This window comes from Lepus europaeus, chromosome 18 (assembly GCF_033115175.1).
Source record: "Lepus europaeus isolate LE1 chromosome 18, mLepTim1.pri, whole genome shotgun sequence".
Taxonomy (NCBI): Eukaryota; Metazoa; Chordata; class Mammalia; order Lagomorpha; family Leporidae; genus Lepus; species Lepus europaeus.
Genome location: NC_084844.1, coordinates 4,400,308 through 4,538,502, shown reverse-complemented (window position 1 = coordinate 4,538,502; position 138,195 = coordinate 4,400,308). Strand labels below are relative to the sequence as shown.

Below are 138,195 nucleotides of genomic sequence, written 5' to 3'. Positions count from 1 at the left end.
TGCACCAAACCATGTTGATCCAGTCCAGGTTGTATCAATCCTTGCTGATCTAATCCAGGCTGCACCAAACCATGTTGATCCAGTCCAGGTTGTATCAATCCTTGCTGATCTGCACCGGGCTGCACCAAACCATTCTCATCTGTTTCAGGCTGCACCAAACCACGCTGATCTACACCAGGCTGGACTAAGCCACGCTGATCCATTCCAGGTTGCACCAAACCACGTGGATACATTCTGGGCTGTATCAAACCACGCTGATCTGCACCAGGCTGCACCAAACCAGGGTGATACATCCCAGGGTGCACCAAACCACGCGGATACATCGGGTACATTGCAGGCTGCACCAAGCCACGCTGATCCACTCCAGGCTGCACCAATTCATGCTGATCCACACCAGGCTGTGCCAAACCACGCTGATCCGCTCCAGGCTGTACCAATTCATGCTGATCCACACCAGGCTGTGCCAAACCACGCTGATCCACTCCAGGCTGCACCAATTCATGCTGATCCACACCAGGTTGTGCCAAACCATGCAGATCTGCACCAGGCTGCACCACACCAAGCTCATTCATTCCAGGCTGCACCACACCATGCTGATCTGTGCCAGGCTGCACCAAACCACGCTGATCTATGCCAGGCTGCACTAACCCATGCTGATTTGTGCCAGGCCGCACCAAACCACGTGGATACATTTCAGGCCGCACCAAACCACGTGGATACATTCCAGGTTGCACCAAACCATGTGGATACATTTCAGGCTGCACCAAACCACGTGGATACATTCTAGGTTGCACCAAACCACGTGGATACGCACCAGGCTGCACCAAACTAGGTGGATATGCACCAGGCTGCAAACCACGCTGATCTGTTCCAGGCTGCACCAAACCAGGCTGATCCACTCCAGGCTGCACCGAACCAGGCTGATCCACTCCAGGCTGCACCAAACCAGGCTGATCCACTCCAGGCTGTACCGAACCAGGCTGATCTGTGCCAGGCTGCACCAAACCAGGCTGATCCACTCCAGGCTGTACCGAACCAGGCTGATCTGTGCCAGGCTGCACCAAACCATATGGATACATTCCAGGCTGCACCATACTAGGTGGATATGCACCAGGCTGCACAAAACCATGCTGATACACTCCAGGCTGCACCAAACCAGGCAGATGGGCACCAGGCTGCATCAAACCACGCTGATACACTCCAGGCTGCACCAAACCAGGCTGACCCACTCCAGGCTGCACCAAACCGCGCTGACCCACTCCAGGCTGCACCAAACCGCCCTGACCCACTCCAGGCTGCACCAAACTGCGCTGACCCACTCCAGGCTGCACCAAACCACCCTGACCCACTCCAGGCTGCACCAAACCACCCTGACCCACTCCAGGCTGCACCAAACCACCCTGACCCACTCCAGGCTGCACCATACCGCCCTGACCCACTCCAGGCTGCACCAAACCAGGCTGACCCACTCCAGGCTGCACCAAACCACCCTGACCCACTCCAGGCTGCACCAAACCAGGCTGACCCACTCCAGGCTGCACCAAACCACCCTGACCCACTCCAGGCTGCACCAAACCGCCCTGACCCACTCCAGGCTGCACCAAACCAGGCTGACCCACTCCAGGCTGCACCAAACCAGGCTGACCCACTCCAGGCTGCACCAAACCTGGCAGGTATGCTCCAGGCTGAACCAAACCACGCTGGTCTCTGCCAGGCTGGGTCAAATTATGCTGATTCATGCCAGGCTGTATGGCACTCGACACTTCCAAACTGGGCCGAACCAAACCTTGCTGATCTGCACTGAACGGCATCAACCCAGGTGGCACCAAGCCGTGCTGATAGGCAAGAGGGGAGACAAAGCCATGCTGATCTAGGCCAGGCCGCACCAATCCTTGATGCTCTGTGCTGAGCGGCGCCATGCCACTCTCCTCCATGCCAGGCTGCTCCATACTCTGTTGGTCTGTGCCAGGAAATGCCAAATGATGCTGGTATGTGCCGAATGGAACAAGGCCATGTTGGTCTGCACCAGGCAGCTCCCATCCTTGTTGGTCCCTGCCAGCTACTGATGGCAGCATCTCACCGTGCTGATCCATGCCAGCTAGTGCCGAGTCCAGGTCATTGAAGCTGGGTGGGAGCATACCAAGCTGACCCACCCTGTGGGGTACCACACCATGTGGACCGGTGCTAGGGTGTAATCCAGGCTGGCCCATGCCGGGCGTCCCTAGTCTGTGATGGTCTGGCCCCAGGTGGACCTGACCCTGGCTCAAGGGCGGCCCACTGTGCCCTTGTCCTTGCAGGCCTGGCTGTGCGGCTCGCTCGTCTCTCCGTGGATGTGCTGGGCCAAGCTGCTCTCTGCCCCTGCGCTGCTCCGCCTCTGCTCTGACCTGAGACCCAGGAGGCTGCTGGGACCTCGCAGTGCCGGCTTCCTCGTGTGCCCTTGGGTGCTGTTCTCTTCCAGGGAGGCCCCTGACTTGCTCCCCGCTGGTGACTGCAGAGGGCTGCCCCGCGCCGCTGGAGGCCGAGATGGTCTGATCTGGGCCAAATCCCCCAGCCGAACCCAGAGCCTGCTCGGCGCTCGGATGCTTGGCGGAGGCCCCGCCGGGAGCCAGGTCACTGGCTGTCAAGGACGGCTGCCTTCTGCGCTTGGGGAGTCCCATCAGGGTTTCTGAGCCCTGGTTGAAGAGGAAGAAGGAAATCAGTGGCCAGGTCAGAAACACCCACTCCCAGGGCGGAAAGGAAAGAAGTCTGGGCTATCTCACCAGGAGCTACGACTGTTGGAAGAAAAATATAAACCCCTCTGAGCCTAAAGAGCTGAGCTGGACACAAAGATTTCCACAGTCCTCAAGGAGAGGTCCCCAGATGTTTGTGAGCGGCACACGTGTGAAAGCCGTCCTAACTGGTCATTTCATAAAAGATGGAGAAAACAGAAAAACCACGAGCGATCTTCCAGACTAAGTGCAAGGCTCTGGCTGCCTGCTTCCTGCCACTGTCTCCCTCTCATACATACTCCCCCCACGCCGCCATCAAGCATGAGAGAGAGAGAGAGAGAGAGAGAGAGAGAGAGAGAGGTCTTCCATCCACTGGTTCGCTTCTCAAATGGCTGCAATAGCCAGGGCTGGGCCAGGCCAAATCCAGGAGCCACGTCTCCACGTGAGTGGCAGGGGCCCAAGCGCTCGGGCCGTCCTCTGCTGCTCTCCCAGGTGCACTGGCAGGGGCTGGACTGGGAGCAGAGTGGCCAGCCCTCAGATATTGGACATGGCATTTTAAGCAGCAGCCAAGCCTGCTGTGCCACAACGTCCACCTTAGAAGAGGACATTAAACATTACTGCCGGTGTTATTCCTCACGTCCGTGGAAGGGATACGTATGCATTTTATAAAGATCTGGGGGCAGGTGCATCTCATATCTGGGTGCCTAGAATAGACTCCTGCCTCTGCTTCTGACCTGGCTTCCTGTTGAGGTGCCCGAGGGGCATCAGGTGGTGGCTCTGGTGGTGGGGCCCTGCCACCCACATTCCAGGCAGCAGGTTTGGGCTTGGCCCAGCCTTGTCTGTTGAGGCCATTTGGGGAATGAACAAGTATGTGGAAGATCTTTCTCTTTATGACACTCTGCCTTTCGTATAAATAAATAAATAAATTTTTAAAGACCTAAACTGAGGGCCCACCGTGGCTCAGTGGGTTAAGCCACTGGCAGCATCGCATATGAGCACCAGTTCCAGTTCGGCAGCTCCACTTCCAATCCAGCTCCCTGCTGAGGCTCCTGGGGAAACAGTGGACGATGGCCCAAGTGCCTGGGTTCCTGCACCCATGTGGGAGACCCGGATGCAGTTCCAGGCTCCTGGCTTCACCTTGGCTCAGCCCTGGCCGTTGTGGCCATTTGCAGAATGAACCAGTAGATGGAAGGTAGACTGATCTCTCTCCCCCACCCCGTCACTCTGCCTTTCAAATAAACAAATAAATAATATTTTTAAAAGAAAAAAAGACCTAAATTGAACATATGAAGATGAAGACTACAGTGTCTGCGGTGGAACACACCCTGGGCGACTTATGACGGAACAGAAGGTGATGGGACTTGAGGGTATAGCAACAGAAACCGAGAAACGAAACCAGAGAGAAATCGAAATAGAAATATGAAGAGCGCATGAACGAGATGCTAGATAACGTGTGTGGGTGCCTGTGTGTGCGTCTGTGTGTGTGTCCACCTGTGGTGTCTGTATGTGTGTCTGCCTATTGTATGTGTCTCTGTGTCTCTGTGTGTGTGCCTGTGTGTCTGCCTATTGTATCTGTGTGTGCTTGTGTGTCTGTGTGTTCATGTGTGTGCCAGTATGTGTGCCAGTGTGCACGTCTGCCTGGTGTGTGTGTGTGTGTGTGTGTGGTAAGAATCCCTGAAGGAGAGGAAAAGGAGGAGACAGAAAAAAGATGTGTGAAACGGCCCCAAACTGTACAGACTTGATGAAACTCTAAACTCAGAGGTACAAGAAGTTCATGCACTCAAACACATACATGATGAAGGAAATGACACATGGCACGTTGTCAATTGCTCAAAGCCAGTGATAAAGAAAAAGTATTAAAAGCAGCCAAAGGGGGGCCGGTGCTGTGGGGAGCAGGTAAAGCACCACCTGCAGGGCCGGCATCCCATACGGGCACCGATTCGAGTCCCGGCTGCTCCACTTCCGATCCAGCTCTCTGCTGTGGCCTGGGAAAGCAGAAGATGGCCCAAGTGCTTGGGCCCCTGCACCCACGTGGGAGACCCAGAAGAAGCTCCTGGCTCCTGGCTTCAGATCAGCTCAGCTCTGGCCATTGCAGCCATTTGGGGAGTGAACCAGAGGATGGAGGACCTCTCTCTCTCTGGCTCTACCTCTCTCTGTAACTCCATCTTTCAAATAAATAAATCTTAAAAAAAAAAAAAAAAGAAATGCATTCAAAAAACTGAAGGAAACCACCAAAGGATGAAATCAGATTCATCCTCAAATAGGGAACATAAATACCAAAACAGAATATTTCCAAGAGAAAACTAGAATCTTTTTTGTTTAAAGATGTATGTATTTGAAAGTCAGAGTTACAGAGAGGGCGAGGAAGATGCACAGAGACAACCTTCCATCTACTGGTTCACTCCCTACATGGCCACAGTGGCCAGGGCTGGGCCAGCTGAAGTCAGGAGCCAGGGGCTCCATCTGGTCTCCCACATGGGTGCAGGGCCTTCCGCTACTCTCCCAGGTACATTAGCAGGGAGCTGGACTAGAAGTGGAGCAGCCAGGACTCGAACCAGTGCCCAGATGAGATGCTGTCATTGCACACAGCGGCCTAACCCGCCACGCCACAACGCTGGCCCCTGGAAATTCTAGAACGGAGCAGAGGCTCCTTGGCAGATCTGAGCTGGTAGAAAACTCGGCAAACTCAGAAATAGGTCGATCTAAGGAGGAGAACACAGGAACAAAGTGGACGGCGACCTCGGAGATACCATCTAGTACATTAACTCCAGTCGTTTCCTATCACTCCTACAACACGTTATCAGAAACTTAGCCACTTACAACGGGACCGGCATTGTGACAAAGCGGGTAAAGCCGCCGCCTGCAGTGCTGGCATCCCATACGGGCGCCGGTTCAAGTCCCGGCTCCTCCACTTCCCATCCAGCTCCCTGCTGATGGCCTGGGAAAAGAAAAGGCGCTTGGGCGCCTGCTCCCATGTGGAAGACTGGAGGGAGCTCCTGGGTTCCGCCTGGACCAGCCCTGGCCATCCGGGGAGTGAACCACTGCATGGAAGACTTTCTCTAACTCGGAATCCCAGATAAATAAGCGAATCTTCTAGAAAAACAAACTAAGCAGTGTAAAACGATGTGGTTTCACCGCCACGCAGTCCTAGCAGCCAGAGGTCTGAGGCAGCAGGGCCCTGTCCTTCCGCGGGCTCTAGGGGAAGCCACCCCCCCTCCTCTGGCTTCTGGAGCTCACGGGTCCCCCTGGGCCCTCGCTCCACCTCCACACCCGCGGGGCAACACAGTTCCTCTTCAAACACAAGGAAAACCTGACCGAATCGGAGGGAGCTGCGAACCGCACCTGCCGAAAGCTAAGAGAGTTCATCGACGGCGAACCGCACCTGCCGCCAGGACAGCCAGGCAGGGGCTGACAGGACACAGGGAACCTGAACAAGGCCGCCAACCACAGACGGTGGAACGCCACCCCAGCGGCAGCGGACACAGTCTCCCCACGCCGCCACCACACACCACATGCTAGCCCATCAAAACAAACCAAAAAAAAAAAAAAAAAAAAGCAAAATAAGAATTTTCAGATCTCCGAAAGCTAAGAGAGTTCATCGACGGCGCGCCCCAGGTACCAGAAACTTCAAAGCCCTTCGGGCAGAAGGAAAGTGACGCCAGAGGGAAACCGGGGTCTACACAAAGGAACGAGGTGCGGTGGCTGGGGCCGGCGCTGTGGTGCAGTGGGTTACACAGCACCCGCAACACCACATCCCATATGGGTGCAAGGTTCGAGTCCCGGCTGCTCCACTTCCGATCCAGCTCCCACTAATGCACCTGGGAAAGCAGCAGAGGATGGCCCAGGTGCTTGGGGCCCTGCACCCACTTGGGAGACCCAGAAAAAGCTCCTGGTTCCTGGCTTTGGCCTGGCCCAGTCCCGGCCATGGCAGCCATCTGGGGAGTGAACCAGAGGATGAAAGACCTCGCTCTGTGTCTCTCCCTCTCTCTGTACCTCTGCCTTTCAAATCAGTCAATCTTCAAAAACTAAAGAAGCTCCTGCCAGCAGTGGCCCCCGCCGCCCCCTCGGTGTTCTAACCCTGAACACAGCTGCGTCGGGACCCTCACACAACCGTGGTGTCCTTTTCCTGTCTGATCGCTGGGGCACACGTAGGTGATACAGTCCAGCTTCTCCATCTTACAGATGAGAAGCCTAGAGTGTAGAGAGGCTACATGCTTTTTACAAGATTCATGCATTCATTTATTTGAAAGGCAGAGTGACAGAGAGATCTTCCATCCACAGATTCACTCCCCCAAATGCTCGCAATAGCTGAGACTGGGCCAGGCCAAAGCCAGGAGCCTGGAGCTCCATCCGGGTCTCCCATGTGGGTGGCAGGGGCCCAGGAGTTTGGGCCACAATCTGCTGCCTCCCAGGCACATTGGTGGGAAGTTGGATCAGAAGCGCAGAGCAGCTGGAGCACGGACCAGGCACTCCGATACGGAATGCAGGCGTCCCACGGAGCAGCTTACCCCCACAGCCATTCTTACTCAAGATCTGAGTTCATGATCATGATTTCAAACGCCCCCTGCAATTCGGGAAAACCCATCGGCCAGCACGTGCAGTGCGGCAAATACGCCAGCTCTTCCCAGGGGATTCTCTGGCCAGGGTGATGGGGGCATTGCGCCCTGGACAATGGGAGGCCCTACAATCCCGGCAAAGCAGCCTCCCCTAAGAACCTGCCGATTCCAGGGAGAGACATCGACAGTGTCTGAGAACCTGGCCCAGATCAGGGCAAGACCCCCCCCCTCCCCGCTCTGAGGTCAGACACTGCCTCCCCAGGGGGGCTCACAGCCCACCCACCCTCTCAGCACCAGGAATCCACGGAGGTGGCCCGGACGTGTTTTCTCTCACATAACACACTCCACAGACGTAGCAGCCTTGGGGTTGACTACCTCACAGTTTCCGTGGGCCACAAGCCCAGTCACGTGGCAGCTGGGTTTGCTAGCAGGGGTCTCGCGGACAGCAGCCAGGTGCTGGACGTCCGAGCAAGCCGCTGTCTTGTTTTGAGGGTCAGAGTTCACTTTGCAGCTCGTTCAAGACGTTGCCGGAATTCAGATCCTCATGGCTGGTTGTAGACGGACATCTCTCTGTGTTCTTGCTGCCGGCTGCGGGGGAGGGGGGGGTGCCTCCCAGGATCCTGGCTGCGCGGCCCCCTCTGTAGGGAGTTTGCTCATCTCGCTCACATGTCACCTTTCGCAAAAGGGCTCCCCTGGTTAGGTCGGGCCCACCCAGCACGACCTCCCTTAGATGAACTCGAAGTCAACTCACCGGCAGCCCGAAGGCTCACCATCCCCAAAGGCTCTGCCCATGCCCAGTAGGCAGAACCACTCTGTGTGGACACGTGGGGCCAGGGGTCCGGCGGCTTACACTGCCCACTGCCTGTGCCCGAGAAAGGCCTCCGGGCCTGGAAGGCAACCACCACAAACCAGGCGAGCAGGACCCGGACGCCCTGGGAGGGTTTTCAGACAGCCCACGAAGGCGCCACGGATGGCCAGTGTTGGAAAGCCGCGGCAGGAGCAGCTGCAGCAGAGCGGGTCCAGGTTCTCCGTCGACGTTCAGAAACATCGTCAGAAAATGGCATTAAAAGCCCAGCTGACCATGGAGGTCCTTGTGGCGCCACGTGGGATGTACACATCGGGTATCCGAGCCCCTGGATTGAGTCCCGCCTCTGCTTCTGACCCCGCCACCTGCGGATGCGCCCCATGGAGGCAGCAGAAAATGGCCCATGGACTAGGGTTCCTGCCACCCCCATGGGAGACACAGATTGAGTTCCTGGCTCCCGACTTCGGCCTGGCTCAGCCTCGGCTGTTGTAGGTATTTGGGGAATGAGCCAGCAGGTGGAAGCTGTCTCTCTCTCTGTCCCTCTGCCTTTGGATACATTTTAAAAATAATTCAGAAAACTTATTGGGGCCAACACTGTGGTGTAGAAGGTTAAGCCATGATCTGTAGCGCCGGCATCCCATATGGGCACCAGTTCAAGTCCCGGCTGCTCCACTTCTGATCCTGCTCCCTGCTAATGCTACTGGGAGAACAGAGGAAGATGGCCCAAGCGCTTGGGCCCCTGCACTGACATGGGAGACCAGATGAAGCTTCTGGCTCCTGGCTGGTCCAGCCACGGCCACTGCAGCCCTTTGGAGAGTGAACCAGCGGATGGAAGATCTCTCTCTGTCTCTCCTTCTCTCTCTCTCCATAATGCTGCCTTTCAAATAAATAAATCTTAAAAAAAAAAAATATATATATATATATATATATATATATATTAGGCCGGCGCCGCGGCTCACTAGGCTAATCCTCCGCCTTGCGGCGCCGGCACACCGGGTTCTAGTCCCGGTCGGGGCGCCGGTTCTGTCCCGGCTGCCCCTCTTCCAGGCCAGCTCTCTGCTGTGGCCAGGGAGTGCAGTGGAGGATGGCTCAAGTGCTTGGGCCCTGCACCCCATGGGAGACCAGGATAAGCACCTGGCTCCTGCCATCGGATCAGTGCGGTGCGCCGGCCGCAGCGCACCAACCGCGGCGGCCATTGGAGGGTGAACCAACGGCAAAAGGAAGACCTTTCTCTCTCTCTCTCTGTCCACTCTGCCTGTCAAAAAAAAAAAAAAAAAAAAAACAACTCAGCTGACCTGGGAAGAGCGGCCGGTTGTGAACAGCCTAACGAGGAACCAGGAGACGGCGCCACCAGAGCGCGTGAACCCAAACTCAGCGCTAAACAACAGGAATTTTCAGCTACACTGCAAGAGGCTACGTCCAGGCCAGTTCCACTGGGCAGACATCACTGTGGCACTGGCCGGGCTGCGTCCTTCCGGAAGTCCGAGGGGGGCGCCACTTCCTCGTCTTTTTCAGCTCCTGACGGCTGCCGCGTTCCCTGGCTCCGGCCACATCACCTTCCCCTCCAGGGCAGAATCTGTGTCTGCCTCCCTGTCGTCAAGGCGGGGTCACGGGATCCACCTGGGCGATCATGGGATCCACCCGGGGAATCTCCACACCTCAGCCAAGTCCCTTTGCCCCGTACACAACATCCCAGCCGGGGGGCCAGGACGTGAGTATCCAGGGAGCCACCGTCCAGCCCACCACAGTGACCAAGGGCAAAGTCAGGGTCTCACAGAACAAAGACTTCAAGGAAAACATGGACACAAAAGCTACCGAGGTAGGGGAGAAACGCGGCTCTAGAAACGTGGGGCACAGATGTCACTGGGCAGCAGAGACAGGTGTCACTCCGGACCCGGAAGCAGTGAGCGCCAAGGCTGACCCCGAACACAAACCACACCAATACCGGATGCTGCCCCCCGAAGCCTAAGTAGCCACGCTGCGACACACAGCCCCCTTCCTGGGAGGACTCCTGGGGACCAGAGTCGCCTGTGTGAGCTCTGTGCCTTCCACCACAGCCTCAGGCCAGGAACGCGGGAGCCCGGGGGTCAGGCGCTCCGCGAGACAGCTCCCCACCCGCCCCGCAATCGTCCCGCAAGGCTTTCTGACCAAAACCTGCCACGTGCTCTGTCCACGCGGCCCCCGGTGCCACCTTGAGCACACGGAGGCACGCCCACATCCGGGCGTGAGACGCAGGGATGTGTGTTGGGGGAGCTGGGTCTTGGGGTCAGTGAGGACACGCCAAGGTGGGATGAGTCACGTCCGTCCCGACCTCACTGTTCACCTGCTGGGTTCTCATCCTTCAGACATCTGCAGCAATTCGGTGAGGGGCTCCGTGAGCTGTTACCTGAATTTCAGCTGAGAGACGGGCGTAAGGAATTGTGTCTGGAGCCGGCACCCTGACCCAGCGGGGCAGGCCACCGCTTTCTCAGAGTCCCAGCCGCTCTGCTTCCGCTCCGGCTTCCTGCCCACGCAGCCTGGAAAGGCGGCAGGTAACCGCTCAAGTTCATGGGTCCCTGCCACCACATAGGAGTTCTGGATGGAGTTCCGGGCTCCTGGCTTCAGCGTGGCCCAGGCCTGGGGAGTGAGCCAGCGGAGGGAAGACCACTTGGTCTCCCTGTCGGTCTCTCTGTCACTCAGTAGATGAAAATGAGTTCATATGCATTTTTTTTTTTTTAAAGTGAGAGACATCTGGGCTCACAGATCCTGAGACACACACACATGAACCCCCATCCCCGACATCAGAAATCCTAACTCCAGCCTCAGCTGCTTGTAAGACCCCAGTGTCCCCCAAATTCACCTGCTGGCACACAGCTTGGCACGGCTCACACCGACCACCACGGTCCTGTCCGACAGCTCCAAGCAGAGCACCTGGCCCTGGCGCCCTCCTGGTGGGGCCATGTTTCCTGCTCTCTGTGCTGGGAGACTTGGATATGGGCTCTCCGGGATGACAAGAGAGGGGACGTGTTTCCAGGCCATTCCAGACGTGTCTGCGGCGGCCCCTCGGACGGCCCCTCCCTCCACGGAGGTCCCGCAGACACGCTGGCTCTGCTTTCTCCTTCCACAGAGAAATGCCCTTGACCTTGGTCGAGTGGTTTCTGCAAGGGAACAATTGATCTTCATCCCTGGGGCCCAGCAAAGCGCTCACTGGAGGCTGAGCGTCTTCCTCGTCCCGGGCCTGTGGGGGCTGAGCTGGCCGCCACTTGGAGTCAATTCTTCGGTCACAGTCACAGGGGACCGAGGACGGTTTCCCCCCCGTAATGCAGCTGTGACTCGAGCTCCAGGGCGGGGTCTCCGTGGTGTGTTTGGTCTTGCATTCTTCTCGCAGGTGAACAGCGGTGGCGGGCGGCAGAGGCCAGCCAGTGGCTGTGATGGGACAGCAGGGTCACTCAACAACGATGCCCCGTGGATTCCAGCACAGCCACGAGAGGACTGTTGGTGTTCTCGCCACAAAGAAACGAGAAATGTCTGAGGTGATGGGTGTGCCACCGACTCCAGTCGTCACACGCTGTATCCGTGCCTGGAGACATCGATACGTCAATCAGCCCGTCAATGGACGCATGATCCCATGCACTGGGACATCACGCTGCGCACAGCAGCACATACGTGGACTTGGGTGTTGAGCAGGAATTTTAAAAAGTAGGAGAAAGAGGGGAGGTAGAGGCGTCGCCATGGGTGGCAGCGGCCATTTGGACGAAGTGTGAAGATGTACCTGCTCACCTGCGGGAACACGCCCTGGGAGGGGCCGGTCCGCCTCTGCTCCCGCAGCCCCGTCCTGGACAGGGCGTCTCCCACGCTGGCCTGGAGCCCTCACCGGCTGCTCCGTGCGCAGGTGCAGCCTCCTTCCTCCCGCCTGGCTGACCACGGTGGGGGGGCGGGGATGCCACTCCTCTGTGCCCATCACAGCCCTGTGCTCACTGCCCACGCCCGGCCCTGGCTCTCCACGCATGAGCCAGGCAGAGAGCCCGCCTCGTAGTGCCTTAGGGTTACTGCTGTCCACCAAAACCCACCACTGACCTTAGAAACACCCAATTTCAAACTCCTGACCCCACGGTTACGCTAGGGGGTCCCAGCAGCCCTGCAGCCGGGTGGAGCGGGGGTCGGACTCCCGTTGCTTATTTCATTATCTCCTGATTACTGCATTATTCGTTGTCATTCCGTGCAGTGGCTGAACCTGTCATTCCCAGGCCTTGTACTCCTGCCTCTTAGAAACCTGCTAACGTTTATCTGGACTCTCATCTGCTTCGGGGTTACTTACGCCCAGCGCCAGCGCGTGCAGACTCTCACCTCTGGACAAGTGACAATGTCTGACGGCACTCTAAGGTTTTGCAGGAATCCTCGGCTGTCACCCAGAGAAAACGTGTTGATTCTCAGGCCAACACGTCAGTGTGAGTAGGAAACTTGGGCTTAGAAACAACACAGTGAGGGGCTGGAGCTGGTGGCTAGTGGGTTAAGCTGCCGCCTGCAGCGCCGGCATCCCATATGGGTACCGGTGCAAGTCCCGGCTGTTCCACTTCCGGCCCAGCTCCCTGCTACGGCCTGGGAAAGCAGCGGACGATGGCCTGAGTGCTGGGGCCCCTGCACCTACCTGGGAGACCCAGAGGAAGCTCTTGGCTTCCGTCTGGCCCAGCCCTGGCCGTTGTAGCCATTTGGGGAGTGAACCAGCGGGTGGAAGGTCTCCCTCTGTCTTTGTGTAACTCTTTCAAATAAAATAAATATCTAAAAGAAAACAGTGAGAGCGGGGGCCACCTTTCCCAGTCACTCCTTGTGTGTAGGAAACCCCGACTACTGCCTCTGAGAAGGAGCCCATTTGGAAAACTCTTGGCGCTCCCCCAGGTGACCACCTGGTGGCGCCAAAAGGTCCAGTCTGCGGCTGCCTCTGGGTGGGGGAGACCAAAAGGGCAGCTGATGCTCATGTTTGTGTTCTGATGACCAAAGGCCCAGGGTCTGGGTCACCCCATCTCAGCACAGACACACCACACCGCGTGCGCGGCCGCACCTGCACAGGGTCTCCAGGACAGACTGAATCCATTCGGCCAGTGGGCAAAGCTCGAAACGTGGGGCCCTGGCATTCAGGTCCAGGGCAGACATAGCTCTGCCCCCCGCCCCCGGCCACTGCTGGGAGTCTGATCCGGAGCAGCACCCATGGAGGGCGATCCGGCAGCTGCCGGCCGTGCCTAGGACTTTGTCCTGCTCACACGTGTCAGTGCCAGTCTGGGCAATTGTCAAAAGCTTGGGGGAAAAAAACAAAGTGCCTTCAGTCTGGGGGCTGGAGCTGTGGCGCAGTAGGTTAAGCCCCTGCCCGCAGTGCCGGCATCCCATATGGGCGCTGGTTCAAGTCTCGGCTGCTCCACTTCCAATCCAGCTCCCTGCTATGGCCTGGGAAAGCAGTGGAGGATGGCCCAAGTGCTTGGGCCCCTGCACCCATGTGGGAGACCCTGAGGAAGCTCCTGGCTCCTGGCTTCCCATCAGCCCAGCTCTGGCTGTTGTGGCTATTTGGGGAGTGAACCAGAGGATGGAAGACCTCTCCCTTCCTCCCTCTCTCTCTCTCTCTCTCTCAATCTCGCTCTGTGACTACCTCTCAAATAAATAAATCTCTAAGAAAAAAATGTGTCTGTGATTTGGAGCTTATGAACTAAGTTATGGACACCCAGAGGCCGGCACAGTGCACGGCGCAGACGGGGTTCGGGGCGGTCCCACCCCGGCCCCGGCCCTGGCCCCATGTTCACCGCCTGGGAGGCCCTCCAGCCGTCGGTAATCGCCTGCTCCAGCTCCTCCCAGGTCACCATGGTGACTTCTTCTCTGCCAGGAATGAGACTCAGTTTCCGGCCCACGAGTTCCTGAGGACAACAGAGAGGCTCACAGCCCTGGCTGACGGGAGAACCAGGGAGAACCCACTGTCCTTGGAGGGACCAGGGAGCCTGCCACACAGCACCCCACCCGGGAGGGACAGAGACACCAGGGGGAGAGTGGACAAGCCGCCCAGGAGAGGCCAGGCTGGGGCGGCCACCCCCGCCCCGCAGAACTGGCCGAGGTTACCAGGAATTCATCCCGATCTCGCATTATCTTCTCCACCTCCTCGATCCGCTGCAGGATCTCCTGGAAGAAGCGTTCAGAGGCGGAGGGTCAGGGCAGCCATCAGCCACCCAGAACCCTCCACGTGCACAGAGAGAGGACAGGAGGCGGGGTGGGTCCTGGGCCAAGGAGGGGCTCCGCAGTTCCCAGCCCGGCGGGGAGGGGAGCAGGGCCGAGCACCCATCTCACACCGCCCACCCAGGCAGGCGGCCCCGGTGAAGCCGATTCGCTCTAAGAATATTCCGAGTTGGCCGCTGGCCTTTGGGTCAGGCTGGGTCCCTGGGGAGGACGTGCCCGTCGCCCACAGGCCCTCACCTGGGGCTTCAGCGCAGGGAGCTCCTGAATCTTCTCCTGGGCTTCCTTGAGGATTCTCACCTCGTCCACCAGGTCCTGCAGCAGCCCCGCGGCCTGCACGGGAGAGCGCCAGGGTGGGACCCCGCACCTGCCCCCGCGGCTCCAGGCTCAGCTGCAGCCCGGGCCGCGCAGCTCACCTTGGAGGGGACGACCTCGCTGTCCTTCGAGGGCTTCGAGATCCTTCTGTGCGTCCGGTCCGGCCTCTCGGAGCCCTGGGAGGGCCTGCTCTTCTCCTCCAGCCACTGGCGGGGCGTCAGGTCCAGCTCGCTGGCCTGGGAGGAGATGTGCTGCACCTGCGAGGCGATGTCCTCCACCCTGCTGCCCATGGCCTTGAACTGCTGGCTGAGGTCCCTCACCTGGCTCTCCAGCGCCGGCGGCTGCGAGCGGCTGCTGCTCCGACGCCTCTCTCTGGGCGCCGGCGTCTCTGCCGACAGGTGCGGGGCGCTGTGCGAGGACCAGGTGGGCTCCAGCGAGCCGCCGGGCTCCGAGGCCGATTGGTAGTCCACGCGCGTGCCCAGCAGGCTCAGGTGCTTCAGCATGGCCACGATGAGCGTGTGCAGGGCCGTGAAGTTGACGGCGCCCACCTCCGGGGTGCCGATGGCCAGGTCGGCCAGCTCCCGCAGGGTCACCGAGGTGGCCGCCGCGGGCGGCATCGTGCGCCCTGCGTGTCCCCCGCCCCCGGACCCCTCGCCGCGCCCCTGTGCCTGGGCCCAGCCGCGCCGACGACGGTCGCCGGCCGGGGCCGCCTCCAACGCCGGCCGGGCAGGGTCCCAGCCTCCAGCCGGGGCCTCGCGGCAGCGGACGTTTGGAACGAGGGGCGCCCCGTGCGCTGCCCGGTTGTGGGGGCGCCCGCGCGCCCCGCGGGGCGAGGCCCCTCCCCCGAGGGGAGCCCTCGTCGTCGGGGGCCCGGGGTCCGCCCCCGCCAGGGACCCTCGCTCTCGCTGCCTGCGCCTCCGTCGTCCCGGCAGGCACGCGCGGGGGCGGCTCCCGCCATCAGGTCCAGGCAGACAGGCCCGGGGGTGGGGGGGCCCCGTCCCCTCAAAGCGCAGCGTTTCCGGCCAGGGGCCAGCCCAGCTCTCCGCGGAGCGAGCCGCCGGCACCGGCAAGTCTGGCGCCCTCGGTTAGCCGAGCTCTGATGTCTCCGGTGTTGCCGAGAGCCCTGGGGCCGGCGCTGCGCCCTAGCGGGCAAGGCAGCCGCCTGCAGCTCCCGCATCCCATGTGGGCGCCGGTTCGAGTCCCGGCTGCTCCACTTCCGCTCCAGCTCTCTGCTGTGGCCTGGGAAAGCAGAAGATGGCCCAAGTCCTTGGGCCCCTGCACCCGCGCGGGAAGACCCGGAAGAAGCTCCTCATCAGCCCAACTCCGGCCTTTATGGCCATTTGGGGGAGTGAGCCAGATGGAAGACCTCTCTGTAACTCTGCGTTCAAATAATCTGGGGAAAAAAAAAAAAAAAAGACTGCTGCCCAGCCACGCACTCTCCCATTTTAAGCACTTTCCAAATTAAGATTTTCCGGTTTAGTCCGAGTTGGTGCCTTTTATTTAATTGAAAGGATTTGGGTTTTACCATATTCTGGGTACCTGGCCCCATTTCTCAAGAGCAACCTCCCTGTGACGCTCCTGTCAGATCCCACTCGAGGCACGGGGGGGGGGGGGGGTGCTGGGGGCCACGGGCCGTGCTTTCTCCTTTCTTCCGGTGGGTGCCTCCCAGACCCAGGTTACAGCCACGCCCGCCACGCCCACGGCAGCTGCCCCAGGCCCCTCCAGCTAACTTGTGTGTCCCTCCCCGGGCCTCGGTGTCTCGCCAGGCACAGGCTGGCAAAGGGCAGCACGTTCCCACCTAGGGACCGCTAAACACTTCACTAAGTTACGGCGTCTAAGTCTCTACTCCTGGAGACAGAGGCCACCAGAGGCAGCCATGCAACAGTCTCGCCGTGAGTTTCCAGTCCCAACCCTGCTTTCTCACAGCGGACAGAGCACCAGTCACTGCCACAGTGACAGCCAGGTCACCCGGCCGAGTGCCCACAACGCTTCCTCTCCCGCCACACTGTTAGCCCCCACTTTGCTTGGATTCTGCCCCCTCCCTTTTTAAAGATTTATTTATTTGAAAGCCACATCGACAGGGTAGGGAGGGTCTCCCATGTGGGTGGCAGGGCCCCAGGGCCCCAGGAACCCGGGCCACCGTGCCATGCCCGCTCTGGAAGCAGAGCGGCCGAGCTCAGGCGCCGCCACGTGGCCCGGGTGGCCGCCCCGACTCCCCTGCCGACTGCTGCTTGAAAAGGCTGCTGTACCTTCCCTCTTGACTGTGGGTTAATTTTTGTCACTAGGAACAGGATCAAAATACTGGGCAAACTTCCCCACAGAGAAACCCGACTGTATGAATGCGAGGGTTTCCCACCCGCCCCCGGGCGCTGACAGAACCACAGGAACCTCCAGCCGACCATTCCGGCCGACACCGGCTGTAGGCAGCTCCGTGCCGCTGGGGGGGGGGGGCTCCCTGCCGCGGGTGATGAAACTACAGGTGCCACAGTGCCTTTCAACGCAGGGCGACGACCCTGAGTGCCGTCATCAAAGGGAAAACCAGAGCTCGCTCCAGGAGGGGCTTCCAAAAGTTCATGGAAAAATGGATTTCAATCCATTTTGGTGTGAACACTTTTTGAATTCCATGCAAGTTCTATCATCACACTCATTTTCCATGAGCTTCTTGAACTCCTGAACGTTTCTGAACTTCAGATTTTCAGGATCTTACTCAACTAGGATTTCCCCCGATGCTTGGGAAGGGGCGGGCACCTGCAGAGGGGGACACATAGGGGCTGTGAGTGGCCGTGGACCACAGCTGGCCGGGAGTCGGTCCCCACTGAGGCAGGGCGCAGGTGGCCCCGCGGGGCAGACAGGAGACGAGCGAGACAACAAATTCTTTTATTTGCAGCTTGAGAGCAGCGCAGACACCCGGAGCAGGGACACTTCCCTGACCCCACACTGTCGCCGGGGCGACAGCTCGAAGGCTCGGCTGCTCGGGGGCAGTAGGCACAGCAGCTTCTGAAAGAAAAGACTCACGTGGACCCGACCCGGGAGAGGAGGACCGGAGGGAGCCGGGGGGCCGGGGCGCTCGGCCCAACCCCTGCGCTGCCCCGTGCTGAACGCCGGGTGACGGCTACAGAGTGAAGACGGATGCGTCTGCCCTTGACCCCTCTCCCACGTCAGCAGATCTTCTGACTTCTCAGGAAAGCGAGAGGAACTTTTGCTTTAAGGAACCAGGGCTGCCGATGGCAGAAATTTAAGGCCGAGTTGCTTAGTGCGGTCGGCTTGACGACAGCCAGAGAGACCATCCCGGCGGCTCGGGCCCCTCGCCAGGAAGCACTGCCGCCCGCGGGCCGCCGGGGGGTCCCGGGCCGTGGGAGCTAGTCGTCCACGGTGATGTTTCTGAACAGGTAGGCCATGGACTCGCCGTTGTGGATCCTCCGGATGGCTTCAGAGAGGATCAGACTGATGTCCACGGTCTTGATCTTGGGACACTGCAGCTTCTGGACCTCATGGGGCACAGTGTTCGTCACCACCACCTGGGCGTTGGAGCGACAGAAGAGACACATGACCGGCGCGCGCCCCACCCCGCTCCTCAGCAGAGGGGACACGGAGCCCCCGACGCCCCAGTCCCGAACCACAGAACCGCTCCGCCGAGCGCCCCTTACTAGGCCCACTGACCTCCACGGCTCAGCGCAGACGCGGCTCCCGGGGCTGTCGGGGACACAGGGAGCCCCAGCACCATGCAGGACTGAACGTGGTATCGGGGGGAATTCTCATCTCAAGAGAAACGCTGCTGGGGCCTCACGGTATAGGAGCGCACGGATGCAGACACGGCCCTGAGCGTACCCCACTGCCCCCCAGACTGACCATGACCGCATCGCGCACGGAAGACGCTGCGAGCCCTTCCAAGGCGGACCGACCTCGTCAATGGAGGACTCCTCGGTGAGGCGGGGGGCGTCGGCAGACAGGATGCCGTGGGTGGCCATCACGTAGATCTTGTAAGCACCCCGCTCCTTGAGGATCTCCGCCGCAGCCACAAAGCTCTCCACGTCGTCAATGATGTCGTCCTGCGGGGGGCCTGCGTTAGAGCCACGCGCCTCGGCCGAGGGCGTCCCACGGAAAGCCAGAGCTGTGCGCCTGCGCCCCGGACCGGGCATCCAGAAACGGCAGGAGTGCGCAGCCGAGCCTCGCACAGGTGGCAAAGGGCAGGGGTGCTTCCCGGGCCAGTCCCGGCGACGTTGAGCCCTGCCCTGTCCCAGACTGAGACACCCAAGCCCCTGCTGCAGGGCCTGGCGCGAGCCCAGCCACTCTGCTCCTGACGTGCAGCCTGGGGCCGCCGTGAAGGCCCCAGGGCTCGTGTCCTCTCCCACGTGGGAGACCCAAACGGAGTCCTGGCTCCTGGCGTGGGCCTCGCCCACCCTGGCTGTGGTGGGCACCTGGGGAGTGAGCCAGAGGACGGACAATCGCGCTCTGTCTCTGCCTTTGAATAAAGTGAAAAAAACAGTAACCCCTGACCAGATCAACCCCAGTCACTGCCCCGGGCAATTCCTCCCCGAGAGAACATGAGAGGAGGCAGGAACAACGCGGCCAGTGCGAAGAAAGGACAGACAAGGAACGGGCACGCGGGGAGCTGCACTGGGGCCGGCGGCCTCCTCGGTGGGCGTGGCCCGAGGACAGGGCCTGGCGCTGTACGCGTTGACGCCTGTTCACCTGCACACGTCCCCGCCACCCGTCCTGAGGGCCTGGGTGAGAGGGGACAGACGGACCCGTGCGAGTCGAGCAGTGCTGAGCCGAACCTACGGACAGAGCAAGCAGCACCGCTCTGCACCGGGGGGGCGGGACCTACCACTATGATGGCGATGCGTCCTCCGACGTCCCCGACCACGGTGATCGGCGGCTTCTCTTTGGCCATCATCACTGTGGAGACGAAGCAACACACATCGCAGGAGCCCCGTCAGCCACAGCACCGGCTCCTCTCTGCCTCTCAACACGACCAGCAGGCGGCAGCGGCGGCGGGTTTACCTCACCTAACACATCCACGTGTCCCCATCACATGTCACTGACGTGAACACATACCGACGGCACGCTCCACCCTGCTCCCGTCCGAAGTCTCAGTATTCAGTGTGCACTGCACGCGCACTTCTCACTCGAGGCCAGCCACGTCTCCAGAGCTCAGTGCCCACGCGTGACAGCCACCACGGTGCATGGCCGGGCTGTGTGCGGGGGAGGGGAGACGTCTCTGAGGCACATCAGCGCCACAATGGCCTTCACAGTGGAAAACCCCAACACACAGGGCCAGCAGACAAGCGGAACAAGCGCGCTGTGTAGACGCCTCGCCTTCTGCAGGACAGCCTGGTGGGGTCCCTCCCCCAACACCAGGAACAAGACAGCGGCTGCTGCCGTCAAGTCTGCCTGAGTTAACTGCTCCCGAGAGCAGAGGCCTCTTGTCTCACCGCGCAAGCTGCCTCGGCGACGCCAGCGGGGCACAGAGCCCGGCTGCGGCCGGACGGAAAGGGGGCAGCACCCCGAGGGCTGGCAAGCTGGGAGGGAGAAGCCCAACACAGGGGTTGATGCAGAGCACCAGAGAGAGGCAGAAGCAGCGAGACCCGAGACCCTCCGTCTGCTGTGAGGTTCACTCCGAATGCCCTAACGATCGGGGCTGAGCCAGGCCACCGGGTCTCCCAAACACCTGGGCCATCATCTGGGGTCTCCAGGGTGTGCGGTAGCAGAAGGCGGGGTCCCAGGCACTCCCATAAAGGACGCAGGCATCCCAAGCGGCGGCTTAACCCGCTGTGCCGCAACATCTGCTAAAAATTCCCTGATTTTCCATTCCCCAAAAACAGCCAACTAACGTCCTGAGTGTGGGCAGCCGAGGGCGCTCTGGACATCAATATCCCCTAACAGGGAGGCAAGGCAACCAGAAGCAACCTCTGTGGGCTCTGGGCAGGGCCTGGGGCACCGAGCTGCCGCGGGGGGGGGGGGGGGGGGCGCGCAAGACCACAGGTCAGCCTCCGCCAGGTTCAGCTCCAGCCGGAAGGAAAAACCAGTCATGATTTTCGTGTTTCCTTCTTTAAAAAAAAAAAATAAATTATTTAATTGAAAGGCAGAGTTAGATAGAGGCAGAGAGAGAGAGAGAGAGAGAGGTCTTCCATCAGTTGGTTCACTCCCCAAATGGCTGCAATGGCCAGATCTGGGCTGATCCAAAGCCAGGAGCCAGGAGCTTTTTCTGGGTCTCCACATGGGTGCAGGGGCCCAGGGACTTGGGCCATCTTCTACTGCTTTCCCAGGCCACAGCAGAGAGCTGATCGGAAGTGGAGCAGCCGGGACTTGAACCGGCGCCCATATGGGATGCCGGCATTACAGGAGGCAGCTTCACCCACTATGCCACAGCACAGGCCCCTCAAGTTTACTTCTACACAACCCTACCTCCTCCCAAAGTCTGCCGCTGGTTTGAAATGAAAAACCAAGGCACGGCTACAGAAGGCCCCTCTCCCCAGTGTAATCACTCCTTGTTCACATGGGACTTTAGGATCTGGGTAATACGGAACCCATAATTAGGTGGCTACTAAAAAACAGAGACAGACTATTATGGTGTAGAGGAAAATGATAGTACCTCATAGACTAAGGGGGAGCCAACAATTTTCTAATTGCTTTCCCAGAAAACAAAACGCTAAAAATTGCAAATTTTTACAAAAGTATATATGTCCACAGGGTTGGCGCCGTGGCACAGTGGGCTAAGCCTCTGCCTGCGGCGCTGGCATCCCATATGGGCACCAGTTCAAGTCCCAGCTCTGGCTGTGGCAGCCATCTGGGGAGTGGCCCAGTAGATGAAGACCTTTCTTTCTCCCTGTCTTTAACTCTGCCTCTCCAATAAATAAATATATTAAAAAAAAAAAAAAAAGGCATACATCCTGAAGGTCAAGGGTAAAAGGTACAAAAACCACGCCCAAGTCTATGATTCTGCTTCCTGTCTCCTTTCTTTCCTTTTGAAGATTTGTGTATTTATCAGACAGGCAGAGTTAGAGACAGGGAGACAGAGCGAGCTTCCAACTGCTGGCCCACTCCCCAATGGCCACAATGGCCAGGGATGGTCCCGGCTGAGGCCAGCAGCCAGGAACCCCTCACTTGGGCGTCTCCGGCTGCTTCTCCAGGCCGTCAGCAGGGAGCGGGGTGGGAAGTGGAGCAGCGTGCACACCTGCTGCGCCACAGTGCTGGCCCCCTTTTCTCCATTTTCTCAAACAAAACCCAGTTTAAGAATAAAATGGCTCTCTGTCCCTCTCTCCTTTTCTCTCTGTATCTCTGCCTTTCAAATTAACAAATAAAACTAAAAAAAAAAAAAAAAAAAAAATCCGTGCAACATTGCTTGCTGCTAGAACCACCGTTCAAACGGGGATCAGCCACAGTAAAAATGTCTTGAGTTCACCGGATGAAGCGGCTTCCCCTGTACTTATGAGGGAAGTAGAAAACTGTCTTTTGTTTTAAGATTAGCATCTTTCCAAGTCAAATAGCGCTGTGCTGGGGCTGGCGCTGTGGTGCAGCAGGCTAAGCCACACCTGCAATGCCAGCTTCCCGTACGAGCTCCAGTTCAAGTCCTGGCTGCCCTGCTTCCAACCCAGATCCCGCTACTGTGCCCGGAAACACGTGCTTGGGCCCCTGGCACCCACGTGGAGAGTCAGATGGAGTCCCAGGCTCCTGGCTTCAGCCTGGTCCAGCCCTGGCCGTTACAGTCATTTGGGGAGTGAACCAGCGATGGAAGACCTCTTTTTCTGTCTCTCCCTCTCTCCAATTCTGCCTTTCAAATAAATCTTTTTTTAAAAATCATCACCCTGGCCGGCGCCGTGGCTCAACAGGCTAATCCTCCGCCTTGCGGCGCCGGCACACCGGGTTCTAGTCCCGGTCAGGGCACCGATCCTGTCCCGGTTGCCCCTCTTCCAGGCCAGCTCTCTGCTGTGGCCCGGGAGTGCAGTGGAGGATAGCCCAAGTGTTTGGGCTCTGCACCCCATGGGAGACCAGGATAAGCACCTGGCTCCTGCCATCGGAACAGCGCGGTGCGCCGGCCGCAGCGCGCTACCGCGGCGGCCATTGGAGGGTGAACCAACGGCAAAAGGAAGACCTTTCTCTCTGTCTCTCTCTCACTGTCCACTCTGCCTGTCAAAAAAAAAAAAAAAAATTAATAAAAAAAAAAAATCATCACCCTGTACTACATAAATATAAACGGTTATTATTTTAAAAATGTAGCGCTGCATTTACAGCCGTCCTTGGGTCACAGAAGGACCACCCAGCTCTCGTGAGCGTCGGCACACACGCACAATGGCGCTCCTCACCGCACAGTCAATCAACAAAACTTCTGTGCTAAAACCACGACACAAATGGCTGTGGGGTCACTCGTTCCTTACCATTGACCTCGTTCTACTTCTAGCTCAGCGGAATGTCAAGCGTTATCAACAAAAGGTCACTAAAGGGGCCCACACTGTGGTGCAGCAGGTTAATGCCCTGGCCTGCAGTGTCGGCATCCCATAGAGGCACTGGTTCTAGTCCCGGCGCTCCTCTTCTGATCCAGCTCCCTGCTATGGTCTTGGAAGCGGTACAAGATGGCCCAAGTGCCTGCACCCACGTGGGAGACCCGGAAGAGGCTCCTGGCTTCAGATCAGCGCAGCTCCGGCCATTGAGGCCATCTGGGGAGTGAACCAGCGGATGGAAGACCCCTCTCTCTGTCTCAACCTCTCTCTGTAACTGTCTTTCAAATAAATAAAAAATGAATCTTTAAAAAAAAATAAAAAGGTCATTAAAAAGAGGACAGGAGGGGCTGGTGTTGTGGCGTAGTGGGTAAAGCCACGGCCTGCTTTGCCGGCATCCCACATGGGCACCAGTCCCAGCTGCTCCAATTCAGATCCAGCTCTCTGCTAATGGCTTGGGAAAGCAGCAGAGGATGGCCCAAGTGCTTGGGCCTCTGCCATCCACATGGGAGACCTGGAAGAAGCTCCTGGCCCCTGGTTTCCGATTGGCTCAGCTCCAGCCATTGCGGCCATTTCTCTCTCTCTCTCTCACAGGAAATCAGGGGCCAGGCTTCAGGCTCCCAAGCCCCTCTGCACGTGAACAGTCACAGCTCACACTCACGGATGCTGAGGGCCTACATCTGCTTCCATAGTGGTGACAACATCGCCACTTGGAAAATTAACAAGCCAGGAAAGCTGACCTCCTCTTGTTTACGTGATTCCAATTTTCATTTCCGCTGTTGGTGGCGAATACAGAAGTCTACAACAGAACCCCACAGTCTTTTCAGGCTCTTAGAGCTGTTTGCCAATCACCAGTGTGGTACCAAGTCCACCTTCAAAATGGAAAAATTCACTGGGATGCCTGCAACCCAGATCAGATTATCTGGGGTCCAGTCTCACTTCTGCTCCCATCCAGCTCCCAACTAAGGCACCTGGGGGCCAGTGGAAGACGGCCCAAGTCTCTGCCCACCCCCCCACCCACATGGGAGACCTGGATGGAGCTCCTGTCTCCCGGCTTCAGTCTGGCTCAGCCCTGGCTACTGCAGGCATTGGGGAAGTGAAGCAGTGGACGGAAGCGCTCTCTCTCTCTCTCTCTCTCCCTCTCTCTTTCTCCCTCTCGCTGTCACTCTGCCTTTCATAAACAAATACAGCTAAGAAACAAATCAATACAAAAAAGCCTTAAGGTTTCATTTCTTCATTCATACCACTTCTTAAAAATGTGAATTCAAATCCTTTGACTGTTTTATTATTTTTACTGTTTTAAAAGGATGCGGACACGTGGAGAGAGGGAGGGTGGGAAGGAGATCTCCATCTGCTAGTTCACTCCCCAAAAGCCTCAACAGCCAGGGCTGGGCAGTCAGCAGCCAGGAGCTCCAAACAGGTCTCCTGCGCGGGTGGCAGGGACCTGAGCCCTGAGTCGTCACCTGCTGCCTAGGGTGCGCGTCAGCAGGAAGCCGGAGCGGAAGCAGGGGCGGCGCTCAATGCTGGGCACCCTGAGCCGGGACGCGGCCGCTCCAAGTGGTGGCTTCGCCCACAACGCCCACTCCAGGAGCCCAACCACCTGGGCCCAGGGGTCCATCAGCAGGGAACTGGAGCTGGCAGTCGAGTAGACTCAAACCCAGACTCTAGTTGTGTTTTATCACTACACCAAAGGTCTGCAGTGGCCAAAGCTGGGAGTCCAGAACCCGGTCCAGACCTTCCCCGTGGGTGGCAGGGACCCAGCCGAGAGAGCGTCTGCAGGACGTGGGAACCCCGGGCCGCACAGGGCTCCGCGACTGCGCTCCCCCCAAGTTACCCTAGACCAGGGCTTCCGAGCCTCAGCACCGCCCGCATCTCACATCACAGGACGCTTGGCAGCTGCTCTGCTCTGGGCTCTCTAGACACTAACAGCTCCCCAACTCCCCTGGGAGGGCGTCGCCAAAAACCCTCTGCAAAAGCCGGCGCTGTGGCTTAACAGGCTAATCCTCCGCCTTGTGGTGCCGGCACACCAGGTTCTAGTCCCGGTCAGTCCCGGTTGCCCCTCTTCCAGGCCAGCTCTCTGCTGTGGCCCGGGAGTGCAGTGGAGGATGGCCCAAGTGCTTGAGCTCTGCACCCCATGGGAGACCAGGAGAAGCACCTGGCTCCTGGCTTCGGATCAGCACGGTGCGGCGGCCGCAGCACGCCTACCGCGGCGGCCATTGGAGGGTGAACCAACGGCAAAAAGGAAGACCTTTCTCTCTATCTCCCTCTACTGTCCACTCTGCCTGTCAAAAATTAAAAACAAAAAAACAAACAAAAAAAACCCTCTGCAGGAGAAAATCACCCCTGGGTGAGAACCCCAGCTCTCAAAGGCCAGGCTCGAGGAAGATAAAACAGGGGCCAGTGCTGTGGCATAGCGGGTGAAGCTGCCGCCTGCAGTGCCGACATCCCATAGGGGCACCGGTTCGTGTCCAGCTGCTCTATTTCCAATCCAGCTCTCTGCTATGGCCTGGGAAAGCAGTGGAAGATGGCCCAGTCCTTGGGGCCCTGCACCCACATGGGAGACCTGGAAGAAGCTCCTGGCTCCTGGCTTCAGCTCAGTGTAGCTCCAGCCATTGTGGCCATCTGGGGAGTGGACCAGTAGATGGAAGACCTCTCTCTCTCTCTCTCTCTCTCTCTCTCTCTCTGCTTTCAAATAAATAAATAAATCTTTTCTTAAAAAAAAAAAAAGGAAGATAAAATAGTTCATCTTTAAAAAAAATTAAAGACTCCAAGGGTAAATATTTCATTTCCTTTGGCCTTGTCATGCCACTCGCGTCAGACACCCAGATAGAGTTCCAGGCTCCTGGCTTTGGCTTGGCCCAGCCCTGGCCATTGCAGACATTTGGAGAGTGAACCAGTGAATGGAAGGTCTCTCTTTCTCTGTAACTCTACCTTACAAGCAAATAAATACATCTTACTTAAAAACAATACATTGGGGCCGGTGCTGTGGCGCAGTGGGTTAACGCCCTGGCCTGAAGTGCTGGCATCCCATATGGGCACCGGTTCTAGTCCCAGCTGCTCCTCTTCCAATCCAGCTCTCTGCTATGGCCTGGGAAAGCAGTGGAAGATGGCCCAAGTGCTTGGGCCCCTGCACCCACAAGAGACCCGGATGGAGCTCCTGGCTCCTGCTTCAGATCGGCGCAGCTCCGGCTGTTCTGGCCAGTTGGGGAGTGAACCATCGGATGGAAAATCTCTCTCTCTCTGCCTCTCCTCTATGCAACTCTTTCAAATAAATAAATAAAGCTTAAAAAAAAAAATACACTGAACTTGGAAGGTACAATTATACATACAAAAAATAACGGGTTTGCTTTTTTCCCCTCAAAAAAAAAAATTTCTCTAGAGTAAATCTGTATTAAAATGAGAAAACGATGCTAACTAAGGTCACTGTCAGTGCTACAATGTAACCACCCCGGAATCTAGGAAGGAATGCGCTGTCACATTCCCGTGAGGCACAGCGAGGACAGAAGGGGATACACTATCACCACCACAAGGAACCGAGCAGGTTCTCAGGGCGGAGAATCGCACCAGAGACAGCACCGCGCTGACACAGCCGGGGCCACAGCGTAACCGAGACCCAGAAATGCTGCTGTTAGAGCTCCTGCCAGCAGCAGGAAGTCCGGGTAGTGCGCATGGCACCAGCTGCGCGCCCTGCAGCCCGGTCCTGCTCTCCAAACATCATCCCCACCAAAGGAGCAGGGCTCCCTTCAGAAACGGCCAATTCCAGGGCTAAGAAAACAGAAGAGGAACGTGGAATTTCTAGTTGTACCAGAAAGTAAGTTAGTGTCAGAAAAATGAAGGGGCCGTGTCACATCACAAGGACACAGGCGGGGCTGGCACTGTGGCACAGGTTTAGCACCACTGACACCGGCACCCGTATCAGAGCGCTGGGTCAAGTCCCGGCTGCTCTGTTTCCCATCCAGCTTCCCGCCAGTGCCCCCGAGATGGCAGCAGGTGATGGTCCACGTACCTGGGCCCCTGCTAACCATGTGGGAGACCCAGATGGAGGTCTGGGCTCCTGGCTTTGGCCTGGTCCAATCTTGGCTGTTGTGGCCATTTGGGAAGTGAACCAGTGGACGTCTCTCCTGCTCTGTCACTCTTCCTTTCAAGTCAGTCACTAAATGAGGCTTCAAAAGACACGGAGGCAGCTTGGCCAGGGCTGAGAAACTCTGAGCGTTAAAACCAATAATAGCGATGGCCCATAACCCCCTGGGGAGACCCAGGCTCTGGGGATGAGCAAGGAAGGGAGGAGGATGTGAACGAGTAAATGCAGAAGGAACAAGGGGCTGGCGACAACCACCGTGACAACCGATCCAAGCCAGACTCATCCCCGGATGCCACGCAGGACCCCTCGTAGGCCCCACACGGACACAGTCACACAGGGAGAAGAGCGGCCAGCCTGCGCGAAGGCCGCCTCAGCCGAAGCCCTCGCCAGCAGCGGGCACGTCACGTGCCTCCTGCGAGGCTGTGCCAAGACGCACAGCCTGGGTCTGACCGCGAGGACAAACAAGCCCCAATTAGGGGACAGTCTACAAACTGACCGGCACTGCACGGTTTAAAAGCATCAAGGTCACGGGAGACAAAGGACAGAGGAGCCATCCCGATTAAACGAGGCTAACGAGAAATGACAACTGCATGTGCTGTGCGGCCCTGGATCAGGTCCTGGAACAGGAAAGAAGTTTTGTCTTTTGTTCTAGAGAACACTGGCGGGATGTGCACAAGGCCTGTGGATTAGACAACGGCATTGCAACAGCGCGAGTTCCTGAATCTGATCGCTATGCCGCTTACGTAAGAGAGGCGTCAGGACAAAGCTGCTCTGTGTCCGCGGCTCACTCTCACCACGGCACCGACACTGCAGACGTTACACTTGAGGGCCGTCCGGGAAGAACAGCGGGAACGTGTGGGATTCACATTTTCCTAAGTGTGGGTTCTGGAGCCAGCACCCTCATGCCAAAGCCTGGCTCTGCAAGCTGCAGGCCGGGTCTGCTGCCCGCTGAGCCGAATGAGGGCTGACAACGGGCCGGCGCTATGGCGGGTCAAGTCACCGTCTGCAACACCAGCACCGGTTCCAGTCCAGCTTCCTGCTAAGGCACCTGGGAAGCAGTGGACGGTGGCCCGAGTGCTCAGGTCCCTGGGAAGCAGTGGACGGTGGCCCGAGTGCTCAGGTCCCTGGGAAAGCAGTGGACGGTGGCCCGAGTGCTCAGGTCCCTGGGAAGCAGTGGACGGTGGCCCGAGTGCTCAGGTCCCTGGGAAGCAGTGGACGGTGGCCCGAGTGCTCAGGTCCCTGGGAAGCAGTGGACGGTGGCCCGAGTGCTCAGGTCCCTGGGAAGCAGTGGACGGTGGCCCGAGTGCTCAGGTCCCTGGGAAAGCAGTGGACGGTGGCCCAAGTGCTCAGGTCCCTGCCACCCATGTAGGAGACCCGGACGGAGTTCTAGGCTCCTTGCTTTGTCTTGGCCCATCCTGGCCATCATGGTCATTTGTGGAGTCAACCAGTGGATGAAAGATCACTCTGTCTCTCTCTATTTGAAAGGCAGAGTTATAGACAGAAACAAAGTAAGTCTTTAAAGCAAAAGCTAGCACAGGCAGGGCAGAGTGAGGAGAAGCGCCGTGGTCTGCTGATAGGCTTGGAAGAGCTTAGATTCCTGGTGAGGGCTCAGCAGGTGTTTATGATTGTGGGACTTTGTTTTCTGCAGCCACAGACTGGGGAAAAAGCCTACATGTATACCAATAGGGGGCTGAATACCATGAACCTGCAAAAGACCAAGAAATCTGTATGTTCTGGGGCCGGCGCTGTGGCGCAGCAGGTTAAAGCCCTGGCCCGAAGCAGCAGCATTCCATATGGGCACCGGTTCTAGTTCCGGCTGCTCCTCTTCTGACCCAGCTCTCTGCTGTGGCCTGGGAAAGCAGTGGAAGATGGCCCAGATCCTTGGGCCCCTGCACCCGTGTGGGAGACCTGGGGGAAGCTCCAGGCTTCAGATCAGCTCAGCTCTGGCCGAAGCAGCCGTTTGGGGAGTGAGACAGAGGATGGAATATCTCTTTCTCTCTGTCTCTACCGATCTCTGTAACTCTTTCAAATAAAAATAAATCTTTAAAAAGAAAAAAAAAAGGAAAAGAAATCTGTATGTTCTGAGAGCACACTGAATGAAAAAGCAAGGGGTGAAACAATGTGTACAATCCATTATCACCTGTGTGGGAAAGAGAGAAACGCGTTTGCTGATCCAGCGGCTATAAGCATCTGCTGTGCTGCGGCTCCCAAAGGCTGGGGCGGCTGGGAGCCTCTGTACCGTGAAGGAGCTCATACTTTCTGAGCTTTTACATATGTGAATGTGTAACTCACTCAAGAATTTTAATTAGGAGATCCTCAAAAATTAAATAAAATGCTGATATCAAGAATTTTAATTAGGGACCAGAGTCCCGGCTGCGCAGGTTAGGCTGCTGCCTGCGACGCCTGCCTCGCGTAGCTGAGCAGTGGTTCTTGGTGCCCCTGCACCCACATGGGAGACCCGGATGGCATTCCAGGCTCCTGGCTCCATCCTGGAAGATCTCTATCTTTATGTAACTCTGCTGAAAGGAAAGAAGAAAGCGAGCTAGCAAGTTCAGTGTCTATGAGACCTAAAGTGATCTGATGGCCACAGTCTGGTATTGGCCAACTGTTACTATCACTCATCTTACCAAAACACGCAAGCTTCAGATGCCACACCATCTGCATACAAACCCAAAGCTCTCGGAATGCCAGCTCCTACTCACGTTAGCTCAGCTGTCCTGACCCAGTCTGCAGACGCTGTAACACACACGGTCCCCTTTGCAACCGAGGCAACACCAACCAGTTAGTTAAAAAAAGCAAACAGCGAACAGCGTAAATCCACACAGATGTGCTTGACCTTCAGGCTACTTAAAACTTTCAATTTACAAGCACGGTGAAAACAGAGCTCATCTTACACGGCAACTCCAGGCCCGGGTGCACAGTCGCGTTTTTGACCATTGGTGGAGAGTGGCGGCCATCGTCCATGTCCAGCTCCGTGCACTGAGCTTCTCCGTGGATCACAGCTAAACCCAGACGCAGTCTCTCAGCATAGGACTGGGCCCTGCATAGAAGACAGAGAAGACAACGGGAAATGGGGAGACCCACCCAACACTGTGCAGGTCACCAGGTGCAAACACACGCCTTAGGGACACACACAGGGTTCTGCCTACCATCAGGGTGTCAGGTGCAGGCCGGAAGCAGATGCCTCCAGGGGCATCTGAGCTAGTACCTGGCCCTAGGTAATTCTGGTTCTATCCTTGTCCAGATATTCTGTCATTTTCAAAACAAAGGACTCGGTCCAGGGGCTGGCACTGTGGCACAGCAGACAAAGCCGGGGGCTGGCACTGTGGCACAGCAGGCAAAGCCGGGGGCTGGCACTGTGGCACAGCAGGCAAAGCTGGCGGCTGCAACACCAGCCTCCCAATAAGGTGCTGGTTTGAGTCCCGGCTGCTCCACTTCCAATCCAACTCCCTGCTAATGCGCCTGGGAAAGCAGTGGAAGATGGCCCAAGTGCCTGGGTCCCTGCACCCACGTGGGAGACTCAGAGGAAGCTCTTGGCTCCTGGGTTCAACTTGGCCCAGCTCTGGCTGTTGCAGCCACCTGGGAGTGAACCAGAGGATGGAAGACCTCGCTCTCTCTCTGCCTCTGCCTCTCTGTAACTCTGCCTTTCAAATAAATAAATACTTTTTTTTAAAAAAAAGAAAGGACTTTGATCACAAAAACATCTTAAACACCATCCCTCCCCCCAAAATGCTCAAAGCCCCATTGTTTTCCTTTTCCGAGAACTGGAGGGAAGAACTCCACCATCCCCCAGAGCAAGGCTGAGGAAGTCAGGGGCCCACTGTGGGTACGCGGGCCAGGGGACAGGCGTGCAGCGGGACGTGACAAGCACGTGGGGGACAGGTGCCAAAGAGCTCCCCTGGGCTCAGCTGTGACCGCCTGGATTCCACACAGAAGCACCCAGGAAGGATTTCCGCAAACGTCACTTACTTACCTTTTCGCAGCATCGGGAGACTTGGCCACAATGACTGCATTCCTGTAATTTGGAATCTAGATTTGGAAGAAAAATGGAAAATACTGAAGAGATATCAAAACACACACATGGGGGGCGGGGGCTGGTGCAGTGGGTTAAGTCATCGCTCGGGATGCCCACATCCGCTATCACAGTGCCTGGCTGGAGTCCCGCCCCTGCCACCGTACACGGGAGGCAGCAGGTGACAGCTCACGTGCCTGGGCCCCTGCCACCCACGAGACCCCAGACAGAATCCACGGCTCCTGGCTTGGCCCAGCCCAGCCCTGGCTATGGCAGACATCTGGGGAGTGAAGTAGCGAATGGAAGATTTTTTTCTCTTTTTCTATCTCTGTCTCTAGTCACTCTGCTTTTCAAGTAAATAAGAACAACAACAACAACAAAGATGTTGTAATAATAAGAAACAAAACACCCAGACGCTGGCACGGCACTTCAGATTGGTGGTGGCAATCAACCGTGCGGGAGTACCATCCACACATCTAAGTGTTAGCAGTTACTATCACTGCAAAAGTACTGCCACATCAACAGAAACAACAATTCTTAAAAACCTTCATCCTTGGCCGGCGCCGCGGCTCAACAGGCTAATCCTCCACCTAGCAGTGCCAGCACACCAGGTTCTAGTCCCGGTCGGGGCGCTGGATTCTGTCCTGGTTGCTCCTCTTCCAGGCCAGCTCTCTGCTATGGCCCGGGAGTGCAGTGGAGGATGGCCCAAGTGCTTGGGCCCTGCACCCCATGGGAGACCAGGAGAAGCACCTGGCTCCTGGCTTCGGATCAGCGCAGTGCACTGGCCGCAGCGGCCATTGGAGGGTGAACCAACGACAAAGGAAGACCTTTCTCTCTGTCTCTCTCTCTCACTGTCCACTCTGCCTGTCAAAAAGAAAAAAAGAAAAAGAAAAAAACCTTCATTCTTGGGGCCGGCGCTGTGGCATAGTGGGTTAAGCTGCTGCCTGCAGTGCCGGCATCCCATATGGGTGCCGGTTCAAGTTCCGGCTGCTCCACTTTGAATCCAGCTCCCTACTGTGGCCTGGGAAAGCCGTAGAAGATGGCCCAAGTGCTTGGGCCCCGGCACTTGCGTGGGAGACCCGGAAGAAGCTCCTGGCTCCTGATCGGCCCAGCTCCTAGTTGATGCCAACTAGGGAGTGAACCAGCAGACAGATGGAAGACCTCTCTCTCTGCCTCTCCTTCTCTCTCTAACTCTGACTTTCAAATAAATAAATATTTAAAAAACAAACAAACAAACAAACCTTCATCCTCAGTGGCTGGCGTTGTGGCACAGCAGGTCAAGCTGCCTGCAAAGCCAGTACCCCGTGTGAACCAGTGGGTGAAGATCTGTTTCTTTCTCTGCCTCTCCCTCCCTCTAACTCCTGCAATCTTTGAAAAACAAAAAGAAAAACTTCATTCTCGAAAACATAAGCTAACTGCTGAAAGTCCTTATAAGGAAACCTGCTCTGGGTCTCTTAAGATCTGATCCCGTCTGGCTGCCTCGGGAAGGGGCCAAGGTCACCGGCCGGGCCTTCTGTGGAACCTGACTCGGGAGGAGACCACGGGGCGTGCGCCGGTCCTCACTTCCTCCTGGATGTACTGCAGCAGGAAAGGCGAGGCCCTGAGGTTGTCCACGGGGAAGCTGAAGAACCCTTGGATTTCCTTCTGGTGAAGATCCATGGTGATGATGTGCGTCAGACCTGCGTGGTCAGAACAGGCAGTCAGACGCGCGTCCCGGCAGGTGCTCGAAGACCGCGGGTGCGGGAGCAGCACAGCTGCCACAGACCGCACTGTCACCCAACAGGACTGCAACCCGAAGACCGTGGCCAGGCCCAGGGTGAGCACGCGCTAAGCTTCCTGGGGGCAGAGGACTGACACTGGGAGCAGGCGCTTTGCCCACTCTTACTAGCTGGGTCCTGAAAACTGAGACAAGAAAAATGAGGCAGAAGCAAAACTCTGAGTAGGGAGCTAACACTCCCCAAAGTAACCTCAAATCCACCACAGAGCAAGGTCTCCATCAAAGGCTCTCAGGAGGACAGTGGCCGAGGCAGGGAGAGGCACAAGCAGGACGACACAGTGACCGGGAGGAGGGAACTCACTGAGCTCCGGAAGGGCCTCCCCCCGACAGCAGGGCGGGTCAAGTGCTCTCACAGAAGCAGGGGAGACGCTCGCACGGCCAACAGCGCCCACGACAAGGGGCCCAGAAATACCCTGCAAAGGAGGCAGCGCTGCCAGCCAGGAGGCAGTGGGCCTCGCGCTTCAACGACACGATGCCTTCCTAGAGGACAGAACGCACGCACACGCGAGTCTCTAGGGGGTCAAACCGAGTTCTAGAATAAACAACAGGCAAGGCCGGTGCCGTGGCTCAACAGACTAATCCTCCACCTTGCGGCGCCGGCACACTGGGCTCTAGTCCCGGTTCTAGTCCCGGTTGCCCCTCTTCCAGGCCAGCTCTCTGCTGTGGCCCGGGAAGGCAGTGGAGGATGGCCCGAGTGCTTGGGCCCTGCACCCCATGGGAGACCAGGAGAAGCACCTGGCTCCTGCCATCGGATCAGTGTGGTGCGCCGGCCGCGGCGGCCATTGGAGGGTGAACCAATGGCAAAGGAAGACCTTTCTCTCTGTCTCTCTCTCTCACTGTCCACTCTGCCTGTCAAAAAAACAAACAAACAAACAAAAAAACAACAGGCAAATAAAACTCAGTAACTCCAAAACGTTATTACATTTTGTTTTCAGGCCAGAGTGGCCTGCTCCGTACAGAGAACAGAAGCAGTGAACGTGGCTGCTACAGAGAAAGGCGACGGGAGGAGGGGGCAAGAATATACAAACTGGAGAAGCAGTGGAAGAGAAATCCAGTTTTAAAACTACGGACACAGACGGAATGCAGCTAACTTAGGCCAATACGTAAACCTAGACCTGGAGCTCAGAACATCGCGCAAGCATGCAAGACGGCCGGCCAGACTTTCGTGATGATGAGATGGAAAAGTGACAGAAGAGCAGGAAATCCCGCAGCAACGCCATCCTAAAGTAAAACGCACAGAACCGCACCTGCGCTCCCGTGTCCCTAGGCAAACTGCACAAGGAGACAAATGAGAAGCACTCGCTGAACAGCATGGAAGGCGCCGGCTCCCAGACCGGACAGCTGAGGGCTGCTCTCCTCCAACAGGGCAGAGCCCGCTGGGGGCGCCGCGAGCCCAGGCCTCCGCTCACTCACCCGCTTTCGCCAGCATCGAAGCCAGGAGCTTGCACACGATGGAGCCCCTCTTCCTCATCTTGCTCTGCTTGCTATAGGGGAAGTAGGGGATGACGCCGATGATGTTCCTGGCACAGGCCGTCTTCAGCGCGTAAGCCATGATCAGTAACTCCATCACAGCCGTATTCACATCTCTGAAAGCCGAAACGAGCATCTGGGGGTGCGTTCTATGTGCTCGCCCCTAGAAGGGATCCTGCCTCCAGCCATTTCACAGGGGCTGCCGGCACTTCCCCATCGCCCTAGCTCAGGATGGCACCCTCGGGGGCAGGGGACGGCTTAGCCAGTCTTGCTTGAGGCTGGGCAGGCGCAGGTCTGTGGGCGCTCAGATCCACGGCACACTTAGCCCGCCCTCACCTTTCCCCGGACCTGTGTGTCAGTCACACAGCTACTGCAGTGGCCACAGTGACTCAACACCTGCTGGCACCCTTCCAGGAACTGAGACTCAGGCCAAGGTGAATGCCAAGGGAACCCCACCTGCCCTTCTAGGGAGGTGCCATTAACAAGAGGATTGATTCTTTGTCTTGGGAGGGTTGAGAGGGACAAGTCCTGGTACATCTTTTCTTTTTTTTAACTTATTTATTTGACAGGCAGAGTTAGACAGTGAGAGAGACAGAGAGAAAGGTCTTCCCTCCGTTGGTTCACCCCCCAAATGGCCGCTATGGCCGGCGCACTGCGCCAATCCGAAGCCAGGAGCCAGGTGCCTCCTCCTGGTCTCCCATGCGGGTGCAGGCGCCGAAGCACTTGGGCCATCCTCCACTGCACTCCTGGGCCACAGCAGAGAGCTGGACTGGAAGAGGAGCAACCAGGACTAGAACCCAGGGCCCACAAGTGGAGGATTAACCAAGTGAGCCACAGCGCAGGCCCCAACTGGTATTTATTTTCAAAACCCACCCTGTCCCATTACTCCCTGAGCTCTGCAGATTCCTGACAAAGGCCATGCAGAGGAGAAGTGAGCCCGAGGCTGCACGGAAGGGGATTCCAGGGGCAGCACCAAGCACCCGGCTGCCCCGCCCAGCTCCTTCCACCTGGATCACTCACAAAACAGCCCCCACCCCACCCCGCCCCACCCCGGGTGGGGTCCTTCCACCTGGGCTGTAGCAGGGAGGAAGCCTGCCATCCACACACAGAGATCAGACGATGTGTGCCCAAGTGCTCGAATGAAACACTCACTGAGAGATGCAAATGGGAAGACAATCAGGCTGTCTCTCCCAATCTGCCCGGCCGCTCCCTCAGGCAGAGGGCATCTGGGAGTGAGCAAACACAAGGACAACCTTTGACCCCGGGATGGCTTCCACTTCCACAATTCCAACCTCACCGCTGTGATCTGTCTTCTCATGACTACCGCAAGGTTCAGAGACAAACACGCTTCTGAAGCTGTTAACGCTCTCCAGACGGGAGGGCAGGGGGTTGGAGCCCCGGCCCTGCTGCCCATTCCGGCACACCCTGGGAGGCAGCGGGGATGGCTCAGGTACCTGGGTCTCTGCTGGGCCTGCACCAGCTGTTGTAGGCATTTGGGGAGTGAAACAATGGATGGAAGATCTCTCTCCATTTGTCTCTGTCTCTACTTCTCTCTGCCTTTCAAATAAGTACAAATAGGTTAAGAAGAAACAAACAAAAACTGACCCAGGCCTCAACGTCAAGACAAAGAAGACATTCCCTTTGGACTACCACTAAGAACCTTTACTTCTAGTTCTCGTTTTTCTGTCTTCTCTTTCATATTCCCAAATTAATAATGTCCTAAGTCTGGCATCAAAGGTCAGAAGACACACACTCTGCTTTAGCCAGGACAAAACAATTTCAAACACCCGATCAATTCATAACCCCTGATCCATTTTAGTTCAACTGTGGCCATTCGGGGAGTGAAGTAGATGAAGATCTCTCTCTCGCTCTCGCTCTCTAGTAATTAAATAAACAAGTCTTTCCTGCACCCCACACAGGAATGCCTGGGTCAAGTCTCACTCCCTGCTAATGTGCACCTGGGAGGCAGCAGGCGACGGCTCAAGCAGTCGCATCCCTGCTACCCACAAGGGACACCTGGATGGAGTTCCTGGCCTGGCTTCAACCTGGCCCAATCAGAGTCACTGTGGGTGTCCACGGAGTGAACCAGCGGATGGGAGCTGTACCTGTCTTTTCTGTCTCTCTGGCTTCACAAATAAAAATTACATTAAAAAAAAAAAAAAACAAATACTGAGTAACTGAGTCAAGCATTGGGTTAGGTAGGGGACATCGCGTAAGAAGGCCGACTTCCCTCAGGGCGCCTGGGTCGCTCTCAGTCATTTCCCAAGGAGGAGTGGATTCACCAGTCAGAAGGCTCCAGAGAGGGCAGTGCTCCCCTCCCACGTCAGATCCCTGGGCGGATGCCTTGTGAAGCTGGGGGCCTGCGAACACCTCGGGGTCCACAACAGGACCCACAGACGTCACAGACACCAGCAGACGCCCTCCTGTCTACAGACTGCTTGTGAGCTTCAAACACAACTACAGCATTTCTTTCTTTGTTCAATTTTTTTTTTTATGTACTTTCATTTTATTTGAAAGAGAGAGGACTTCCAACCTCTAGTTCACTCCCCCCCCACTGCCGTGTCCAGAGCAGCATCGGAGAGTGCGGGGGGCGGGGGGGACTGAAGGGGCAGCGCGGTTAGCAGCATGGCTTTGCGGCTGAGTGCGGATTTACCCTGGGTCCGTGCACTCTGGAATCCAAGAAACAGGCAGAAACCAGAGGACTTGGGGGGGGGGGGGAGGGGGGCGGTGTGATGGGAAGGAGGAAGCATCACGCGGGGCGGGGCTCACCCAGATCTGAGAGCTGCAGAGAATAAGGAGGAATTCCAGGCAGTGGGAATGAGATTCCTTAAAGGGACACAACCCCTCCGCAACACTTCCTGTTGCCACAGTGAAGCCTGTTAGGGGAGCCAAGGGACTTTGCCAACTGACACCGCCTTTGAACTTCAACCTCCCAAGCGCTGGAGTGTCGGTGACACAGCTGGCACAGCTGGCCGGCCTCTGGCTACGAAAGCTGAGGTTCTGTCCTCCTCCGGCCCTCTTACGCGTCTCAGGTGACCCAGGCAAGGACTGAGGGTTGCAGGCAGCTCTTTCCTATGCCCCAAGAGCTCAGGCTGGAAAAAGTGGTGACAGTGCAGCCTTACCACCCCCGGCCGACAAAGGCCAGGGTGAGCAGACAGCCATGGAGCAGCCACGGCAGTGCCACGGCTCCCTGCAAGTGACAGCTAACACCAAGCTGACCAGGGACGAGGATAAGGGCGGCCGAGGAAAGCTTCTCCAACCAGCAGCCACTGAAGAGGCCAAGCCAGCGGCCGGCGGGAAGGAGGGACGTGCAGGAGGAGGGAAGGCGACTCCCGGCAGACTCTGATGTCCGGATTTATGTGGTCCAAATAAAGCATAAACAGAAAAAAAAACTACCTGTCCATCTCGTGATACGCACCTCCACACGACACGCACACACAGAAAAGGAACTGTGCGGGTCCACAGTCAAGACCGTCCCTGAGCCCCCAGCACCACGCGCCCAAAGCTATGGGGGACGGGACGCAGAGGCAGGCTCAGCCGTCTCCCTGTGGGTCCCTGGGCAGCCCCTCGAGCCCTCCTCTCCTTTCTTCCACTTTCTGTTTCAGAGGTGGAGAGCCAGACACCCAGGGTGACAGGCAGAGCTGCCAGCCACTGGCTCGCTCCCCAGTCCTGCAACAGCAGGGGCTGGGCCAGGCTGATACAAGGAGCCAGGAACTCCACCCAGGTCTCCCACCCGGGTGACAGGGACCTGGGGACCTGAGCTATGAATGCTGCCTCCCAAAGTGCAGGGAGCTGGGTAGGGGCAGAGCCAAGACGTGGACCAGGTACCCTGACACACGGGAGGCAGGTGACTTAACTCCTAGGCCCAACGTCCGCCCTGGGTCTTCCCCTCGCTTCCAAGGTACTTGTCAATACCACTAAACAAAGACACTAGACACCAGGACGCAGATACAAGAAACCAAAACTATGGGAGGGAATGTAAATTAGTCTATCTTCAAAGGCAACACAAACACATCTGTTAATAGCCAAACATCCACCAATGCAGCCCTGTGATCAGTACGACACAGGGACCAGCACGCCAGCGTCCACCCTCGTCCCGGAAACACAGGCGACGGGAGCTGTGTCAGCACGAGGACAAGCCCCCCACGCCTGGCGGGGTGAGCGGCGGGACACCCACACACCACTTCACGGAGCAGCGCTGTGCCATGTGCCGTCTTCAAAAAACGCACAGCCCCAACCTCAGCACGCGGAAATTCTTACAAGGCCAAACTGGGCGCTGGGCAAAGTAACTGGCAAAGGTCCAAGTCTCCGAGAGGGTCACCCGCAAGTCACTGGAGACTGAGAAACTGCCTGGTAGAAGAGGAGTGAACGGGCGCAACCACCAAACACCCCCGGGCTCGGAACTGGCCCCTTCGGCGTCACCAACACTCCTGGGACGACGGGCGGCACCTGAGTGGGGGACGGCGTGGCAGTCACAGGTGAGTGAAAACATCCTGGTTCTCGTGGCTGTGTGTGGCTTAGGACACAAAGTCCTCAGGACGTGGCACTGTGACATAGCGGCTAAAGCCACCACCTGTGACGCCAGCATCCCATGTGGGCACCAGTATGTGTCCCGGCTGCTCCACTTCTGATCCAGCTCCCGGCTAATGTGTTTGGGAAAGCAGTGGTTGGGCCCCTGCCACCCACGTGGGTGACCCAGAAGAAGCTCCTGGCTCCAGCCTGGCCCAGCCCTTTCCATTGCAGCCATTGGGGACATGAACCAGTGGATGGATGACCTCTCTGTCTCTCCCTCTCTCTGGGCAATTGTGCCTTATACATACATACATACATACATACAAGGAAAGAAGGAAGGAAGAGGAGGGGAGGGGAGGGGAGGGGAGGGTCGACAGAGTAGGGGCCGGTGCCACCTGTGGTGCCAGCATCCTATATGGACACTGGTTTTAGTCCCAGCTGCACCTCTTTGGATCCAGCTCTCTGCTGTGGCCTGGGAAAGCAGTAGAAGATGGCCCAAGTCCTTGAGCCCCTGCACCCGCGTGGGAGACCCGGAAGAAGGCCCTGGCTCCTGATCAGCCCAGCTCTGGCTGTTGTGGCCATTTGGGGAGTGAACCAGTAGATGGAAGACCTTTCTCTCTGTCCCACCCTCTCACTGTCTGTAACTCTCAAATAAATAAATAAAATCTTGTTTAAAAAAAAAGCTCAGTGTGAACTGCGGACTTCCTCTCTGTAAAGAGTGAGAACTACGTACGACGTGATGGCTCGATCCGGCCTGCAGTCTGAGTGAGCACCCGGAGCCAGGAACAGCGCAGCCCCAGGGAGGCAGCGGGAGGCGGAGGCTGGGGCAGAGGTCGAGGGAGGGGCCGTCACAGGTCCGAAACTCCAACCCCTTACATAACTACTGTGCGAGGAACATCCAAATTGCCAGTGTTCTGGCTCTGAGGGTCACTTAAACTTCCGGAGTCCAAACTGGTCTACGCGCACTGAAGCACGCGGGGGAACAGCCGGGGGAAGCGAGCGCTCTCAGAAGAATGGGGTTTCCCATACCCGTGTCTACACTGCCTGTGTTTAGGGTCAGAATCCGAGAGAGGCGAGAAAAACAGGCACCCAGCACCTCCCAGTGTGCAGGATTTTGCTCTCTGCGTGTGCACCGCTCGCTCCGCGGCCGTGTGGCCCTCAGACCCCTCAGCAGGGCCCACGAAGAGCTGCACGCAGAGTTAAGGATTCAAAATGATGCACAGGTGGCGGGACGCCCAGCTGACCAGGGAGCGGCAGACCTGGCTTCCCCACAGCCGGGTTCCTGGGAAAGGACGGAACCGGTTCACAAGGAAGTTCATGGGCAGACTGGCAGGACCCCTGGGGTCCCCCTCCAGCCATCTGGCGAGGGTGATGGAGAAAGGCTGGAGGTGGAAACCGGAAAATCGCGGTGCGAACAGCAGCCAGGCCTTCGGCAGAGCTGAGCTGACAGCACCGGCCGAGGCTCTGCGCACAGTGGGGCAGCTAAAGCTGTGGCAAGGTCAAGTCCACCAGGGGTCAGGTCCACCTCCACCAGGGGTCAGGTCCACCAGGGGTCAGGTCCACCAGGGGTCAGGTGCACCAGGGGTCAGGTCCACCAGGGGTCAGGTCCACCTCCACCAGGGGTCAGGTCCACCAGGGGTCAGGTCCACCAGGGGTCAGGTGCACCAGGGGTCAGGTCCACCAGGGGTCAGGTCCACCAGGGGTCAGGTGCACCAGGGGTCAGGTGCACCAGGGGTCAGGTCCACCAGGGGTCAAGTCCACCAGGGGTCAGGTCCACCAGGGGTCAGGTCCACCAGGGGTCAGGTGCACCAGGGGTCAGGTCCACCAGGGGTCAGGTCCACCAGGGGTCAGGTCCACCAGGGGTCAGGTGCACCAGGGGTCAGGTCCACCAGGGGTCAGGTCCACCTCCACCAGGGGTCAGGTCCACCAGGGGTCAGGTCCACCAGGAGCCACACAGCCTGGTGAGCAGGGCAGGCGGCAGCCTTGGCCAGCGTGCATATGGAAAGGCAATGAGCTGCACCACTGAGGTTCTTGGAGGAGCAGGTGCGTCAAACGCGCTCTTACCTGGGTATTGTCTGGATAATGAAAATATCCTGGCCACGAACGGATTCTTTGATTTCAACTCTCGTTTCTGGAAAACAAAAACGTTCTGAAGCGTCACAGAATGCATTTCGTGACACAATCAGGAGAGCATTCGGGGGAGGAAAGGCGAATCTAGAGCAACACCCACCTGACGCCACAAGTTCTTAACAGGCCTGAGAACCACACCAATGCGTGTAAAAGGCCACCAACCCTGGGGAAAACCAGCCAAACACAGAAGGGCAAAGCATATCTGACCAGCCAGTCTGTGCAGTCTCAGGGCAAGGAACAAAGCCCCCACAGCCTCGCTGGCTGGGGAGGAGACTCCACAGCCTCCTGACTGCCCTGGGCCCCGAAGTGGAGGACCTGAACCACACAGGGACAAAGACCAAGCGAGGACACAGCAAAGGCAGGAGCTCCGGGTTCCCAGTGCCAGAGTCACCCCTGTGATAAGGGAGAGTGATTAGGAAGGCGGGGACAGAGGCCTCACTCAAGCTGGAATGTGGAAGACTGGGGGCAGGGTGAGGGACGGGGAGGGGCAGACTGGCGGTCCGGAACCAGCAGGCCCTGAGCTCGCAGGCCTCCGGATTCTATCCTGAGTGCGAGAGAGGACTGGAAAGGTGTGATCTACCGGCTCCCGGGAAGAAAACTGTGGCAGGGCAGGAGCGGCAGCAGGGAGGGCCCCCACCCCCGCCTGCACCCACAGGAGTCCTGGTCAGAGGATGTGAACAGAGACCAGGCAGGTGAGCAGGCAGAACCGGATCCCAAAGGGCCCCACTTGACCACTGGGGAGACTGGACTCCAGCCTGGGGGAAGCAGAGCTGAGTCAAAAATATTTGCATTTTAGAAATGTCCTGGGGGGGGCCGGCGCCGCAGCTCACTAGGCTAATCCTCCGCCTTGCGGCGCCGGCACACAGGGTTCTAGTCCCGGTCGGGGAACCGATCCTGTCCCGGTTGCCCCTCTTCCAGGCCAGCTCTCTGCTGTGGCCAGGGAGTGCAGTGGAGGATGGCCCAAGTTCTTGGGCCCTGCACCCCATGGGAGACCAGGAGAAGCACCTGGCTCCTGCCACCGGATCAGCGCGGTGCGCCGGCCGCAGCGCACCTACTGCGGCGGCCATTGGAGGGTGAACCAACGGCAAAAAGGAAGACCTTTCTCTCTGTCTCTCTCTCACTGTCCACTCTGCCTGTCAAAAAATTAAAAAAAAAAAAGAAAAAAGAAATGTCCTGGGGGGCGTGGAGGGAGGTGAGGAGAAAAAGAACAGAGGACGAAGTGTTGGAAGCGCCTCCGAGACAGAGAGAGACAGAGAACGAGGGAGGGAGGGGACCCTCGCCTCCACCCTCTCCTGCCCAGGCTCCTCCTCACACGAGACCCCCGAGACCCCCGAGACCCCCGAAGGCGTCACCTGAATCAAACCAGTGCTGCCAGGGCCGGCTTTGTGGAGCAGGGATCCAAGCTGCTGCCTGCAGCCCCAGCATCCCCTAGCATGGTCGAGTCCCCGCTGCTCCACTTCCCATCCAGCTCCCTGCCGTGGCCTGGGAAAGCAGTGGAGGACGGCCCACGTGCTTGGGCCCCTGCACCCACATGGGAGACCCAGATGGAGCTCCTGGCTCCTGGCTTCAGCCTGGATCAGCCCTGGCCATCGTGGTCGCTTGCGGAGTGAACCAGCAGACGGGAGAGCTCTCTTACTCTCCCCCTCTATCACTCTGCCTTTCAATAAATAAGTCTTTAAAAAACAGAGCACCACACCTGCCCACACCCAGCTTCAGGTTCTTAAACACTAACATCTCTTACCTCCCCGGCAGGAGACAAGTCTCCAAAGTCACCAGGTAAGAGGCGCTAATGTGGGAGCAGGATGAGGACCTGGGGCTAATGACGGCTCCGGGGGCTGACACCCAGGCTGGGACAGGAGCACCCTTCCCCTGGCGGTCCCTCCACACTCCAACCATCCTCTGTGTCTTAGTTCATCTACTCAAGCTACTGAGATAATCACATGTTACAAAGAGAAAAGGGGTGTAAACCACAAACCTCCACAAGAATAAACCCAAATGACTTAATGCTAGCTTCACAGTGAATGAGAGCATTGTAACCGGAGGCGCGTGGCTCCACCGGGAGGCTTCGGACGCAGGGCTGCCAGCACAGGCCGTCAGCACGAGGCTCCAAGCACCCTCGGCCAACGTCATGCCACAGAGGGGAGCAGACACGGCTTCCCGCCCCAGTGCGAGGATTTCTTAAGAACTGAAAAAGGATTTTAAATTTAAATGTTTTTTAAATTTACTGGGGGGCTGGTGCTGTGGCATAGCAGGTAAAGCTGCCGCCTGCAGCGCTGGCATCCCATATGGGCGCTGGTTAGAGACCCAGCTGCTCCACTCCTGATCCAGCTCCCTGCTGTGGCCTGGGAAAGCAGTAGAAGGTGGCCCAAGTCCTTGGGCCCTGCACCTGCGTGGGAGACCCAGGAGAAGCTCCTGGCTCCTGGCTTCTGATCAGTGCAGCTCTGGCTGTTGAGGCCATCTGGGGAGTAAACCAGGGATGGAAGACCTCTCTCTCTCTCTCTCTCTCTCTCTCTCTCTCTCTCCCTCTCTCTGTAACTTTCAAATAAATAAAATAAATCTTAAAAAAAGATTGTGACTCACCTCCATTGGTCTCTTGGTATACGACAGACTTCCCCAGTTCAGCCCCAAGACGCCTGTGGGCACAGACACACACAAAGGCAATGAGCTCTCTTTTTTTAAAGAAGTTCCAGTTCATATGTACACTTTTTTTTTTTAACATTTATTTATTTGAAAAGCAGAGTGAGAGAGAGAAGGGAAAAGACAGAGAGAGGATCCACTATCCACCAGTCCCCTCCTCAAATGCTCCAACAGTTGGCGCTGAAGCCAGGAACCAGAGACTCCAACCGGGTCTCTTCCACGGGTGGCCGGGGTCCAAGCCCCTGGGCCATCTTCTGCTGCTGTCCCAGGTGCACTAGCAGGGAGCTGGGTCAGAAGTGGAGCTGCCAGGACTTGAACTGGCACTCTGATGTGTATATGTGCTAACACAAACTCACACTAGACATGCACTCTTCCCAAAGCAAGCGCAGAGAAATTCTAATTCATTAAGAACGAAAATTTCAGTGTCACTCGGCAAGCCACTCATCACTTCACAATGCCCTGTTTTTACTATAAAGAGGCCACCAGCCAAAGTCAATGTCTAGTTTACTGTTTTATGAGTGACTGGCACAGAAATCATTCCCAAACATTGGTTATTAGCAAAGATGTCAAACATCTCGGCTGGAGACACATTTGTCAAAAGTGTGGCGATCAAGATCCACGACAGTGTTGGTGTGGACCTGCCGTGGGCCCTGGCCAGAGTAAATTAAGCACAGGGTAGGTGTTCGGTGTGGCACTGACAACACCTACATCCCACATCGGAGCCTGGCTTCCAGCCTTGGGTCCACCCCCAACCCCTGCTTCCTGCACCCCGGGAGGCAGCGAGTGCTGGCACAAGCAGCCGGGTCCTCTGGGGAAGACCTGGGCTGAGTTGTCGGCTCCTGACCTCGGCCCGTCCCAGGCCTCAGCCACGGCAGGCATTTCAGGGGTGAACTGGCAGATGGGCCATTTCTGCCACTCTCTATGCCTTTTAAATATTAAAAAAAAAAAGTCCAGCACAAAGAGCCACTTTTTACCCAGAGGTGGCTGCTCTGCTCCCACCCAGCTCCCTGATGACGCACCGGGAAGGCAGCACCCGGCTGAGTGTTGGGCCCTGCACCATGTGGGAGACCCCAAGGAAGCGTCTGCTTGTGGCGGGCCCAGCTCTGGCCTTTGCAGCCATTTGGGGAGTGAATCGGCAGAGGGAAAGACCTCTGTCTCTCCCTCTCTCTGTAACTCTGCCTTTCAAATAAAATCTTAAAAAAAAAGGGGCTGGGGTGGGGGCAGCACTGTGACCTAGCAAGTAAAGCTGGCACTGGCTTGAGTCCCGGCTGCTCCACTTCCGATCCAGCTCTCTGCTATGGCCTGGGAGGGCAGTAGAAGATGGCCCCGGTCCTTGGGCCCCTGCACCCACATGGGGGACCTGGAAGAAGCTCCTGGCATCAGATCGGCACAGCTCTGGCCATTGTGGCCACTTGAGGAGTGCACCAGCGGATGGAAGACCTCTCTCTCTCTCTCTCTCTCTCTCTCTGCCTCTCTGTAACTCTGCCTTTCAAATAAATAAGTAAATCTTGAAAAAGTTAGTTTGAAGATCCTTGCTTAAAGCTTAACTCTGAAAGGAATGAGGGCAATAAACACAAGCTGCCTCGGGCCGTCTAATCCAGCGATGGCCGACGTTAGTGTGGCACTGAAACTCAATTTCCAAATAAAATCTTACTGAGAAACCCGACTTGACCGAGCAGATAAAGGCTTATTTTACTCAGCATATTTATTATTTATAGTAACTGAAAATCTTGCTGGAAGTAGCAGCGAAGAACCTAATACAAAAAAAGCAAAAACCCAAACAAGCAAAAGCCACCCTGGCCGTCCTCCCACGGCCAGCAGGCGACCGGCGGGAACAAACACCTGCTCTGGCCTCGAGGCAGCAGACGGCAAGAGGGGCTCTGTGCCCTCCTCTAATCCCACTCGGGCCTCTAATCCCACTCAGACCCCCGGCAAGAGGGGCTCTCTGCCCTCCTCTAATCCCACTCGGGCCCTCGGCAAGAGGGGCTCTGTGCCCTCCTCTAATCCCACTCGGAGCCCCTCGGCAAGAGGGGCTCTGTGCCCTCCTCTAATCCCACTCGGACCCCTCGGCAAGAGGGGCTCTGTGCCCTCCTCTAATCCCACTCGGACCCCTCGGCAAGAGGGGCTCTCTGCCCTCCTCTACTCCCACTCGGACCCTCGGCAAGAGGGGCTCTGTGCCCTCCTCTAATCCCACTCGGACCCCTCGGCAAGAGGGGCTCTCTGCCCTCCTCTAATCCCACTCGGACCCTCAGCAAGAGGGGCTCTGTGCCCTCCTCTAATCCCACTCGGACCCTCGGCAAGAGGGGCTCTCTGCCCTCCTCTAATCCCACTCGGACCCTCGGCAAGAGGGGCTCTGTGCCCTCCTCTAATCCCACTCGGACCCTCGGCAAGAGGGGCTCTCTGCCCTCCTCTAATCCCACTCGGACCCCTCTGAACAGAGAGCAGGCCAGTGGAAAACTGTCCAAAGTCTCCCGTTCTCAACTTGCAGCTGCTCGCCCGCGTTAGTTACCGACCCGGGACCCCTCGCCGGGACCCCTCACCGAGACCCCGCATGAGCTGACCCGGGGCCCCTCGCGGGGACCCTGCGTGAGCAGACCCCAGACCCCTCGCCGGGACCCTGCGTGAGCCGACCCGGGACCCCTCGCCGGGACCCCGCGTGAGCCGACCCCGGACCCCTCGCCGGGACCCCTCATCGGGACCCCGTATGAGCTGACCCGGGACCCCTCGCCGGGACCCCGCGTGAGCCGACCCCGGACCCCTCGCCGGGACCCCTCATCGGGACCCCGCGTGAGCCGACCCCGGACCCCTCGCCGGGACCCCGCGTGAGCCGACCCCGGACCCCTCGCCGGGACCCCGCGTGAGCAGACCCCGGACCCCTCGCCGGGACCCCGCGTGAGCTGCGGCAGAGCCAGCCTGCCCTTAGGTGTCAGAGGCCAAGCCGCTCCTAAGTCTTGTGCGCGGCCCTGCGAACGGCTCGTGGCTAAATGGCCCTAAAAGGCAGGTGCGGGCGTTCGGCGCCGCCGTCTCCCAGGGCCTGGGTTCGAGGTCCGGATCCACTCCGGATGGCGGCTTCCTGCTGGTGCCCACCCGGGGGGCAGCAGGGCTGCCACGTCCTGGGCCCCGGTACCCAGGTGGGGCGCCTGCCCCGAGCTCCCGGCTCCGCCCGGCCCAGACACCTGGGGAGCGAGCGAACCCGGGGATGGGGGTCTCCCTGCCTCTCCGCGGGGCCGAGCAGCTGGGGAGCAGGGGCGGCATCGCCCGCGCCGCCGCCTGGCCTCCCCGCGGCCACCCGGGACCGCAGGCCACGCAGCGCGGGTCCGAGCCCAGGCCGACTTACAAACCCACCTCTCCGGACACCGCCCCGGCCCTCCCCGCACCTGCCCCGCCGCCATCCGCCGCGGGGCTCCCCCCGCGCTCCGAGCGCCCCCGGGGATGGCGCCCGCCGGACCCCGACCGCGGGAAGGGCGGCCAAGCCCGGCCAGGGCGCGCGCTCGGGGGGCCGGCGAGCGGGGCTGGGGGGCTCCGGCCCCCCAAGCGGTCGGCCCGGCGCCCCTCGGCTTGCAAACGCGGGGCGGGGGGCTGCCGGGGCGTCTGCCCCCTCCCAGCGCTCGCCCAGCTCCGGGGCCGCACGAGGCCGCTGCCCCCAGGCCGCCCCGGCTCGGGGTCCGAGGGGCGCAGGCGGAGAGGCCCGGCCGGGGCGGCCTCGCGCAGGGACCCCCGCCCCGCCCTCCCGGCCCCGCGCTCACTCGGTGATGCGCTTGGCCAGCTCGGTGCAGGCGGCCGTGGAGTTGGCCGAGAAGACTCGGTAGCCGGTGCGGGCGGCGTTCATGGCCGGCGGCGCGGCGGGGCGGGCTCTCGGGGCGCGGAGCGCCGAGGACACGCAGAGCGGGGGCAGCAGCAGCAGCTTCCTGGGCATCTCCGGCCCCGCGCGGGGCCGCACCCGGGAGCGGGGCTCAGACGGCCGGCGTCGGCTTGCGGAAGGCGCGCGAGCCCGGCGCCCCGCGGCCGCGCGGTCCCCAACGACCGCCGAGCCCACGCGCGCCGCCAGCAGCTCCGCGACCACCTCGGGGCGCGCCGCCAGGCCACCGCCCCCCGCGGGCATCCGAGCGGCGTGGGCTAGAGCGGCCGCGCAGGCCGCCATCTCGGATGAGGGCAAGGAGGCGGCAACCTTAGGAGGCTCGTTCTTCCTGGGGATGCGCGATGGACTCATCCCGCCGCCTGCTTTTCCGCTCCCACGGGAGCTCTTTTGCCCTCGAGGCCTTGGGCAGTGCGGCCCGGCTCGTTATTGCTCCCAGCCGTTCCCAACTTTCCTGCCAGAATCCAAAATGTCAGCCACGCTGGCGGTAGACCCTCTAGCTCGCCGTCTCGATGGTCATCGGGGGCGTGTCCCTCGCAGGCGCGTGCGCCCTGCTCGGATTTTTATTTGAAAAATGGAGGGAGGGGTTGTTTCCCCTCGGTCCCGGGCGGTGCGGCGTGGGCTGCTCCGCCCGGTCTTCGAGGCTGGCCCCAGTCTCCTTAAGACGAGGTCCCCCGAGCGGCTCAGAGCGGCCCCGCCGGCTGGGGACGCGGGCCCTCCCGGCGCGGCCGCTCATGCCCGGCGTGCGGGGCCTCAGCCGCGCGGCCCCGCGGCTCTGGGCGGCTGTCTTCGCCCGGGCCGGAAGCCCCCCGAGGGGCCGGGGGTCTGGAGGGCGCCCTGAGCCCGGCCCGGGGAGCCGCAGGTGCTGACCCAGGGCGCTGTCGCCAGGCTGAGCTTCGGGACCCCCGGCGCCTGGGCCCCCACCTGCTGACCGCGGGGTAGCGGGGCACGGCGCCTGGGCCCCCACCTGCTGACCGCGGGGTAGCGGGCACGGCGCCTGGGCCCCACCTGCTGACCGCGGGGTAGCGGGGCTCGGCGCCTGGGCCCCCACTGCTGACCGCGGGGTAGCGGGGCTCGGCGCCTGGGCCCCCACTGCTGACCGCGGGGTAGCGGGGCACGGCGCCTGGGCCCCCACCTGCTGACCGCGGGGTAGCGGGCACGGCGCCTGGGCCCCCACCTGCTGACCGCGGGGTAGCGGGGCACGGCCCCTGGGCCCCCACCTGCTGACCGCGGGGTAGCGGGGCACGGCGCCTGGGCCCCCACCTGCTGACCGCGGGGTAGCGGGCACAGCGCCTGGGCCCCCACCTGCTGACCGCGGGGTAGCGGGCACGGCGCCTGGGCCCCACCTGCTGACCGCGGGGTAGCGGGGCACGGCGCCTGGGCCCCCACCTGCTGACCGCGGGGTAGCGGGGCACGGCGCCTGGGCCCCACCTGCTGACCGCGGGGTAGCGGGCACGGCGCCTGGGCCCCCACCTGCTGACCGCGGGGGTAGCGGGGCACGGCGCCTGGGCCCCCACCTGCTGACCGCGGGGTAGCGGGGCACGGCGCCTGGGCCCCCACCTGCTGACCGCGGGGTAGCGGGGCACGGCCCCTGGGCCCCACCTGCTGACCGCGGGGTAGCGGGGCACGGCCCCTCCCTCCCACAGCGGAATAGCTCACAGACGGACAGCCTGGGTCCGAGTCTGCAGCCCAGAGGTCTCTGTGCCCAGAGGTCTCGGCACCTTCTAGAACCAAGGGGAAGCAGAGCCCCCCAGACCCTGTTCCGCCCATCCTCATTTTCTCCGTTCTCCCAGGCTGCTCCTCCGTTCCCGTGCGAGTGTGTTACCGGAGAAATTGCAGGGTTCTTGTCTTCCTGCAAGAAAGAATTCAGGCGTGAGACAGAGAGCAGTGGGAGGTAAAACAGGGAGGTTTACTAGGGAAGGGACATCTGTAAGGCTGATGGGCACCTCTCCAGACAGAGCCTGAGAGACTGGGGAGGAGGAAGGAGGGAGGTTACCTATTGGAGTGGAGAGATGACACCTGACCAGGCCAAGGGGCGGCTCAGCAGAGAGGCAGAGGGCTGAGCGCGCCATCCGGTTGGGGGGCGGGGGTTAAGGAGAAAGGAGATGGGTCTGGCTTCCCCACCTCTGCTCCTCTTGGAACAAAGGGCTTTTTGGATGCAAATGTTATCAGACAGGAGGAAGGGAGCAGGGTGTTTGAGATGCAGATACTGGGCTGCACCTGGGAGATGGTGGAAGATTGTCAGGCAGAAGGGGTGGGGACCTCCACCTGGCAGGTTACCAGGCAGACGGGGGCAGGGCAGGATGCGAGGGCCAGGCTGCCCCTGAAACATTATGGGGATGACTTTGAGATGCAGATGCAGATGCTGGACACAGATGTCTTCTCTTTAGGCCTTTATGTCACACACACATAAGCTCATAACTGACTACCTACCTAACAAGTGGACTTGGCCACAGGCCCGCGGACTGCGAATACCGGGAGTCCTCCCGGCTCTCTGCACCTGTGCCTTCAGCCCTGCGGTCACGTGTGTGGAGCGCCTACTGTTGACCAGGCCGGTTTTAGCTGCTTGGCCACTTTATTTATTTATTTATTTATTTATTTGACAGGCAGAGTTAAAGAGAGAGAGAGAAAGGTCTTCCTTCCGTTGCTTCACCCCCCAAAATGGCTGCTACGGCTAGAGCTACGCTGATCCGAAGCCAGGAGCCAGGTGCCTCCTCCTGGTCTCCCATGTGGGTGCAGGGCCCAAGCACTTGGGCCATCCTCCACTGCCCTCCCGGGCCACAGCAGAGAGCTGGCCTGGAAGAGGAGCAACCAGGACTAGAACTCAGGGTGCCGGCACCACAGGCACCGGCCACTTGGCCACTTCAGTGCAGAAAAAAGCAAAAATTCCTACCTAGCAAGGGAAGACCGGTTTAAAAAAAACAGTAAAGAGTGATAAAGAAAACCTCAGCTGACTCAGAGAGCTGGCGGCTGGGTGTGTGTGTGTGTGTGTGTGTGTTAACCCACCTTGACATTCCTGAGGGTGCGTTGAGAGCTTACCTGCGCCCCAGCCAGCCCAGGAGCACAGGTCCACCCCTGAGCCTCCCCTCTGTAGCCGGTGGAGGTCCAGTTGCGGGGCTGGCGCTGTGACACCAGCATCCCACATCCCAGTGCGCTTGGATTCCAGACCACTCTGGCTGATCCAGCTGCCTGCTGCTGCGCCTGGGAAAGCTGTGGAAGACGGACCCAGTATCTGGGCCCTGGCCTCCCATGTGGGAGACCCAGATGCAGTTCCTGGCTCCTGGCTTTGGCCTGACCCAGTCCTGGCTGTTGCAGCCATTTGGGGAGTGAACCAACCAATGGAAATGGAAGTTCTCTCTCTCTCTCTCTCTCTCTCTCTCTGTCACTTTGCCTTTCAAATAAATAAGTCTTAAAAAAAAAAACCTATGTCTGCCTTCCCCAAGTTATCTTTCTAAAAATATTTTTTAAAGATTTATTTATTTATTTGAAAGAGTTACACAGAGAGAGGAGAGAGAGAGGTCTTCCATCGCTGGTTCACTCCCCAGTTGGCCGCAACAGCCAGAGCTGGGCTGATCCGAAGCCAGGAGCCAGGAGCTTCTTCCAGGTCTGCCACACAGGTGCAGGGGCCCAAGGACTTGGGCCATCCTCCACTGCTTTCCCAGGCCACAGCAGCTGGATCGGAAGTGGAGCAGCCAGGTCTTGAACTGGTGCCCATATGCCAGTGCTTCAGGCCAGGGCATTAACCCGCTGCGCCAGCCCCAAAAATATTTTTATTTTCATTTGCATGTGAAAGGCAGCGAGAGGCAGAGATCTTCATCCGACGACTCACATCCCCAAATGCCCACAACAGCAGGGCTGGACCAGGCCACACCAGGCCTAAGCCAGGAGCCCAGAACACCATCCGGGACTCCCACATGAATGGCAGGGACTCAGGTGTGTGAGCCAGCACCCTCCACCACCCAGAACCTGAACCGGAAGCAGAGGCGAGATCAGCCCAGGCACTCCGCTAGCGGGGACGGCAGCTTGGGGCTGCTCGTCCTCACCCAAGCAATTCAGACTAGAGACAGAGAAACGGCAGGCGGATAGCAACATTTAACGGGGAGCGATACACCTGCGGGGCCACGTCTCGGTGAAGGGCGGAGCGCCCAGCCTGCATGGGGGGGTTCTATGGACACGAGCATGGTCCCCTGTTTCTCCTCCTCCTCTTCTGGGAAATTGTGGCGGGGGGGGTGGCTCCTGATGTGGAGTTCCTGAAGTTCCTCCCGGGCCTTATAAGCACAGTGTTATCGGAGCTAACAGCCCCCTTGGCCCACCTAACGGTGCCTGAGCTGGAGCGAGGACGTCAGGGCGCCTGCTCTCAGCTCCCAGGGCTCGGCTCCTCCTTCCATTTCAATGCATTTTCTTTAGACGTGCTCATTACCGCCTCAGTTTCTCCAGCCCCTCTTACACACACTGGCTAATACCCATCCACTTAGGACGCGGGTGTCCCAAGCAGTGTCTTAACTGCTAAGCCGCCCATCTGCCCCACCCCCAGATTTTCCATCATTATTAAAAACCACTCCAGGGGCTGGCGCTGTGGCCTAGCAGGTAAAGCAGCCTATAGTGCCGGCATCCCATGTGGGCAGTGGTTCAAGACCCAGCTGCTCCACTTCTGATCTAGCTCTCTGCTGTGGCCTGGGAAAGCAGTGGAAGATGCCCAAGTCCTTGGGCCCCCTGCACCCACATGGGAGACCCGGAAGAAGCTCCTGGCTCCTGGCTGCAGCCTGGCCTAGCTCTGACGGTTACAGCCATTTGGGGAGTGAACCAACAGATGGAAGACCTCTCTCTGTGTCGCTTTCTCTCTGAAACTCTGACTTTCAAATAAAACAAATAAATCTTAAAAAAATAAATAACTAAAACGCCTCTGGAGCTGGGCCGGTGGCCTTATTTCTCACTGCTGCCGGGCTGTGCTGCTGGTCACCACGGGAACCTGTCGGGTCCTGATGCTTTAGCAGGCCAGCATTCTTAGCGGCTCAGCAAGTCCTCGTATCCAGGGCCCGTCTGTCTCAGGAGTTTGGTTTAACAATAGTGAGGAGGGAGGAGGTTAGGGGCCTTTGTTTTCTCCACATTGAGGAGTTGCACAAAGTTGCTGGCTGGCCAGCACTGTAGCTCAACAGGCTAATCCTCCGCCTAGCAGCACTGGCACCCCGGGTTCTAGTCCTGGTTGGGGTGCCAGATTCTGTCCCAGTTGCCCCTCTTCCAAGCCAGCTCTCTGCTGTGGCCCGGGAAGGCAGTGGAGGATGGCCCAAGTGCTTGGGCCCTGCACCCCATGGGAGACCAGGAGAAGCACCTGGCTCCTGGCTTCGGATCAGCGTGGTGCGCCGGCCACAGCACACTGGCCACAGCGGCCATTGGAGGGTGAACCAACAGCAAAGGAAGACCTTTCTCTCTGTCTCTCTCTCTCACTGTCCACTCTGCCTGTCAAAAATTTAAAAAAAAAAAAAAAAAAAAAAAAAAGAATCAAAAACCTAGAGATCTGAGGCACCGGCACAAGTCCCTGGTGCCCAGATCCCTCCAAACTCCTGCTCCTCCACCGAGGAGACACTTGCAGAGGGGCCACGGAGGTGAGTTTGGGGGATGAAGCTTTGGGGACAGCTGGTGGTATCCAAAACAGACTCCCTTCCAGGGCGACGGAGCCGGGCGATGGAGCCGGGCGATGCTTTCGTAAAAACTCTTGCGCGTTTCCTCCAGCTTACTGCCTGTGTGTAATAGACTGTGGGTGCTGGGGCGCCCCCAGAACTAGAGCGGGGAGTAGGTGCAGGCTGAGAAGGCCCCCAGCAGCCCCAGTTTGCAGCCACTGGCCCGGCTGCAGCACACCTGTTTGTGGACCTCAGGTGTGAATGCTGTGCTTTTAATATTCCCCCCCCCCCCGGAACGCAAAGGGTGAGCCCCCAGAGTCCCAGTAACTCTCTGAACAGTGTGGACACTTAACCCAATTAGGCTGTTACAGGCGGGGCCTCGGAGAACAGATTGGATTGGGTCAAGGTGTTAGGGCGGTCCCAGGATGGAGTCCCGGTGGCTTTGGAAGACGGAGACGGACACAGGTGCGCCCCTCACCTTTGGCCTCCGGATGCTCGGCTCCACCTCGGGGCTTGGCCAGCGAGAGTCTGTGGCCAGCGAGAGTCCGTGGCCCGTGAGAGTCCGTGGCCCGCAAGAGTCCGTGGCCCGCGAGAGTCCGTGGCCCGCGAGAGTCCGTGGCCAGCGAGAGTCCGTGGCCCGCGAGAGTCTGTAGCCAGCGAGAGTCCGTGGCCAGCGAGAGTCTGTGGCCATCAAGAGTCCGTGGCCAGCGAGAGTCCGTTCCCAGGGCTGAACGGATGGGGCCTCCAGAGCTGGGAGCCAAATAACTTCTCCCCTCCTTCCTCCTTTCTCTCTCTCTCTTTCTTTCTTCTTTGTTTAAAAAAAAAAAAAAACACTTATTTGTTTGTTTGCTAAAAGGCAGAGCTACAGACAGAGGAGGAGACAGAGATCTTCCACGGATTCACTCTCCAAATAGCCACAAAAGCCAGGGCTGGGCCGGGACAAAACCACGAAGGAGCCAGGAGCTCCATCCGGGTCTCCCACGTGGTGCAGGGGCCCGAGCACTTGGGCATCGTCCGCTGCTTTCCCAGGTCATCAGCAGGGAGCTGGATGGGAAGAGGAGCGGCCACTGCCACATCTCCCCTGCACCCACGTGGGAGACCTGGGTGGGGTTCCAGGCTCCTGGCTGGACCAGCTCCGGCCGTGGCGGCTATTTGGAGGTGGAAGGGGTGGGTGACTGGGGCCCCTTGGGAGCTGTGTGCCGAGAATGGCACACGCTGCTCACCGGGATCACGATGGCTTAGGCAGTTGACTTTTCCTGACATCCCAGTAGCAACACGCAGTCCTGGGAGCTGGGGGTGGGCGCAGCTGCTCAGATGCTGGTTAGGACCCCCCGCCCCATACTGGAGTGCTGGGTTTGCGGGTCCCCGCCGCCAACGTGGGAGACCTGGGTTGGGTTCCTGGCCCCAGCCCCAGCCACGGCAGACGTTTTGGGAGTGGGCCACTGGATGACGGCTCTCTGCCTCTCAAATAAGCAGTTTTTAAACATTTAGCCCTGGGGTTAACCTAGCTGCAAATAAATTTGGAAATTGATTCTGGCTGGGCAAGGGCGCGCTCAGGAAGAAGGGAAAGCACAGCTAGTTGGGCCCCCACCACAGCGCCCCCTGCTGGTCCTTGGGTTCCTTGCAGCTAGCACAGTGCCCGGTACATAGTGTTTATTTTTTTTATTTTATTTTTTTAAAGATTGATTTATTTATATGAAAGTCAGAGTTACACACAGAGAGAAGGAGAGGCAGAGAGAGAGAGAGAGAGAGATCTTCCACCCGCTGGTTCACTCCCCAATTGGCCGGAGCTGTGCTGATCCAAAGCCAGGAGCTTCCTCTGGGTCTCCCACGTGGACGCAGGGGTCCTTGGGCCATCTTCCACTGCTTTCCCAGACCACAGTAGAGAGCTGGATCGGAAGTGGAGCAGCCGGGACTCAAACCAGCACCCACAGGGGATGCCGGCACTGCAGGCGGCAGCTTTACCCGCTAGGCCACGGCGCCCGCCCCCATAGTGTTTAATAAACGCTATTTCCACGTTTGTAGTCATGATCAACGCATCGTCCTTTCTTTGTCACAGTCTGATGATCAGAGCTGCCTGCTGACCTGTGTCCAATCACAACATCTATTCAGTTCAGCAGATAAGTCCTGCCTGCCTAGGGCAGCATCGTGGGGCAAGAAGTGGAGCCACTGCCTGCGGGCCCACATCCCATGGGGGCGCGTTCGAGTCCCGGCTGCTCTGCTTCCGATCCAGCTCCCTGCTAGTGCGCCTGGAGAGGCAGCAGAAGATGCCCCAAGTACCTGGGTCCCTGACACCCATGTGGGAGACCCAGATAAAGTTCCAGGCCTCTGGCTTCTGCCTGGACCCCACCTGCCTGTGGACACTTGGGAAGTGAACCAGCAGATAGAAAATCTGTCTCCCCCCTCTCCTCTGTGTCACTTTGCCTTTCAAATGAATACATAAATCTCTTTAAAAAAATACTTCCTTGAAGATTCTGGACATTGGCCTTGAGAAGGCCGGGCTAAAGTTGCAAAGTTAGCTGCCCCCACCCCACCCTAGCCAGCATGGCCGGAGGACTGGGTGTCTGCAGGACGGAACTCACCCCTGTGACTCCAGCCGGCCCCGTATTGCCTGGCCAGAGGCCACCGTCTAGATAGCCCTGTCGTCCGTTCCCCTCACTCTGACCCCCCTCCCCCTCCCCTTTTCCCAAGGGAGAGCACTCCCCCCCCCCCCCGCCCCCCGGATGCAGGTCCCTTGACTAAGGCCACTCCCTTGCATCCAGTCTCGTGTGGTGACTGTGCAGCGTAGAGCGGCCCCTGCCTGTGATCACCAGCCCAGCCGGGGCTCCCGAGTCCCAGCACCGGGGTAAACTGTGCAACCATGTGGCATGCCTCTTGTGGCCGATGGGCTCACTAGGAACTGCATTTTGCATCCTCCCAAAATACCCAAAAGTCCTAATTCCCCGTGCTATGTTTGGTAGGAGGAGGGGTTTCTGGGAGGTGACTGGAGTCCATGATGGGCGTTGGGCCTTATAAGCAGAGATGGAGGGGCCGGCATTGTGGAAGGTTAAGCCTCTGCCTGTGACGACGGCATCCCCTAGGAGCGCTGGTTCGAGACCCGGCTGCTCCCTTCCGATCCAGCTCTCTGCCGTGGCCTGGGAAAGCAGTGGAGGACGGCCCAAGTCCTTGGGTCCCTGCCCCCACGTGGGAGACCTGGAAGAAGCTCCTGGCTCCTGGCTTCAGATCGGCCCAGCTCCTGCCATTGCAGCCAATTGGGGAGTGAACCAGTGGATGGAAGACCTCTCTCTCTCTCTCTCTCTCTCTGTGTAACTGTGATTTTCAAGTAAAATAAATAAATCTTAAAAAAAAAAAAAAAGGAAAGTTGCCTTCAGCTTCCCAGTTCTGGAGAGGGTCCCCTTCCATTAGAACCCAACCCTGCTGCTGGCCCGGGACTGTCCGCTCGAGACTGTGGGGAATCCACGTCCATCGCTCAAGCCACCTGAGGTCTTTCAAATCAGGCCCAAGGAACGCCGGCTCAGTTTAACCACAGGAAAACCAGGAACAACTCCAACGCCCAAAAAGGACGGCATGGCTCAAGGCGTGAACGGCGGCCCCGCCTCTTACGGAACAGTTCTGAGGCTCAGTGTAAGAGAAACCACAGAACTGCCCGCATTCCTGGGAACGTCCACTGAGCCCCTGCCCAGGCACGGCTCTCCCGCTCCTGTGGACGGCCCGCCAGCCCTTCCAGAAGTTACCGGCACTCCTGCCCAACGCCCCGCTTCACCTGACCCCGTGCCCGGCCTCTGCAGCCCACGGAGGTCCAGTGCACACCCTTTGTCCTTCCTTCCCTCGGTTTTTCTTTTCTTTCTTTAAGATTTATGTATTTTGAAAGGCAGAGTTACAGAGAGGCAGAGAGAGAGAGAGAGAGAGTCTTTCATCCACTGGTTCACTCTGTAAATGGCCACGATGGCTGGAGCTGGGCCAATGCCAATCCAAAGCCAGGAGCCAGGAGCCTCTTTCTAGGACTCCCACGTGGGTGCAGGGGCCCAAGCACTTGGACCGTCTTCTGCTGCTTTCCCAGGTCATCAGCAGGGAGCTGGACCAGACTCGGGGAAGTGTCCATATGGGCTGCCGACACTGCATGGCCCCTGGACGGCTTGTTTTGTATAAACGCCTGTCTTGGCATCTAAAAGGAGACTTTGTTTGACTAGTTTCAGTTTTCTTAATGATTCTCTTTGTAAACACAGGCCAAGTCTTGTTTGTCCAGACCTGTGGGACAGGTCCTGGGAGAACAGAATCAGCTCTGTCTGCCACAAGTTGACAGTCTCCACGCACAACCCCACTGCAGTGTTGAAGTCTAAAAAACGATCCTGTTGTTACCCGGCCTGCAAGTTCAGCATGAATCAGGGAAAGACAAAGGCTGGCTCCAGTTCAGGTCTGATGCCAAGAAAAGCCAGAAAACAAAGAGGGGTGTGTTTAGGAGCGCTTGTTCCCGGCCCCACGGACAAGGTCAGTCTTTGCTACAAAGAGAGTGTTTCAGGCAAAAATGCGGGAGTGTTGCATCCTGGTTGCGCTGCTCCCACTCTGGACAGATTTAAGTCTTTTCTCTGGTTTCACGCTCCGAACAGGACCCAGCAAGCTGAGACGCAATGATCTTTATTTCTAAAAATAGCACCAACTTGGATCTCTGAGCTGATTCTCTCCATAGGATACCAGAATCCACGCTGCGGGTGGGAGCAACCTTCTGGGCAGACCCAGCCAAGCTCACCACGAGTGACCCTTCCCAGCTTCAGCAAGGACGGTGGTAGGAGCAGCCGCTGGAAGATCCGAAATGGATCGCAAAGTAGAGTCCTCAGGAGGTCAGAGACCCCGCCCAGGATGGAGATGCAGCAGCTCTCGGGGCAGACTCTGGGGCCGGGGGACATTTCAAGGCATCCCAGAGACCCAGACACCACTGAAGACTTTGTCCCAATAGAAACACCCAGAGCCTGCTCCCCGGGCACGGCAGAAGCTCCTGGCATTTCCTTGTCTGTGTGGCCGGATGACAACAGCCCTGGCAAGACCGGAGGCCAGAGAAGGGAAAAAGCCACGGCCGCAGGGGCTGAGAAAGCAGGATGCCCGGGAGACGATGCCAGCACATCACAGAGGTCACCAGGTTCTCGGGTCTCCTGTGCCCAGCCCGTCAGGCTCAGAGACTGGGGTCTGTAACAGCCGAAGCCCCAGGCAACACCAGTGACCAAGGGTAGCTGCGGTCAGCCCCGAACTGGGGTACGATGTGGCCACTGACTCCCCCAGGGACACTCGGAGAGGCTGCAGGCTGGAGAGCCCACTCCCGTGCCAGGAGCTGACTCTGACCAGGTGTCCCGGCTGTGCTGACCACCACCCTCCTTCTGCCGCTGTTGCACTGTGCAGCGGGGTGGCCAGGTTCCCACCTCTCATTAAAGTTTCCGGAGGGGGAGTGAGCCAAGCAGTTAGAACAGGTGTGGCACAGAGCAGGGCCTGAGTGCAGGGGCAGGGGAAATGTTCCTGCCCATCGATTAGTCATGGGCCAATAGTAAAACAGACACCACACCTGCACATTAGCATAATTTATCCAGGAAACTGAACTAGGTATGGCAGAAACAGCAGAAATTGGACACCGTGCGACTCAGCCACCACCTCCCCTGCCCCGCGATGGGAGAGCAAGGACGAGAGCTCGGGCCTGACCCCAGGAGCCCGGAGAAGGGAGAAGCGGCCCCAGGGAGCTGAGGAGGGGGCCCTGCGCATCCAGGGCGCGGAGGGAGGCTCAGCGGGGTGTAGGGGAAGCGGAACCAAAAGTCCTCACTGGCGGGAGACGGCGGCGGGCAGGAAGCCGCGGCGCACCCCTGCGGGCCCCCGCGGGCCCTCCAGCGCCCCCTGTCGGCGCAGTCCTGGCTGCAGGCCCCGCTGAGCCCGAGGTCCGCGGGGACAGAGCACAGTCCAGCCCGCGCACCTGCCAGCCCGGGCTCGCGTGTGCGGCAGGAGGCAGGAGCGTCTAGAAGGTCGTGGGCCATGCAGAGGTAAAGCCCAAGGGGGCAGGTTTTGGCTTGGCCACGGAGACCCCTTGGTCGTCTTAGAATTGGGTCTGTTTGTGCCACTATCCTACCAGCAAGAGAACTGACGACAAAATAAATAAATAAAAATAAATAATCGGAACCTGTTGTGAGTAACGAAATAAAAAGATGGCCATGTCTCATTGGAGAACCTTTTTTTTTTTTTCTTTAGTTTATTTAAAGAGAGAGATCTTCCCCCTGTTGGTTCATCCCCCAAAAGCCTACAACAGCCTGGGCCAGGCTGAAACCAGGAGCCCAGAACTCCACCCTGGTCTCCCCGTGGCTCCGGGAGCTGCCCTCTGCTGCTTTCCCAGGTGCATTAGCAGGAGCAGCCGGAACTGGGACCAGGCGCTCCTCTATGGGCCGTGGGTACCCACGGGGAGGCTCAACCTGCCTTAGAGCGTCTGGACTGGATACCTGGCTCCCAGCTCCCTCCTCACGCAGGCTCTGGGAGGCCGCGGTCACGGCTCAAGTGACTGGGCTCCCGACACCCATGTGGGAGACCAGGCTGGAGTTCCAGATCTTGGCTTGGACGGGTGGCCCAGCCTCAATCTGCAGGCATCCGGGGAATGAGCAGTGGATCAGAGCGTTCTCTCCCTCCCTCCCTCCCTCTCCCTCCCTCCCTCCCTCCCTCCCTCTCTCTCTCCCTCCCTCCCTCCCCCCTCCCTCTCCCCCTCCCTCCCTCCCTCCCTCTCTCTCTCTCTCTCCCTCCCCCCCTCCTCCCCCCTCCCTCCCTCCCTCCCCCCCTCCCCCCTCTCTCCCCCCCTCCCTCCCCCCTCTCCCCCCCTCCCCCTCCCCCCTCCCCCCTCCCTCCTTCTCTCAAAACAAACAAATAACTCAGACCAAAACCAGGACGGGCATTTGGTGCAGCAGTTAAACCGCCACTTACCGAAGCGCCTGGCCTCAAGTCCCAGCTCCACTCTGATTCCAGCTTCCTGTTCACGCCGGGGGGGGGGGGGCAGCCGATGGTGGCTCAGGTGCCCACTGCCACCCCCATGGGAGCCCCCAGATAGAGTTCCTGGACCCTGGCTCCAACCCTGGTTGTGGCAGGCATTTGGGGAGTGAGCCAGTGGATGAGAGCTCTCTCTCTCTCTGTCTCTCTCTTAAATAAATAATAGATTTTTTAAAAGTCTTGAAACTGAAAACAAAGACCCTGGACAGCACACCTGGCCGGCGGTGTCGTGTGTGCTGTCCCACGTCAGGGGGCCCGGAACGTGACGTCTGGCCCTGAGGATGCTGGAGCTTTGCCTCTGGGACCTGCCCGGCCTGGCCCGGTGCGTCTGTCCCCAGGGCGGGCTCTGTGCCCTCCCTAGAGTGAAGCTGGGAAGGCAGGGGCCCTGCTGACTTCTGTGAGTCGTGCTGGTGACTCGGGGAGCCCCGGGCAGGAGGTGGGGACTCCTGAATCTGCAGGGGGACCCGGGTCCGCCGTGGGGACAGCGCCTGCCACAAGCACCATTTGGCTGGACGCCAGGTAGACCCCAGACGCCCAGGACTCCAGATGGTGGGTATCAGAAGCCTGCATCCTTCCCCGGGAAGAAAGAGGGAGGGAGGGAGGGAGGGAGGGAGGGGAGAGCGGGGGTCTGTGCCCAGGGCCTCACCCCTCCATGCAGACTTGGCTGGCTTTTCTCAGAACTGGGTGGGGGGTGGGGTGGGGGTGGGGACGGAGTGGCGTGTGGGGGAGGATAAGGAAGAGCTCCCTGTGCCTATTTGGCTGCCCCTTGGGTCAGGTGCTGGCTGATCTGCCCTGGGGCTCCCGGTGCTCGAAAAGTGCCTGGAGGAGCTGGCACTGCGGGCAGCAAAGCGCAGGGCTGGGCAGGGCCGGGGTCCCTCGCAGGACGGGTCCTGCACCTGGGGTCCTAGCAACGCGTGGGCCTGCAGATCCCAGGATCGGGGGCAGCTGGGCGACCTCCCCAAAGCAGTATGGCCAGAGGCCACCTCCTGGAGTCAGCCAGAGCCTGCCAGCCAGGGGGCCACGAGGGAGAGCCCCTGCCTTCACTGGCCCACAAGTCCAGAGCACTTGTGCCCTAGCGACCCCTGGCAGGGCCTGGGGACATCCTTGGTTGTCACGGGTTGGGGCTGCTAGGGGCATGGAGTGGGTAGAAACCAAGGATGAGGCCCCCACAACAAAGAATTTTCCAGGCCCAATGTCAACGGCGCCGAGGCAGGAACCCTGCCCTGGGGAGTGAGCTAGATCAGCAGTGGAGACCCGCGAGGGGCGGCCCCACCGCTGCCCCACCAGGCCCGCAGGAAACACATCTGTTTTGCATTTCTCCCCTCCCCCAGACTGGGGCCCTGTGCTGGGAGGAGTGAGGGGTGGGGGTTGTGAGGCGAGTCCGGCGCCTTCACCACCAGCGTGAGGCCGTCCTGGTGACCGAGTGGCAGTGGCAGTGTGGAATCAGAGGGCAGTGACTTCTTGGGAGTCTCACGCCCACGGGGAGGGGGCTTCAGCCGAGAGCAGCTGGTGGTAATTACCGGGAAAAACAAAACTTAACAAAAGAGAGAATTTATTTTATTTATTTGAAAAGCAGAGTGACACAGAGAAGGCAGGAGACAGCCTAAGAAAGAGATCTTCCATTTGCTGCTTGCCTCCCCAAACGGCCACAACAGCCGGGGCTGGGCCAGGCCAGAGCCAGGAGCCAGACACTTCATGTGGGTCTCCCACGTGGGTGCAGGGGCCCGAGTGCTCTGGCTGCCTTGTGCTGCGTTCCCAGGAGCACTACAGGGAGCTGTGTGGGAACCAGCGCTCCGATGTGCAATGTGGGATGTGGCACCGCAAGCGGCAGCCTAACCTGCTGTGCCGCAGCGCTGGCCCCAAAACCTTTCCTCACCGTGCGAGGCAGCAACGCAAGTGTCTTGTGTGAAACTGGCTTCCAACGCGTGCTGCTCAGCAGTGCCCGGCACAAAGCCCAAGGAGCTCGAGAAATCTCCCCTCGTGGCCCACGTCGGAGGGCCTGGGTGCAGTGCCCAGCGCTGGCCTCAAACTCCAGTTCCTGCAGTGCAGACCTGGGACGCAGCAGTGCCGGCCCCGTGACAGCTCTGCCACCCACACGGGGGACCAGGGTTGAGTTCCCAGGTCCTGGGCTTCGGCCTTCAAGCAGCCCTGGCCCTCGTGGGCATTTGGAGGGTGAGCCAGGAGCCGGGAGGCCTCTGTCTCTCTCACTCCCTCGCAAATAGATAAATAAAAATAATTTGCAAAGAGGGAAGTGGAAACTCAGCAACTTCCAGTGGAGAGCAAAGGCTTCTGGGTAAACAGTGATGCTGGGATGAGCAGCTCCAGACAGCACCAGGTCCAAGGGCGGGGGGCTGCTCACCGACGCACTGGGCTCTGGGCACACATCTAAGGAGTCGTTTCTCTCTGTTTTTAAAATTTCATTTACTGATTTTAATTTTATTTGAAAGGCAGAGAGACAAGAGATCTTCCATACCTTGGTTCACTCTCCAAATGCCTGTTAACAGGGCTGGAACCAGGAGCCCAGAACCCAATCCAGGTCTCACATGGGTGGCGGGGTCCAAGGACCTCCCAAGGGTGCACACTAGCAGGAAGCCGGATCTGAAGCAGAGGAGCTGGGACTCGAACCAGGCGCTCTGATACAGGGTGCGGCCATCACAGCGGCAACTTGACCGCTCTGCCGAACGCCCGCCCCAGGATTCCATTCTTAAGCTACAAACCAGCCCCCTAAAGTCGTCCCGATGCTCACCTGCGCGGCCTCTCACGTGGGGGTTGGTGGGGTGGGGGTGGCAGGTCTTGTCCCTGGAGTCCGGCCTGGCTACCAACTCACTAGACCAGAGTGTGCGGAAGAGCGTTCGGAGACTTCAGCTAAGGCATGGGCCACTTTGCCGCCTCTGCCTGGGTCTCACTGGACAGCACCCCCCCCCCCCCAGCCCTGCTGCCATCATGTCCCAGGGAGAGTTCAGCACCACCCCCCTGCGCCCTAAACTCCCAGCTAGTGGCCAGCACCATGGCCGAGTGTGGGTGCCATCTTCGAAGTTCAGCCCCACTGACGTTGCAGCCATGGGTACTCCGGGGGAGCCACCCTGCTGAGCCCGATCACTTCACAGCCCACCCTGCGGGATGATAAATGATCGCTTTGGGACAGGATTTATCACTCAGCTAATTTGTACACTTCCCCAGGGAGCCCAGTGCTTTCGGAAACATATGCTTCTTTCCCGCATGAAAAATTGCCTTTCTAGTGATTCCCCAGGAAGGGGTCACACAGATTGGGCTTCGGGGCTGCTGGAAAGACACAAGCCAAGTCCCACACTCTGCGCACAGTGGCAGCTCCCAGGCCAGGTGGCCCTTGACATGGAACATTCCAGAGCTGCCCCCCACCCCCGCTCGTCCATTTCTTCCGCCTTTCCTTTTTCTTTCTCTCCTTCCCATCCGGTTCCTTCACAAAGTTCAACCTGCTATTCCCAAATGACCACCTGGACACACGGCCAGATGCCTGGGGCTCTGACCCACATCGGAGAAGACTCGGCGTGAGCAGGAGCGGGGAGGAAGCTTCCTGGCTAATTCCTCGCCGGCCACCCCGCGTGGTCTTCAGTCCTCCCGGTGGGAATGCACGTTTATCTTCACTTTATACACAGGGGGAAAACAGAACCCCTAGCAATTAAATACCAATTAGATACTAAGAAAGAAGCTCATCCGAAATTGTATTAACCATTCAACAGGGAAATAGGATGCAATTTAGCTTTTTCAATCCACGAGGGCGCCTGTGTCCCACCACCTAGTGGGAGCGATGGTTAGGAATGGCAGAACCAGGCCTGGCGCCCCTCCCCCACCCCTTTCCTGGAGCCTGGGTGGCAGCCGGCTTTGTCACCGTCCCCACATTCCCACGCCGGTGTCCGGGAGGAAGTGGGGGGGCCGGATTGCAGCCACATGTGTCACCGCTGATTCATCGGCAGACGGGGGGGCCCTTGTGGCCTGCGATACCCTCCCAGCCGTGGCCGTTGCACAAGCCCACAGAGATCTCATGGCCCCATTGTCTCTGCTCACCTACGCGGGAATCGGGCTTCAGGCGGTCTTGGGGTGCTCAGCCCGTGCTTCTGTGTGCCCCTTGGAACTGCGGGGGATGGTGGGAAACTTCCAGACCAGTGGGGCCAGCGGACGGCTGCAGGGGACTGCGCCGTGAGCCCGGGGGGGTGTCCCAGGGCTCCGTGAGTGGGAAGCAGCCGGGCACCAGCGGCTCCTACGCCGGGGACAGCCCCCTCGCGCGGGAGGCGCAGGCCAGCCTGCTCCCAGCCTCCTAGTGCCGGGGTGTCTGACAAATGGCCATTTCTCATGCATTTCACTCTGATTCGTTTTCTCACCGATTCGAACAACGAAGAGGGAACTTCAAGAAGTTCAGGGGAACATGTATTCTGTGTATTCAACCATGCAAAGTTCTCTGCACCAAAATGAGCTTGTTTAAATCTCATTCTAAAATCTTTATTTAGGGGCTGGTGTTATGGCGCAGTGGGTTAAGTGGATGCCTCTGACACCAGTTTCTCAGATTAGAGCGCTGGTTCGAGTCCCAGCTGCTCCACTTCCCATCCAGCTCCCTGCTAATGTGCCTGGGAGGGCAGCAGAGGATGGCCCAAGTCCTTGGGCCTCTGCCACACCTGTGGGAGACCCAGATGGAGCTGCTGGCTTCTGCCTGGCCCAGACCTGGCTGTTGCAGCCATTTGGGGAGTGAACCAACAGATGGAAAATTCCTCTCTCTCTTTCACTCTACCTTTCAAATAAACAAGTGACTCCTTAAAAAATAAAAATTGTAGCCGGCGCCGCGGCTCACTAGGCTAATCCTCCACCTTGCAGCGCCAGCACACCGGGTTCCAGTCCCGGTCGGGGCACCGATCCTGTCCCGGTTGCCCCTCTTCCAGTCCAGCTCTCTGCTGTGGCCCGGGAGTGCAGTGGAGGATGGCCCAAGTTCTTGGGCCCTGCACTCCATGGGAGACCAGGAGATGCACCTGGCTCCTGCCATCGGAACAGCGTGGTGCGCCGGCCGCAGCGCGCCTACCGCAGCGGCCATTGGAGGGTGAACCAACGGCAAAAAGGAAGACCTTTCTCTCTGTCTCTCTCTCACTGTCCACTCTGCCTGTCAGAAATTTAAAAAAAAAAAAATGTATTTATCTATTTGAATGGTAGAGACAGATCTTCCATCTGTGGATTCACTGCCCAAATAGCTGTAGTGGTTGGGACTGGGCTGGGCCAAAGCCGGGAGCCTGGAATTCAGTCTGAGTCTCACATGTGGGTATCAGGACTAAAGTACTGGAGCCATCGCCTGTCACTTCCGGAGGACACATCCGCAGGGAGCTGGGATCAGAGGCATAGCCGGGACTCAAACCCAAGCAGGAATCCCAAGCAACATCTCAGTTGCTGTCCCAAACTTCAGCCCGCCCAGGAACTTTCTGAAGGGGACGGGGGAGTTTCTAGGTGTTGTTGTCCTTTGAATAACACAGGGGTGTTGTTCATCAATGCGGAGTTTTTGCTGTGTGTCCTTCCCTCCGTGTGGTTACCTTCGCTGCACACCCACACAGAGGAGAGGGCACCTCTGAGCAGTTGCGGGAGCCCCACACTGGACTCCAAACCCTCAGTGCCCAGGAGAAACTGGCTGGAGATGAGGCCACCACACCTTCTGCGGCCTTGGAAGTGGACACTTTGTGCATCACAAAGAATGATCCGGAAACAAGCAATCCAGTCCCGGACTAAGTTCCCAGCTCCTGGCTTCCGAAATTTTTTTTTTTTTTTGACAGGTGTTATATCTTAATGTTAGCCTCGCAAAGCACACCGGACACCGGAGTAAGGGAAAGGGTTTATTGGGGAATACCCTACAGACCGGAGTGAAGGGGCGGCGAAGGAAAAAGAGAAGGAGACTGTAAGAGAGAGAGACAGAGAGAGGAGAGAAGCCAAGAGAGGCCAAGAGAGCAGGGAGCAGAGCCAAGAGAAAAAAACCAAGAGAGCTCGTGTCTAGGAACAGGCCCTTTTAAAACTTTGCCGGAGGGCGGGCAGGGAAGCAGGAGCAGCGAATCCCATTAGGATGGGGGTGGAGCCTGGCTCAGGTGGCTGGGCCATGCGGCCACCTGGCTAAAACTGCACCAGTTTCCTAAAACAGGCAGAGTGGACAGGGAGAGAGAGAGACAGAGAGAAAGGTCTTCCTTTGCCGTTGGTTTACCCTCCAATGGCCACCGCGGCCAGCGCACCGCGCTGATCCGATGGCAGGAGCCAGGTGCTTCTCCTGGTCTCCCATGGGGTGCAGGGCCCAAGCACTTGGGCCATCTTCCACTGCACTCCCGGGCCACAGCAGAGAGCTGGCCTGGAAGAGGGGCAAGTGGGACAGAATCCGGTGCCCCGACCGGGACTAGAACCCGGTGTGCCGGCGCCACTAGGTGGAGGATTAGCCTATTGAGCCGCGGCGCTGGCCCCGAATATTTTCAAGTCAATATTTTGCAAATTGTGGGGCCAGCATGGTGGTGCCTCAGGTCGGGCCGCCTCTGGCAATGCCAGCATCTGATACGAGCGCCAGTTTTGAGTCCTGGCTGCTCCAGCTCCCTGCGTGGAGAAGTGGCAGGAAGATGGCTTAAGTGCTTGGGCCCTGCCACCCACGAGAGTCCCGGATGGAGTTCCGGGTTCAGGCTTTGGCCTGGCCCAATCCCGACCCTCGCAGCCATGTGGGGAGTGAGCCAGCAGAGGGAAGCTCTTCTGTCCCATCCTCTCGACTGTATTACTGGCTTTCAAATAAGTAAATCTTTCTAAAAAAACTGGTGAATTTCACCTAAAACCATCTTAGTGTGAACAAATTGGCGCACTAAGCAGACTCTACTCACAGCGTTGTGAACCCAGCACTTCTGCCTAATTCCAACACATTTTTTCATCACCCCCAAAGGAAACCCCACCCCCATGACACAACCACTTCCTGTCCCCCCCCCCCCCCAGTCCCTGGCAACTGTCAATCTGCCTTGTGTCTCTATGGATTTGCCTATTCCAGGCATTGCATATGGATGTGACCTTTTGCGTCTGGATTCTGCATGTTTGTCCACGCCATGGGTGTATCGGCTCTCATTCCTTTTTATGGCCAAACAGTATCCGTTGTGTGGCTCCGTCCTCCTCTGACGGACAGTTGGGTCATTTGCCCTGTGGCTGCTGTGACTCACGCAGCTCTGAGCGTTGAGGCACAAGTCCTCCCAGGGTCACGTGTTTTCATTCTCTGGATACCTACCTGGCTCCCATGGCAACTGTGTGTTTCATTTTTAAAGGACCCTGCAGCCTCTCACTTAGATTTTTTTCCCTCAAAGGCTGGTTGGGAACCTCGCCTGGTGTGCCATAACTGTTTTCATGGTTGGCACGCCAGCCTTTGTGGAGACCTTACAGCGGGCAGGGGCTCTGTTCAGAATTAGAATTAGGCTCCTGCTGTTGCACGCAGGGTCCTGAGCCTATTCGAAAGGCACACCCGGAGACCTCGAGGCCCCGGAGACAAGAGCTCCCTTCAAGGCCCCGGGCTTGCGGCGGCTGCTGGCTCCAGCTCGGCTCTTCTGCAGCCAGTGTGGCTCCTGCAGGAAAGGCTGCAAACCAGGCCGAGAGCCACACCCCCACCCACCCCCGCCCCGCCACGACGTGCGTGCGAGGGCTCGACCTGCCTCACCACGTGGGAAGAGTACTGCCTGCCAGACCTGGGAGGAGGCAGCTTGGCCCCTCTGTAACCATCTTTTGCAGAAGTTCTCAATCTGAGAGCCGAATCGTCTCGGACACTTGTCACACGGCAGTGGGAACTCGGCCCACAATGCTCTGTGCTTGTTTGCCAGTGCCAAGTTCCGACGCTATGGATTTTTTTCTGGGCCACGCAGAGTCAGGAAGACTGATGTGTCTTCTTAACTCGGCGCCAGGGCCATCTGTCCCTCCTGGGACTCCTCGGCCTGCTGTGCCCAGCCGTGGGCGGGGGTGGGCGCTCTGCTGCACCTGCCAGCAAGAGGCACAGGGAGAGGTCAGCCGGGCATCTCTGAGCGCGTTTGTGTGCAGAACCTTGCTGACCACACCTCTAGGAAGAAGACAGAGAATTAAAAAGTCACTTTTTCCAGTTCCTCTGGGTGCTCCAGAGAGAGAGAAATCCATCTTCCGTCCACTGGTTCACTCCCCAAATGGCTGCAACAGCCGGGGCTGGGCCAGACAGAAGCCAAGAGCCAGGAGCTCCATCCAGGTCTCCCACGTGGGTACGGGGGCCCAAGCACTTGAACCACCTTCCTCCGCTTTCCCAGGCCATTAGCAGGGAGCTGGATTAGAAGTGGAGCAGCCGGGACTCGAACTGGCGCCCAAGTGGGATGTTTTACTCGCTGCCCCCCAGAATGGGCTGCTGTGTGCGTGTGTTTAATAATCTCCCTAGTTAGTCTGCAAACCCTGAACTCTCAGAGGTATTCAAAATCAAACCTCTGGCCCCTGGGCAGGTGGTCACTGCTTACCCAGTGCTGGATGCTGCTGGGCTCCCGTGCTGGCGCCTTGAAGAACTGACATGGTCACTCAGTCTCCCCACGCTGCCGGGACTTCAGGGCCACGAGCAAGAGAACCAGGACCTCTGCTTTCGGCAAAGGCTCTCCTGTCGGATCGGCCGAGCATCACTCGGGCAGCCAAAGATGCCATGTGGAATTAGCTGACCGTGGCCCTTGTCCCGAGCTCCCCTCCCAGGCCCCAGCTGTCCGGCCCAGCCTGTAGCAGCCGCGCTTCGATTCCCAGGGCTGCATCTACCCTTCAGGAGCCGAGCCTCCGGGGATAACGGCGTTTCTATTCTGGGGCTGTGGATAATGAGCGCGAGGGGCAGGAAGCCCCGCTCCACGAGCTTGGCGAAATAGGGCGCCCACCCCCTCCTCTGCCCCAGGCCCCCCAGTAATTGGCTTCCACAGAGGAAGCCTGAGCCGCTGCACATTTGAATGCAACCAACCGGGGCAGGGGCAGCCAGCAGCGTGCTTGTCTGGGCCAGGATGACGATGCACTTCCCTTCCCCCAGTGCCCACCGGGGTCCACCCTCTGGCACAAAGGCACGGCCTGGCTCAGGGCCACGGCCAGCCCACTGTCGGTTTGCTTTGGGAGCCACCCAAGGACACGTGGGAAAGTGGGAAAAACTCAGCATCAAATCCACCCCCCGCCCCCCAGGCTGTGCACACACCCGTGCCCTGGGCCTGCGTGCTCCCATCTCCTGCTTGCCAACTGTGGCGGGGCCAGGTGCAGCTTCCCAGTTCCTAGTTTTGCCCGTGGGACTGCCCGGGCAGGCTGACACAGAGCTGCTGGGTGTCTGCCCCTGTGGGTTTTCTTGGAAGGAGGTTGCTGGAGCAGGAGGATCGGTGTGGACTGGGGCCGTCTGGGGCCTGGGCAGAAGGGACCCAGTTCCCTCCCCCACCCCCAACCATCCCGGATGTGGGATTGGACACCGGAGATGGGGCCAGGGCTCATGTAATGCTGATGTCAGCAGGAGCCCTGGTCCAGCCCTGCCACCGCGGTGGGGTGGGAGCAGTAGGACTGCCAGGTCACGGGACGGGAGCTGTGAGGGCCACACTCTTCCATATGGCGCCTGGGGGGCTCCGAGTGTGGAGGCTCCTGCCAGACTGAGAAAGGGCCGGCTGGCGTGTTTCCGCCCCCTCCCGCGGGTGAGAAGTCCGGGTTTTGCAATCCTGCAATTACTATGGTTAGCAAAGATGCCAATTCCTCCCTTTTGGGCGATTTTCAAAAATGGAAACCAATTTTCTTTGTAAGGGCCTCTGCCGGAGGAGCCAAATGCCACAAAGTCCACAGAACCTCTGTGTCTGTCCCCCCAGCAAGAGTGCTAGGTCTAACCCCACCCGAGGAGGGCTTCACTGGGGGGATAGCAAGTTCCTGGTGTGTATGTACCTGGGCAGAGCTGGGGAAGGGAGAAAGAGTTGGAAAAGAAGCTTCCGGAGCTGAGTCAGGACACAGCTTCCAGACTCTTCCATCTGTGGCTGGCAAGGTGACAGCCTCTCAAAGAGGCCCGTGCCATAATCCCCAGGACCCACAGATAGGACGTCGTCGCCCTGTGGGGCAGCAGGGGCTCGCAGCTGGGATCAAGTTCAAGGTCTTGAGGAGGGACGATTAGCCTGGGATGTCTGCGTGGGGCCAGTGTCGCCCCAGGTTCCTCCCAGGAGGGCAGTGGGAGGGTCGGAGGCAGAGGGGGAGGTGTGACAGCAAAAGCTAGGGACAGATTTGACGAAGCCACAGTGCTGGCTCCGGAGGTCCAGGAAGGGGCCCTGGGCCAGGGGGTGCAGGTGGCCTCTGGGAGCTGAAAGGCACCAGCTGGCTCAGTTCTTCCAAGGGCTGGGAGCGAACCCATCTGCTACGGAAGGCAAGCTGCAGCAGCCAAGGTGTAAGCTCTGAAACCAAGGTGGCAGGCGGGCGAGGAGCTGGGGCCAAGGAGGCTTGGCTTCCTGCACAGGCATAAATAACTTTCAACGGGCCACACCCTGGCACCACGGGAGGAGGGCAGGCCAGCCTGGCAGACACCCCTTCTTCCCACACCCTCCACCCCTCTTCCAAGACACTCAGTGCTGTTGCAGGTTTCCACCAGAAATGCAAAACTGGGCGCACGCGCCCGCTCATGGCCACGTTCTATTCTGAAGGGGCCAGTTCGTCTCGGCTGCTCTGCTCCAATCCAGCTTCCTGTTAATGCATCTTGGGAAGGGAGCAGAAGATGGCTTGGGTGCTTGGGCCACTATCACCCTAGTGGGAGTCCAGGATGGAGTGCCTGGCTCCTGGCTTCTACCTGACCTAGCCACGGCCGTTGGGGGCATTTGGGGAAGAGAACCAGCCAATGGAAGATTCTCTCTGGCTGAAATAGGTATTTAATTTAAAAGAAAAGACACATGGGGCCGGTGCTGTGGCGCAGCGGGTAAAGCTGCTGCCTGCAGTGCCAGTATTCCATAAGAGCATTGGTTCAAGTCCCGGCGGCTCCACTTCCGATCCAGCTCCCTGCTGTGGCCTGGGAAAGCAGTGGAAGATGGCCCAAGTCCTTGGGCCCCTGTACCCACACGGGAGACCTGGAAAAGGCTCCTGGCTCCTGGCTTTGGATCGGCACAGCTCCGGCCATTGCGGCCAACTGGGGAGTGAACCAGCAGATGGAAGACCTCTCTCTCTGTGTAACTCTTTGAAATAAATAAATAATACTAATAAAAGACACATTGATACACTCTAGCATCCCGGTAACTTCCTGGTTTCCCCTCCCAGAGCTGTTAGCATTTGGAAAAGAGCAGACCCACAGAGGGCAATGAAAGAGATCGCAATCTCAAGAACATATCTCTGGTCAACTCCTTCCCCGGGAGAACACCGTGTGATGACGAGGACAGGAGTCAGAGAGTGGGGTGATGCCCGCACGAGCCCAGGGACACCCAGGAATGATGGGGCCTCCCTCACAGCCCCCCCTCCCCCCGCCCAGGAACCAGCCCTGCCCACACGCTGACCTTGGAGTTGTGAGAACACACATTTCGGTTCCTTAAGCCGCCAGGAAGCCTGCACCTGGTCTCAGACACCTGCATTGAGAATGTTCTGGAAGCTGCAGCTCAGGTGGCGCGAGCAAGTGGGAGGCAGAGCCCTGGGTCTCCCTGCTTCAGGCAGGACACCCACGAAGACAAGGAGCTCACCCCCACACATGCCCAGAGCTGTCAACCCACTGCAGAGAAACAGGAGCGTGGGCCAAGTATGCCCTCGCTACACCGCCAAGAATCCTGCACCGCCAGTCTGTGTTCTGGATCCCCACACGCGGGGGGTGGCACCCCTCCGCCCGCCAGGCTGGCACACGCCGGAAGCCGCATCTAGAACACTCTCAGAATGGAAACCCACACGCAGCACGGTCCTAGGGCACAGGTCTTAAAAAAGAGCCGGTGGGGCCGGATGCCCCCTTGGCCTGCCTTCGCCGCCGGGGGTGGGGGGCCTCCAGGCTCTGCAGCCGGGAGCTGGAATCTCCTGGCCCGGTAGGTAGCTCCAGGGAAGGGTGAGGGCAGGCACCCCCTCCCACTGACAGCCAGCGACCTGCCACCTGGCTGCCTCACTCCAGGTTAGCGCTGAGCCCGACAGGTGAATGGCTGCTTTCTCTCTCAAACACAAAGCCACCAGGGGGCGGAGGGTTCTCAGGAGCGAAAGACAACCCCTCTCACCTGTGAGACAGGTATGCCAGGGGGCCCGCCCTACGTGGGTGATCAGGCCAGACCTCCTGGCCGGCCCACACCCGCCTGCTGTGAGGCCCCGGGCGGGCCTTGCTGGGCACGGCGGGCTGAGGTCGGGAGCCGGCCGGGAGCGATGCTGCTGTGTCCGGGAGCCGCCGCACCTGGTGCTGGCACCGCTCGGGGGCCTGAGCAAGGACGTGGCCCGGCAGCCCGGGGTTTGGCGAGGCCCCCGCCCTCCCAGCCGTCCGGGGGAGCAGCACCTTGCTCCGGCAGGACCCAGGCTCTGGGGTCGAGGGTGGCAGACGAAGGCAGCCCGGTCCGGGGGGAGGGGAATGAGCAGAGTGAGGGAGGCAGAGCAGAGACTTGGGGGCGAGGGGCGAGGTAGCAGGGGGAACAACAGGGCCATTGTGCTCTCGGGGCCAGAGGGTTTCGGCCTTCGCCTCCCTCCCACGGGGCCGTCCTGAGCCGCCGGCGCCGCCCCCCAAGCCCAGGGACAAGGGGCCCCTCCCCCAGAGCCCGCCCCCGCGGACTTCAGGGGCCCCAGCGTGGGGTCCCCGAGAAGAAAAGGGGGCCTGTGCTCCAGGCCGCCGTCATCACCGTGAACTCACGCACAGCCGGGTCTTCACGTCCCCCTGCCTCAGTTTCCCCTCTCTGCACGGCAAACAGCGGCGGCTTTTCAGGCCTGCAGAGATGCAGCGGGGGTCCGCGTCCGTCTCCGCCAAGGCTGGGGTCTCCGGGAACTCCGCCCCCGCCCCCCACGCGTCTTCCAGGCGCCGAAGCCGGACCTGCACCCTCACCCTCGCTCGAAGGGAGATGAGCAGAGGGGCGGCGAGGGCCCGGGGCTCCCGCGCGCAGCCCCTGCCTCCCGCGCCTCCCGCGGCCCCGCAGCGCGTGACCGCGGCACTGCGGCTGCAGCACTGCCCTCCCCCGCCCGCCGCCGGACTCCTGGGGCGTGGGGGTGGGGGCCGGGGTGCAGGACCCTGAGTGCACGGTGCGCCCCGCGGCGCCGGCAGCGGGGGGCGACGCCCCTGACCGTCGCCTCGCCGCGTTCCCGCTGTCGCTGGGTTCCTCCGCCCTTGAGCGCAGAGCTGAGCCGCGGCCTTGGAACCCGGGGATGCCCGGGGGCCGCTCGGGGAGGGCGCGTCCCAACCCGCGCCCCGCTCCGGGCGGGAGAAACCCCCTCGGGGGGGGGGAGGCCGTCCTCCTGCCCCCTCCCCCGCCAAGTGTCACGAAACGGGGCCGGGCCGCCTGGGTCCCCGCGAAGGAAAGGTGCGGCGGAGGCGTGCCCGGGCTCGGGGCGCCGCCCGGCTAATTGGCTCCGCGCTCGTCCCGGACCTGCCTCTTCGCGATTTAAGGAGCGAGGAGAGGCGACAGGCGCGCGCGCGGCGAGCGGGGCAGGTGTGCGCGCCGAGTCTCCGCAGCCGGGGTCCGGGCCCCCCCGGCTTTCCCCCACTCTGGCCCTACCTGGTCGGGTCACCACGTCGGCCGTGGCAGCTTCCTCCTTCCCAGGCGCTGCAAATAACCGGGGGGTTTACCTCGCGGTGGCGGCGGGCGCGTTCGGGTCCCTCGCGGGGATAAGTGGATTTCACACACTGACACACGCGTCCCCGTGCGAAAGCCCCTGCGCGCAGGCCCGCGGGGGGCGGGGTGGGCAGCGGGGGCCACGCCCCCCAGCTTGGCGCTCCCTTCGGGCCCGGGGCCCGGGGCCCTTCTGCCATGCCGGGCGCCTCTCCTGCGGGTGACCAGCGAGGACCTGGATCGCCCGCTGCGGGCAGCTTCTCTGGCCCAGGTGAGCCTCCGTGCCGTTCCCCTGGGAGAAAGGACCCAACTTTTGAGGTTCCCAACACGGCCCTCTCCTCCCCCATCTCCCTTTCCATTTCGGAGCCCTCCCGTGGCCTTGCCATCCGTCCTGCCCAGGACGGTGCGTCCGGCTGCCTCCGGCTGCGTGGCCAAGCTGCAGCGCCAGGAAGCTAAAAATAACCTCACTCGGGGAGTGCGGGGGTGGAAAAGCGAGGGAAGGCCCGCGGGCGGCGGGAGAGATGCCCCGACCGGGACGAGGGGCGCCTGGAGAGGTCCGGGCTTCGAATTCCTGGGTGGGCTCGGCAGGGTGCGCCAAGGGGGCTCTGCAGGCAGCGCCGGACGGCGAGGTCGCGGCGTCGAGATGCTGCGGGGGGGCATCTCCGAGAGCGTGGAAGGGCGCGCGCCCGAAGCCCGCTCAGACTTCGGGCCGGGAGCCCGGATTCCCGGGGGCCCGCGCTGCGCGCTCACTTTCGCGCCCCCGACGCGCGCCGCTAGCGGCCGGGCCCGGGACTCCGCGCCTCGCCGGCTACCCGCGCCGTTCCCGTTACAAGCAGCGGGGACGCGCGGGGTGCGCAGCCGCGCCCCAGGACCCGGCCGGGAACCCGCGCGTGGCCCAACCGCGGGCGCGGACTGCGCTGGGGTTGTGCCGGGAGGGCCCGGGCGGGCGGGGGCCGGGAACGCGCGGGGCGCAGGTTCCACCCTGCGAGCTCGGGGAACGCGGGGCGTGGCCAGGCCGGCGCCGCAGCTCCCCGCGGCGAAGTTGGCCGGAAAGTTTGGGGCAGGAGCGAGCGAGCCCGCGAGTCCACACCAGCCCGGGCCCCCCCTTGCCTATCAGATTGCGGGGCTGCGCCCGCGACGAGCTGCGTTCCGCTCCAGGCAGCTGTAGGGAACGGCGGTGGCTCGTCTTCCCAGCAAACCGGACGGACTGGGTAGGGCCGCCCGCCCCGGCCTCCCGTGGCTGGTGGCTCCTGGCGGCCCGCCCCTCACCGGGCCCCAGGGAACTAGGCCACGCACCGCGCCAGTCGGCGGCGCCGGGGCGAGGGCAGGCGGCAGCTGGCTGCACGGCTGGGGGTTCGGCGCTCGCGCGGCCCCGGCTCTGCTCCCCCGGAGCGGGGCCCGTGGAGGCGCGCGGGGAGGCGGCCGCTCCGGAGCTCGGGGCAGGGCAAGCGGGGAACCGGCCGGCTCCGGGGCGGGAATCGTCGCCCTAAACTTCCTGCTCCGCGATGACCGCTCAAGTGCTGGGATTTTTACGCAACTGGACTCCCCTCCCCCTGGCATCCCCGCGGGGTGAGGCGCTGGTCCGAGCGAGAGAGCCACGGGGCTCTGACCCACCCGTCCCGCCGGAACCCGAAGGCCCCAGAGAGGAGACCCCCCGGGAGGAGACCCTTGGGCGCGAGGGTCGGGGGCGCAGTCCCCGGACGCGGGCGCCCTTGGCGGCGCCGGACCTCGGCTCTCGGCCTCCCAGGAAGGCGGGCCCCGGGCCGCGGGCTGAGGACAAAGCCGGAGCGCCGGGCGCCCGCTGCCCCCGCTGCCCCCACCTCGAGGAGCCGCGGCTCGGGTCTCCGCCAGCCGCCTCTCTTCTCCCTCAGATCCGGCCGCCGCCGCCAATGACGCTGGCGACCCCGCTGCTCCGACGCCGGGCGGGGAGGGCGAGCCCCGCAGCCGGCCCCGCGACGCGCGCCTGGACAGCGCCGATAAGGGGGGGAAGACCGAAAGCGCCGCCACGGGCAGCGCCCCGACGGCGCTGGGGACGCCGCGGGCCCAAGTTATGGATGCAGGTTTGTGCGGGCCTGGCTGGGAAGGGCCATGGCGGGGGGCGGGGGCGGGGGGGGTCCCCTTGTTCCTCGCCGGGAACGTGGAACGCGCCGCTGCGCGCGGGAGGGCCTGGGGCCGCCCCAGAGGAAACGCTTCCCTGCCACGAGGCCGGAACGCGCTGGGACCCGAGCCACGGAAAGGGGTGTCGGGGGCGCCCACTGCACCCGGAGGCCCCCACGCGAGGCCGCGGGCGGCCCCGCACCACCCCGGGACCCGCGTTGTCCGTGGCCCCCTAGCGGCCGGTTGGGGACGCGGGGCTCGTGGTTTGCTTCCGCAGCGAGCGGCCCCCGGGGCCTCCCCAGGCCCTGCCGCGTGCTGGTGCTGCTGAACCCGCGCGGTGGCAAGGGCAAGGCCCTGCAGCTCTTCCGCAGCCACGTGCAGCCCCTGCTGGAGGAAGCCGAAGTCTCCTTCAGGCTGACGCTCACGGGTGAGGAGTACTTCCCCGAGGAGGCGCGGGGAGCGCGGGCGCGCGCGGGGCAGGGGGCCCTGAGCGCTGCCAGTCTCCCTGCAGAGCGGCGGAACCACGCGCGGGAGCTGGTGCGCGCCGAGGAGCTGGGCCGCTGGGACGCGCTGGTGGTCATGTCCGGAGATGGGCTGATGCACGAGGTGAGGCGCGCGCCGGGCGCTGCCCCGGGTGGCGGTGGCCGCGGGCTGCTCCCCGGGGCTGAGGCCGCTGGTGCTCCTGCAGGTGGTGAACGGGCTCATGGAGCGGCCGGACTGGGAGACCGCCATCCGGAAGCCGCTGTGTAGCCTCCCAGCAGGCTCCGGCAACGCGCTGGCCGCTTCTCTGAACCACTATGCCGGGTGAGCGCCCAGGGCCCGGGCGGGGCTTGGTTTCCCTCGGGTGCCCCCCATTCCCACTCCCACTTCTGTCCCCGCACTTTACCCTCGTTCTCCCCTGGAGGCCCCACCTGGCTGCCTGCATTGGTGACTCAACGCCACCTCCACAGGGTGCACCCATCGCCCAGGAGGAGGAGGAGGAGGAAGGGGAGGATGGGGGCGGCTCCCACCCTGCCTCATACGTCCTCTTCCTCTGCAGCTACGAGCAGGTGACCAACGAAGACCTCCTCACCAACTGCACCCGGCTGCTGTGCCGCCGGCTGCTGTCGCCCATGAATCTGCTGTCGCTGCACACGGCCTCCGGGCTGCGCCTCTTCTCCGTGCTCAGCCTGGCCTGGGGCTTCATAGCCGACGTGGACCTGGAGAGCGAGAAGTACCGGTGCCTGGGGGAGATGCGCTTCACGGTGGGCACCTTCATGCGCCTGGCTGCCCTGCGCACCTACCAGGGCCGCCTGGCCTACCTCCCAGTGGGCAGGGCCCCCTCGGAGGGGGCCCCCTCCCCGACGCGGGTGCAGCAGGGCCCCAGGGACGGGCACCTCGTTCCCCTGGAGGAGCCGGTGCCCTCCCACTGGACGGTGGTGCCCAGCCAGGACTTCGTGCTGGTGCTGGCCCTGCTGCACTCACACCTGGGCAGCGAGATGTTCGCGGCCCCCATGGGCCGCTGCGCGGCAGGCGTCATGCACCTGTTCTACGTGCGAGCGGGCGTGTCTCGGGCCTCGCTGCTGCGCCTCTTCCTGGCCATGGAGAAGGGCAAGCACATGGAGCAGGGCTGCCCCTACCTGGTACACGTGCCCGTGGTCGCCTTCCGCCTGGAGCCCAAGAACGGGGAGGGCGTGTTTGCCGTGGACGGGGAGCTGGTGGTCAGCCAAGCTGTGCAGGGCCAGGTGCACCCAAACTGCTTCTGGGTGGTCAGTGACTGTGTGCAGTCCCCACCCAGCCGGGAGCCCTTGTGAGTCCTCGGGATTTGTGCCTTTGTCTGCTGGGTCTGTGCTCAGTTCAGGACCCTCCCTCCTTCCCCAGCGCTGGGGGTGGTCTGTGCGACTCCTGGAGAAGAGCAGGCGGTGCTGGCTGTGCTTTGGGGAGGGCAGGTTCCGCCTGCCGACGGCCAGAAACTCAGCTGGCTGGGCCAGTTGCCTGGGGAAGGCGCTCGGTTCTGAGCCCACCCCACGAATCAGATCCGAATAAAATGACGTTCCCGACCCGGTGGTCCTGTCCTGGGGACTGGGGAGGCCACGTGCTGTCGCTCCAGTCAGGGCTGCCCAATCGTAGTGACATCGTTGGCCTGGCCCCCGGGCGTGGCCCAGAGCTGCCAGGCTTCTCACGCTAACTGTGCCACTTCAGGCCAGGCAGCCCCAGCCCTGCGAGCTGCCAGACGCCACGCATGGGCTCAGGGCTGGCAGGTCTCGCCTGGGCAAGTCCGGCTGGAGCCCTGTGGGGATTCAGCCGGAGAGGGAAGATGTCTCCAAGTGAAGGGCATAAGGGGAACCGACAGGGAGCCCCCAGCGAGCTCCGGGACGTGGCAGGCAGCTTCGAGGACTCCCAGGTCCCCCTGGCTCGCGGCTGCCTTTGCCGGCTCCTGCCTGTCCACAGGAGTGCAGGAAGGGGCGATACCGGTCTCCTGAATGGACCACCAACGGCTCTTACAGTGACCCCTGCCCTGCACTGGTCTGGGGTGTCAGCTCCCCCAGAACCTGGAAGGGGCCGACCCGGTCGCTCGTCGCCCTGGGAACCACAGCTACCCGCTGGCTTTCCAGGAAAACACCGAGGGCCAGGAATGGGCCCTGCCGAGGCGGCAGCACTGACCCCTGGGAACCGCGGGGCCTCAGCCTCCCAGCCCTCGAACGTGAGGAACGGAAGATGTGAAAGGCAGACAAGGGAGGGGCAAGGCGCTGTGTGCACGCCCTTCTCCCCGCAACTTGGCCAGGGAAGCCAGGACCTGTGCCAGGAGCCCTTGGCCACAGGGGGTCGTTCTTTCCCTGGGGAGGGATGGACGCACACGTGGGGCACACACACACACGGGATGGACACATGCACACGTGCACACACGAGGGATGGACACAGGCACACGCACACATGAGGGATGGACACACATGCACGCGTGCACACACACAAGGGATGGGCACATGCACGTACACACACATGAGGGATGGACACACACGTGGGGGCACACACGAGGGATGGACACACGCACGTGTGCACACACACACGGGATGGACACACGCAAGGTACACGCACACACACGAGGGATGGACACACATGCACGCGTGCACACACATGCGGGATGGACGCACACACATGAGGGATGGACACACATGTGGGGGCACACACACACACGGGGTGGACACATGCACACACGAGGGATGGACACACGCACATGTGTGCACACACACATGGGATGGACACATGCATGCGCACACACACGAGGGATGGACACACACGTGGGGGCACACACGAGGGATGGACACACGCGCAGGCACACACACGAGGGATGGACGCACACACGCGCGCAGGCACACACGAGGGGTGGACACACACGCACGCGCGGGCACGGGCACACGAGGGGTGGACACACACGCGCGCGGGCACACACACGAGGGGTGGACACACGCGCACACGCACACGAGGGGTGGGCACACACATGAGGGGTGGACACACACGCACGTGCGGGCACACGCAGGCCTCAGGAAGGAAGGAAGGCAGCAGAGCCCAGGTGAATGGCAGAGGCAGCTTTAATGGTGTCACCTTGTCTTGTTAATGAGCCAACCAAAAAAAAAATGCAAGTAAAAAAAAGCTGAATCACACAGCACTTTATACACAGTGGAAGCGCAGGCGTTCACATCCACACCAACCACGCACTGGGAAGCAGCCCCGCCAGCGCCAGCCCCGCCGGCCCCCCGCGGCCCCGCGCCGCACCGGGGTGCAGCCCGCTTAAGGCTGACAGAACGCATCATGCTTTGGCTTTTTTTTGTCTTTTTTTTTCTAATAAGAGTTACTATCTTTGCTTTTGAGATTTATTTTCCAACCTTAAATATTACATACATACACCGGAGCACATCGCTGCAGAGGGCGGCAGCAGCCCCAGCCTGGAGCTTCACATTACCAAAAGCTTAGAAAACGCGTAAACCTCTGGGCCTGTCTGGCGGGAGGCCCCGCGGGCTCTGTAAGCGAAGGGCTCTCTGCCACCTCCCAGCGTGGCCCCCGGGGTGCGCCCCGGCTGTGTGCCGCCGCTCCGACCTCCAGGGCTGAGCCCACACGGCTGCCAGTGCCCCTGCCAGCCCCCGGCCGGACAGCTGTTTCCAGCGGCTCCCCTGGCCCTCCACGCCGTCCCCCGCGCAACCCTGAGCCTAGCCTGGGCCCAGCCTCTGAGGGCAAGTTCAACAGGCCTAGGGGCTACAATGTACTAACCAGGCCAGAGCCAGGGGCTGGTGACAGTGGCTACAGCTCCCTTGGGACAGTGCTGATGCCAGGGGACAGGGAGAGCTGGTGGTGGGAGCGGCAGGAAGGTCTGGGGTGGGGGGGCTCCGGTGGACTGGAGAGGTTGACGGGGACCAGGGGGACAGCTGGAGCAACCCACACTTCATGCAAGGCACATCCGCCCTCCTGCTGACTTGCAGGGAGCCGGCCTGGGCCCCGGGGCACGCCCCTCTGAGCTGGGGAGGGGCAGCACAGGGCCAAGTGCCGGCGGCGGCGGGCGGGGACCCGCAGGGGGCCCTGGACAGGCGGCAGCACCTCGAGACGCTTCTGGCACTTCAGCATCACACTCACCTTGGGGAGGGGCAGGGGGGCTTGCACGGGGGACAGAGGGACGGGCAGGGAGGGGGCGAGCGGCAGCAGCTGGCCTCTTCCGCTGCAACGCTCCTTCCTCCAGGCTGGAGGCTACTTGTCCCCAGTGCTCTCGGGCAGGCCTGCCTCCAGCAGGGCCGCCCGGAACTGCGTCAGGACCCCTCGGACGCTCTTGATGAAACCTTTGGACAGCGGGAAGAGGGGGAAGCCGATGTCAGGGTAGCCGCTCTTCTCGGGCAGGAAGCTCCGGTAGCTCTTTCTCCGCTTCTTTGGTTTTACGCTGGGTGGCACGGATGCGTCTGGCGCGGTCTCGGGAGCCTGGTCTGTGTGGTCCCTGCTGGCTGGGGCCAGGCCCTGGGCGCCACCTTCCGAGTCTGAGCCCTGGGAGGCCTCTCCAGGGGCCAGCCCTCCATCCTCAGGTTCTTCTCGGCCCGAGTCTGAGAGCTCAGCCACGGCCGGCGGCTCCGGAGAGCTTCGGTCCTTGGGCACCCCATTGGGCAGCCCCTGGGCCCTCTGCAGCAGCGCGTGCGTCTCCAGCCAGGACTCAATGCGGTTCACCAGCCGCCAGCCGCCGGTGCTGAAGTGCTGCCTGATCTCCTGCTCGAAGACCTCGGGCGGCCGCCGCACCAGCTGGGTCATGGACTGCACCACCCGGATCAGCGCCATCTCGTTGTAGCAGCGGCTGTTCTCGTAGCCCTCCTGCAGGCCCCGGTCGCTGTCAAAGCCGGCTTCGTTGTAGTAGGGCTCGTTCACCAGGATCAGCCCTGTGGGCAAGAACGCCTTCCCTCAGGGGCGGGCCAGGCCCGGCAGGCCGGCCCTCGCCCCCCGCGGGCACGGCCGGAGCCGTCAGCCCTCCACCTGCCAACCGCACCTTGGATGGAGATGAGCACCTGGAGAAGGCTGGACTTGCTCGTCCACCTCTCTGTCCCCTGCAACACAAACACAGCACCATGGACGCCGTCTCAGATGCCCCTGCGGCCCCGGCCGGACTGGGTGCTGGCACCGCACTCACCTTGCCGATCCAGGTGCCCAGGAGGCTGACGCACACCTTCCCGTTGTCATACAGGTTGGGGTTCAAGCGCCCACTGCACTGGGAGAGGTAGCAGAAGTGGGGGGGCACGGCCGGGTAGATGTTGGGGAGCTGGATGTCAAACAGGTAGAGGCCGTCCTCATAGGGGGTTCGCGTGGGGCCCTTGATGAGGGCGGAGAAGAGGTCCTGGGGGGGGAGGGGCTGGGTTGGAGATGTGGGGCCTGGCCGTGCCCTTCTCTAGGGCACGCTGGGACCCAGACAAGGCCAACAATGGAGGAACAAAGTGCAAGTAACCGCACTTGCTTCTGGGGGGCTGGGGGTGTCTCACGACCCAAAGGGTGACCTGAGGGGAACCGCCAGAGACCACCAGAGACTCAGGTCACGGACTGCCCAGCTGAGGCACAGGCATCCGAGCGGCACCGACGGCTGGGCAAGTCGTGGGCCGGGAGGCGGTGGGTAAGTGCCCACTGGGTCAAGGGGCCACCCTGTACAGACATAGTTCCTTTTTTGGCCCAGCAGAGCTGAGACAAGTTAGAACCTTCAGAAAGAGTTTTATTGAAACTCAAGAAGGAGGACTGGCGCTGTGGCACAGCGGGTAAAGCCACCGCCTGCAGTGCCGGCATCTCATTTGGGTGCTGGTTCAAATCCCGGCTGCTCCACTTCTGACCCGGCTCTCTGCTGTGGCTGGGAAAGCAGTAGAAGATGGCCCAAGTCCTTGGGCCCCTTCTCCTGCATGGGAGACCCGGAAGAAGCTCCTGGCTCCTGGCTTCGGATTGCCACAGCACTGGCCACTGTGGCCATCTGAGGAGTGAACCACTGGATGGAAGACCTCTCTCTCTCTGCCTCTGTCTCTCTGTAACTCTGCCTTTCAAGCACATAAATCTTTATATATATAAAAAAACTCAAGAAGCAACAAAAGTGGTGCCAAGTTCCCTGCCCCTGCCCCCAGCTCTGCTGATCCCGACACCGGGAACGGCCCTGCTCCGTGTAGCTCTCGGGATCCCCAGCTCTGCTGATCCACAGCAGAGGCCAGGAGTGGCTGCCGAATACGGGAAGCCGCCGACGGCACGGCCTGCCCACGCCTCCCACTGAGGCTTTGTCCAGGAGACAAAGCGCGGGCCTGGCCAGAGAGGGCACCACATGGCAGCCTGCTACGCCGGCACTGAGGCTAAGCAGGGATGAGCCACACCACAAGAATCCACGGGCAGGGCTCAAGAATTACCCCGGAGCGAGAAAGCAAATCACTGATGCTGTGGAGGTAACACGCTATCAGCGTAAACAAGTCGTACAAAGAACCAGTGTCAGTGGTGACGGTGAGAACCGACAGCCCGAAAGGCCAGGTGTCCCCGGAGACACACACACTGCCAAGGGCCCCGGCCGCGGCGAGCTAAGGGCCAGGCACGGGCGGCCTTACCTCTTCGTGTGAGGTTGTAATTTTTCAAAAAGAGCAGAATCCAGTAGTAATTACACAGGTAATTTCAAACTAATTGTTAAAGAGAGGGAGGAAGCGAGGCATTATCTAGCCTGGCTGTGTCCGGGACACTCCTCCCAGCCCTCACCTGCGTGAACTGGAGCCCCAGGAGCCCCAGGAACCCCCTCTCGGCACTGAGCACCCACGGCACATGTGCACCCGCCCGCGCCGCCCCACGGCCCACTTGCCATTCGGTCCTCAAAGGTCTTGACCATGATGCCGTCGGGCAGTGAGGTAGCCAGCAGCGCCATCTCCTTCCGCACCGTGCTGAAGAACTTCTTGGCTTCCGGGGGCTGGAACTCAATTTTCTTAAAAGAATGATTTGCTGGAGGGGGAAAGAGAACAGTCAGACTCTCGTGCGTAGGCCCCAGGAGTGCAATCTGCAGACCGGCCTGGAGGGGGCGGCCTCCTGGAGTGCTGCCCGGACAGCTGGATAAACCCACGCCTCCCACCTGGGTGTGGCCCCCCCAGGGCAGCAGCTGGGGGCTCCACACAAACAGAGGCAGGTGAGGGCTGACTCACAGGGCGCAAACTCCAGCACAGAGAAGACCTCGCCCTTGGCGCTGGTGAAGGTGACACCGGGCTTGCCGCCGCACTGCTGGCACAGCACCGGGGTCTCGCTGGGCCACTCGGCCTTCGCGGGCGGCGGCCCCTCGGGCTTGTCCTCCTTGCGCTCGGCGTCGGCCATCGCCTCCATCTTCTCTTCCTCTGCGATGGCCACATTGTCCAGGGTCTTCTTCAGGTTCTCCTGTAGCTTCTTGATGTCGTCCAGAAACTTCTTCTCCCGGGTGGGCTTCTCGGGCTCCACGGTGGGGGAGGTGGGCGAGCCGGTCAGCAGCTGCTCCACGGTCATGTTCTTGAGGCTCTCCAGGATCTTGATGGCCTCCTTCAACTCCCGGAAGCTCCGGGGGGGCCCCTCCTTGCCAGCCTTCTCCATCAGCCCTGCCATGGGGGTGGCCATGGCCACAGCCCCCTGGATGGCTGCCGTGGCAGCCTCTTCGCTGATCACCACCCCCTTCTCCTCCTCGGGGGCTGCTGGCTGCTCGGGGGGTGGGATGGGGGGCTCCTCTATCTTGGGGTGCTCATCTTCCACCAGCCCATTGTCTGTCTCCCAGCTGTCGCTGTCGTCTTCCCACTCGTCCGAGGAAGCACCACTTGTGCTGCCCTCCACGGAGTCGTAGTCTGACTCTTCGATCTCAGACTCGATGTTGTACAGGTGCTGGGGACACAGGAATGCAGCGGGAATTCAGACGGGAAGCCACCTGGCCACCTCGGCCCTCACAGGTGGGGACACAGGGCTCACGGGGCCTGCAGACCCCACTCTAGCGCCCCCTTTTCTGCTCTGGCTCTCTGTGCTGGGGGTCCTAGGATTCTGGGAGGCGTCCACCCCCAGGAGGACCCAGAGCCTCAGCCAAGAGTCTGTTCCTGCCCATCTGCCCTGTGGCTGCGTGGCCCAAGGGGAAACCTCAGCAGGGGAGCCACAACCTTGGGTCAGCTGACAACAATGCGGAGGACTGGGGTGTGGGATGGGAGGGTCGTGGGGGTGCTGGCCTGGGTCAGGCCCTCCTCCCTCCCTGGAGGGGCTGTCAAGATGAGGGACCAGCCTTGCCCTGCCCCAGCCCGGCCCATGCAGGCACCAGGAGGACAGGGCGGGGCTGGGTGGCTCCACAAACAAGGGGTGAGAGAGCAGGGACCGGATTGGCTCTGGTGCTGGCACCCAACATCCCCCTCCCTTACCCTGGAGCTGGGGGAAGGTCCACACGCACCCGGCCTGTGGGGAGGCGAGTCTGGGGGCTGGCTGTGGGCCCCACCCCCTCTCCCTGGCTCTGGGGGTAATGACGGCCCTTCCTCCCTGGGACCTTGCTGGGAAGATCCGAGAGCCCGTCTTCAGGTTCTTGGGGACAAGAGACAGCTCCCAGCCCTGGTGGCCGCATCTTACCTGGGGCAGGATGATGGTCTTTGAGTTGTCGGCCCACACCACCTCCACCTTGCTGCTGACGTCCACACGGGCCACTTGGCCCACTGACGGCTGCTGGGCAAACGGGACAGGGTCAGGGCAGCTCCCCGGGAGAGGAGGCATAGCAGGAGGCGGCTTGCGGCGACGGCCCCTGCTTGGGCACCTTTAGAGCACCTGCCCACTGGGCTCACGCCCCTGGCTCTCCGGAACCCCACTCACACCCCTCGATTCCCTGCGCTTCCTGCCGTCCACAGAACAGGGGTCCTGCCTTGCACTTGTCTCTACGCTTCTCCTACAGGGATCTGCCCCACCTCACCCAGGGTCCCCATCTCTTCCTCAAGGCCCACGCCTCTTCTGTGAGCTACAGACCTCGATGCCTCGCTCATGGGACCTGCAATGAGGGACCCGGGCCCAGCAAGAAAGGTACCCACAGGGCCCCTCCAGGAAATTCACCCACAGGGCCGGGAGGTCGGTCTGGACAGGTGTCAGAGCTGAGCAGTGACACTGCACCCAGGGGACTGCCAGGTCTTATCTCCTGGAGCCACCTGGTGGCACCAGCAGGGACTGCAGCTGCTGCCTGGGCAGGGAAGCAGTGGCCGGAACTTGGCCCGGGGCTGTACCTCGTCCTCCTTGTGAGGAGCCCCGTCCTCGGCATTGCCAATGCGGATGACGATGTCAGTGGTGCGGAAGCGGAAGTCGGGGTGGTCGGCAATGTCGTAAACGCTCACGTCTTCCTCTTCCCCGATCAGCTGCGGCACAGGACTACTGTCAGGGCGTCCACTCACCCCCAAAGCCCCCAGGAGGAAGAAGGGGCCGCGTGCACTCACCTCCACGTCATCCCCACTTGGCCGCAGCTTGAACCACTTCACCATGCAGGTGCGGCCAATGTGGTCCCCAGACTGCACCACGCCGTAAACCGCAGGGTCTGGACAGCTCTGGACTGGGGAGCCAGAGGAGGTGACATGACCAGAAGGGAACCCTGGGGGTGCCCGCCTGCCACCTCTCCAAATCTCATGAGCTTGGACACTGAGACCTCTTGTGAACCCTTCCCAAGCCCCCACCCTGCGGGCTGCACTACCTCGCTTGTCCACCACAAAGTCTCCAGGGCAGAACTCGTTGTTGTCCAGGTGGTGCACGGGGAAGAGATCGTTGGAGCGGATGTTGCACTCCACGGAGCCGTCCTGCCACATCACGTCGGCCGAGGTCATCGTGGTCACCACCTCCACCGCCACCCTGCAGGGCAGGCCGGTGAGCCAGGCCGTGCAAACAGGCCTCCCCAGGGAAGGGCAGCTGACTCTCCTGGCCCCCGGGGGCTGGGAGACGAGATGGTGACCCAGGCTACACTCTCGCGGCACCTCGATGCCTCCTCTGGGGAGCATCCGTTAGAGCTCAGGCGAATGTGGTCCCTCCCAGGTCTCGGGGCTGCCGTCGGGCCCCGCTCTGCACCACACCCAGACCGCTCCTTTCCACAAGGGCCCACCCGGGGCACTGCACAGCTCGTCTGCGGGGGGCACCTGGAGCTGTTACCGAGCTCGCGGCCCGTGCGTGGCACACGCAGGCTCTCTGCCTGGTCTCAGGCCGGGGTTCGTGCTGCTTACCTGTCCCCCGGTTTGAAGTCCCGAGTGATTTTATTCTTCTTCCTCTTGTGTTTTCGCTTTAGGTTCTTGATGGACAAGGGGATGCTCTTTTTGCGACCGGTGCCGCTGCCGCTCTGGGAGGAGGTGGTGGAGCTGGCGGAGGAGGTCACGGAGCTGGTGTCATCCGTGTCGTCGGCGGCCTCGTCGTCCGCGTCCTGCTCCGCGGAGTGCAGCCTGTCGTCCCCGCCTTCCTTCAGCAGGAAGGGGGGCAGCTGCTCGCCAGCCTCGGGCGGCTCCTCGGCGCCCTCATCCTGCGTCCCCGGCGGGCTGGCAGACCCGTCGGGGGTCTCCTCAGGGCTGGCCGACGCCGCCTCACTCTTGGCTTTGGCCTCCCCTTTCTTGTCTGGGTCTTCCACAGAATGGTCCCGGGGACACTGGGTGTCCGGGGAGCAGGACATGATGCGCACGACCTGCTTCTTCAGTAGGCGCTTTACCTGCGAGGGAGGGCAGGTAGCAGGGAGCTGGGGGGAGCGGCAGGCAGCCGGGCCTGCCCTGGGCCCCTGGGACATCCTGGGCCCGTGGGACGTCCTGGGCCCGTGGGACGTCCTGGGCTGCCCTGGGCCTGCAGGATGTCCTGGGCCCGTGGGACGTCCTGGGCTGCCCTGGGCCTGTGGGACATCCTGGGCCCGTGGGACGTCCTGGGCTGCCCTGGGCCCGTGGGATGTCCTGGTCCCAGGCTTTGCTGTCTGGAGGCTGATGGCCATACACACCCAGGTGGCCAGCAAGGGTCCTCAGGGCGGCCCCCCAGCCCCCCCCCGGCCTACAGCACACATCACCCTTGGCTGTGGAAAAGGCTCGAGGCCACCTCCTGAAGCCCAGGGACATACCTTCTTGGCCATAGAGCCCTCCCCCTGGGCGCAGTTTTTTTCCGGACACTCCCAGGCAATCTTGGCCGGCTCTACCTTGGCTGGGAAGACGTACAGACAGCGCTCCCCGAGCTGCCGCTGAGCATGGTCAAAGCATCCGAGACGCTTCACCCTGGCGGGGGAGAAGCGAGGGCTGGGCCGGGCTGACTTCCGAGTGGCCGTCGGTGTTCTCGGCGCCCCCCTTACACATCTGAGCCAGGGCGTGACCCAGGCTGACACGCTCACCTGCCTAGGTTTTCCTGAGTGATGACAGAGGGCGGGGGGCTGACGCTGTCCGTGCCCCCTGGACAGAAGCTCTTGGTGATCCATGTGACTTTCAGCTCCACGACCTGTACCTGGGGACGGTGACAGGAGCAGCGGCAGTCAGGCAGGTTCTGAGAGCGGCCACCTGACTCCCAGAGCACGCACGGGGACCTTCAGGCTGCAGCAGGAGGCTCAGAGGCGGCAGAGCAGGCCCTGACTGTGACACGGCCTCCGCCCGTCCTGGGACCACCGTCACCATCGCAGCCTAGTGGGACCGACCCCCGCCTCGCTCAGCCTGTGCACTTCATGCGGGAGGGCTCCGCCTGTGAGGTGCCCTGCAGTCAGAGCGTGCGTTGCCTACGTCCTCTAGGCCTCTGGATCCACGGCTGGAGCAAGCTGCACCCTCAGAGCAGGACCGGAAGGGGGCAGCCCCAGGGGTGGGGTCAGGACTCAGGCCGCAGCTCCCTGGCCCCTACCTCTTCCACCACCACGCGGAACTTGCTCTTGGTGCTCAGCACAGGCCTGACCCCTGACAGCCACTGCACGCTGGAGAAGATCTTGGCGGGGCCGATGAGCACCTGGCCCGGGTAGAAGCCGTAGGAGTCGTCAAAGAAGAGACCCTGAGGGTTGGGGGCCAGAGCAGAGTCCTTGTGAGCTGGTTCTCTCCACACCTGCCAGCCGAAGCCAGCACCTGCCCAAACCAAATCCTCCAGCACTGGCCTACCACTTCTCCCAGCGCACACGGACACCCAGGGATGGTATGAAGTGGATCCCGACTCGTTCTCCCCCCCTAACAAGCCCTACTGGAGCCAGTGCTGCTGGCCAAGGGGTCACTCTGAGGTCAGGCCTGAAGCTCTAGAGCCACTGGCCCTCAGGTATTCATCTGTGTACAAAGTAGCCATTGCCAGTGTACCCACCAGCACTAAGGTACCAGGAACACCCTGGGATGGAACCACGCACCCCTGAGAGGAAAAGACAACACGGGTGCACATCAAAGTCCTACAACTCCAGCCCAACTTCCAGGCGCTCGGCGCACACCTCCCCTTTCTAGGAAACCACTCTGCTGAGGAGCCTGGGCCAGCTCCAAGCTCCCTGCCGAGAAAGCTCCGTGCCGAGCAGCCTGGGCAGAGCACACGCACCGAGTCACTGACATGCGGGCACACATCGTAGAGCTTGGCACCGTCTTCCGTGTTCATGGAGCACCTGAAACAGTGGAGAGAGGCGTGGTCTCCACCGGGCACAGGACCAGGTGCCGGAGTGGCACCGGGGCAGCTCTGGGGCCCGGCGGCTTGTGCTGCCTGTGAAGCTGGTTTCCCATGATGGGCATGGGTTCAAGTCCCGGCTGCTCCACTTCTGATCCAGCTCCCTGCTAAAGGGCCTGGGAAAGCAGCAGGAGACAGCCCAAGTGCTGGGGCCCTGCCACTCATGGGGGAGACCTGGATGCAGCTGCAGGCTCCTGGCTTCAGCCTGACCCAGCCCTGGGCCGCTGCAGCCATCTGGGGAGTGAGCCAGCAGATGGAAGACCTCTCTCCTATCTGTATTCTTTCCAATAAATGAATCTTCCAAGAGTGGTGATCCAGAGGGGCCAGAAACTCCCGCAGGTACACGACTCATCTGCCAGCGGCTCAGCCTCTGAGCTGGTGCAAACCCTACGCCTCACTGGGTGCCTCAGACTGGGGCAAGGGCGGGCGTCTGGTGCAGCGGACACTGCCATCCGTGCCACAATACCTGGGTTCAAGTTCCCACTCTGCTTCTGTTCCAGCTTCCTGCTCACGCACCCGGGAGACAGCAGGCGCTGGCTCAAGTAACTGGGTCCCTGCCACCCACCCATGGGCGACCTGGACTGATCTCCAGCAGCTCCTGGGAGAGATTCTAAAGGACGGTGCTCCTCAAGCCAGAACTGGGCCACAGCAGATGAGGAGAGCGCAGGGGTTCGGCTCTGAGATGCAGGAGCCCAAATGCCCGCAGCGCCTTGACGAGATCTGGCCCCACAGGCCCCAGGGACATCCCCCCCGACAGGTGCAGAGACACCCACCTGGCGCCATTGGAGAGCTTCAGGATGATCTGGTTCTTCAGGTCATACACCTTCCCCAGCCAGCAGTCGTAGGCAATGTAGTCCCCGTACATGAAAGGCTGCAGACCAAGGGACAGGGGCAAGGCAGGAGCAGGTGACACCGATGCCCAGGGCACCCGCGGGGACAGGGGAGGAGGGAGGTGGACACCTGTCCGAACACCTGCTGCCAGGCCTCCCCGAGAGCTCTGGGCCGCGTCCCGGTTCCCCTTCCCAGCGAAGGCCGAGACGTGGTGGAGGGAGCTGTTCTGGTGGGGACGGGAGAATGACGCAGAGGCCTGCGCACCCCTGGCCCAGGACGCCCGGTGAGGGGGCCGCCGTGTGGCAGGGAGGCTGCGGTGCGCTCTGAGTCACTGGGCAGGTGTCCTGAGGTCAGTGAGAGCCTAGCTCCTCGGTGCTGACGGTGCTCACCAACTCGGGCAGAGAGGGAGGCGGCGTGCAGGTGTGGAATTGGAATCGGGGGTGACACAGTGCACCCCGCTACGTCAGCAGACGCGGGCTAGGACCCCTGGAGCTGTCCTAGGAGGCCTGGCCACAGTCAGCACACCCTGCACCCACATCTCGGTCTCTAACGTTCTCCTGGCAAAGAAGAAACAGCTGATCCCAGGCTGGATCAGAAGAAAACCAACATGAGCTCAGAGCAGCTCACTGTGTAAGAAAATAAGAAAGCACTTTAAAAAAAGGAAAGCAGACAACGATGCGTGACACGGACAGAAAAGCCAGCGGGAGGGGCTGCGCTGGCCAGATCTGGATCATTAAAGCGACAGACGACGGCAGGCACGGTTACAACCCATGAGAATCCAGGGACCTCGGGCTCCACCCTGACGTGAAAAGGGAGCAACCAAGCAGGCACACGGTGAGGTCACCACGTGGCAGCCACCAGAGACGGCCGGTTCTGCCGGGGCTGGGGGAGGCTGAGGCCAAGGACTGGGGTGTGGGTAAGGGGTTATGACACATCCTGGAATTTGTCCCCACACACTTAACCACTTACAGATAGGTAATGGAGACCTTATGATGGAGGCTACGGCACCACCAGGGGTCAGAGCAAACGTTCACTCCCAGTGGTGCGGCCAGGGACTCACGGGCAGAGCGCGCCGAGGTCACTCTGCACCAGGCCTGCCTGGCGTGCACCGGGAGAGGCCGGCGGGCCACCAGCTATCCCTGCCAGGAGATCCGCGACAGGGGAAGACCAGGGAACCCCTCCAGGCCCGAGAGCTCCAGGAGCCGACACCTGAATGCAGGATGACTCTGAACGGGACCCGGGTCAGATGGGGAAGCAGGCATTGCTGGGCAGAGCGGGCTGCGGGACGGGCGGTGCTGTCAGCACCATCAGGAGGCTGCCGGGAGAGCGCCCTGTGTCTGCTGAATGCACGCTGTCCCGTTCTGGGGTGACAGGGCACTGGGGCCGTAGTCTGCTCAGACGTCTCAGGGGAAAGCAGAGGAGAAGGGACAGGGAGGTTGGGGGAGGAGAGCGATGAGCACAGCTGTGAGGCCCCTGTGTGAGGAGGGGCCAGGAGTTTACAACGTGTGGGAAGCCTAAAATAGCTTAAAAAATAAATCTGGAAAACAAAGACGGGAGGGCTGGTGCTGTGGCACAGCGGGTAAAGTCTCCGCCCGTAGTGCCGGCATCCTACATGGGCGCCAGTTTGACTCCTGGCTGCTCCACTTCCGATCCGGCTCTCTGCTATGGCCTGGGAAGGCAGTAGAAGATGCCCAAGTGCTTGGACCCCAGTACCCATGTGGGAGACCTAGAGGAAACTCCTGGCTCCTGGCTTTGGATCGGTGCAGCTATGGCTGTTGTGGCCATCTGGGGAGTGAACCAGTGCATAGAAGACCTCTCTCTCTCTGCCTCTGCCACTCTGTAACTCTGTCAACTAACTGACTAATTAACTCTTTTAAAAAAAGAAAGATGGGGACAGAGTTGTGGAGTAGTAGGTTAATCCTCTGCTTGCAGGGCCGGCATCCCACATGGGCACCGGTTCGAGTCCCGGCTGCTCCACTTCCGATCCAGCTCTCTGCTATGGCCTGGGAAAGCAGTGGAGGATGGCCCAAGTGCTTGGGCCTCTGCACCTGCATGGGATACTCGAAGAAGCTCCTGGCTTCAGATCAGCCCAGCTCCAGCTGTTGTGGCCATTTTGGGAGTGAACCAGTGGATGGAAGAGCTCTCTGTCTCCCTTGCTCTCTCTTTGTAACTCTGCCTTTCAAATAAATAAATATTTTTTAAAAACGTATTTTAAGTGTTAAAGCATGGCCCGGGGAGGCAGTGCCTGGCGGGGGGGGGGCAGCACAGAGGGGCTCCGCTGACGGCCGGCGGCCGCCGGGGGCCGGGGCGCTCACCCAGATGTGCTGCAGGTCCTTGCTGTTGACCGGATAGATGATGCAGTTGGTGCCGATGAGCTTGACGGCGCAGTCAATGTTGACGTCTATCACGGTGCCACACTGACTGTCCTGGGGGAGGGAGGAGGCGTCCAAGCCAAGGCCACCACGGGACACCCCACCCAGACAACCCCAAGCTCTCCTGCACGTGCAGCGTGGGGTGGGCAGACTCACGGTGGATCGCATGTGCCTGACCACGTCCCTGGGCACGACGGAGCGGTCCTCCAGTTTCAGCTGCGACAGAAAACACACGCCGGTGAGAGATGCACGTTTGCTCTCCAACTTCTTCCAAAGGGCATCAGCTGCCCCGCGAGGTGCGCCACCCGTATTTTCACAAGCCTCACGCACCCTGCCAGCAGCACCCAGTCCAGCACTGCACCCAGGAGCCCCCGTGGCCCTGCGGCCAGTCTCCCTTCCCCCGGCAAATCGCAGGCTCCCTAGAGGGCTTCCAGACCGTGCGGAGACATGGATCACGTTAGGCTGCACTTCGGTGACGACTTCACAGCCCATCCCATGCCTGCCCTCTGACCTGGCCGGCCAGCGTGGAGGAGGGGGAGGGGAACAGGACGCTGGCTGAGGAGGGCCACCCCGAGCCCGGCGAGCACCACAGGGCACCACGCCCGTCTCTCTGGCTATCTCTCCTGACCAGCAGCCTGTTCCTTATCTGCTGAGTAAGGCTCAGAACGTGGCTGCTGGAGCCCGGCTGACCCCGCAAGCCCCCGACCACCCATCCCTCACCAGCACCCAGCGGCTGCCCTGCTGCGGAGGCTCTGCCTCGAGTCCAGGCAGCGGCTGGTTCTGCTTTCCGGCCGTTCCCCGAGCCCAGGGCACTGCTCTGGAGTTCACTGAGTCATGGCGACGGGAGGTCTCTGTAGGCGCCCACCTATAACACCCCGACCCATGAGACCAGCAGAGTTGCTCCCTCCAAGACCCCACTGGCCGCTCCCCAACACAGGCTGTTCTGCTCCAGCCCTGGGCACTGGAAGGGCCGCCAGCATCAAAGGCGACCAGAGCGATGAAGAGATCCCGGTGCGAGGTCTCAGCCACACCAGCAATGACAGCTGAAACCTTGCTGCTAGCAGGATGCGGCTCATAGACACCATGGGGGTCAGCGAAGGCCCCGTCAGCCTACGGGAAGCACCATGAGCCTCACTGTCCGATGTAGGAGCCCCAAGTCAGACGCCTGGAAACCTCAGGCACAGTGGGCCGCCGCTCTCCTGCACTGAGAACCTTCCACGCCACAACCCTGGGGCCAGCCCGCTCGGTGCCACTCCAGGTCCCTGCCACCCATTTTAGGCAACAAAAAGCCACAACTGCCAGAAGCTGCAGTGGTGAGCAACCCAAGAGCAGAGGGGCTGGGCCGTGTGGTGGGAGGGCTGCCTTGTCTACTCGGGGTGCCTGGGAAGGGGCCCCTGCAGACAGCCTGCAGACAATGCCCGGGCATCCGTGCTGGTCCCACGTGAGAGCTGCCAGGGGAGGCAGCGCAGCACAGCCACAGAGCTGGTCCACGTGGCCTCTGACGCGACCCTGTCCTGTCCCACCTAAGTGACAGTGCACAGCCACAGAGCTGGTCCGCGTGGCCTCTGACGCGACCCTGTCCTGTCCCACCCGGCTGACAGCGCAGGGGAAACCGAGGCACCAGACAGCACACGAAGCTGGCCATCACACAGGCCCAGAGCCGCAGGCACACAGGGCTGGGCACCTAGGGGAGGGGTCTGTGCTCTGGCCGTGAGCGGTGCCACTCCACCTGGAAGCTGCCTTCAGGGAGCCGGTCTCATCCTCCCACAACAAGCAATTCCTTTCCTCCACACCTTGACGGAGTGGGCAGCAGGGGCTGCCTCGTGGAGCTCCACCGCCGGGCTCCCAGGGCGCCTGCGCGCGCACGCGCACTCCGGGCATGACTTCTCCCCAGCCGCACCTGTGCAGCCTCTCGTGAGCCGCTCCGGGGGAACTGCTGTGTCCCTGGCAGGCATCTCTGGCATCCTCTCCTCGGTCACCCCCAGGGGCTCTCCCAGCACCCCCTGGACCCTCCCCTGCGAGGACCCTGCTCCACAGCTCCACCAAGCGTCACTGCTGTCATTCCCACCCACGGAGACAAACAGGAAACGCCCCAAGCATCCCACTCCAGGTTACACAGCCTGTGAGTGGTGAGGCTGGGGTGGAACTCGGGCAGCCTGGCCCAGAGTCACAGATGGCTCATCCCCCCCTGGGCCGCAGAGGGAGGCGCAGGGTAAAACACTCTCTGGCAGCTCCAGGCGTCTAAAGGAGCGACTCTCCTGGTGAGAAAGGTGACAAGCATTTTCTCCGTGGGGGCATGTGGAAGGCAGCTGTGGAGGCCCTGCTGCTGTCCTGGGGGCCCTGAGAGCCGGCTACTTCCCTCCCACCCTAAAAGGCAAATACCCAACCCCAGGTACCAGTTGGCCCTCTCAAGGGAACACCAGAGGGCGCTGGCCCACTCTGGGAAGCAAGGTGAAAGCCAAGCCAGGAAGCCAACCCCAATCTCTCCGACAGGCTGGGCCCTGCACGCCAGTATCGGAAAGGCTGTCTCGGGGAGGGGGTCCAGCGCCGGGGAACACACACAGTCCAGCTGTCACTACAGGCGCTGATGTTCTCACCAGCCTCAGGGCTGGTGAGCTACGGCCTCACGTTTCTTGGAGAGCTGCAGCTACAGATTTCCAAACAAAAAGGATAAGAACACACCGGTAGCCGTGCTTCTGTGCGAGGAGGGTCCTGGACGGCGAACTGAACGCATACTACGGTGCACACGTGACGGCACTGGGGCTGCCGGGGGACCCCAGGACCAGCGTCTTTGCTTCCCTTTTAGAGACGGGAGCAGCAACAGCACAGCGGCCTTGTCTGCGTGTGTATGCGTTGGGGGGAGGTGGGGGGGTGAGCAGGGTCCTGGCCGGGCTGGGCCAGGGTGCCGACAGGCTTTAAGGAGTCTGCCCGTCTGACCCACGCTGACAGGGCACAGAAGCCCCTGCTCCCGCCAGTGGGGGAGGCAGACGGACACAGGTCAGGCGGTGCTGAGAGTCGGACAGAAAAACAAGGTGATCTGGGAGTGGGGAGAGGAGCGTCCGCAGAAGTGATTTCGAATGTGTGGTCAGGAAAGGTCATGTGGCGGTGCCCTTTGGCCAGAGATCTGAGTGGAGTAAGTGGCCTGCAGAGAGCGAGCAGTCACGAAGACGCCGCGCTGCCGAGTATGCCTGGATGCTGGCAGGCGTCAAGGGAGGGAAAGAGCCCAGGCCAGACCACGTGGCCTTAGAGAGCCATGGGACGGACTTGAGGTGCCACCGCGAGGGCTCTGAGCAGACGACGGTGAGGAAAGTGTCACCTGGCTGTCAGGCACAGCACGCGTGACACAGGGGCAGGGAGAGCCCAGTGGCTCTCCACTGGGGGCCTTTCTGCCCCAAGGACATCTGGAGACGTTTCTGATGGTCACACCCGGGTCAGGGTGCTGCCGAAAAGCCTGCAAGGCACAGGGCAGCTCTCGATGATCTGGCCAGAGCACAGCCGGCAATCCCAAGAGGCTGTTGGGAGGCTGCGGGAAGGCAACCAGGCAGCAAGGGAGGGCACGGAGGGCAACCCTGGGCAGCCGCCCCGGCAGGGAGGCCGGGCCCCTCTGTCCCACCCCACGCGAGTTCCACCGAGCTGTGCTGGGGAGCTCACTGGAGGCCTGTCCCGCCAGGAAGCCCACTCTCTCGCTGCCCCAACTCCCAAGGCCATGTCCCTGCTCTGAACTACAACCTCGGGCCTCCCCAGACGACGGGGCAGAGCAATCCGCTCCCCTGCAACTCTGGTCCGGTCCGTCATTCATACCAACCACGGCTGAGCAGGTGGAGTCCACACTCACCCTATGAATGTTCCAGGAAAAAGCAAGACAGGCCGACCAAGGAAAACACGGAGCAGAGCACTCGGTGCCCTCCCAGTGCCCTCCTGAGACTTCCACGGCTGCCAGGCCTGCTGGCGATGCCCCTGCCTGGTGTCACCACAGGTGGTAGGTGGCCACGGGCAGTGCCCAGAGGGCATGTCCAGCAGCCTGAAGGTCTCTGTGCCCCACCTGGAAGCAGAGCAGCCCACAGGTCTGCTGGTTGGAGCCCCAGTGAGTACCCGTGGAGACCCCAGGGCACTGCTGGCCCCCACAGGCTGAGGTCGCCCTCACACGTCTCCACACTGACCTCCTGGACCGTGGTGTGGGTCAAGAGCTCACCTGACAAGGTGGCCAGCGGAGGGCCCACTGCCGGGCCCAGCACACAGCTGCTCCCTGGAGCCAGGGCAGGACCTGGGCCTGCCTGTGAGAAGCCTGGGCACCACCCTGGCGGGGGGGAGGGCGCCTGTGGCCAGCGGAGGGCCCACTGCCGGGCCCAGCACACGGCTGCTCCCTGGAGCCAGGGCAGGACCTGGGCCTGCCTGTGAGAAGCCTGGGCACCACCCTGGCGGGGGGAGGGCGCCTGTGGCCAGCGGGCCTGCTGCCCAGCAGGTGACGGTGCTCCAAAGCGGTAGCCAGTGCCCAGGGGAAATGCTAAAGCAGCAGGTACTAGCTGGGGTCCTGAACAGAACATCCCTGCAGGGGTTGGTGGCCCCTAAGGCCTGCTCAGTGGAGACCAAGCACCTGGGAAAGACAGCCTTGCGCCTGGTCGCTAGCACCGGGGTCTGGAACCCTGAGGGCTCTGATCCGAGCGGGGAGCTGCAGGAAGCCCACAGGAGGGCCTTAATGGTGCCTCGGCACTCCCCTCTCAGGGCTGGCAGTCCCAGCTGCCACGCCAGGGAGGCCATCGCGAAGGAGATGTGGGTGTTCTCCTTAGTCCACAGGGAAGAGCCACCGTCTCCTCCGGCGGTCAGCAATGTCACCAACACCCCTCTTCAGCGGGCAGAAGCAGCAAACAGCTGCAAACCCAGGACCTACACAGTCACACTGACGCTTTCTGAGGTGGGGGCGTGGCACTAAGTTGGCTGAACAGTAAAACTAGGAAAGACAGAAAACCGGGGGTGGGGAGGGGGCGGCGCTTCTGTTGGAGCGGGGCTTCTCCTCTAGCTTTTTCTTCCTAAGCCAGAGTTTCCAGTTCAGACTGGACTGGGGATCTGACTGGTCAGCTTGTGCCACCGTAAGGACTTTCTCAGAGCAGCTGACCATCAGGTGGCGGAGCCAAATAGCCCAGCAATGAGCGTGCTGCCCACCTGAGGATAGATTTTACCAGCAGCCGCCCAGAGGGACTCACGCGCCTGGGGGACGGAGGGGGACAGCACGATGTAGAAGCGTCGCGCCCTAGCTAGAAAACTCCATCGATTGTGCTTTCCAAAGTGGTTCAAAAGCAGCTCTGCCAACAGCACAGACGGCGGGCGGGGTCGGTGTGCGGGCGGGGTCGGTGTGCGGGGCTGGCGTGCGGGCGGGGTTGGTGTGCGGGGTGGGAGCAGGCAGGCGGTGGAGGGGAGGCTTCTGAAAGCTGTCTATAGATCAGGGTGGGGCAAGAATGCCGGAACTCATTAGAGAATTTACATTTACATGGGGGAGACAGAAAGAAACAACACCTGAAAACATTTGTTCACCAGTAAGCCCGCTGATTCCTGTTTCTGGACAGTGGGGGGGGGGGGTGGCACGGAGCCAGGCTGTACACCCCCAGCACTCTCAACCACCAGGGCCGTCCCTTCCCCAGGGACCCCTCTCTGCCCTGGTGAAGACGGGCACGGGCAGCCTGCAATCCGGGCGGGGCCGGGCAGCAGCAGCGCCAGCCTGCCGGGACGGTCAGGAGGCCCAGCCTGCGGGGACAGAGAAGGGCCTGCGTCCAACTGTCTGCTGAGGGAGGGGGGGACCCCAGCGCTGCGCCCGGCAGGAGGTCACTGGGAGGCCTGGCCAGTCTGGCCGCTCTCTGCAGATGCCGCAGGGTTTGATGTGTGGGGCATGTGCTCCAGGGCAGGCACTGGCACGGAGGAGCCCCGCACTGCACCTCTCATCTGGGCTCCGGGCCTGTCCATCTGGCTTAAGAGGACAAGAACAGCCCAGGACTTGCTGGGTTTGAACAGAGAGGACAAATGGGCCGAAGTATGAGTAAAAAGTACAAAAGTGAACTGCTGAGTTCTCCAGCCTGACTGGACGGTGGCCACCTTCACTCACCCCAGGCTGCCGTCAACTGTCCAGGCACAGAGAGAGCTCGCTGGCTCCACACTGCCCTCCAGACACCCCTGCCGCATGTCTGATGTCACTGAGCTCACCAACGACTCCCCAGGGTGGTAGTCACACGAACCCGGCCCATCAGAGCCAGCACTGTGCCAGGAAGGGCCCGTGTGCCTCTTGACCCCAGGAAGGAGGCACTGCTCCTGCTGGTCTAACCCTGCGGGGGCACCGGGGAGGCTGGGGGAGGTGAGGGACCTGCCCGAGGTCACCCAGGCGCCACACTGCAGGGCCCTGGCTTTGCTGCCCTGTCCTTCCTCACCTGGTGTGCGACTCGAGCTGCGCTGCCACGCACCCTGAGCTCACTGCAAACACAGCCACTCTCAGGCCTCACCAGACCTGCTGCCTGGGAACCTGCACCTTAGCAAGGTGTCTGGGCCGTCCGTGTGCAGACACTGTCCGCACAGAGCAGCAGCTCTTGACAGCGTGGGCGCGGGGGTGTGGGGGCTGCTACGGCCTATTCTAGGCTGACAATGCCCGTCCTGGGAGGCGTCTGGGGAAAATCCCCAGTGTAACGCACAGTGACTGGTGCACACCCTTGGACCTGGCTGTCCTGAACAGCATTTTCATGACAGCAAGGAGGGGAGACCGTCTGCCTGCGAGCCGCTCCTGGGACGATCCTGGTTTGGGGGAAACACCGCTGTTGTGTTGTAGCTGTGCTTCCTGGGGGAAGAGGGGCCCTGGGGGACGACATCTGGGCCCAACGGGGCAGGGCCTGAGCTCAGCCATGGGGGACCCCAGCGCAGGGGAAGAACCCCCCCCCCCCCCCCGAACGCACCAGCCTCCACTGGCTTCTCAAGCGCCTGCGGTTACTATTTTGAGGCAGATGAAATGAACACCCGCCCGGTGCTGGCGTCCCGAGGACACCGCCCGGCCTGCAGGCTCTGCACTGGAACGGCTCTGCTCCGGCTGACTTCGCCACCGCTTGTTGGGTCACTAGTTCCCAAGAACCTCAACTGCCCATCTCTTCTCCCAGAATGCACCAGACACAAGCAACTCATGTCAGGACTGAAGTATTTCCTAGCAGAGCCTGGGAGCAGGCTGTGACCAGCTGAACGGAGGCCACAGGCTGCGTGGGCAGAGGTGTAGGGTAGGGCTGGGAGAAGGATGTGGCCACCCCCAGGGGTGTCATGTGACGAGGCTGTGAGGCACAGCACAGGGTCCCGCAGAGGCCAGCGTGCTGCCACACCCCAGCCGCGTGTGCCGAGGGTCCCACCTCCCTGGGGACAGACGAGCTCTTCCAGCTCCAGAGCCCACCCCACCGCGTCTCCAGGAGCCCCAATTTCCACCTGCCTGGCACCTACCCCATGCCCCAGAGCCAAGCTCGGCTCTTCACAGGAGGGAGCCAGTATCCCCATACCCCCCCCCCAAGGCAGGCTGGCCAGCACGGCCTGAGAGGACTCCCCACGACCGGGCACTGGGGCAGGCCCCCGACGGCTCCTCTCCTGAGGAACTGACAGCTCAGCCGGAGAAGCCAACACAGAGGAAGTAACAGTGACAAGTGGAGCAAGGTGCACACACTAACCTACAAGTGAAGGACTTCAGGTACACAGGGTCACCACCCTCTGTTCACCTGGTCAAGGCTGTCCGCACCTTGGGGTGCACCCAGCCCAGAAGCAGGGAGCCAGCGAGAGGCTGAATCAGAGTGTGGAGGGGCGAGTACCCAGGAAGAAACAGCAGAGCACCAGCTGTGGGCAGGACGGCCGTCAGGCCTGGTGGAAGAGGGAGCGAGTCCGGACTCACCGCGGGAGGAAAGTCTTAGTCCCACCCAGGGACAGGAAGCGACGCACAGGGCTGCGTGTGCCTCACGCCTAGTCCCACCACGGAGCGGGGTGGCACCGAGCAGACCCCAGCGAGCGATTCTATGCAACGGCACACACGACTCCCGGAGGCGCTGCAGCGCTGAGAACGCACCACAGACCTGAAGGAAGTTCAGGGGTGCCTGCCAAGAGCAGCTGGAGCCACAGGACCCCTACAACCAGCAACCACAAGGCAGCATCTTGGCCAACCCCGCACTACTGTGCTGGTCTCTGAGGGGCAACTGGGGGAAACCAACAAATGGTCCCATAAAAAACGGGGGAGAAGCGCAGGTACCTGACTGAACAGCGCTGGAAAAGCAGAAGACTACGGACGCGTGACGAGCAGAGCGCCCGGGGAGAGTGGGTTTCCGGACTCCTCCCCCCACGCCCACCAGATGGAGCCCTGCTGAGGTCAGGTACCGATTCCTCAACACTCCCTGGGGGAGCCGATAACCGTCCTGGCTAACAGCTCCATTTCAACCGGCAATCTCTCCTTTTTCCTTAAACAGAATATACTCCAACTACATAGGGACTCCTTTCAATTTACAGATTTTTAAGGGGCTGGTGTTATGGTGTAGCAGGTAAAGCCACTGCCTGCGATGCTGGCATCCTTATGGGTGCCAGAGTCCCGGTTGCTCCACTTCGGATCCAGCTCCCTGCTCATGTGCCTGGGCCCTGTACCCACGTGGGAGACCAGGAGGAAGCTCCTGGCTCCTGGCTTCAGCCTGGCACAGCCCTGGTCATTGTGGCCATCTGGGGAGTGAACCAGCAGGTGGAAGACCTCTCTTGCTCTTTCTCTCTCTCTCTTTCAAATAAATAAAATACAACTAAAAACAACAACAAAAACTTTTTCAAAGCACAGAAACCTGGGGATCAAACTATAAATGCAGGATGACTTAAAATTATGAACAGTGGGGGTCTTTTGTTCCCAGCACTCAGCATTCCCCCAACACACCTTGCCCGTGGTCTCGACAAACAGTGGTGGTGACAGATAGACAGTCGCCAAGTCCTCACACTGCTGGCCCCAGCCATGACCAGCCTCTGCTCAGGGGGGCCACCTCCCATCGATGCCAAGTGCAGAGCCCTGGGTTCCGGGACATGCCGCACTCACTGACCGCTGACCGAGAGAGAAGAGGTCGACGCAGGCCAGCTTTGACATGAGGGCAATGGGCAGATTTTGTGAGCACACGTCCTCGGGAAGCAGGAAGGGAGTGGTTTTGCCACCCTAGAGACTGGCAGTTGGGAAGGCAGATTCCTGGGCCCACGTTGTGGCCACCAGAGCCGAATTAGAACTGGGTTCCTAGACAGGCACACACAGGTGTGTGAAATAAGAGCTCCAAGTGAGGGGAAGCAGTGCACCAGCAGGACGCATCACCGCTGGCCACTCCGCCGTGGCCCTCAGGACCCCCTTCCTCACCTCCCCCACAGCGAACACAGAGTGACCTCACTGGGGGAGCGGAGCTCAGCTCGCCACCCCGCTGCGCGACACTCCCCCATGAATCAGCTGCTAGTTGACAGGCACTGGGGTCACACACAGTCCTGCCTCCCCAGGCCTCTCCAGCAGTCCTGAGCGCTGCTATTTTAAACATGCAAATGTGGCAGGGGAAGGCGGGAGAAGTACCACTGGGGGCCAATCCTAGGTGGGTTTTGGCTCTCACCGAAGTGGGCAGAGCAGGGGCAGTGCCAACCTGCCTGGGGCCATCATTCTGCCTTCAGGGCACCTGGATTTGGGGTCAGTCTCAGAGGCCTGAGGCGGTCAGCTGAGCAGGGCTATGGTAGGGCAAGGAGCACCCACGCTGAAGGAGCAGGTGTGCTTCGCCACCACCCTGCAGGACATCAGATCAGCGCTGGTTCTCCACCTCTCAGGATGCCATGGCCACAGCTCTCTAGGATGTAGGGGTGGGGAGGGCAGGGTGCTGCGAACGCTCGTTTTTCACAGAGAAGCCGGAGTCTGGTGCAGGCACAGGAAGCCGAGGAGGAAGAGACACACGGCCCCAGAGATGGTTGGCAGGCCGAGGCCTTGCGCTATTTGGTGACAGTCCTGTACAGGCAGCCCTCCAAGTCGGCCTGATGCTCACCACCAACATCCACAGCCACAGCCGGTCTCCCGGGCAGGGTGAGCGGTGTGTGAGCCGGCAGGGCTGCTCTCACCACGCCCTCCAGGACTCTGCAGTGCCAACCTTGTCCACGCACCTTCCCCTTCCCGAGCTGCCCGCACCACTGGAGCACGTCAGGCAGGATCAGGTAAGCGGCCTTCTAAGCCAAGGTTTCCAACAAAATTAAAAACAAGGGGCCGGCGCGCCACCTGCAGTGCCCAGGTCCTTGGGCCCCTGCACCCCTGTGGGAGACCTGGAGGAATCTCCTGTCTCCTGGCTCCGGATCGGTGCAGCTCCAGCCCTGGCGGCCATCTGGGGAGTGAACAGGGGAAAGATGACCTCTCTCTCTCTCTCTGCCTCTCTGTAACTCTGCCTTTCAAATAAATAAATAAATCTTAAAAACAAAAACAAAAATAAAAAACCCATTTCTGCCTGGGTTGTTTGTGGTGATTGGCAAGGCCCGTTTGGAAAGAAGAGGGGAGGAAAGTCCCAGGAGAGCCAGCAACGCCGCTCCAAGAGGCCCTCTGTTCCTACTCGGACAGAAATGGAGAAGTCACCGCCACGAGTGCCAGCCGGCCAGAGCCAGCTGCAGGCAGACGCTGCACCGTGAAGCGGCACTCCCCCAAGGCTGGGGCTGACGCACCGTCACCTGCCCTCCCCCCCAAGACCGAAATGCTGGGGTCGTCCTCACACAGCTGGGGTCGTCCTCACACAGCATGGTTTCGGTGACTTCGGTTCCCCCAGAGAGCAGCAGTCGGCACACTGGGGGTGCACTCCCACTGGTGCGGGCAGTGTTGCGGGCCTTGGTTGAGGCAGAGACAGGAGAGCGAGTTCTCATCCACTGGTTCACTCCCTCAACACCTGCAGCAGCCGCGGCCCAGGACAGGAATTCAATCTGGATCTCAGGCAGGTAGCAGGGGCCCTTCTACCTGAGCTAAACACCTGCCCCGATACTTCCCTTTCTTTCCCACAGCCCCTGGGTCACGGACACAGCCAACAAGTCACGCCCAGGTTAGAGGAAGCATGAGCCACCCCAGGGAACAGCTGTGGCTGTAGCACATGCTCCACACAGCTGTGCCCACGCCATGGCTCAGATGGCGCTCCCTCAGGAAGGCCTCTCCAGGGGCAGGCGTGGTGCTGCAGCAGGTTGAGCCCACGTTTGGGACTCTGGCATCCCATCCTGGAGTGCGAGTTGGAGTCCCAGCTGCTCCATTTCAGATCCAGCTTCTTGCTGATGTGCCTGGGAGGCAGTGGATTATGGCTCAAGCTCTTGGGTTCCTGCCACCCACGTGGGAGACCTGGGGTCCCATCCCACCTCTTTAGTTTCTGGGGGCTGATAGTACTCACGCTAGGTAGGTACACACAGATTTGCACACTGCCCACACCCCAGCCCAGCGGCTCAGCTCCCAACCCCCATCCCTGGCAGCCTGTTAGCCCAGCGTGACAATCTGATGGTACCCGTGGTGCTCAGGGCCTTCTCCAGGGCCCTGGAGGGGTGGGCCGGAGCACAGGGGGTCGCCTGCCTTGCTCACGGTCATCTGGACACACTTCCTTCATTCCAAGCTCTAAGGCTAGACCTATCCAGTGCTGGATTTTACTAAACTGGGTCTTTTTGTGGGGGATGAATAGCAAAAGGGAAGAAAAATACGGAAAAGGGGTCTGCAGGGGCGATTAGAAAAAAAAAAAAACACCACATTTATGAGGGGGAGAAAGAAAAGATCTTCTATCCACTGGTTCACTCCCCACATGGTCACAACAGCTGGGGCTGAGCCGGGTGAAGCCAGGAGCCAGGAACTCAACCTGCATCTCCCACAGGGGTGGCAGGGCCACAGTACTCGAGCCACCTGCTGCCTCCCAGGGTGTGCATTAGCAGGGAGCTGGATCAGAGGCAGGGGAGCCAGGACTCAAAGCAGGCACCCCAGTATGGGATGTGGGTGTCCCAGTGGGACTTAACTACGGCTGTGACCGAGGAATTCTGCTACGGCTGCACCCGGCGTGCAGAGTGCCACCTCCTTTCTCTTGGGACCTCCATGGACGCCAGTTCTGTCAAATCTCTAGCCACACCTTTCCTGAACATCACCAGATTGCCTATCTGGTGTCTGCTGGCCACCTCCCCTGTACCCTCCTTGGCTCACCTGCATCGGGTCCTGTGCTTCTGGATCCCAGGACAACCCCTCAAAGGGGGGCGCACTAGAGAACCTCTCCCCTCGTCCTTGATGGCACGGGCTAGGTACGGCGCGGCCTCAGAACACTGAGGGAAGTGCTCCTCCGTCTCGCCCGGGACATTTCACCTGCGCGGACTCACGGTGGGCCACATGGATTTATTTCTATCATCTTTAGGGCTTTCTACCTACCACACTTTTTCTCGGCTTTCTTTCTTCTAGAATGATGACCTAGTTAAAAAATTCCAATTTTCTTTTCCACTCTACAGGTTCGAAAGCTTTAAATCGTATTCCTATTCTCTTGGTTACCCTTAACTGGAACAGGTGTCTAAGGCACACTCAATATCCCTCCCACTCTCCCCAGACAGGTCAAAGGTCACAGCACGCGTCCACTGTGTCCTGCTGATGCAGGACATCAGCTTGAGCCCTTGCCACATCTGGGACGAGCGCTGTCTGCAGTGAGCGCCTGCTCTGCCTCACCCACCTCCCCGGGACCCTTCCTTCTTTGTCTCCCTCCTCGGGGCTCAGTCTCTGAAGGGCTGTGCGTGCGTACACAGCTTCTGCCGTGAAAACGTCTGCGTTTGTCCCCACTCCTGACGGGGAACTGGGGCTGGCACTGAGAAGTAAGGCGAGAGAACCCTGTCCTTAGCGTGCTGCGGACTGCGTTCCCCTGCGGCCTGGCCTCCGCCCTCAGTGCTCCGACATCTGCTGAGCCTGGAGGGGGCGGTCTGCTTCCCTGGCTGCTCTGAGGGTGCTCTGTTCTCTGGGAGGATTCCTGATGGCCATCAGTGGGCCCTCCCATTCTGCCCTGTGTCCCAGCCTTGCCTCCTTACACCATCTCAAAGAATTTACACCAGTTCAAAGAATTTTCTCTGGAGAATCTACACTATTTGCTACTTAATATTTCTTTTTTTTTAAGATAAAGTTGCATCTGAGAAGCAGAGAGAGAGAGAGAGAGAGAGAGAGAGGAGTGAGCAAGTGAGTTCCCATTCATTGGTTCACTCCCCAAACGCCCACAATAGCCAGGGCTAGGCCGGGCTGAGGCCAGGAGCCTAAAACCCCACCCACACGGGTGTCATGGACCCAAGGACTTGAGCCATCACCTGTGCCTTTGAGGGTGACTTCAGCAGGGAGCTGGACTGGAAGTGAAGCTGGGAGTCCAGCCTAGGTCCTTAGGTAAGGTTGCAGGCTCCCACACGGTAGCTTGACCTCTGCCGCAATGACCACCCCTCCACTGGACTTTTACTCAATGATTAAAGTTTTTGTGAGAGCAAGAGAAAGGCAGGCAGAGAGCTCCCATCCATGGGTTCATTCCCCAAAGGCCCCCAGTGACCAGGGCTGGGTCGGGGGAAGCAGGGAACTGCTCTGAGCCCTCTGTCTCCCTCCCAGGGCCTGCATTAGCAAGAAGCTAGGGTCAAGGGCCAGAGTCCAGTATCAAGCCAGGCACTTTGACTTGGGATCTGGGTGCCTTCCCTGCTAGGCCAAATAGACCCACTCCCAAAAGACACCTCCAGGAGTTGTGCTTATTCTTTCCTTTGATTGCAATTCTTGCTTGTAGCCCTTCAATCACTTTATTTATAGTACCATCTCCCCCATTACCTGACGCACCTACGCTGGAAACCTCCGTTTGTCACGCCTGCTGACTCATGCTCGTAATTTCTACCGCCTGGTGACTTCCTAGAAGCAGCTAATCATCTGTGGAATCACAGAATCCCAGTGGCCTGGACGGAGGAAGGGTCCCTGCGCCCTTCTCCTTTGCACATGCAAGGAGCTCCAGGCATCCTTAGCGTGCCGGGAACCCTCACAGCTCGGCTGTCTCCATCACACCAAGGCTTCCTCCGGGCAGGCGCCAACAGTGCCCTGTGCCATGTTGCTGGCCCCTTGGGGGAGGTGTTGAGTCTCCTTTTCGTGGGAATGATCCTCTGAGGGGATTGCACTTCATCCATGTTCATTAAAACACAGACCTGTAGGGATGGCTCTGTGGCACAGTGGGTAAAGCAGGCGCCTGTGACGCTGGAATCCCAGATGGGCGCCAGTTTGAGTCCCAGCTGCTCCACTTCGGATCCAGCTCTCAGCTAACGGCCTGGGAAAGCAGCAGAAGATGGCCCAAGTGTTTGGGCCCCCCGAACCCACGTGGGAGACCCTGAAGAAGCTCCTGGCTCCTGGCTTCAGCCTGACCCAGAACTGGCCACTGCAGCCATTTGGGGAGTGAACCAGCAGATGGAAGATCTCTCTCTCCCTTTCCTTCTCTCTGTAACTTTGACTTTCAAATAAATAAATCTTAAAAAAAAAAAAAAAAATCCTCTAAAGGCCAGTGTTGTGGCACAGTAGGTATAGCTGCCTCCTGCAGCACAGGCATCCCATGTGGGTACTGGTTTGTGTCTAAGCTGCTCCACTTCCAATCCAGCTCTCTGCTGTGGCCTGGGAAAGCACTAGAAGATGGTCCAAGTGTTTGGGCCCCTGCACCCACGTGGGAGACCTGGAGGTAGCCCCTGGCTCCTGGCTTCAGCCTGGTCCAGCCCCAGCCATTGTGGCCATCTGGGGAGTAAACCAGCAAATGGAAGCTCGCTCTCTGTAACTCTTGGCTTTCAAATAAATAAATATTTTCTTCAAAAAACTGCAATCCTCTGCTCTTGTTAGGGCCGACCGTGGAGTGCAGTAAACACCCTGAGAGCTGCCTGCCTCTCTCTTTGGCTGTAAGTTCCAGCTTTAAGTCTGATTCTTTGTTAACTTTTTCTTTCCTGTGTGCTCAGCTGTGCATTTTAAATCTCCGTTATATCCGCAGACAGCCGCATCGCTAAGGAACTGAAGTAGGAGTGGTTCTACCTTAGCTCAACTACCTGTTACCGAAACAGGAGACCATTGCCTTTTGCTTCTTCATTCTCAGCCTTTGCCGTGACCCAAAAGCTTTGCCCTCTGTGTTCTGGGATCACAGAGCGCGACAGCCTGCTTCCCACTCGCCACTTGGAACCCCACGGCTGACAATTCTGGAAGTGTCCATGTTGCTGCAATTTCCCATCTCGTATTCTCTCCTCTCCTTCACAGATGTCAGATTTTTAATTTTACAGATAAAGCGTCTTCAAAAAGTTTGTGGAAAGCGTGTTTTATTATGAAATACTATTATGGCTTTCAAATTTTCTTTTGTACTAAAATAAACTTATCTTAGGATTCCATTTTCCACTAACTTTTTTATTTTTTAAGATTTTATTTATTTGAGAGAAAGAGAGTTACAGAGAGAGGGAGATACAGAGAGAAAGACCTTCCATCTGCTGGTTCACTCCTCAAATGGCTGCAGTGGCTGGAGCTGGACCAATCCGAAGCCAGGAGCCAGGAGCTTCCTCCAGGTCTCCCACATGGGTGCAGGGGCCCAAGCACTTGGGCCATCTTCCGCTGCTCTCCCAGGCCATAGCAGAGAGCTGGATCAGAGGAGGAGCAGCCAGGACCCAATATGGGATGCCGGCACTGCAGGCAAAGGCTTAGCTCAGTATGCCACAGCACCGGCCCCCACAAACTTTTTGAAGTACCTTTCCATTTCCTGGGAGCCTCTATCAACTCTTTTTAAAAAATATGTTTTTGGCTGGTGCCACGGCTCACTTGGCTAATCCTCCGCCTGCGGCGCCAGCACCCCGGGTTCTAGTCCCGGTTGGGGAGCCGGATTCTGTCCTGGTTGCTCCTCTTCCAGTCCAGCTCTCTGCTGTGGCCCAGGAAGGCAGTGGAGGATGGCTCAGGTCCTTGGGCCCTGTACCCGCATGGGAGACCAGGAGGGAGCACCTGGATCCTGGCTTCGGATCGGCACAGCGTGCCGGCCATAACAACCATTTGAAGAGTGAACCAACGGAAGGAAGACCTTTCTGTTCTAACTCTGTCAGAAAAAAAAAAAAAAAAAAAAAAAGTATGGACTTTTCAAACCAATGCTACATAGTGGCATTTAAAAAAATTAAAAATATGTTTTTAATTTCCAAGAAGCCTCTCCTGTTTATTTTTACAGTTTCCTTAAAAAAATTCATGAATAAAATACTGGCTCTTGGGGCGGATGTTTGGCCTGGTGGCTAAGCCAGCCGCATCCTGTGTCAGAGTGCCTGGGTTCGAGCCCCAGCTAAGCTCCCAGCGCCAATCCTGACCCCAGCTTCCCGCCAGTGTGTACCTTAGGAAGCAGCTGGGCTCCTGTCACCCGCAGGGGAGACGCGGGTTGAGGTCCTGGCTCCCGGCAGATGGGAGCTCCTCTCTCTGTCTATGTCCGTCTCTCAAATAAAGAAAACAATTTTTAAAACACTGGCTCTTATTCTTCCAAGTCTCTTCATTATGTGCCTCGAGGGTTTCCTGAGACACGGTTTCCTTTTCACTTGGTCTGGCCCCTGCCTTTCACATGGGAGCTTTCTGGATGTCCATTCCTGTTTGGAAGGGAGGCAACGGGGCCGGCTGTCTGCGGGCACAGGGGATCAGCACCCTCTGCTGTCTGCGGGCACAGGGGACCAGCACCCTCTGCCCTGCTGTCTGCGGGCACAGGGGACCAGCACCCTCTGCCCTGCTGTCTGCGGGCACAGGGGACCAGCACCCTCTGCCCTGCTGTCTGCAGGCACAGGGGACAGCACCCTCTGCTCTGCTGTCTGTGGGCACAGGGGACCAGCACCCTCTGCTGTCGGTGGGCACAGGGGACCAGCACCCTCTGCCCTGCTGTCTGCGGGCACAGGGGACCAGCACCCTCTGCTGTCTGCGGGCACAGGGGACAGCACCCTCTGCCCTGCTGTCTGCGGGCACAGGGGACAGCACCCTCTGCCCTGCTGTCTGCGGGCACAGGTACCAGCACCCTCTGCTGTCTGCGGGCACAGGGGACCAGCACCCTCTGCCCTGCTGTCTGCGGGCACAGGGGACAGCACCCTCTGCTCTGCTGTCGGCGGGCACAGGGGACCAGCACCCTCCGCTCTGCAGGTTTAGAGAGGTGACCAGGGCGGAGGGCTGAGAGTGCTAGAATTTTCTTTCTCCCTTATTGATCTCAACCCTCCCTCTGTCTCGGGCCCACCTCTCACTCCCACCCTGGGTGACTGCAGGTGCATTCGATGCCTGAGGCTCTCTGAAGCTGAAGCCCCTCTCGCTGCCTCCACCAGGGTCAGCATTTTTGCTCTCTACTTGCTCTTCCGTTCGCCTTTCTCTGTCTTCCCAGTATTTGAGATCCCTTCTCTGTTACCGCTTTCTTTTTCCTTCTTTATCCTGTGGGTTTATACTTAAAAAAGAAAAGACTTATTTTCTTACTTGAAAGCGAGAGAGAGAGCAAGCAAGCGAGAACAGCATGATCTTTAGCCCTAAAGAGGAGGAATTTTTACAATGTATAAACCTGGGGCCAGCCTTGTGGTACGGCAGGTAAAGCTGCTGCCAGCAGAGCCAGCATCCCACGTGAGCACCAGTTCAAGTTTCAGCTGCTCCACTTCTGATCCAGCTTCTTGCTAATGTGCCTGGGAAAGCAGCAGAAGATGGCCCAAGTGTTTAGGCTCCTGCACCCACGTAGGAGACCAGGAAGAAGCTCCAGGCTCCTGAGACCATCTGCGGTCACATCAGCGGATGGAAGATAAATCTCACTCTCTGTCTCTTCCTCTCTTTCAAAATAAGCAAAATACATTTTTTTTAAGATTTATTTTTTATTTATTTGAAAGACAGAGTTACAGAGAGAGGTAGAGAGAGAGAAAGGTCTTCCATCCGCTGGTTCACTCCCCAGATGGTCGCAATGGCCGGAGCTGTGCCGATCTGAAGCCAGGAGCCAGGAGCTTCTTCCGGGACTCCCACATGAGTGCAGGGGCCCAAGGACCCGGGCCATCTTCTACTGCCATCCTAGGCCATAGCAGAGAGCTGGATCGGAAGAGGAGCAGCCAAGACTAGAAGCAGCGCCCATATGGGATGCCGGCGCTTCAGGCCAGGGTGTTAACCTACTGCGCCATAGCGCCAGCCCCAGTAAAATAAATCTTAAACAAGGAAATTATTTTAGCACAGTTTCTGGAGGAAGTGGCTATCAGTGGACATGTCCAGTCTACTCTATTTACTAAAGTAAGCTAACCACTGATAAAAAAAAAAAAAAAAGATTTATTCATTTGAAAGGCAGAGTTACAGAGAGGCAGAGGCAGAGAGAGAGAGAGGTCTTCCATCCACTGGTTCACTCCCCAAGTGGCCGCAATGGCTAGAGCTGAGCTGACCCAAAGCCAGGAGCCAGGAGCTTCTTCCGGGTCTCCCACTTGAGTGCAGGGGCCCAAGGACTTGGGCCATCTCTATGGCTTTCCCAGGCCAGAGCAGAGAGCTGGATCCCGGCCCACCACTGCTTCTTAATCTTAATTTTGCAAACTACTTACACACAAGAGTGGGACATATTTGACGATGAAGCTGAGGTGACAACTCAACAAAAACAGAAATCACTAACTCAAAACTACAACTCCTGAGTTTGCTTCACGCACCCCATGCCCACAGCAGACCCCTCAGATGGGCTCTCACAGGGCTGCTTCTCTGAGATTCAACTCCAGGGCGTGGGTGTGAACGAGCAAGCAGGGCTCCATCAGCAACTCCCAGACACCGTGAGGGTCACTGATCTGCTCCTCTAAAAGGCTTTCTGTTCTGAACGTCAAAGAAATTCTAAATTCCATAGACTGAGTTATGGCAGTGAGAATGACCCGGGACAGAGCCAGGCTCCGGGTGGAAGAGATCTGTTGTCAGTGTCCCGAGGCCCACGTGGATACACAACACTTTACACACTCACACAATTCAGTCACGCCCTGAGTGCGGAAGCCGTCACTGAGAGCCAGGTCCTGTGGGGCCGTGGGCTAAGCTGACGCTTGGGACACCAGTACCCATATCAGAGCGCTGGTTACTCCACTTCCAGTGCAGGTTCCTACTAACGCACATCCTAGGAGCAGGTGGTAATTCAAGCGTCTGGGCCCCTGGCACCCACGTGGGAGACCTGGATGGGATCTTGGGCCCCTGTCACCCGCGTGGGAGACCTGGATGGAGTCTTGGGCCCCTGGCACCTACATGAGAGACCTGGATGGGATCTTGGGCCCCTGTCACCTATATGAGAGACCTGGATGGAGTCTTGGGCCCCTGGCACCCATGTGGGAGACCTGGATGGAGTCTTGGGCCCCTGGCACCCATGTGGGAGACCTGGATGGGATCTTGGGCCCCTGGCACCCATGTGGGAGACCTGGATGGAGCCTTGGGCTCCTGACTTTAGCCTGGCCCATCTCTGCTATTGCAGGCATCTGGGAATGAATCAGCAGGGGATCTCTCTCCCTCTCCCTCTCTGCTTTACAAAGAGATCACTCAGAAAGTCACCAAGCACAAGGAGCAGCACATGTGCCCTATAGCAGACAGCTACACCACTGAAGAACTGAGGGCCTGGGACGCAGTGGCCCAGATCCACCGGGAAAAGTCAGGGCCTCCTACCAGCAGGCAGGGGTATGTATACACACAGGAAGGGGTATGTACACACAGACACACACACAGAGAGGCAGGCAGGGGTATGTATACACACAGGAAGGGGTATGTACACACACAGACACACACACAGGCGGGGCATGTATACAAACAGGAAGGGGTATGTACACACAGACACACACACAGGTGGGGCATGTATACACACACACACAGGCAGGGGCATGTATACACACACACACAGAGGCAGGCAGGGGTATGTATACACACAGGAAGGGGTATGTACACACACAGACACACAGGCAGAGGTATGTATACATACACAGAGACACACACACAGGCAGGGGTTTGTACATACACACACATACACAGGCGGGGCATGTATACACACACACAGGCAGGGGCATGTATACACACACACACAGAGGCAGGCAGGGGTATGTATACACACAGGAAGGGGTATGTACACACACAGACACACACAGGCGGGGCATGTATACACACACAGGCAGGCAGGCAGGGGTATGTATACACACAGGAAGGGGTATGTACACACAGACACACACACACAGGCAGGGGCATGTATACACACACACACAGAGGCAGGCAGGCAGGGGTATGTATACACACAGGAAGGGTTATGTACACACACCAGGCAGGGCATGTATACACACACACACACAGGCAGGCAGGCAGGGGTATGTGTACACACAGGAAGGGGTATGTACACACACAGACACACAGGCAGAGGTATGTATACATACACAGACACACACACACAGGCAGGGGTTTGTACACACACACACACAAGGCAGGCAGGGATATATATACACACAGGAAGGGGTATGTACACACAGAGAGACACACACACTGGCAGGGGTATGTACATACAGAGACACACAGAGGCAGGGGTATGTATACACACAGGAAGGGGTATGTACACACACAGACACACAGGCAGAGGTATGTATACATACACAGAGACACACACACAGGCAGGGGTTTGTACACACACACACACAAGGCAGGCAGGGATACATATACACACAGGCAGGGGTATGTATATACACACAGACACACACACTCACTTCAGCATGATCCTGTTTTCAACCTGCCAAATGGTTACAGAAATGACTCAGTTGCCCGTTCCCATCAGTCAACAAGCATTTCCTCCTCATGATGAATAAAAAGAATCAGGATCTAGACCACGCGTGATCCCAAATAAATAGGTGTTATGGGAGCAGGTGTTATGTGACCACTGTATCCCTCACCCGGATGGAGCTCCTGGGTGTTATGGGAGCAGGTGTTATGTGACCACTGTATCCCTCACCCGGATGGAGCTCCTGGGTGTTATGGGAGCAGGTGTTATGCGACCACTGTATCCCTCACCCAGATGGAGTTCCTGGCTCCTGCCTTTCCATTAAATAATCTATGAGAGAAAGAATTCAGAAAAAGAAAAATGATTAATGTATAAAAAATAGATATTACAGTGGCTGCCTTCGAAGACTCTGACTGTTCCTGGCACACGCAGCTGTGAGCAGCTCAAGGCTGGCCCACTGTCAGAGAAGACCTGTTTAGCAACCCCTTCTCTGTCCTGAGCGACTGTGGAGCCCAGTTTTAAAACAATCAGACCTCTTCCTGGAGAGACTTAGGACACAAAGCCCTTCCATTTCTAAGGGTCTCACATCCCTTATGGCATACTTACATTGGTTAAATCCCAATATAAAGACTGGCTTGGCACAGACCCCAGTGAGGGCACCTGCCACGAGATGTGGTCCACCTGCCAGACCCCACGGGGATGAGGGAGGCTCTGAACGCAGTTGACAGACATCCCAATGCAAAAACACGCAAAGGATTTGAAGACACATGGCCAGTAAGCCGCGAAGGCGCTCAGCGTGATTAGCCACGGGAGAAACTCAAATCCAATCTCAACGCACGACTTCTTCACACCACTGGGGTGGCTGTGAACAACACAGCTGACAATCCCAAGTGCTGGCGGGGAAGCGGGGAAACAGGAACACACACACACAAGGCCGGTGGGAAAGCAAAATGGCACAGCTGCCCTGCAGAGCAAGCCAAACACGGGGTGGGGGGGTGGCCTAGTGGTTACGCGCAGGTCAGGACACCCACGGCCCACACTGCGGTGCCGGGATTCCACACCCAGCCCTGGCTCCCAAGTCCAGCCTCCTGCCACACAGACTGGGAGGCAGCAGAGGGGGCTCAAGCACCTGGGTTCTTAGGACTCCAAGCCCTTACAGTGTATCTAACTAGGAAGGGGGTTAAATCCCATCCTAAGGTAAGATGCCTGGCACAGACCCCAGTAACACTGACAGGGCACCTGCCAGGCAGGCGGCTGCTGCAAGGCATTTGAGGAGTGAACCAGCAAATGGGAGCGCGCTCTCTCTCTCTCAAATACCTTTTTAAAAAAGTTAGACACAGGGGCTGGCATTGTGGTGCAGTGGGTAAAGTTGCCACCTGCAATGCTGGCATCCCACACTGGAGCACCATTTTGAGCTTTGGCTGCTCTGTTCCAATTTAGCTCCCTGCTAATGTGGCTGGGAAGGCAACAGATGATGGCTCAAGTACTTAGGTCCTTGCCACTCATGTGGGAGACCCAGATGGAGTTCCAGGTTCTTGGCTTCAGCCACGCCAAGCCAAGCCCTGCCTGTTGTAGCCATTTGGGGAATGAACCACGAGATAGAAGATCTCTCCCTCTCTCTCCCGGCTTTTCAAATAAATTCTTTAAAAACCAAAAAAGGAATAAAGTTCTGGTCCATGCTACAACACACACAAATTTTTTAAAAATAATGTTCAGAAAGCAGCCAAGGGCTGGTACTGCGGCACAATGGGTAAAGTCCCTGCCTGAAAAGCCAACATTCTACATGAGCGCTGGTTCCAGTCCCGGCTACTCCACTTCCCATCCAGCTCCCTGTCAGTGTGCCTGGGAAAGCAGCAGCAGATGCCCAAGTGCTTGGAGCCCTGCCACCCACAGATGGAGTTCCGGGCTCCTGGTTTCTCCAGAACAAGCAAACCAATGGAGTCAGGGTTGGGGTGACAGAAAAGAGAGTGTGACTGCTAATGCGTATGGGTTTTTAGGGGGTGATGAAAACTCTAAGACTGGCTGTGGGATGGATGTACTAAAAAAATCCTGAATTGAAAAGAATCTGTTTGATTCTATGTCAATTATTGCAATAAAAAAAAAAAAAAAAAACAGGCCAGCCAGGTTGAGCCCCAGTCAGCGCCAGTGTCTGGCTCTGGGGTCTGTAGCAGGGAGTTCTCACGGAAAGTCTTCTGGGTAACAGGGTCCCGTGTAAGTCCTACATCACAGATTCTGTCTGGCAACCAGAACCTATCTCCACTACAACTAAACCACCGGCTCCCTGCTCTTGGAAAGCCGACGCCGTGAGCTCCCAGCACCTTTTCTTCCCCGCCTTGCTTATGGCTCCCATCTGCCTTGGTCTCAACCGCACAGCCTCTGAGGGCCTTGGTTCCTGGACTTTAAGTCACCGCTAGCATCCCTCTGGTCCCCCACTGCAGGCCTGGGTGCACCCCGGCACCTAGACGCACGTATCACTCCGGTCAGGCAAGGATCTCCCACATAGCACAGCTGTAAACTGCTCCTGCTCTCAGGTGAGAGGCACAGGTCTGGGGCAGGGTCAGAAAGGGTGGAGACCTTGACGGGTGGGGAAATGCATTCTCCCACGGGAATTCCCATGCACTCCCCGGGCAGTAGGAAGGCCACAGCCATGGCCTACTGTGAGCTGCACTGAGAAATGGCTCCCTGGAGTCCCCTAAAAGAAATGGGTGGCCCAAGCATTGGCTGCCGTAACTCAGCCTGGGCACAACCCTCTTCACGTGGTTGTGGTGCCCTCTGAGAGTACGGTCGTGGCTTCTGCAAGGAGCTCGGGGGGCCCAGACCGAACCCTAACTCCAAGTGAGCAGCTCTATTTTTTCTTCTTTTCTTTCTCCTTTTAAAGGTTTATTTATTTGTTGTGGCATAGAGGGTAAAGCCGCCTCCTGCAGTGCATCCCATATGGGCGCTGGTTCAGGTCCGGTTGCTCCACTTCCGATCCAGCTCTCTGCTATGGCTGGGAAAGCAGCCATGTGGGAGACATGGAAGAAGCTCCTGGCTTCGGATCGGTGCAGCTCCAGCCGTTGCGGCCACCTGGGGAGTGAACCAGCAAATGGAAGACCTCTCTCTCTCTTTCTCTCTGCTTCTCTTTCTCTCCCTGTGTAACTCTGACTTTCAAATAAATAAATAAATCTTAAAAAAAAAAAGATTTATTTATCTGGAAGGCAGATTGATACAGAAAGGGAGAAACTCAGAGATCTTCCATTTGCTGGTTCACTCTCCAGATGGTTGCAGAAGCTGGAGCCAGGCCAGAGGGAAGCCAAGAGCTCTATCAGAGTCTCCCATGGGTGGCAGGACTATCATCTGCTGCCTTCCCAGGCACATTAGCAGGAAGCTGGATCCAAAGCAGAGCAGCCAGGACTTGGTGCTCTGGAATAGGACGCCGGTGCCGCAAGGCACAGCTTAACCCACTGCACCACTACACCAGCCCCCAGGCGAGCAATCATGACCGGAGCAAAATGCCAGGAGTGGAGCTGAACGACACTTAGAGAGGTTTCTGGGAATATTTTGTCAGCTAAGGTTTAAACAAACAAACAAACAAACAAAACCTCTGGGGGCCGGTGCTATGGCGTTGCAGTAAAGCCACCACCTGCTGAGTCCCGGCTGCTCCACTTCTGATCCAGCTCTCTGCTGTGGCCCGGAAAAGCAGTAGAAGATGGCCCAAGTGCTTGGGCCCCTGCACCTGCATGGGAGACCTGGAGGAAGCTCCTGGCTCCTGGCTTCAGATCAGCCCAGCTCTGGCCACTGCGGTTGTTTGGGGAGTGAACCAGTGGATGGAAGACCCGCCCCCCCCCCCCGCCTCTCTGTAACTCTCCCTTTCAAATAAATAAATATTAAAAGAAAAAAAGCCGTCTCTGCCCTCACAAGTCTGATTCGACTCCAATACCTCGGAATCCAGCATCACTGGCCCCTTCTGGCTGCTGAGAAAACCCTGCCCTAAGGGAGGAACGAGGGGTCCCTGCCCTATCTCCCAAGAGGCAGGCTGGTCTCTCCCCAAAGTGACCTGACATGCAGGAAGGGCCACAGCTGAGGGAATGTGGCACCAATGGAGGCCACACAGCCATTTGCAGCTGAGGCAGAGACAGGTTGGATGGCAAAGCCAGGCTCGCTGGACCCAGGAGCCGCTATTCACATCAATTTGATCTACGACTGTATACAGGTGTGTGCTAGGATCTGCAAAGAGTGTATCTGGTCACAGTGATGGGAAGTGGGCGTGGTAGGAAGGACAAAAATACTTCACTGTCTGTGGGCAGCCGTCAAGTCCGTGGAAAAACAGACTGAGAAGTTGATTTTGGTGGAAAAAAATTTTTGAAATCCATGCTTAGTTTTTTATAATACACATTTTCAAGAGCTTTTGAGGACCCTTCATAGCCTTTTAAGTCTTTTGAATGCTATGTCATTTGCACATATAATCTACTTAAATAAATATGAATTTAAAGTCAGCCTTCAGGTTTGCAAACTCACAGGAATAGCCCCCTAAACCTTGAATCATTCATTGTGTGAGCTGCCAATCAAGATGGGGAAACGGAGGCAGAGCTGGGCTATTCCCAAGTGCCGTCTGCCAGCCAGGCTGTGCTGGGTGTCGCTCACAGGTGACCCAATCCACTGTCCAATAACCGTATGAGATTCTGTCTCCGGGGTCGGTGCTGTGGAGTGGTGGGTTAAACCGTCATCTGCAGTGCCAGCATCCCATATGGGCACCGGTTCGAGTCCCAGCTGCTCCACTTCCCATCCAGTTCCCTGTTGATGTGCCCGAGAAGGCAGCAGACGATGGCCCAAGTGCTTGGGCCCCTGCACCCACAAGGGAGTCATGGAAGAAGCTCCTGGCTTCATCCTGGCCCAGCCCTGGCTGTTGTGGCCACCTGGGGAGTCAACCAGCAGATGGAAGACTTCTCTGCCTCTACGCCTCCCTCTCTGTAATGCCTTTCAAATAAACAAATCCCTCTCTCTTTTTTAAGATCTTATTTATTTATTTGAGAAACAGAGTTACAGACAGAGAGAAAGAGATCTTCGATATACTGGTTCACTGGATTAACCTACTGTGCAACCATGGCCCCAAATAAATCTCAAAAAAAAAAAAAAAAAAAGATTCTGCCTTTTCTAGTCCTGGTCTACATATCCACTCCACCCCTGAGCCCCCACCTGCCTCTCCTGGCTCACTGAATGTCCTCTGGCCCAGCCCCTACCCAGGCGCTGCATCCCCTGAGCAAAGGGCACAAACAGACCGGTCTGTCCTGCAAAGCCCAGGGAGACCACAGATGGCAGGGCAGGGCAGAGTCAGGTGAGGGCCCAGTCTTCAGCTGGGGTCCCGCATGCATCAGCACACACTGCCATCCCCATGCAGGGAGAGCAGCACCCCATGATGGACACAGCAACTGGCACCACTCTCTGGGACGACAGGTAAAAGGCACCCAAAGTCAAGACAAAGCCAACAGGGCGGGTGTTCAGGCACAGCAGGTGAAGTCACCACTTGACATATGGGTATCCCATATCAGAGTGCCGGTTTAAGCCCCATCTACTCTTCTTCCAATCCAGCTTCCTACAAATGCACCCTGGGAGGTAGCAGGTAATGGCTAAGCACTTGGCTCCCTGCCAACCATGTGGGAACCTGGATAAAGTTCCTGGCTGCTGGTTTCAGAAATAGGACCTAAGTAGAGAGCTAATCCCAATAAAAGTGTATAGTTAGGGGCTGATGCTGTTGCATAGTGGGTAAAGCGACCGCCTGTAGTGCCGGCATCCCATATGGGTAAATCAGCCGCTCCACTTCCGGTCCAGCTCTCTGCTATGGCCTGGGAAAGCGGTAGAAGATGGCCCGAGTCCTTGGGCCTCTGCATCTGTGTGGGAGACTGGGAAGAAGCTCCTGGCTCCTGGTTTCGGATCGGATCGGCTCAGCTCCAGCCGTTGCGGCCATCTGGGGCGTGAACCAGCAGATGATAGACCTCTCTCTCTCTCTCTCCCTCCCTCCCTCTCAAATACATAAATAAATTTTTTTAAAAAAAAAGGTGTCTAGTTAATAGTGTGGGACCAGTGTTAATTTCTTATAAATATACCATAGCATACAAGATGTTAACATTAGGGAAAGCTGGGTGACTTCTGTGTGATCTTTACAACTCTTCTACAAACCTAAAAAGAGGTCAGGTCTATTTCAAGAACCCAGTGAGGGCCGGCGCCGCAGCTCACTAGGCTAATCCTCCGCCTTGCAGCGCCGGCACACACCGGGTTCTAGTCCCGGTCGGGGCACCGATCCTGTCCCGGTTGCCCCTCTTCCAGGCCAGCTCTCTGCTGTGGCCAGGGAGTGCAGTGGAGGATGGCCCAAGTCTTTGGGCCCTGCACCCCATGGGAGACCAGGAGACGCACCTGGCTCCTGCCATCGGATTGGCGCAGCGCGCCTACCGCGGCGGCCATTGGAGGGTGAACCAACGGTAAAAGGAAGACCTTTCTCTCTCTCTCTCTCACTGTCCACTCTGCCTGTCAAAAAAAAAAAGAACCCAGTGAGGGCAGGCGTGTGGCAGAGGTGGAGCTGCCACCTGGGACACCTGCACACGCTCGAGTGCCTGGGCTGCTTCCGACCCAGCTGTCCAATGCTGGAAGCTCTCTCTGTCGCACCACCTTTCAAATAAAATGAAAACAAACATTTGAAAAGTTATTTGAAAGGCAGAGTGAGCCAGCCTGAAGCCAAGGGCCTGGAACTCCATCTGGGTCTTCCACATGGCTGGTAGGGACCCAAGGACTTAAGCTATCATCTGCTGCCTCCCAGGGCGTGCACGAACAGCAAGGTGGACTGGAAGCAGAAAACCAGCACGGGGCACTCGATCAGTATTCTGATGTGGACTGCGGGCACCCACACAGCGGCTAAACCCGCTGCACCACAACGCCCACCCAGGTTTCTGACTGTTACTACACTAAAATATCTGATGCAGGCTATTTTACAAAGAAAACAGGTTTATACTGGCCCACGGTCACGGAAGTACAAGGTCCAATCAGCATGGCGTAGGTTCCGGCAGGGGCTTCCCCTGGCCACGCCACATCAAGGTTGGGGTGCAGGTGTTCCCATGTCTGTATGATGTTTCTCCTCCTCCACTGGGATCCAGGCCTGGGGCCCCACCCTAAATGACCTGCCCTGAGCTAATCACTTTCCAGAGCCCCGCCTCTCAACTCCAAAGCTGGATTAAGTTTCTGCCCTCTTAATACCATTAACACAGGACCTTGGAGACTAACTCCCACATGGGTTTGGGGGCCGGGGACCAATATTCCTGCCATAGCACCCTTAGCCCCTCTGTTCACACGGCTACCGGCAGCAGGACTGTGTACACGAGACGCCGGCGTCCCGGCCACACCTCCGGTTCTCATCCCCCTACGCAGGTGAATGTCTCCATTGAACTCCTGTCACTTCGCTAAGAGCAACGTAAAATGTAACGGCCTGGGGAGTTAGTGTTTGACAGGTGCACAGCTTCCATCTGGGGATGAGGGAACGGTTCTGGATGGTGGTGATGGCTGCCAAATGTGCCGAGCACCACTGCGCTGTTCACGTAGAAATGGCTGAAATGGTCAGTTTTGCTATGTGTCCACCACAGCAGACAGACACTTGAATGGCTCATTCCCTCCTGACGATGGAAAAGCCCCAGCACAGCACTGCGCACTGCTCCTGCCCTGCCTCCTCCACAGGCACCCAGGCTCTGCCGTGTGCCAGCCCCACCTAAAGGCCCTCAAGCCTTTGTGCCCCTTTTCCTCTCTCCCCACCACTCTAACCAAAGCTTTACTGCTGTCCTTTTAGAGCCAAGAGTCCTCATTTTACCGGGGGTTCAGTCCTAAGGTCAAACTCAACATCATCAAAATCATCCTTGAAAAATCCAACACAGGTGATTTTCCCCCTTGTGCTGGAATGCATCGCTGGAGGTGTGGGCTCACAGGGAGGAGCCATCCTGTTTAGAAGTCAGCACTTCAGGACCAGCAGCAGCACTGTGTGGAGCAGCTGCTCACCATGCCAGCAGCCCACAGCGCCAGCTCAAGTCCCCGCTGTCCCACTTCTGATACAGCTCGACGCTAACACGCCTGAGAAGGCAGTGAAGACGGCCCGAGTGCTTGAGTCCCTGCACCGGCAAGGCAGGACAAGGTGGAGTTCCTGGCTCTTGGCTTTGGCCTGGCTCAGTCCTAGTGGATGCAGCCATCTGGGGAGTGAACCAGCAGGTGGAAGATCTCAATCTCAATCTCCCTCTCTCAAACTCTGCCTTTCAAACAAATAACCCTGAAAAAAATCAGTTGTAGTTCCACACCTCATGCTGTGCATGGACACGTGACCAGACATGTGACCAGCTCACGTGCACCATCCACGCCTCCCCGCCTGGGGACTGCCATCAGACCGTCCTCTGCACACTCTGGAGGGAGCCTCGCTCTACAAACCCACAAATCCCAACTCCCAGCCCCGTCATCCTGCACACCACGCAGCAGGCTGATGCCACATCTTTCCAGGGCAGCTGATCACAAGGCTCTGGGGGCACTGCAGGGGCTAAACCCCTTCCCTCCCCTCTCTGTGTGACCCAGCACAGCCTCAGACCTCCCTGCATCTGTAAACCACCACCACCAAATTCACAGGTTCTACGGTGAGGCTTAAACCTGCACACACACAGTGCTCCCCGAGGTGCCTGGAACACAGCAGGTGCACAACACCTGCGCGCCATGACCATCAGTGGCCGTCAGACCCAACCCTGCTGACCGGCACCTGCTCCTGTCTTCTCCTCTCCCACCTCTAGCTCAGCAGTTCTCAAAACTTGGCCCAGAGATCCTGGAGAGAGGCCCATTCAGGAGTCCCACACCCACAGCGGCACCAGAATGCTCTTGCCTTCCCCACTCTCACCCGCTCAAGTCTACAGTGGGATTTCCTGGAGCCTGCAGGACGTGTGCTGACGCCGTTGCTCTGACGGCGAACACGTGCCTGCGCGCTCTCGGGTTTTAAAATCGTTTCAGTTCCCTATGTGGCAAATGTTCACAGGGGAGACCCGTGCATGGAAAAGCTCACCGGGGTCCCCAGCAGTTTTTCAGCTGAAGGAGCTGGAACGCACTGTGCCTGCCCCACCCTCCCGTGCCAGCTTATCCTCGTCAGGCCGCCTCCACGAGGCTCTCCCTGCACTGCCCGCCGCTGTCCCTCAGAACTCCTGCAACCTTCACCAGGAGGCCCTTGCCACGCTCCCGGCGGTAACTCATTCGCTCGTGAACCAAAGCGCCTACTCTGGGCCCGTGGCTGCTCCAGAAGTGGAGGGTGAAGCAGCGAACAAGGTGCCCTGAGCTTCGCTCACTTCCTGGCTGGGAAGAGCAGACAGGACAGGAAGTGATTCCATCTCAGAAACCACAAGGCGCAGTGAAGAAACCCCGCGGAGCGAGGGGCTAGGCCGCAGCCCCTGCCGCCCCAAGTCGCTCCAGGCGCACGGCTGTCCACGAGGGCAGCCGCTGGGTCAGGAGGTGCTCTGTCCCCTCCACCACTTTCCTACCGACTACCTGCAGACACGGTGTTCTCAATGCACCGGGTCAAGCCGATGCACGCACGTCGGCCGTTCCCGTCTATTCCAGATGTGGCTCACGTTTCTCCCTGTCGGCCCAGACTCTTCTAGAGCCTCTGGGCCACCTCCAGCTCGCTGCCTGGTTTTTAAAATACAAGTTCATTGGAACACAGCCATGTTTTCACACTGCAACGGCAAAGCTGAGCAGCTATAAAAGGGTCAGTGTAGCCTGTGAACCCTAAAACACTTAGCACCTGGATCCCTCCAGAAAGCCTGCAGCCCCCGATCTAGAGAAGGGCCTGCCCAGGAGCCCCTGCTCCCCACAGCTCCTGGCCCGGTGCGGGGGCTGCCATGCAGCCAGCGAGAAGAATCTGCTTTGACAGCACAAACAGGCCTCAGGAAAGTTACAGGCACTCGCTGGGTTTGTCTCTCCCTCTCTAAGTGGGGCACGGGGAGTGGGTATTTGGTTTACCAGTTAAGATACTGGTTGGCCAGGCCGGCACTGTGGCATAGTGGGTAAAGCTGCCATCTGCAGTGCAGGCATCCCACATGGGTCTGGTTCTAGTCCCGGCTGCTCCACTTCTGATCCCGCTCTCTGCTATGGCCTGGGAAAGCACTGGAGGGTGGCCCAAGTCCTTAGGCCCCTGCACATGCGTGGGAGACCCGGAAGAAACTCCAGGCTCCTGGCTTCAGATCGGCCCAGTTCTGGCCATTATAGCCATTTGGGGAGTGAACCACAGATGCCTCTGCCTCTCTCTAACTCTGCCTTTCAAATAAGTACATAAATAAATAATAATAATAATAAATAAAAGATACTGGCTGAGGGGCCTGCATTGTGGCCCAGCAGGTCAAGCTGCCACCTGTGATGCTGGCATCCCATACGTACACAAGTTCAAGTCCTGGTAGCTCTATGGATCCAGCTCCCAGCTGGTGTACCTGGGAAAGCAACAGAGGGTGACCCAAGTACTTGGATGGAGTTCTAAGCTCCTAGCTTTGGCCTGGCCCAGCCCCAGACATCATGGCCATTTGAGGAGTGAACCAGTAGATGGAGGATCTCTGTCTCTTCTTTGTCTCTGTTACTCTACCTTCCAAACAAAAAAAGATACTAGTTGAGACAACCAGAGTGCCTGGGTTCAAGTCCTGCTTCCAACTCCTGACTCCATCTTCCTGCTAATCCAGACCCTGGGAGGCAGTGGTGATGCTCAAGTGTCGGGGTCAAGTGCCCCCTACGTGGGAAACCTGGACTGAGCTCCTGGATCCTGGCTCCAGCCCCAGTCATTGCAAACACGTGGTCAGTGTACCAGGGGTCAGGAGCCGTTTCTTGCCTCTTTCTCTGTGTCTTGCTGCCTTTTTTTTTTTTTAAGATTTATTTGAAAGGCAGAGCGACAGGGGCTGGCATTGTGGCACAGCAGGTAAAGCCACCGCCTGTGAGGTCAGCATCCCTAATGGGCACTGGTTCCTGTCCTGGGGGTGTCACTTCTGATCCAGCTCTCTGCTAATAATGGCTTAGGAAAAGCAGCAGCAAATGGCCCAAGTGCTTGGGCTCCTGCCACCCACATGGGAGACTTGGATGAAGCTCCTGGCTCCTGGCTTCAGCCTGGCTCTGCTCTGGCCATTGCAGCCACTTGGGAATGAACCAGTGGATGGAAGACCCCTCTCTGTGTGCCCCTCTCTCTGCAACTCATTCAAATAAATCAATCTTAAAAAAAAAAAAAAAGGCAACTGAACCTCCTGACATTGGTAGGGTTTTTTTTTTTTTTTAATTATTATTTGAAAGGCAGAGTGACAGAAAGGGAAAGAAAGAGTTTCCGCTGGTTCACGCCCTAAACGGCCACAACCAGGAGCCTGCAACTCCATCCTGGTCTCCCACATGGGTGCAGGGGCCCAAACATTTGGGTGATCCTCTGCTGCCTTCCCAGGTGCGTCAGCAGGAAGCTGGATGGAAGTGGAGCAGCAGGGACTCGAACCAGCGCTCTGATATGGGACCCGGGCATCACAAGTGGTGGCTTAGCCTGCTGGGCCACAACACCGGCCCCTCAACAGGGTTTTCAGAGGACCTGAAGGGCCGTCCAGACCAGGCTGCACTGCCGGGAGCCCCGGGAGACAGCACGCGGGCTGGCCTTGGGGAAACGCTGCTATTTATGTTCTCATTCCCTTAACCAACAAACAGGGCGTGGCCTATGCATTTTTAATAGATGGTTTCTGATGCCTTCAAACCAACAGGCCTGGCACAACCCCTGCCACTCCAGGCTGCGCTTGTCACTCTCACAGGGCCCCAGTCGCAATGCAGGCAGAGCACGAAGGCCTGCTGGGCCACAGGCTCACCGCCAGCACAGCAGCTTCAGGCTAAACCCCATTCGTGCTCTTGGTGAGTTCTGGGTGCTGACCCCACTCAGGAAACTCACGTGTGGGAGCCTGCACCCGCCAGGTGCCCTCGGGTGACTACAGCCGCTCCTCAGAGGACAGACAGGACCACGCCCCCTTGACGAGCTGGGAAACCGGTGCTGGGGAAGAGAGGGTGCTCCCACCAGGGCCTGAAGTCACCGACGGCACTAGAACGTGGCAGTTTCTGAATGTTACATGGGTGCTTCTTCACTCTGCTCAGAGCCACGGTGCCAAGGCTGGGAGGGAGAGCCGGAGCGGCCACAAGCCGGGAGACTTGTCACTGCTTCATAGGGTACAGCCTCGTCCTCCACCCAGCCCGGGCCGCCAATTCTGACACTCCTGAGGCTTCTGCCGCCTTCCAACCGCAGGGTGCCAGCTCTATCCTGGCCCACGGTGTGGGTGCCCCACCTGGGCGCCCTCTGAAGGAAGCTGCCCATGTAAACTACAGTACGGGGTACGTTGATGAGTCTGCGCCTCTTAGTATTAGAGTGTCCGTGTCTGCCACCCAGAATAATTTTTCAGCTCTCAAAGGACCCAGCTTGGGCAATAAATTCTATGGCCCGGTCACCTAGCATGAGCGCTGGAGGGGGGTTGGGGTTGGGGTTGAGCTGGCCAGCAAGGGGCCCACACAGCTCCAGCACAAGCCAGAGGCATCTGGAAGGCAACGGAGGCCTTCACAGGTGAGTGAGGGGGGAACGCTGTCAGTCGCTCAAGTGGTCCCCGAGGTCTCCATCAGGCGCAGCACACACTTGGGAGTGGCTTTGTTTCTCCAGAGGCTTCCAGGACAGCAGGGGCGAGCTGAGGCCAGGCAGGCAGACTGGCTGGCCGCAGACCGATGAGGTAGAGACAGAGCGGGAACTGCAGGAGAGGGGCCTTGAACGACAACCTCAGGCTGGACGCGAGGCTGGGCCGACACAGCCCAAGGTGAGGGAGGCCAGAGGCGGCGAGAACAGTCCAGGCAGGGAGCAGGCCAGGGCTGCAGAAGGGAAATTCAAGCAGAGGCTGCGAGAGGCACTGCTTCTAGCGAAGAACTGAGGACCAGTTAGAACGGAGGCCAAAGGCAGTCGAATGCTCCAGTTTTAAAGATGTGAGCTGGAGTCTGGCACTGTGGCACGACGGGCTAAGCCACTGCTTGCGTTGCCAGCAGCCATGTGAGTGCCAGATTGAGCTCCAGATGCTCCCCTTCTGATCCAGCTCCCTGCTAACGTGCCTGGGAAAGCAGCAGAGGATGGCCCAACTGCTTGGGCCCCTGCCACCCACTTGGGAGACCTGGGCGGAGCTCCTGGCTCCTGGCTTCAGCGTGGCCCAGGCCCAGATGTTGCAGCCATCTGGGGAGTGACCCAGCAGAAGGCAGACACCTCCCCCACGCACCACTGCCGCTGCCTTTCAAATAAATAAATAAACCTTTTGAAAACAAGAAGCAAGCTACAGCACGAGGTGCGGCGTCGCCACGCCTACTCCTGGCTCACCAAGGGCTTGGGGAAACATTTTCACACACGCACAGATAAGGCCCGCGTGCAGAATGTTAACAGCTGCTGACTCACCACGGCCGGCCATCAGCGATCGCTGGCCGTCTCTCAGGGCTTCTGTACGTCGGGACATATTAAAAAGTTGGGGGGTGGGGAGGGTAGTCACAGTCGCAAGATTTTACACCGTGAAGTCTGAGGTTGTGGGTGGCCCCTGGGAATGTGATGCGGACCCGGGAGCTACCTCACTGCGCTAAAAAAAAAAAAAAAAAAAAAAAAAAGTGAGTGGGGAGAGGTGAGCACAGGACAGGAGAGCTCAGGTCTGCAAAAGTCTCACACCTAGGGGTCAACGGGAGAAGAGAAAAGGAGGAGAATTCGGTATAGTCTGGTACAACGGACTCCAGCAAAGGTCACCCCGCGAAGTAAGACTGGGAGGTCAAAAAAAGGTCAGCAGATGCAGTGACCAGGAATTCCCTAGTCACCTGTGACCTTCAAGGGAGCCACCACGTCGCGTGTGAGAGGCCAGACAGCAAAAGGCTAAAGGGACGCACGGATAGCGCGGATCGGGAGGAAGCTCAGGCAGTCGGCACCCGCAGCAGCAGGGGGTGCTGGGCCCCTCGCCAAGAAAGATGCTCCCTTCTCTGCCTTGAAGACGATGTCCTCCACCTCAGGGGCCTCACACTCCCCTAAGCAACTCAACAGCAGGAGACAGCGACTGGGGCGCTCCTGGTGCTCGTCACCTGCTTGTCCAGGGACCGGCAGGGAAGCCCAGCAGCAGCGCCCACACACGGTGGGGGCGGGGAGGGAAGCAGGGAGGAAGACTAGCCCCACTTGCGGGATGCAAATGAAGGCTGCTTTGCGCCAGGGCTAGCCGGGCTCGCAGGCGTCTCCACAGGGCCAGCCGGGCTCTGCATCGCTGTCGGCAGGACCGACTGCTTCTTTTTGCAAGCATGACTCAGTGTCTTTTTTTTTTTTTTTTTAAGCTTTAAATTGTCATAGTCAGACTGTTTCCCAAATATAGCTCCGTTATCAATCTAAACCAAAAGTGACCTAGCACGTATCACACCCTTTGACCTAGCTGCAGAATATTAAACGCTTCTTCAGTCTCTCAAAATATACAAACTGAAATTCCCCCAAATCAGATTTAACCCAAAAAGGACATTCATTTTAGTAATTACTGTTAGCAGACTACTTCTGAATGGAGGCCCACCGGCCTGCAGTGCTTAAATAACAAAATGTACTTTTCACAATCCTGCTCCAGACGAACACTGCATTTGTGCGGGGGCGGCGGCGGGGGGGGGGACCCCTCTGGGTGACCTGGACACAGGCGACCCCAAGATTCACCCAACACAGCCTGGGTCGAGGGATGTGAGGTCCTCGGCTGCAGAATGCCGCACACAGCAACACAAGGGCAAACCACCTTGGAGCAGACAAACCCAGGGGTGAGCCATTAGCGTGATCAATGTATTCTGAGCTACAAGAAGTTCCAGTCAGCACTTGGCTGTTCCCTGTCTGTGACCACACACAGGTGCCTCCTAACAGGCCCTGGGGCTGGCCCACCACTGAGCAGCCAAGTGGAGCCCCAGGAAGGAGCCATGGCTGGAACACCAGGGTGCCCGTAAGCCAAAGAGGCGACAGCACCCTGCAACCTGGAAAGCACTTTCCAAACGCTCCCGCGTGCTACGGCCCCCGGTTATCCAGCTCCAATCAGCACCCTCCAGGTACTGAGCAGAGAGATTCTGAGGGCTTCTACCAACTACAAAGGGGAGCACAGAGCGAGCCCTCCCGGCGAAAAGCCACAGCGGGGCCCCTGGGCAGCTGGCATGATCATGTGCCCAGCACTGCTGTGGTGTCAGCCCTGAACAGGTTCCATTGGATTCCATGAGTCTCAACAGTGGGTCAAATCCTCTCAATACAACAGGAAAATGAACAGGGGTAACAGTGCAGCGGGGGTGGGGAAGGCCATAAAGACCCTTCATCTTAGCCCCTCATCTGGCCTAGGCAGGAGTCAAAAGAATCCACCCGGTCCCCGACAAGACCACAGGGGCGCTCTTGCTGGGGACCTGGGTCTGAGGCGGGACCGGGGCTCTCTCCCGGGAACCTGCCGAACCTCTCTCGTGACTCAGCCCGGCAGCATGACAGCAGCGAGGGGACAGGAGGTCAAGCTGGAGTTCCAAACACTGACCACCTCTAAGACAACCCAGGAACCCAGTTATGCAGCGCCGCTGGGCCCTGGGCTTGCTCCAGGAGGCGGGGGTGGGCGGTAAAACCAGCGCTGAGATGCCTCACGTGACAGAGGCCGCTGGCATCCCACCCCAAGCATCGGGGGCTCCCCAGAGACGTGTCGTAACAGCCACTCTGAGAATGGCAGAGCGTGGGGAAGGAAGGTGTCCAAGGCCAGAGACACAGCACAAGTAGGAAGGCAGCATCCCACCCACCCAACGTCCTGCAGCTCCCTCCCTCCCCACCTGCAGCCACCTCCTACCCTAGAGAGCCCTCCAACCGTAGGGTACCCAGCCAGGTATAGGAGTGGTCTGAATCCTGAACTTAAGCATCCTCAGGTGAGAAAAACCCTCATTGACTTGAGTCTGCACCCAGGTTCCTCCACTCACCAGCACTGTGACGCTGGGCAAGGACTTCCCCTCCCTGCTCCTGAACTTCCTCCTCCGAGCCAAGGGCCAACAGCTCCTAACTGTGTGACGACTGTGTGAGGCCGGCACACGGTGAGCCCACAGGTAGCAGTAAACAGCACCTGCTTTGCTTAGTATCTCAAACGACAAGGGTGATGGGCCACCACGCTTTTATGCATAAGCTCACTACCTGCCCCTTGGGGATTTCAAGACAGCTTCCAGACACTTGTCCCAACCCCTGGAGGCTGGGGTGTGGCTTCTGATGTTCTCTGCTGGATTCCCCATTAAGACTCAGAAGGAAACTCAGGAGTAAGCCGGGCTGAATACAGCCGGGGACCCACCTGGTCACCAGCGAGAACACGACCACCGAGGAGTTCCCAGGCCTCAAGGACAAGCTCCCCGACCACCTCTGCCTCCCCAAGTCCACACCGCCCTGTGATCACAGACGTGACCTCCTGAAGGGACAGGGCCGGCTCAGTGCACAGGCGTCAGAATGGTGTCCCAAGCTACGCTCCTGGTTAGTCCACCTGTGTGCGCTCAGTTCAGGGCTAGAAAGACGGCCTTGTCTTACACCGCAGAGAGAGAGAATGAGGCAGTGACTTGGCCAAGGTCGTGCAGAGTTAGGTGCCAGCCAAGGAGGGCACCCACGCGTCTGACTTCCAACCGCAGGACAAAACAAAACACACCCTCGTCTGGTCAAAGTGCCCCTGAGCCAGGCAGCATCTGGACAGAGACGCTGTCCGGCGCTGAGGCCCAGGAGTTAGAAGTGGAAAAACCGAGGGGCAGAAAGTAAAATTTCAGAGCTGCCGGACTCTCCAGGCGCTGGGATCCCGTCTGAATAGAATGCACTTGGCCCTGCATCTCAGTTCACCTTACGTAACTTCTTCCTATTACATCACTAGGAACAACTGCTTTTAATGGGCCCGGCACCTGGACAAGTGAGTCGAACTTCACGTGCGGTGATGCTACACCTTAATAGCTTTCCCCGTGGAAACGCTGGCCTAAGTAGGAGCCAAAAATAAACTAAAAAGCCAATTCCTGAGGGACCTTCTTATTCTTAGGCAGCCTCATAAAAGCAGGGTGATCACACACCGCCTCAGTTTGGAGGCTTTGTGTCTCAAACCCGGACACCCTCAGAGCCAGGGCAACTCACAGCAAAAGACAACGCAGGGGAGCTGGGAGAACGCGCAAACACAGGCAGGACGCTTCCACAGGGAGGCTGCAGTCCTGGCTCTTCCCCATGGGGGCCATGGTCCAACCCGGGCCGGGGAGACCAGGAAGAGCCACCAGGTCCGCCGGTGTTCGGAAGGTGGGGAGGTGGCCCGCATCTGGGCTTCACTCCACAATTTTATGCAACGGGTGACGGGTGGCAGGGACGGGTAAGCCCCCTGGAGTTTCAAGGATAAATGGCCAGCCGAGCTGAAGGGACCAGCAGCTGCGGACAGGCGGGCCTGCGTCAGAGGCCCCGGTCACTCGCTCCCGTCCAGTTCCAAAGGAACTTCCTTTGGGCTGCTATCAAGCTTCATGGAAGAACTCCTTTATTTCCACTGCGCACTTGCACAGAGGTGGCGGGGTGAGGGCAGGATTGCTGCCCAGGCTCTCAGCTCTCCTTGTAACTCTGTTCCCTCCAACTCAACATGAAAACTAAAAAAAAATCCTCCACAGCCTCGGAAACATTCCCCACTAAACGGACACTATCGAAAAAGGCAAAGTTCACTCCACACTAAATGCACACTATCAAAAAAGACAAAGTTCCTCAATGCTGCCCCATGTTATTCTACTGATAACTGGGCTCTAAATCTCACCCCTGGATTACTGCTGGGGCAGGCATCAGAACCGAATCCTAGCCTTGGTCTGATGGTCTCCACAGCGGGCCATCGCCTTGAGGGAATCTGTAAGAACAGAGGAGACGAGAGGAACATCTCCCTGGTCCACAGTGCTGCAAGGAGACCTGCAGTGGACCAAGGTCGTCTGTGCCAGCCACCGGACCTATCTCCAGGCCCTCAAAAGAGCCGGGCACTGCACTCACTTCCGAGGGATCCCTACGCCCTGGGCTTTTGCTAAGTCCAGAAGCTACGGCGGCAAAGAAACCACCATCACTGGGTCGGCAAAACGGAGCTGAAGGGATTCCAGGCGAGTCACAGGAGGGCCATCTTAAAATCTATGCGAGCGGGTGCCTGCAAGTCATCCTCACTTGACTCCCAAAATAGGCATTTTAAGGCAAACTTGGTATAATTACACACGGTGAGGGAGGCGCTCCGAGCGTGGCTATAAACAAAGTTAACCACCAAAGTCAAGTTGGGCAGGAGCGGCAACCGATAAACAGCTGCCTCCTGGGTGCGGGGCAGGAGCCCTGGCGTCCCGTGAGCTGCATTCCAAGTCACAAACCTCGAGCAAGGATGGGTGGTGACCAACACGAGCTCACGGAGACACCCGTCAGCGCCTGCTGGCAAGACAGTGAGGGCGCACACGGAGCACCAGCACATGTTTTTAGAACACGCATCCCATGGCCAAAAGCAGTATTTCCCAAAGACTTCTGCACATGAACTTATACCCAGTCAGAGTCACGGCTCCTGATTTGCATTTCTGAGGGAGGCCCGGGCCTGTGTGTGGATTTGTGTCTGTGGGGGCCTGCGCATTAGCGAGAGAAAGACCCTGCTGGGATCAGCAGTCACTTCTGCCACCAGGAAAGCGCTCACAGACATGGGGCCTTGTCCCCGCCCGAGCCGTCCTCACAGAGGCCCCGTGCAGTGGGGCTCGGAGCTGCTCCCCCGTGGTCTTTGTCTCCCGGCGTGGGAGAAACGCAGATTAACTTCTCAAGTGGAGGCCTGTGAGATCAGACAGCGCGGGCCGGGTTCCTGCTTCCCACGGAGGGCAGGGGTGGAGGTGAGGACGAGAGGGTGTGAGATGGAGGTGTGTGTGTGACCACTGACAGTCACACGGGGAGGGGGCGTGGACAAGCCACCACACCAACCTGGGTGCAGGGTTTCAGGTTTAGGATGACAAGCCCCTTTGTTGTCTAAAAACTGCGACAGCCACCGGCCGCACCCCAATGCCATATGGGACTCTGATGTTTGCCTAGCAGCTCCGGAATCCAGAAGAACGCTCCCGGCTCCCCAGTCGGGGCCGCTCCCCTATCCATGGTCCTGTAATCTGTTCTCCCAAGAAGTCCCCAGCCGCCAAGGCCGCCGTCAGGACCGCCACCCCCACCCCGGTGCTATTTAACCTCCTGGAGGACTTCACGCGCTAAGCTCCCCGCAGCAGTCAGACAGCCGGGGCGGCTCCGCGAGACAAAAAGAGGCAGGGCTGCACCTGCGGAACCCAGGGCCTCCCCGGTCTCTGCCCCCGGAATGCTCGCGACCCCTCCCTCCCTGCACCGCGCGGCGCGGGCCGCCGTTCTGATGCACAATGCAGCAGGGCGCTCCTGGGGGGCCGAGCGCGCCCGACCCGGGCAGCTCTGCCCCCCACGGCAGCCGCGGCACGCCCGCGACCTGGAGGCCCAAGCCACGGCTCGGCGCGCCCGGCAGGTCCCCTCCCCCGCGAGCCGGGGAGCCCGCGGCCCGGTCCCAGGCCAGCAGCGCCGGCTTGGCGTGTCCGCCCGGAGCTGGTGCAATGACTCTGCACGGAGCCACTGCAGTGGCGGCGCCCCGGCCCAGCCGGCCCCGACCGGGCAGCCCCCTCCGCGCCCCCGCGCCCCGCCCGGCCGCACCTTGGTCTCCTTCACGTGCTGCTTGACGCCCTCCGGGTACCACTGCACGCGCACGTAGCCGCGGCGCAGCGGGCTGGCCCGGCCCTCCTCGTGGCCGGCGCCGCCCGCCTCCGAGCAGCCCGAGCTGCCGCGGCCATCCTCCTCGCCCTCGGAGTCCGAGTCCTCGCCGTGGATGAGGCGCACCAGCCCGAAGTGCACCGAGCCGCGGTAGCGGCCCGACACCAGGTCGTGAGAGAACAGCAGCCGCTGCGAGCCGGCTTCGGGGCCGGAGTCTGAGGAGGGCCCGGAGGTCGAGCCCGGCCCGGGGGCCGCGGCTGCGGCCGGGGCCGCCTCCGGGGCTGGGGCTGGGGCCTGCGCGGGCGCGGGGGCTGCGGGATCCGCCATAACTGCTCTGCGCGAGGCTCGGGCGGCGGCGGCGGCGGCGGCGGCGGCGGCGGACGAGGCGCGGGGAGGCGGGGCCAGCGAGCGCCGGGGGCGTGGCCGCGGCGCGCTGACGTGGCCCTACGTGCCTCCGTCGTCAGGGAGCCTGGATGCGGTTGCTAGGGGCCGCCGCGTCGTCGCTAGGGGACGCTGGAGATGCTCCCCCGGGGCGGGGACGCTGGATTCCGCCGGGGAGGCCCGAGGGAGCGCAGTGGAGGGAGCGGGGCGGTCGTCGAGGCCCTGGGCAGGGCCGAGGGGCGGACGGCGCGTGGTGCAGAGGCCGTGGACAACCTTCGCGAGCTCCCGGGCGGCCCGGCCTGGTGCTGGGCGGTGCGAGGCTGCCTCTGGCTCCAGGTGTCTACAGGCTCCCCGGGAAGGCAACACGAACTCGCGTGAAACAGCTTGTCCGCAAGGCTCTGATGGACACGTGAGGTGCGCTCGGAAGGTCGCGCAGCCCTGGGCCGGCGAAGGGGAGTCAGGGAGCAGTAAGAAGGCAAAGCAGACGTCCCGACCCCAGGGTTTAAAGCCATCCAGAGGCGCCCCGGCACCCCATGTGAGGGTTGAACGCCCTGGCTGCTCCACTTGCCGTCCAGCTCCCTGCTGGTGCACCTGGGAAAGCGGTGGAGGACGGCCAAGCGCTGGGGCCCTGCACCCGTGAGCCAGCAGATGGAAGATCTCAGTCTGTCTCTCCGGCTGTCACTCGTTCAAATAAGTAAATCTTTAAAAAAAATGTTGATGAGTTCAACGTTCCGCAAGGCCTAGCGTGCATAGCAAGAGATAGGATAGTGAGGTGGTTAAAAGAGTCCAGTCCAAGCAGTAGAGGATGGCCCGGGGGCTTGGGCCCCTGAACCTGCGTGGGAGACCCAGATGAAGCTCCTGGCTCCTGGCTTTGGATCCGCGCAGCTCTGGCTGTTGTCACCATTTGGGGAGTGAACCAGTGGATGGAGGATCTCTCTCTCTCTCTCTTTCTCTCTCTCTCTCGAACTCTGCCTTTCAGATAAATAAAAAAATCTTTTTTAAAAAGATTTTATTTGAAAGACAGAGGTAGAGACAGTGAGAGAGGTCTTTCCATCTGCTACTTCACTCCCCAGATGGCCACAGTGGCCGGAGCTGCACTGTTCTGAAGCCAGGAGCCAGGAGCTTCTTTGTCTCCCATGCGGGTGCAGGGGTCCAAGGACCTGGGCCATCCTCTACTGCTTTCCCAGGCCACAGCAGAGAACTGGACCAGAAGAGGAGCAGCCGGGATTAGAACCAGTGCCCATATGGGATGCCTGTGCTTCAGGCCAGAGCTTTAACCTGCTGTGCCACAGCACCTGCTCCAGATAAATAAATAAATATTTAAAAAAAAAGATTCCAGTTCCGCAGATTCTAATTTTTGACACTGCTACTTACTAATGTACATAAAGGTAGGCACAATAATTAACTTTTTCACCTTAAAAAAGTGTTCATTCACTTGAGAGGCAAAGGGGGGGTGCCCCCATCTGCAGGTTCACCCCCAAATGCCCGAAATGGCCGGGGCTGGGGGCGGGGCCTGAAGCCGGGAGCCCGGAGCTCAACCCAGGTCTCTCACGGGTGGTGGAAACCCAATCAGGGAGCTGTCACCATGGCTGCCCAGCATCCACTCTGGCAGGAAGCTGGAGTCAGGAGCTGAGCATCAAAACCGGTACCCCATGCGGGATGAGGGCATCTTAACCAGTGGGCCAAGTGGCTGCTCCTCACCTCAGCTTTGCCGCCTGTAAAATGGGCGATATGGTGTCATCGTTCACCTGAGAGGACTGGATGAAGCAGGACCGCGCCTCAGCCAAGCTTAACCATGACTGTGATGCTGCAAAGCCCGTCTAGCTCAAAACTCCAGGCCCCCAGAACTGTTAGTGCTATGGTCTGCTCCGTGTCGCCATCTCAAAATAAAAGTCATTCAACCAATGGAATGTAAGTAAGTTCCAAAAGATTTAGATAACATTCTCAGAGGACAGATTCACCACAGGTTGGCAGAAAAAAGTTAAGAATACTCGAGAACTGGCCCTAGCCTTTCTCAGTCTGGTTCATTTTCCTGCAAGACCGTCAGGAACGATTAGTAAGAAGGCTGATGTCATAGTATTCAGGGTCTTCACAAACGGCGAGAACCATCCGCTTGTTCACTCCCCAGCTGGCCACAGTGAGTGGTGCTGGGCCAGGATGAAGCCATCCAGGTCTCCCACGCGGGGCCCAAGCCCTGGGGCCGTCCTCTGCTGCTTCCCCAGGTGCCTTAGCAGGGAGCTGCATGGGAAGTGGAGCAGCTGGGACTGGAACCGGTGCCCACACGGAGGCCAGCGCTGCAGGCGGCGGCTTCACCCACTGCACCCCAAGGCCAGGCCCTACCCAACATTCATCGTGTACGTACCGTGGCACGTGCCGGGCTCTTTCACACGCACTATCCTGTTTGCTGCCTTGGACAGAGGAGCTGTGGCCCCCATCCCACCAGCACGGAAACACCAGGGGCCTAAGAGGCGGAGACCTCACTCCTGGGCTGTTTCTCCAGCTGCCTCTCGGCGAGCTCCTGATTGACAGGAGCATCCATGTGTCCCTGTGTCCACGGGGAGGGGGTGGAAGGAGCAAATAGGCCAAAGGGGCAGGGCAGTGCCAGCCTCAAACCTGTGTTTGATGTAAAAAAAAAAAAACAACAACAACCCAAATGTGTTTCACATCCTACCCGAGCGTATGCCCATGCTTGTCATTTCGACGTAAAAACTAGGAATGTGCTTTCTGCCCTATCCTTGAGCGAAATCGGCACTCCAGGAAGATGTGCCGCGTGTACTCTGCAGCTTCTTGTAATAACAGCTAATAATAGCTGCCGCTTACTGAGCTGGAAACTTCCTGCCAGGCGCCAGGCTAAGTGCTTTGCATAGGTTATTAGGAACCCGCCGGGCTGCAGGTAAGAGCCCCCGATGTCCAACGCTGCCAGTTTCCTCACCAGACTGAATCCCAGAGCGAGGGGCTCGGGTCACGTCTGCCTGGTGCAGGCTCAGTACAGGCTCAGTGTTGGAACTCGGTCAATCCTGTGTCAGCTGCTGGGTGTCGAAGGCCCACCTGGGTTCCCGTACCCCTGCCCCTTGCCCCATGCCCCTGCACAATGAGCTGAAGTTTGGGGGGAGTCGGGCGGCGTAGGGGGCAAGAGACGTTGACCTCCTGGGCAAACCTGCAAGCCCTTTCAGCTGCCCCCGGCTGCAGCTGCACTCAGTAAATTCCTCCCCCATTTCAGTGACTGCACTGGGGCCCAAGGTGCTCCGGACGCCTCCCCAGACCCGGAGCCCTCGGCCGCTGTCCCTTACTCCCAGGCTGGCCAGTGGGGTGCGTGTGGATGGGCACACCACTTAGTTTCTATTTTCGTCATCGTGGAGAGATAGGTAGAGAAGAAGAATCTTCCTGTGCTAACCAAGAAACCCGGTCCCCCGTGGCCCCCACAGCTGGCTAAGGGGGATTGAGGAGCTGCCTTGTTTACAAAGGTGCCTGCCCAGGCACCCAGCCAGTCTGCCACTCCCTAGCTGAGTAGGGTGGGCAGAGTGCAGGCAGCTGAACTGATCTAGGGGAAGCAGGCCTGTCTCGCCCGTATCTTAGTCAGCCAGGGCCACCTCCCCAGACCCAGCTCGGCTCCCCCCCTCCCATGCTTCTGTGTGCCAGCAAGTCCCAGGCTGGTCCACAGAACTCCTTCCACCCTGGAGCAGGTGTCTGGGAGGCTCTGTGGCATAGCGGAAGGCACCAGGGTGAGAGGCAAGCAGCCCCAGAGCCCTCCCGTGTCCCCGTGTGTCCAGCCGGTCAGACGCCCCCGTCTGAACCTCCGGCTGGGGTTGCTCAGGAACCAGGTGCTTGTGGAGTTACTGGGCCTTTCCTGCTCCTGCAGCCTCACTCCTCCTCGCACTGATGCCCCAGGAGAACGGCGGGACTCCCCCAAGTCGCCCGGCTGCAGTCCCCTGGGCGAAACGCTCAGTGCTGGGGCCCGTGGTGAGAGTGCTGAGCCGGCGGTGAGAACCAGGATTGCAGCCTGTGCTCCCCCCTCCTTCGTGGAGACCCAGGGGCCTGGCACCCTGAACGGCTGGGCTGTCCTCCTCCAACCGGGCCCCTCCCCTGCCCGCTCCCAGGCCAGACTCCCCAGCACCGAGCCCCGGGTGCTTCCTGGTGTGACCAGCCACACGCACAGAAAGCATCTCCTGTCCTGGTGGTTTCTCATCCTGGCTGACGGCAGCGTCACCCCCCACGCTGGCCACCTGAGAGCCCTCTCGCTTAAGCTTCACAAGCTGTCAACACCCAGGTGTCGGCCCCTCTGTCCCCAGTGACATATGGGATGACCGACTGGGCTGTTCCCCTAGGGAAGGGGCAAGGGGGTGGGTTTGGGCGCCTGTGCGAGTGGATCTGCACTTGAACCTGGCCCTCCACCAGTCGCCGTGTGACTCGGGCCACTTACTTTACGTCTCAAGCCTCAGTTTCCTTTCTGTAGAGTGGGAACAGCACCGCTGCCTCCTTTACGGGGCCGCTGGGAAGTTCAGTGCCGCCACGAGTGGAAGGGCTTTCCACCGCACCTGCCAAGTCCGGTCTGATAAACACGACCTCGGCCAGCCGTTCGTCTCCGTCTCCTGCCCACACTGTCGCTGGGGTCTCCTCACCCGGCTCCAGGCCGCCTAGTCTACTTGCCACCTTGTTCCAGGACTAATCGAAAACGCACACGTGCTCATCAGACGTGGGGGCTTCACCTCTTCCCGTGGCTCTCCATGGTCCGCCGGAGCACGGCACACGGAGCCCTTTGTGGTTGGATTCCCTCCCCGCCCCCTCCAAGCCCATGTCCTTCCCCCAGGTGGTTCAAGTTCCCTGAGCTCTGGCCTCAGCTGCTCCCTTCAGGGACCCTGGCTGTTCGGTGCCTTTGCACTGGATCTGACATCTGGAAGTTTTTCATCCTCTGCCTCTACCCCTGTTTCTACCCAAAGAACGGCTTTTCATTATAGAAGACCCAACTTGGGCCTTCTCGTCTGGGGGATCTTCTGAGTGTCTCAACTCCATGCTTGCCCTCCATCACAATCACTTCCGGGCACACCTCTCTCCTGTGGGGCCAGCAATGCCTTGAAGACAGGAGCTGTGTCTTCGTCTAGCACATAGCAGGTGCTCAGCAGAGGGGAGAGGC

General features: G+C 59.4%; 4 protein-coding genes across 5 annotated transcripts in view; 1 reads left to right on the top strand and 3 right to left on the bottom strand.

Annotated features, from left to right (window-relative positions):
• QRICH2 (glutamine rich 2) overlaps positions 1 to 15,190 on the bottom strand; it is a 26,578-nt gene extending 11,388 nt beyond the window's left edge. The window contains 6 exon segments of the mRNA XM_062175236.1: positions 1 to 169; positions 413 to 628; positions 1,406 to 2,672; positions 13,838 to 13,948; positions 14,148 to 14,262; positions 14,739 to 15,190. The exon segment at positions 1 to 169 is cut by the window's left edge and continues 260 nt beyond it. Coding sequence (XP_062031220.1) covers positions 1 to 169; positions 413 to 628; positions 1,406 to 2,672; positions 13,838 to 13,948; positions 14,148 to 14,262; positions 14,739 to 15,190 — 2,330 coding nt within the window.
• Positions 15,191 to 17,436: 2,246 nt separating this feature from the next.
• PRPSAP1 (phosphoribosyl pyrophosphate synthetase associated protein 1) lies at positions 17,437 to 47,570 on the bottom strand. Its single transcript, XM_062174790.1, has 10 exons — positions 47,377 to 47,570; positions 43,574 to 43,626; positions 40,928 to 40,994; positions 34,295 to 34,467; positions 32,668 to 32,783; positions 31,066 to 31,121; positions 29,987 to 30,132; positions 19,402 to 19,472; positions 18,476 to 18,622; positions 17,437 to 18,091 (listed from the first exon to the last, which is right to left on the bottom strand). The coding sequence occupies exons 1-10, from the start codon at positions 47,544 to 47,546 to the stop codon at positions 17,933 to 17,935; spliced, it is 1,158 nt and encodes a 385-aa protein (XP_062030774.1). The 5' UTR covers positions 47,547 to 47,570; the 3' UTR covers positions 17,437 to 17,932.
• A 27,621-nt stretch (positions 47,571 to 75,191) lies between these two features.
• Positions 75,192 to 77,936, top strand: SPHK1 (sphingosine kinase 1). The gene is made up of 6 exons (XM_062216296.1): positions 75,192 to 75,375; positions 75,678 to 75,866; positions 76,181 to 76,330; positions 76,415 to 76,509; positions 76,592 to 76,707; positions 76,943 to 77,936. Exons 1-6 carry the CDS (start codon positions 75,312 to 75,314, stop codon positions 77,694 to 77,696), a joined length of 1,368 nt encoding a protein of 455 aa, XP_062072280.1. The 5' UTR covers positions 75,192 to 75,311; the 3' UTR covers positions 77,697 to 77,936.
• Positions 77,937 to 79,454: 1,518 nt separating this feature from the next.
• On the bottom strand, positions 79,455 to 133,022 carry UBE2O (ubiquitin conjugating enzyme E2 O). Of its 2 annotated transcripts, none has more exons than XM_062216352.1 (18): positions 132,627 to 133,022; positions 92,352 to 92,411; positions 92,139 to 92,249; positions 89,766 to 89,863; positions 88,870 to 88,933; positions 88,207 to 88,350; positions 87,713 to 87,822; positions 87,449 to 87,599; positions 86,583 to 87,055; positions 86,063 to 86,217; positions 85,812 to 85,924; positions 85,605 to 85,733; positions 84,967 to 85,059; positions 83,550 to 84,246; positions 83,216 to 83,352; positions 81,539 to 81,742; positions 81,398 to 81,455; positions 79,455 to 81,290 (listed from the first exon to the last, which is right to left on the bottom strand). In XM_062216352.1, exons 1-18 carry the CDS (start codon positions 133,008 to 133,010, stop codon positions 80,620 to 80,622), a joined length of 3,852 nt encoding a protein of 1,283 aa, XP_062072336.1. In that variant the 5' UTR covers positions 133,011 to 133,022; the 3' UTR covers positions 79,455 to 80,619. The 2 variants fall into 2 exon arrangements, with proteins under 2 accessions (XP_062072336.1, XP_062072337.1); XM_062216353.1 differs by having other exon boundaries at positions 84,967 to 85,056.
• Between the last annotated feature and the right edge of the window lie 5,173 nt (positions 133,023 to 138,195).

Bases quoted from the DNA above. Each gene is read 5' to 3' on its own strand.
- PRPSAP1 (XM_062174790.1), bottom strand. From the start codon at position 47,546: ATGCCCAGGAAGCTGCTGCTGCTGCCCCCGCTCTGCGTGTCCTCGGCG. The intron at 34,468-40,927 runs GTAAGAGCGCGT...TTCGGCTTTCAG, and splicing joins ATTATCCAGACAATACCCAG to AGATGTGAATACGGCTGTGA. The intron at 19,473-29,986 runs GTAAGATGAGCT...TCGTCTCCACAG, and splicing joins CCCGGGCCTGGAGTTGCCGT to TGATGATGGCCAAAGAGAAG.
- SPHK1 (XM_062216296.1), top strand. From the start codon at position 75,312: ATGACCGCTCAAGTGCTGGGATTTTTACGCAACTGGACTCCCCTCCCC. The intron at 76,331-76,414 runs GTGAGGAGTACT...GTCTCCCTGCAG, and splicing joins CTTCAGGCTGACGCTCACGG to AGCGGCGGAACCACGCGCGG. The intron at 76,708-76,942 runs GTGAGCGCCCAG...CTTCCTCTGCAG, and splicing joins TCTCTGAACCACTATGCCGG to CTACGAGCAGGTGACCAACG.
- UBE2O (XM_062216352.1), bottom strand. From the start codon at position 133,010: ATGGCGGATCCCGCAGCCCCCGCGCCCGCGCAGGCCCCAGCCCCAGCC. The intron at 88,934-89,765 runs GTGGGTGTCTCT...CCACTGTTTCAG, and splicing joins AAGCTCTCCAATGGCGCCAG to GTGCTCCATGAACACGGAAG. The intron at 87,600-87,712 runs GTGAGCGTGTCA...CTCCCCCGCCAG, and splicing joins ACTCAGGAAAACCTAGGCAG to GGTGAAGCGTCTCGGATGCT.